Source organism: Mangifera indica, chromosome 5, assembly GCF_011075055.1.
Source record: "Mangifera indica cultivar Alphonso chromosome 5, CATAS_Mindica_2.1, whole genome shotgun sequence".
Classification (NCBI taxonomy): Eukaryota; Viridiplantae; Streptophyta; class Magnoliopsida; order Sapindales; family Anacardiaceae; genus Mangifera; species Mangifera indica.
This window is the reverse complement of record NC_058141.1, coordinates 9552969-9674864: the sequence shown is the minus strand read 5'-3', so window position 1 is coordinate 9674864 and position 121896 is coordinate 9552969. Positions and strand designations below refer to the sequence as shown.

The following is a 121896-nucleotide window of genomic DNA, read 5'->3' as shown; positions in this document are numbered from 1 at the left end:
GTCTTATTATTCATCACCAAGAACCCATTCATTCATGAAAAACTCTTCTTCTACAATCTAAAATCCAACAAATCTCAATTCTTTGTCAAACAAACCCTTAACCAAACCATGATCTCCATATTCGGCTCTTTCATTGTCATCATTGATTGTCTCTCACCATTGAAGTCTTAAAGAAAAATGCATATAGTTTTCAACATTGGTGGTGACAACAATTAACATGTGTGATGTGTATAAGGCTTGTGACGGCAAATGTGGATTGTTGCTATTTAGGAGCCACAAATACCTGAAAACAACATGAATGCTTGTTTGATTTCAAGAAAACATGCAAAGAGTAAATTGTCAAGATTGATCTAATTATTAAGATTGAAAGGTTCAAAAGATCTAAGATATTTACTATTTTTTTTCATGATTGTTGATGAGGATGTATAACAGTAGTGATGATGGTAGTAATAGGAAACTGATAGAAGTCAGAAATAGTGATGTTAGTAACCATAGATAAGAAATTAAAGGATTTGTTTGAAAAAAACTTCTTTACCCTTGCATAAAACAATAGAAGTGAATGAAATAATGAAGAATCTTTTTTTTCATCCACTAACTGGTAATAAGTAAAAATATAAGGGTCAAAGAGAATTTTTCAACCAAGATTTGTTCAAATGACAAATTTTCAGTATCCAAGTTTCATTCACCTGTCTTTCATTCATGTTAATAAATTCTATTATTTAAAAAAGTAAAAAAATCATTTTGCATTGATTGTCTACTTCCTCTCTTTCCTTTAGTTTTTTTCTCTTTCTTCCCTTTTCAACATATATTTGGAAAATAAACTAAATTTTTTAATGGGTTAAGAGTACTATAAAATTTTTCGAAGAGATTTTGGAAGATTTAAAAAGTTTAAATTTTCTAAAATTTTGAAAATTTCAATATATAATTCAATAGTTTAAACGAAAAAAACTGAAACAAAATAAAATATACCAATAATTGACATTTAAATTAAATATTAATGGTAATTTTATTACAAAATAATCATTTTTAAGAAAAAAAGCAAAATTTACCGAATTTAGTTGTTAAAACTTTGAAAAAAAAAATTATTTAAAAAATATGACATTTCAAAATTAAAAAACTTTAAATAAGAGTTGAATTATTATTTTTAAATTAAGAAAAAAAATTAATAAATTTTATTTTTTTAATATTATTAATAAAATAACAATTTTACACTTCACTCTAATAAATTTTTTTAATAATAATTACATTATAGTAAGACATTCGAATTTTTTAAATCTTGAGTATAACTTTTTGATTACATCTAAACTTAGGTGGGAAATAGTCCTTTGGCCCTAAATCATAAACATTCCGCGTGCGTTTGTTGCACCGAGTTCTGACACTTACTGTAGATCTAAAACACGTTCCACAGTGATATGCAGACCCACAAAACAAAATATAAAAGGATGACTACATGCGAGTTGCAAGTATACATTGCAGGGTCGTTTGTGTTTTCTCCTTCGGCCCTTTCATCTCTATCATAAATGGCAAACAAAAATGCAAATCACATCTAAAAGGCTAAATGATACCAAACAAGAATATATAAGTATTCAGGTATTCAGTCGTCTCTAAGGCATTAACACCACAAAGTTTAGCAATTAGGTCACCTTAACTATCAACTCCACCATAACTATCAACTCCGACAACAAAAACACAATGAAAGAAAACAAAATTAGAAACGGGGTGTTAACACCAAATCAGTTTCATCACAGATAGAAGCATCACACACCTAAAACCCAGCTCAAGGCTGGGAAGTATATGTATCCAACCAACCATTCTTCTTCTATTACAATATTGTCATATGGTCCTAAAAACAGAAATAACTAAACAACATTCCAACGGTCTCAAGCAAAAAGGAATTTTAAAAAATAGTAATAGATAATATTCACCCCTGCATCCAGATCTGCCAGTCCGCAAAAAGGTATTTACTGGCTTCATGCCTACAATTCAAGAAAAATACACAAACTCAGAACAGATAAAACCTAAGAACAAAAACCGTATACAATGACAAGGCATGACATGCACAGAGGTCATATTTTATGACATTACAAAAACCCAATGTAGTGAATTTGAGTGACTACAAATGGAGGGCAGGCTTATTTATATACTGCTGGCTCAACATATTTTTAAATTTAGACATGTTACTGGGCAAAGTTTGGTTCCTATAAATTTTGTAGAAAATTTGTAAAAAAGAAGGCTTTCTAACCTTGTTAGCAATGTTGTTTGAGAGCCAATCCAGACCTTCATAAAGACCCTCACCAGAAGTAGCACATGTGCTTTGGATGTACCTGAAAAAATAGAAGCATATTAAAATCCATCTATAATATGATGCTGACTAGATAACAGCAAAAATGCAGCAGGTTTTACCAGTGACGCTGTCTGAGAGAGTGCAGGCCAAGTTTATCAGTAATCTCAGCAGCATTCATTGCATTTGGAAGATCCTGTTTGTTAGCGAATACAAGCAAGACAGCATCTCGCAGCTCATCCTGAAACCAAAGAGCTTAAGATCAAACTCACCATTAAAATGCTTTAAACTGAAAGGGATGCTAGCAAGATTAGAAGGCAGATATATATTGTTGTTGTTGCATAAGAGAGAAGAGAGATGTTCCTTCCGAGTAGCCCATGAGTCTATAAGCCTCTGGAACAAGAAGGAAAATAAACAGGCAGACAATGGCTACAAGAAGCCAATGGCTAGGCAGAAATATATGGTCCTTCCTCTAACATATCATTCAATAATGGACATGTAGAGCGAATCTTTAAAAACATAGAATGTAGCCAGAGAGGCAAAACAGATTTATTGATGATTTTTCTTTGTCTTCATCAATACAAAATCTATTCTACAATTTGTAATTCTACGATTATATTAAAGCTTCAGACTGTTACATCAGTAACAATGATGACAATTTTTATCAGACCATGCTAGAACTGAGCTATGCCAGAATTAAAATAAAAATAGCTGCTAGCATCTGCAGAACATATTGTCATTTAAATGCCATAAAATTTCGTGGATCTGTAACAAAAAAGATCCCATATGATCTTTTCATATAAATAATGTGTTATCATTAGAATGATCACAACTTCCAGCATATTTTCAATGTTACACAATTCAGCTTTTCATCATTATTAATTGATTTTAATAAAACTTCGGTTTTCTTGAATCATTAAACAGTTATAGCAGTAACAGCACAGAACATAAAGTAAGGCCTATAAACATGTTTAAGTCTAATAGTTAAAATAACTAATAAATACCTCATTCAACATCCTATGCAGTTCATCCCTTGCCTCAACAATTCGGTCCCTGTCATTGCTATCCACCACAAAAATGAGACCTTGAGTATTCTGGAAATAGTGCCTCCACAAGGGACGAATCTGTGGGAAGAAAGCATCATTGTTCAACCATTACATGAATAAAAACTCCACTAGCAAATTCTTTATTATAGACTTTACAGACTCGATAGTCCAATTAGTAAACATAAGCCTTACTGATAAGACAGATGCATGGTTATTCAATTGACATATGTGCAATGCCAAAAAATTTTAGAAGTACAAACCTTGTCCTGACCACCGACATCCCACACAGTGAAGCTAATGTTCTTATATTCCACAGTCTCCACATTAAACCCTGCAGATAAGATATATTAGCATGACTCTCATTGCACAATCTACGCACAAAACTAAGAGAAAAAACTTTGAACAGCCAACAGAATAAAAGAAAAAATTGAATCCAGTTTTAATGCACAAACATATATAAGTATCTAAACATTGCTGATTTGATGCAGTATACTTTAGGTTGCCTAAATTTTGGCTGCTAGGAACTCGAAATAATCATCTTCAATGCAGAATCTCTCTAGAGTGTAGAAAATCACAATTCAAAACAAAGTTAGCAGCTCCGAATATAACAGCACCAAATTGTATGAACCAAAACCCAATTCAATAGAATGGGTTTAAAGAAAGGCTTCGAAAGAGATATAATTATGGTCTCTAAACTTCTTTGTACTTATACTACCTCCTTTGGACAAAACTGACATTCAGTATGTAGCAATACCAGAAACATGATCTGAGAATTTAATGAAAATTGCCGACTGAGAATTTCCAAGCAATAAACTAACTGAACCCCGGTGTGATCACCACTCCATCTCCACAAACATACATAACCAAACTCACAAACTAATTCAAGGATAAAAGAACTTACCAATTGTAGGAATTGTAGTCACAATCTCTCCAAGCTTGAGTTTGTACAAGATGGTAGTCTTACCAGCAGCATCAAGACCAACCATAAGGATACGCATCTCTTTCTTGGCAAAAAGCCGGCTGAACAGCTTTGTGAATGTCAGCCCCATTTTCCTGGCTGTGGATTCTTATGATCACCACACTAGCATAAAAAATCAACCGAATAATTTATATTAATGAAACCAGAATCAAACCGTACAATATAATCATTTCGTGTTTCTAGTAGATAACACAAAAGAAAATCGCATAGACTCGTGGCAGCTTTCAAATAAAAAAAATCCATTTCTCATTAAAGACATAATATCAACTGAAAATTATTCCTATGAAGATGATATAAGATCACATAGATCTGGTGGCAAAATAAAAATCACATAATAATATTACAGTGAGATCAACTCGTAATCGGAGAAGTTCAAATATCCAAGCTATAACACGAAGGAAAATACGGCAGATCTAAGCAATTTAATCGCGCGATCATCAAATCGACAAGGAAACCAAACAGTAATTCTAAACTCGATCCATTATCCATATGCCCTATAAGAAACCTAAATCAAATAAAATTTCAAAATTCATAGAATATTTGTATAAACCTCTCGGTTCACCTTAAATCATTAATAATAAAGATAAAACCAAGAACACGCAAACCAAAATCCGAAGCAGAGAAAACAAAACAAAATAATAATTGAGCAAAACGAACGAACCGTTTGATTGAATCTAACAGTTTTGATATTGAAAGAGAGAAGATAAATTGGGATTAAAGCATTTGAAATCCGAGATTTGAATTTACCTTGAGAGAGAGAGGAGAATGAAGCTTAACAACAACGCGAAATGAGGGATGAGAAATGTGGAGCAGGGAGACTTATAAAGGAGACAGCAGGGGTAGCAGATTTGTTTAGAATAACGAAAGTGCCCCTGGCTAAAGTGCAAACGTTTAAGAATGTGACCGCGTATTATATTAATAAAATTATGTATATAATTAATATACATAATTTATAATATATAATTTTATATATAAATAATAATATATTATTATATAATTAAAATTTTAAATTATTTAATTATATAATAATATAATTTTTATATAAAATTATATATATAATACTATAATCTAAATATCATGTGATTAATAAATTTAAGTAAAAGATAAAATAAGAAATTACATGTTATTGTGCAAATCCATAAAAGGAGTTCACGCGGTTTGGGGGAAGCATCGAATTAGAAAATAGAAAATCAATAAGACATCTCATAATTGGCCTACGGACTATTTTCCAGTTAAGTTTTACTCTAACCTTAAAATACATTTATAATAATTTAAAATTTAAAATATTTATTTATGAATTAGTTTTTAATAGAATTTTTAATTAAAAGTTATAACTAAAATCGTTATTTTATTATTAAAACTCTAAAAATTTATATCATTTTTTCTCTTTAATTTAGAAAATTAATATTTTTTCTATACGATTAAATTTTAAAAAATTTATTTTTCCCTCTAATTTATATGTTTCATCTCTAGTGATTTAGAAAATTCAACCACTGATTTTCTTTAATAAAGGATAACTCTTCATCGTTCAAATCAAGACAAAGAATGACACAATAAAGTATTGTCTATTGTTGCGTCTTCTAAATCCAAACGACAAACGTCGTTTTTCATAATGGTGGGTGATTGTCTTTTGTGGTTAGATCTGAAGGATAGATGAAGTGTCAATTGTTGATCATAATGGTGATGGTCAGAAAAAAGAAACAAATCTTAGTTTTTAAAATTTAGAGAGAGATGATATTAATTTTTACGGTTTAAGAATTTAATAATAAAATAACAATTTTACTTTTAGTTATAATTAAAAATTTTAATAAAAATTAATTTATAGAAAGGTGTTTTAAACTATCATAAATATATTTTTGAAATTAAATTAAAACTTGAATGAAAATCAGGCTTTGGCCTCTAACAATAACTTATCATTTTCGTCCGTGGAAGTATCAAATAATAAGAATATATTAATGGAAAAGCGTAAATGGCAGTAGCGCCGACTTCGACTAGGTTCATTCGAGAGAAGCAGCCATGAAGCCTACCTGCAATACATGGGCTCAAATGTTTTCAATTGAATTGGTTTGAAAGTTCATCAGGAGACCAAAAAATAAAATAAAATAAAATAAATAAAGATTTGGATTGAACAAACGTTGAGTTGGGCTTAAGCATAAATCCTATCCAAAATAACTCATAATTGTCTTAAGTCTCATTCACCTCAATGTCATTATTAATTTCCTTCCCAAAGGTTTAGTCAGAGAACAGGCCAAATTCACTTTTGATTTCACATAATCTATGGAAGTAAATTCATCTTCTAGCAGCTACTTAATCACATCATGTCTCATACAAATGTGTCTATTTTTTTTTCCATTGAAACTCTTATTCTTTGCAATGACTACTGTTGCTTGACAATCACAATGCATAGACACTGAATGAGCTGATTTCATGCCCAACGATAAATTTGCTAAAAAGTTTCTCAACCACCAAGCCTCATTATCAACCAACTCAACAGTACCTGCACCATTTGACGGCTCTGAAAATCCAGTTAGGAACAACAGAGCGTTGGAACCTTGGTAAAAGAAAGATATTGTGATGATAGCAATACATGAAAATATGGCAATGGGAAAAAAGAAACATCTGTTTATAATGAATGCATTCGTCAAGCTTCAGTGTATATTTCTAATTTATGCACATCAAACATGTTTGTATGCTCATATTTTACATTTCAGAAAACAATTTTTAAACAAGTAGTACTATACCTTAAACAGAAACAGAAACCACAAGTACAAATATTTAGCAGGTTGTGTTAAAATGGATAAGATACTAATCTGTTTCTTGAATTAGCGCCAGTACTGAGCCCACCGATGAATGGTTTCAACCATTTGAGGGAACAAAGCACTGACACTCTCATTTATCAGATCTTGGAAGAAATGCACACAGGCCTCATCATCCAAATCCAACCGAAACTTCTCTTGAAGCTACAAAACCAACACTAACTCAGTCACATAACAAAATACAAACATGTCTTCAAATTAGAAACATAAAAGTTGGTACCTTAAGAATGCCTTTTTCAGGATCAGAAGCTATGTCAGAAATGTTGGAACCAGCCATAAGATGAAACAGATTTAAGATAAGGTTACTAGATTTCCGCAGGATGTTGTATGCTTCACAACAATAGGATTTGAACCGTGTATAATATTGGCTGCGAGGAAAAGTAAATTATTTATGCACTTCCACTTTAAGTGATTACATAGTCCTGAACATCATGAAAATCACAACATTTGAAAACAAACCTTTCTGCTCCACCCATGGCCTCAACCATTTCTTTACAGAGCTTCATTGGTGGGGGAAATGGTTTGGGATCTCGACCAAGAATATAACCAAAATCAACATGGAAAAGACGTCCATCATCCCTAAGGAGAAGATTGTCTAGATGCCTGCAGACCAAAAGCATATTACTGCCTTCCAGAGTGCATTTCATATGATACAGTGACAATAAAATATCAGTTACTAACTAACAAGGCATAGGCTTGCAACACAAGTATATAAATTACCTGTCTCCAATACCCAGTATGTATGTAATAACAGAATAGCCAGCACAGCTTTTTATAAATGTTTCGAGACACTTTTCCGTAATTCCAAATGGTCCATGTTCATCAGGATGAAACTTTTGTAGATAGCTTATAATGCTTCGATGCTCTGATAGAATCTGAATATGGAAGCAAACAATTTACCATTGCATATTTGTATATGTAATTTAAAAAAAAAAAGATAAAATTATCCTGTATGACTGTGGCAGCCATTGTGAAAATTAAATCACACCAGAAAAACAAATGAATCAAAATATTCCAAAATAAACCAATATGGCATATTATGCTTCTTATGGGTGAGAGAGAAAAGTGAAATATTGAATATGGGTAAACTTAAAAGCGTCTTCAACTAAATGATTTTTAACTCAATCATCCAGGTAAAAAGCATGATTGAAAACAGTATGCATGAACTTCACTTTCCAGTCAAAGAAGCATCATTAAAAGATATAATACCAGAGCTAAAGAACGAGATGGTATAAATTCCAGCATGCCCTCATCTTGTCCAGTTGCAAGCACTTTATATGGAGTTAAGTGGAGATCAAGATTTTCCAACTTAAGCAATCGATCCATGAGTGACACCATTTGGACAACCTAGAATAGCCACGCATCAAAATATGAATAATTTAAAAGGCTTGCCAACTTCCTTGTCTGCCTAAATTACCACTTAGTCCGCTTAGTTTGGATGGGTGAAACAACAGAATGAAGGACAATCAGGAGAGAACAACTGAAATTAAAAAAAAAAACTAAGATTTTGTTCTAAGCAACAGCAGAATTTTAACATTTACCAATTGATCTTGCCGAATATCATCACCCTTCTTAAAAATGATCCTGCAAGTTCCACCATTTTCTGCTCTGAAAGTCAGACGCAAAGGATGCAATGCACTTTTAAATATGGATGACTCTGATGGCACAATCCCAGTAATGAGGACACGTGGAGCTAGTGGTGATCGAATTGGCTGGAAATATAACAGATCAACAAAACAATTAAAAAATTGGTCAAAGTTGACTACATAACTGAATAGATGTGAAACATCATATACACCACAGAAGATCATAAATTGCTCGATGGACAAGAAAATTCATATCAAAGAACTACCTCTTCAAAATAAGTAAGTTCACTAAGAAGACCAGAAAGAAGCTGCCTAAGCTTTTCAATTTTCTTCTGGGTATTGCCTCGTACATTTCCAACATCTCTTGATATAGAACCCAACTGAGCAGTCAATTCTGTCTGGCGAACCAAACTATGCCACAATTTAGATCCATCTTCTCCATTCAGACCAGGTGCCAACTGCTACGAAGAGGATGTAATTATTGAACAGTAAGAAGAAATTCAGTATCATAGAATTTATCATTTAGAAGCAATTTATTTAATTCTTTATCCAAATTGAAGTGGAATCATTTAGATTGCACTGTATTTGAGAAATCAATTCTGTTCACCTAAAGGGATGCATGTTAATTAATATTAATTATATTAGTATAATAATTATTATTATCTAATCAAATCCTAACACTCAAATGATACATTGAAGTTGTACAAATGTATATCAACTTTTGTTATGCTTTAGGACCATACACAGTGGAATTCAATGCAAATGGGTACCCAAGAGGAACACTGTACTTTTAAAAAATCTGATTATTATTACTATTTTTGTGGGGGAGGGAATGGAGGCACTCAAAAAGCAGAGTTTTGGTAAAAAATTGAATTTTCTCATGTAAATTCACAAGATAAATGCATATCATGTATAAAGACAAACACGAGAGAATAACTTATACCTTTGTCATACTTTCTGCCAGGATTTCATGTGTTGAATAAAATCGTTTGGCATGCATAGGATCATGAAATTCAACAAAAACGTACCAGCGAAGAAAGCTAGCCAACTCAATGTTGCTTAATGCTGTAAAAGTTCAAGATTATTCTCAGATGCCACCAAATCAACTTGACGATAACTAAAATGTAGCCCTTAACTATGCACATACTGCATATGTAGTCACAAGTGCACATGCACACACAACATGATTTAAACTTGTAAAGTGCCTACAGCGTTGTACAAGGAATTGAGAAAGGCGAGATTTATCAGAGCGTTCAAATCGAAGTGCTTGAACTAGTTGTAGTAAGTAACACTGGAGCTCTTCATCATCAGCTCTTTCAAGAATACTGACAGCATAAGCACGGACCTGTTAAAGAGGGATTTCAATCCTGAATTATTCTGTCAGTTATAAAATGTGGAATTTTTTTATTTTGTTGACAAATAATTCTAAATTCTGACTGCATTGCATTTATAAGTCTGAACTCAATACTAGAAAGTAGTAGGTTTATAAGGTAACAAAGCAATTTAAACTATGAAGGTTTTCTAGTATATTCCAGCAAAACCAAATCCATTGAGTCCATGAAGCTTCCAGGTCAAAAATACAGAAATATAGTTTTGTAGTAGCAATTCCCACAAAGTAAACAGTATAGAGGAACTTTGAACACTTTTTAATAAAGAAGGCTGCATAAATAATATAGATTTCTAGGGTTAAAAAAAAAAAAAGATTCTCAAAGAAATTCACATACCTCTTCACTTTCAAAAACAGGTGACAGAAGCTCCAGTGCATCACAGACGTCAATCATTTCCCACTTACCCATCAGTTCCAATGCCTGCTTCGCTTCCTGCAGTTTCATCAGCATTACTATCTTCAGGAAAGCCCAATATTAATCCACTATATTAAGCACAAATAGAGTAAGGTGAGCTAATGCAACCTAAAATGACACCATATCATAAAAAAATAATAAATTACTCAAATTCTTTTTAAATTTAGAAAATTATATATTCATGAATTATCATAACACATTTAAATATGGGAATTTGGGAATTTGGAAAGAGAAATAAGGAAGCAAGATAGGAGCAATGTTCCAATGAAGAGGCTAATGCATTAATAGTTAAAAAAGAAGCTAAAAATGCTGACCTGAACATCACTCCATTCAACACTTCGGAGAAACTTTGTTAGAGCCCTCTTCTCAGACATTAACGAAAAACGGAATTTCCAAAGAAGCTGTTTCTCATCTCCGCTCAAAGTCCTTGTAGGTGGGTATTTTAGAATTCGTTGTATTGACCTACAATCAAGAATTAGGAAAAATGGCATGCTTCTCGATCCAAAAGAACCAATCAATAAAAGAAGCATCATGAAAGCATTGCTAAAATATGTAACACAAATAAAGTATCATAAATAAACCACTTAAATAATAAGCAGTCAAGACCACAAGGACCAAAAGTTATGCCATTAAAAGAAAGCTAAATCTACTTGGAAGAAGACATGAGACTATTTGGTGGATCTCTTATATATTTCCAGTGCAGAAGGGTAAATCCTCTTAATTTGCACTTTTTATTAATTACTTAATATATAAAAATGAGAACATTCTGGTATCGATCAAGTAAGCTTTATGCAAATTCAGCATTCAACACAGAAGCTCCAAGTTTATGAAGCATGCCAAAAGAAGTCTAATTTTATATGCAAGTGAAATGCATCACCTAGATGAAGGGAGATATTATGGAAGAAAAACATAATATAAACTGCAAACCTCTCTCATTAAAGCTAGAAGGAAAAAATTTTATATCTGATAAGAGGAATTCAGGCTTACTTGCGTTCAGTAGAACTTGGTTTAAGGTCCCTGTCAATGATACCACGGGTTAAACTCCGAGCCAGCTTAAGTTGCTTGTGCTCAGAGGGATTCATTCTTCCCACTTCAGGGTCCCAGACTGTAACAAGTTCATTGGTTGAAGTCACAGTAGGAGGCAGTAAGAAATTTGCTCCTGATTCCTACATACCAAACAATAAGAAGTACCACCACATTCACTATTTAGGTCAACGTGAAACAATAAATTTCAAACAGCCTAACATGTGCATAAGAAAAGATACTGGTTTATATGATAAAGGACATAATAGGCATCCAACATAATGAGCCCAGGACAAATTGAAAAGAAAGAAATGAATTTCGACCCAATATCAAATTTTGGCTTTAGGATTTTTTAAAGCTGGTACAATCACTCTAGATACTAGAGCTGAATAAAACTTCAAGGAATCTAGGATACACCAGGTAATCCTAAAACAGTATCATATCATTAATAAAGACAAGTGTCAGGTAGCATTTCTTTGACATATTTTATAACAAAACAGGCTTACACATCAAATCATACTGGAGAAAGGGATTGATTTAATAAACTTCAGGTCCAGAAAATAATAGTGATCCTCAGAAAACAAAAACCGCAGTCAAGTCAAGGATTTTCAATGGCAATCAGCCCAAACTACATGCTTTTGATTAATTGCCATAGCTAATTCATCAAGCAGACATATGGGATTTAGGAAATGAAAAGCAACTAAAAGTAGAAGAAAAGAAGAAAAGGAGAGCAAGAAAGAGAAAATAAAATCTATACTGATGTTTTTCAGAAGATCATTTAGGCATTCAAACAAATTGAACAAAAATATAAACCAACAACGAACAAATGATTGGAGTGGAACTACCTGAAAAACAACTCGGTGTTCCAAACTACAGAAATCAATAATCAAGTATAAATAAGAATTTCCATTTCTACAGCTTTCACGCTCCTTGATTCCGTCCATAGCTTTAAATGTGAGACGGTCCAGCCAATCAATATGCTGAATCTGCATCCGTTCATATTTATTTACAAGCTTTTCCAAGCGCTCCAACTCTCCACGCTCATTCCTAGGGACCTATGGAATGATAAAATACAGTATAGTAGCAAGATTAGCTATGCCATACAAATAACACACTGAAACTTTTACATATTAGTTCCATAATTTTTATAAATAGATGATCAGGAACCTTTCCAGGAGTTGTTGTTGGCAATGATCCATCAGCCTCTTTTCCTAGCCAAAGCCTAAGCTTTTGCTTTCCTGTTTTGAGTTGATTTTTGCTGTTGAAGAAAAGTATGGTAGCCCCACCAACCAATCCCTCATCTTTCTCACATGAAACATCCCAAACCTGCATTTCCAAGGAGATAAATGAAATATCAGCTCCTAGAGATGTGAAAAATGTCCCACCACATCCAACAAGCCAGAGTCTAACAAAATGAGCTCTCCAAATCCATAAATTACTCTTTCAATTAAAATCAATTGATAAGAGAGAAACAAAAATTGCTAACTCACTGTTAAAGCAAGTTGGGAGTGTTCAGTTAAATCCCGATATTTAGTACTCAGTGTGATAAGTTCATTCCAGCAATATGATGGGCCCATAGATTCCAGCCTGTCATAAAGAGGAAAAATTAATGTATCACTAGTATGGAAAATAAAAAACATGATGAATAAGGAAAAATGGAAATACGTATACAAATATGACACGCGAGATTATATCCAAATGAGTTTTGATTCGGGATCATGCAGGATACAATAGACCATACAACAGGAAATTCTTCAAAAACTTGAATACAAGCAAACAATTGAAAAACCTCGTTCTTGTTGGAAGGCCAAAGGGAGCACCATCAACGTACAATCCACACTCAACATACAACTCTGGTTTCCTCTCGTCTGTAGAGGAATCAATTCCTGAAGAATTGTTCAGAATAAACAAATTAACAACCAATTGGGAAAATTCGCAACAAGTATAGGAAACAAAAACTCATGAAATCAAGAATCAAAATTCAAATTTAGTGAAACACATGGACAGATACCTGAATTGGAAGAGTTGATAGAAGGGAGAGTTCCCTCTAATCTCTCGACGCGAAATGTAACAGGAAGATTGATGTCGCACGACAAGAAGAATCGGAACTCGTTACTACCCATGGCTTATCGCTCTTCAGTTTACCAGCACTTAAATTTCATAATTTAATTTAGGGTTTCAGAAAAACTGAGATGTTCGATTTGCTGAGCTTTCGGAGTGAGGCTTCAGACAAGTTGGCGTGGAAGACACAAACTGAAATCAACTGCTTCAGCTCCCAGGAAAGCAGGTTAATCGCGATTTATATAGTAGTGCCACGTTGTCTCATTCTGAACAATTCTTCAGGAATTGATTCCTCTACAGACGAGATTTATAAGATAGCGGGCGATAACTTCCCTTAGATAACCAATAAAAAGCTGTACTAGTGCCACGTTAATGTACAAGGGGGAAAACCCTGAAGTAATTAGTGGAGTCGTATGACTTTCATATTAATTTTTGGATTAAATTGAAAGTATCCAAAATCCACTATATAAATTCACATTGGTTTCCATTATATAAGAATTTAGAGTAAAATTTTCATGCTTAAGTGCATCGAAAACAGGCGATTTTCTATTATTTTTGTGTACTTAAAAGTGTAAACATACTATTTAAGTAAACCTCAAAGAGAAAAATGTCTCTAAGATGAAATTTGAGTTAATAAAATCGATAAAATATTAAAAATTTTAAAATATAATTTTGAGTTTGAATTTTTATCACATTTATAATATATTAACTTGATATAATATTGTAGATCTTATTAGTGTACTATAGGTTATTCGACTAACATATATTAGCGGTTATTAAAAAAAAAGACATTAACTCTTTAATAGAAGGAAATGTAAGTTAAGATTAAGGAAGTTAACTCATTCATAAATTTTTTTGTCTTTGATAAAACAATAAAACTATGTGTACTTTATTTTGAGTATATAATCAGGTAATATGGGTAATTTTAAATTAAAAAAAAAATAATATTCAATCACATGATGATTTATTATTTAAATATCTAATTACATATATTATATTTCAAGTAGCATATCTATTCAAAGACCAAATGTGGAGGGAATCCTGGGAATATTGTATGTTGACGGTCTGTGTTTATGTAGTGCAGGTTGATTCAATCTTCATACACCATGTAAAGGATATATGGTATATGAAAAAAAAACACAAATCCTGTAGACTAATACTGTCTAGATATACACTCTTTGCCTAACCCATACACCATGGTATATTACTATAGCCTAAGCTCAGCAGACATCAGGATCTGACTGAGGTCGGTTTTTCAACGGCTTGCCGATCTGTAAACAGGCGATTGGGGGGACGGTAGGAGTGGTTATTTCTCCAAACGTCTGCCAGCAGAAGGGATCATACATGTGGTACTTTTCTTGTTGCGGTTTTAGCTCTATGAAAGATAGAGTTACATCAATACACGGTAGGCTGTCACTGCAGGCAAAATGAACAGGTTTCACCGTGTATGTCCCTCTAATTCTTTCATAGGTAATTCCTGATAGAGAGACAGCAGAAGTTTGGTTCTTGCATATACTTTTGTCACAGTAAAATTGATCGATTACAATCGGAAGTTGGACCTCAGAGACTTGAATGTCTGAGAAAAGTATCCCCTGCACAGAGCCTGATCCACCCTGCAGATGTGAAATTGGAAGTTGGACCTCTTAAAATTTTGTAAGAATGAAGATTGGTTACAAATATTTAGAGCATCAGTTAAAAACTTCGGAAATCATTCTGGAATCTGGATTAGGTTTAGCAGAAGTATATTTGTTAAAGTTTTCTTACTTTTGAACTCTTAATCCAGTGCATAATACATTACTCTGAGCTGGTTTAATCACCTGTTAGACAAGTCCTAACCCTATTTTGATCCAAAAATCAGTCTGTGCTTCAGTTGCATTTTTTTTAATATTCAGAGTTCCTTATAAGCTTTCCATTAAGGATTTGATTTATGCAATTCTTACAAGTTACAACTACAAGAATTTTCTTATAGAACATGGGATTGTAAGTGGTGTCAATACCTGCCACGTCTTGATTCTGACACCAGTCATTGTGTTGTGCATGATGACATCTCGGACGGTGATGTTAGAGACACAGGCTTTGCTGTTATCTTTTCCAAGACTTCCAATGCTGATTCCATGTCCTGGACCACAATTCACATTGTGTATATACACATTCGAGCATCCGGTTTGGACCGAAACACAGTCATCTCCTGCAAAAACAATAACATTTTACAAGCTTATTAGCATACAGGCAACATCATACTACTAACTGGCTCTAGTTTACTTTAAAGCTGATTTCTCAATCCTGGGTTTCCAATTTTATAAAAGCTTCATTCAGTATTGTAAATATTACAATACATATGGTCCAGTTCTGTGTTCAATTCTATGTTATTTGCTCTCTAATTAGGCTTTCATTTAAGCAGAACTGGACAAGACCAAAAGATTGAAACAGAAGATCATGTTGCAGATGACGACAAAAGCAAATTTGGAGAGAAGACAACAATATGGTGCTCAAAAGCTTATCTTAAATTGTTCATTCCCTATGAATCTACGACAGTCATGTTATATATGACAGGCATCCAATAACCAGAGCTGAATTTTATTTATTCAAACTGAATTTTGTAGGTTGCATTTTGCCATGTGTAAAATTACCAGTGGTCTTGCATTTCAAGGATTACAAACTAAGTGCCACAAACTGCAAAGATCTTATCCTGTAGAAAGCAAATTAAAATCAATTTTGACTTGGCAAGTCTTACTTTAGTTTGTAAAGATTGAAGCAAAACCTGCAGCCCACAAGCAAAAATATTCAATTTGTGTAATTAGTTACCACAAGCAAGATTGCTGCTATGAATGAGCACATCTTTGGAGTTCTGGAGGTGGATTCCATCGGTGTTGGGGCTGTCACCAGGAGAAGAAATGCTAACATCATGCACCACAACTCCCATGCAGAAATCAAATTTGAGGTGGCATTGTGGGCTGTTCTGAATCGTAATGCCACTCACAGTGGCATTGAAACTCCCGTAGAACCTCAGTGCCTGTTGCAGAACAAAACCCAACAACAAATCATGTTCAGTAACTTCATAGCAACAAATTCAATCAGAATTTCATTGAGTTACTAAGTGGTCCTTACAGTTGGCTTTATGCTTGGCATTTTCCCGTACAGTTCACTCTTTATCTGCCACACAAGTTCAAGAGAGACAATGTTAGTGGCTGAACAAATTACATATCAAATTTTAAAAATTAAACTGATGGCCGGAATTAACTGTTACCGGCATCGGGGGCCTCTCTTGTACAGTACTGTTTAATGGGATTATGAGTTTCGTTTCATCATCGATTGGGTCATCATAAGGGGAATTTTGCCACCAAACAGAGCCTCTCCCATCAATAATTCCCTTTCCCTGAATTGTAATTCCTTTCAGCTTTGAAAATTCAATCCACCATAGTAGACCTTTTCCCCAATATTTGATGCTTGTTGGAGCAATGATCGTCCCATCAAGCTAACCCAAATTAACAAAACATATCAACAATTAACACAGCAGAAATGCAGATTTGGTTAGTAATAAATTCCTGGAGAAAATTCTGATAATAACCTGAAACAAAATGTTGGGCTGACAGTAGGGACCGGAGAATGAAATAGGTCCAACAAGGAACACAAATTGTGCAGGAACACTAACTGTTGATGCTTCAACTTTACACGCAGCGGCCCAAGCAGCTTCAAACGCCTGCATCACATCACGTGAAAAATAATTAAAAAAAAAAGAAATTATTTTCATGGAATTGCAGTTGGTGCTGTAAAACTGTATTCAATTACGGTAGGTATTGTGTTGCGACCAAACTGCCTTAACGACAGTCAAGTTTTTTAAAAGGGACCACCTGCTTGGTAGTTTATTGTTGTGTTCTATCTTTGTACTTTATCCCTGTAGCTGTACCTCTCTACCTTTTCTCTAATGCCAAGGCAGAGGCAGATTTGTTGACCATAATATATTTGAACTGCTTTAAAATTTAACAACAAAGAATCAATAGAAAATGCTGTTTCATGCATGCAAATTTATTACTTATTTACCTTGGTGTCATCAGTAATTCCATCACCCTTAGCGCCAAAATCGATCACGTCAAAGACTTGAGAATGGCTGCCCTCGTCGCCTTTCTCTGGCGGATTTGGCTGCGGATTATCTTGTCCTGGCTTAGTAACTGCGGGGGGAGAAGGTACGGGAGATTTATGAGACGGCGGATTTGGTTTTGGTTTGTATTTATGATTACTATGGGGAGTATGATGAGTAGTGCTTCCTTTCTTTTTGGACAAAGAAGCTGACATGCCTCTACTATTCCTCCAATGCTTGCCTCTTCTGGCGTTGCAGCTCTCAAAACTCGAACACCATAAAAGAATAACAATGAGGATCATAAATGTGAGGCCTCTGAAACGAAGTCCTTTCATGTTTAATGTAGTGAACTAGAAAGAGAGAAAAAACAGAGGGAAAGAGAGAGAGGTTCGCTTTTATTTTCCTGGCGAAAATAAGTTAATGAGTGTGGTTTATATAGGCAGAGGCCATAAGAATAAACAGTTATGATCAGAATTTGCCTTTGATAATCCGTTGCGTTTAAGTTTCATTCACATTCCTTTATGTGAATTCTAGTTGGGAATAATTTAGTTCTGATGAACAGCGATCACAGGGCTCATTCTTTTTCCATATGTCAAATGTTGCTGCATGTGAAGCCTTCCCTTCATTATTTAACAAGAAAATTAACCGGGAATTACAGTTACTATGGTTGTTATGTCGTCGTTTGCTTTGTGGAGATTTCTCTGAGCTTCTTCTCTTCTCTGGTTTCAACCGGTTCAATATTTTAAAATAAAATCAGTAAATAATGTAAAAGCCAAAATGGCACACGTGAGTAGGTCTATATGGTGTCAATATTGGCTCTGATTATAACAGCTCTTTGTGATCACATGCAAACGTTCACGGGCTCCAGTTTTGTTCTTTGTCTTCATAACCCTCCAAGAATCACAAACTATGGCTACGAATTCCAATGGACTTCTCTTCTTAGATAAACTTTCCCCAATTTTCCAATCACCCAATGAAGGACTCTTGTTCAAGCCTACACAGCAAGAGAATAACAGATGGTGATCGATGGTCCCTTTTCAGTTTCATTTTCAGGATTAATTATATGTATAGCTTTTCCCCTACTTTTTTGTGATATTCACATAAATTTTCATTATAAATTAGAAATCTCTCTCTTCTTATTAGACAAAAATATGCATTTTCAGTCACATTTATATAAATAAATTAAATAAAAAATAAAAGCTCAAAACTTATACAACTGTAGAGTCATGCATGTATATTTATGTTGTCAGAAACTGCTGAAAAACCTCTAGACGCCCATGGTTTTCTATCTGCAGAAATTATTGAAGCTGGCTAATAGAAGAAGTACAAGTAGCGCACAACTGAGATGTAAATATATTTAACAAAAGTTAACCTGTAAAAGAAATTGCAATGAAGAAGGTATTACTTAAAGCTGACAATAAGATTACATAATCTGAGTTTTTCAGACATACAAAAGGCCAAAGAGCAGTTGCCCACCCAAGGTTTAATGAAACGACATTTCCACTTATTAACTTTTAAAAATCTAAATATCCATCTATTTACTATTATAAATAGGGGTAAAATTATCATTTTATAAAAGATAAAAGATAATTTATTTTCCCCTAAGTTTATTAATCTGATTTCCTCCCATGAAGTTTGAAAAATCATCTTTTTCTCCTAGGGTTTTGAAATTATCACCAAAGACGACGGAGTTCACCATCTCCGATCACGTTCTCTCTCCCTTTCAACTTCTTTGTTCCTCTTGATCTAAAACCCTAAATCTTGGTTAGAGATCATTGACATCAGATGTTGCTTCCAAACGATCCATTGCAAAAGGATCTTTGACGATGTCACTTCCAATTGTTATTTTCCTAGCCTTTTCATGATTGCGTCTTTGTCATGGAGACTAGAGAGTGTCGATAGACGGAAAATCGGTCGGAGAATGTCGTCGAGAGGGAATGAAAGCCTAGGGGTGAAATAGCAATTTTTCAAACATTGAGTGAGGGAAAAACGTGATAGTATTTTATTCTTTTAATATTTTTAGTTAAATGACAATTTTATCCTTATTCATAACAGTAAATAGGTGGGTATTTAGGTTTTTAAAAGTTAATAGCAATTTGTCATTTCATTAAACCTTGGGTGGGAAATTGTCCTTTGGCCTATACAAAATTACGATCACTATTTGATGTGACCACCCACGATCCAACGAACCGGTTGATAATTTTTTAATTGATTTTCTCTTTTTGTTTTTTTGGGAATGAAATAATGGTTGGAAGAAATGAATTAACTTTGATTAGAACAGAAGAGAAGTAGACATAAATCGAAGACCCACAACTGGGTGAAAACGATGGAAATGCAGTTGAGATGAGAATATATTTTACATAAGAGTAGTTCTGTTTGTTTACTGAGAATATGTAGAATAATATATGAGTGGTACGTGGATCTCCTTAAATAAATTTGTCGCCAACACATTCACAGAGATGCCATTAATTCACAGCCACAGCCACCCAGCAACTTAATATCTAAAATTTATCTTGAGTCTTTGAACTCTTCCCTCTAGTCACTTTCCTCTCTGGATTTGCCTTTGCCCATCAACCAAACGTCTCTTTCTCATTCATGTGCTATGTTGCACCAGCTACATATCTTTGCTTCAATCGCATATTATGATTGATAGAAACACGAAAATTTACAGGGAAAAAAAACCTGTAGAGACAGGACTAGCTAGCTAGACATATTCTTTGTTCAATGACTATTATATTTTGTCTACAAGCTATACATAAATAAAAAGTAGAGCAAAAGCAATATAATTGGATCCCTAATATAGTGCTAAAAAACTGTGACAAATATCTTATTTATATAAGGCTATACATTTGTGCATATATTATACAAGAAGAAAAGACAAGTACTCTTGCTAATATAAATTCCCAGCTGTGTTTTGTAGGATAATTTAAGTAAATGAAAAGGATAATCAAATAAATCTCCTATACCTGAGGACAATATAAATTAAGGCCACATATGTATAAAAAATGAAAAGAAAAAGAAGAATGAAGCATTTTTTTAATTGGCTTATATTTCAATTGGGTTAGAGACAAGGGTGAATGTGTCTGATACAGACATTTGGAAAGGAAGAAGATGAGTAGGACCTTCTGTGAGGCGTCTTTTAGTGGATACAATACAAGCTCGTGAACTTTCAGTCTCGTGAACTCGATGCGTTAGAGTTGTAGAAAGATGATTATTAGGGTTTCTCTGCTCCATTATTAGTTTAGATGAATCATTTGCCCGCCAACCGAGGCATGAATCTCCATTCTTTCTTTTGGCTTATTAACACAGGCAGTCCTCGTAGGCAATTTGGGAGAAGAATACCATAGGCAATCTGCTCATCCCTCTCATATTTCCACTAAAAAAAAAATGTTAGCTTTTTAAAATGCCTCTCACATGGTTCTTCAAAACTAATTAAGAGCCGCCTTAAAACTCAATAAAATTATGCGTCTATATTCTTTTGAATACATAAATATTGTGTTATCATATAATTAGATAACACATCATTTATGTATCTGAATTATATATTAAAATTATGTAAACATAATATTCCTTTTCAAAATATGTTTTTGGGATTATTTCTTTAAGTTTAACAATGATAAGCCATTACAAAGAAGAGCAATTTTTTATAAAGCAATAGCGATAGATGATGATAATCTTATCAGTTTAAAGTTCAAATTTTGTTTCTCAAAAGAGTTAAAAAAGAGTTCAGAGAGAAAAGAGAATGACCCACAATTCAACTTTTATTTTGCGTACAGAGAAAGCGCAAATTTAGATCTGATTCTTGATATTGCAATCACTTTAGCTTTAGGGGTGCATTATAATTATAAAAGAAAATAATCAGATGAAGTTCACGGATCATTCTAGAAGTTGAAGCAATTAATAACATGAAAAATAAATAACTTGGAATACACGAAGCTCAATGCATATAGATGAACCTGAATATGAGACCTAAAGACCCAGATGCTATTATTATTACTGTTGCTGGGGATGGTTATGGTTGTGATTGAGTTCTTATGCATGTGAATCCATCACTGAATTTTCCTCATTTTGATTCTTGAATTTAGAAAGACAAGACACAACTGTTTTTGTCTTGTTGCTACTACTTTTGTTTCTATTACAACAAACACCCTTAATTCATGGCCAACTAAAGCCACCATATCTCTAGCTTATCAATGTCACCAAGCATTGATTTCAAACCCTTAGATTTGCTTCGTCATTTTTCATGACTATAAATTTTAGAGGACAAAAATGCAACATCTAGTACACTTTTATCTATTCTTCCTATCCTACTTGGCATTTCCATCATCAAGGATTTCTCACGCGCACCATTCCTGATAGCACATGGTTTTTGAAGGCAGAATTGTCCCATCATGCGTTTCAATTCATGCCTTAATAATGACAGAATTATATCAAACTTGTTTACAATTTGAGAGGTGTGTGATACAAGAGATCTATTTTTGCTAGTTGGAATGTTCTTTTCTGATAAGTTTATGGGACCCCAACATAATATACAAGTCCACCGTGAAAACGGAAATTTATTTGTATTTTAATGACGTACAGAGACTAATGGACAGAAGAAATTTTCGGTGTCATTTTTAATCATACATTGCATCAACCCATCACAGTTGATACTATTATTGTTTGTAAATGAAAAAATTATACTGAAAATCTAAAGAGAAAACCAACTTGCTATAAACTACATGATTCTTTTCCCACCTGCCAATTTCTCTTCATTTTATCATGTATATCAAAAATGTAACCTAAACCTTTTTCCCCTTCACCCATTTCGATATTAAGTCAATCTTTACATCTCTCCATCTTTACTTATTTTTATATAAATAATATTACTTATACAATAACAACATGTCATTATATGATTAGATAATTAAAAATTAATGATAAAATAATACTTAATCATATTATAACATATTATTATTATGCACAAAATTATATATCAAAATTGTGTATATAGTTTTGTTGTTTTCATATTCATTGGATTTAAAGGTCTATATTAGATTTATTAATCTTTATTATGTTTTCTGATTTAAGGTAGCATTCTTTAAATCCTAATTTTTTGTCATGGCGAAAGTGAATTATTTTTGTTTTGTTTATTGATTAAAACATCTGGGTTGACTGGAACATTTGGATTTATGGTTCAAAGAGAACTTACGATTTTGTTGTATTTTTTGGTTGAATTACAGGGTTTATGTAAGCCTACATTTTGTGGCTTAGACCTATGCATTTGACTAGAAAACTAAGGTCTATGTAAGCTTGCGTTTTTGGGCTAAATCTTCTAGGTTCGACCATAAACGTAAACCTTGTGGAAGTTGGTTAATACCTTTTTTGGCCAAAATTTGAAACTTTTAATTATTATCTATCATTTGTGGTTCAACCCTAGTATATTGAAGATTAGACACATAATTTTCAAGGAATCCATCATCCAAAAATATGAAAACTATTATAGAAGCCCTTACTTGAATTCTTGTAAAGCGGAAAGGAAGTTGTGAGTGTCAAAATGATGGTTCATACAAGTATTAACCATCAAATACCAATGATGCTTCAACTACTTTTGGTTTTGAACTATTAGGGGATAATGAAATTGCTATATGACGAATTACTAATTAACAAGTAATCAATTGGTTGAGGGCTAGTATAAATTACTTTGATAATATATTTTTAGGAAAAGAGCTATTTTCCACCCATTTTTTAAGTCATTCTCAAACCTATATTTACGGAAGATGAAAAACCCTTTTTTTCACTCATGACCAAACTGTCGTCTAAATTTTCAGTTAAGGACAGAGGTAAAATCGTTATTTTAATTATAAACCTGAAAACTTTAAAATTTCACCATTTCCCCCTCTAGGTTTTAAAAACGAACACCTCAACCCATCCTTAAAGTTTGAAAAGTTTAGATTTCACCCCTAAGGTTTGCTTCCTTCTCTGACCACCACCAACGACCGACGCATTCCACCGATCTCTCATCTTCAACTACAAAGGACGACCTTTCATCGTCCAAATTTGAAAGAACAAACGAAGGATGAAGCTTCGTTGTCACTTCTGGACGATGTGATGAGCGACGAAGGACGATGAAGCGTCGTCCTTCGTTGTTTGGGTGGAGCGATGAAAAGAGACCTCTTCGTCACACAATGGTGTGATGAAGAGATCTTTGTCTCTTCGTCGCATTGTGCGACGAAGAAATCTCTGTCTTTTCGTCGCACCATGCGATGAGGAGATGAAGATCTCTTCATCGCACTGCCGTCGTCGTACCAAGAGAAGGAGGAGACCGATGATGATGTCAAAAGATGAAGTTGAAGAATGGGGGTGAAACTGCTATTTTTGAAAGTTATGAGAGGCGACTGCGTTTTGAAAAATATGGAAACCCTAGGTTTGGGGGTGTAAATGTTACTTTTCAAAGTTTAAAAACTTTAAGTAAAGGTGAAATATTAGTTTCTAAAACCTAAAGAGGGTGAAAAGTAATAAACTTTATAACTTTATAATATAAACAGTAAAATAATTATTTTACCCCTCTCTTTAACAGAAAAAATTCACAAAAGTTTGTCTATGGGTGAGAATAGAAGTTTTTCATCTCCTGTGGATATAGGTTTAAAAATAACCTAAAAAATGGACGGAAAATAGTCTTTTTTCCTATATTTTTTGTTACTTATATTACTTTGGTTTATAAGTAATAAAATATTATGATAATATTTTATTACCAATAGTGATGTAACAAGTAATATAAAAAGTAATTTGATTATCATAATTACCTTAAATAATAAAATATTATCACGATAATTTTGATTTTATAATAACTGTATATTCTTATTTATTAATTTTTTAGGACAAAAATAATTTCATTTTCAATTAATATAATAAGCAACATAAAAAATATTTTAAAATAATTATATCTATAGATATTTAAGTAAATTAATATACTAGTATTATTTTATTACCTTTAACCAAATACAATAATTATTTATGTCTACTCACTTTTACCAAATTTTATTAAACATAGTAATAATTTATATTTGATAATCTCTAAAATAATCTTCTAATTTTGATAATAAAATATTACCCAAACCAAACATCTTCTTAAAATTGAAATTGATTGTGAAGTAGTCACTCATGGATATGATGACACCTTCAAAATCAATGGATATGGTGACCTATTTGAAATTGACTATGACAAATAACTAGCATTTTTCTTTGAGACTAAGAAGCTATTAGGTTTAGGTAATATTTTATTATCAAAATAAGAATATTATTATGTAGATAGATTTTTTAAAAGATTACTGGATATAAATTATTACTATGTTTGATAAAATTTGGTAAAAATGAATAGGTATAAATAATTATTGTATTTAGTTAAAGGTAATAAAAGAATATTAGTAAATTATTTTACTTAAATGTCTTTGGATATAATTATTTTTTTATTAATTGAAAATAAATTTATTTTTATCTTGAAAAATTAATAAATAATAATATAATTATAATAAAATCAAGATTACCTTGAGAATGAAATAATAATGGGAACAAATGAACAAATCATTTGTTCCAACCATAATTATAATAAATTTATCATAATAAAAAAATTATTTCATTATAATAAAATTATGTGATTGATTATTATTTTTATTTTTAATTTAAAGTCACCTAATTATATGATAATATATTATTTATGTATTTAAATTATATACAAAAAATATATATATGTATGGTTTTAATGAAGATTTTGATATGGCATCAAGATTTTTAATTCATTTGTTTACTCTTTATAATTAAGTGAAAATTTGGATTGTCATGGATCATCAATTCGAAAATAAAAATGGTTAAATGATTCCATAAACATTTATAAGGAATCTTAATTCTTAAGGCAAGAAATCTAATAAAATTGCCTTTTAAACCCAATTTTTTAATTTAAAATTTATTTATTTTTTCAATATTTATTATTTCATAATATAGTGATTACTAAAATAGGATTTTGTACGAGGGTAATGTTATATCATCAATATGAATATTTTGATTGACTTTTATTTTATTTTAAATTTAAATTTAAACTTTGTTGGGTATAAATATTGACATTTGCTAACCATCATGGACCGCTATAGACCAATCATTGGAAAATGTTAACTATCTGTTGACCATATATTGACCAGTCATGAATTTTCCTTTTAGTCAGAATAGCTACATTTAAAATTTAAAAAAAAAATTGAATTCGTATTATTTATATAATTAGTCTTTGACAACTATTTGCATAATTAGTTTTTTAATTTAAAGAATAATAATATTTTTTACTTAAATGGAATATCTAATTGTAATGGTATTTTTGTCCGTGTACCTTACATTTGATTCTATTTAGTCAAAATTTTATCTTATAAGTAAACAATGGAATATTAATGCATTCTATTCTTGAATCATTATTTTAATACGTATTGGTTTCTATTTCCATTTTCATTTCGGTAGAATGCTAAAGGTCAAACGACTATTTCCCACCCAAAGTATGTGTTTTTGTTAAGTTTTCCCTCATTAATTTTGAAAATATCATTTACCCATTCATAGACTGTTAAATTTAACGGAACCCTAACTCCTGAAAAATTTATCTCATTTTTCCCTCTAAAATTTTGAAAACTAATAATTTTTCTCAATCTAAGTTTTAAAAAACAACATTTTCCCCCATAGGGTTTTTAATTTTTTAGAGTTAGTTTTCCGACGTGCTGTCGTTGACACCCAAATTAAATCCTAAATTCCTGCAACAAAAATGTTGTAAAGGAAAGTAGGGATCGTTCCCTCAAAGAGCTTTGATTAGTATGTCGTCACAAATAAATTGAAACAAATAAATAAAAATGGGGGGTTTTGAAGTGAACGCAAATTATAATGAAAAACACTAATTAAAAATTCAGTAAAATAATCTAAAAGGAATAAATCGATTTAACAAACCTTGGTCTTCGGTCACATCCACCATTGGAACTACGATTGATCATCGAAACCAAAAATATCAAATTAATTATTCAAATATTCGTTGTGGTATTAAATTTACCTGTTATTCCTTACGATTAGTTAACCAAAAACATGTATTCCAATTAACCCTTATTGATTAATAATTCGGATACGATCTCGAATTTAATTAAACAATAGCATTACGAATTAGAAAGACCAACGAAGCAAGACAACACAAACGTACGACGTTGTATTTAATCCAGTTGATTATTTTCCTAGGATTTAAAGTTTCTGACGCAACAAACGATAAACCTAGTTGCCACTTCGATTAGGTGGATTGAACAATTACGGATTCAACACCTAAACTAGCAATAAATTATATTAATTGATAAACTAATTGCGCACCTTAGAAATCAACCAACACAATCATGAAAAATAATTCAGAAAGATAACCAATACTCAAATAATTAAAAGATGCATTAAAGAACAAAAATAAATCTCACAATCATTGTAGTTCCATGGTTTCAGATCCCTTCAACCAAGATAAATTATTCAGTCACTGTAGACCATGTTTCTCTCTCTAATTCTCTAAGTACAATGGTTGATAATTCTCAAATAAAAATAAGAGTATATATATTATCTTCCTACTAAAAATCTGGAAATTGAAAGTCAATCTTAATCTCCTAATCCAATCAAGCAAAGTGATACATATCTTCCCAAAAAGAAAGGAAAAGATATGTATCTTTAATGTATATCCTTCCTCCAAAAATATCCTTCCTTATCTAGCTCAATTAATCCTCTTTTCCAGCTGGTGATTATCCCTTTCCTAGGAAGCAAATCTTAATATTTTATGGACTCTTGCAGCTGATCTAGGTGTTCAGATCTGTTTTCTGAATTCTGCTATCATCTTTCATGTGCCCACGCCTAGTCAGCATCACGAAATTTCCAGTTTAATAGATCTGCTCCAGTTTTTCTTCTTTTTGGCCCATCTTACTCCAAAATTGCTCAAAACTTCCTAAATGCAAAAAGATAAGTAATTCCATTAGATTGAATTAAATTTTCACACAACATAAGGGAATTATAAATCAAAATAATAACAATTAATGGCGTTATCAATGTTGTTTCTTCCTCTTTGGCGACCTCCAAGTGACTTCTCTTCCTTTCCGGTGTGGCCTCCTTTCGGCGATTATCCTGGGCACGGTCATTGACTCGTCTTCGTCGAGATGAAGACGAGTGGTCTTCGTCGACACAGTTCCCAAGACAACCACCGGAAGGAGGCTGCGCTGGAGAGGAAGAGAAGCCGCCTAGAGGTCACCGGAAAGGAAGAAACGGCGTCGAAAAACTAACTCTGAAAATTGAAAACCCTAGGGGGAAAAATGTAGTTTTTTAAATCTTGGATTGAGGGAAATTGTTAATTTTTAGAGTTTAGGGAGGAAAATAAAATCTAATTTAAGTTTATTTTTAATAATACAAATAAAATAATAATTTTATCCTAAAATCGTTAATTTTAATCTGCCATGGGTGGGTAAATGAGATTTTTAAAGTTAACAAGGGAAAACTTGTGAAAACAGCATACCTTGGGTGGGAAATAGTCCTTTGGGCAATGCTAAAATATAAACATCGCTTAATAGGTGGCAAAATAAATACAAGGCCAAAAGACATTCTCAACCAATGATTGTTGTAAACCCAAATATGTACCTATTAAGTTTTGAAAACTTAAACTCTCATATATGAATGGTTAAAATTAATAGAAAAAATTAATTGTAGGGATAAAAACATTATTTAATTGGTAATATATTAAAAATAATAAAATATTATTCATTTTTCTTTAAATTTAGAAAACTAATCATTTTCACCCAAGATTAAACTTTGAAAAATCTTATTTTTCCCTTATTAGGTTTCCATTTTTTTGATAAATTTTCTTCAATCTTTTCTCCCTCTGACGACCTTACCTCCTTTTGGCCATCTTCTCTCCCTTCTCTAGAGTTTTTGTCTCTAATGAAGACGATTAAAGACGAAGAGATTCGTCTTTATCTATGACGAAAAAGAACTTCGTTAGAAATGAAGACTTCAGAGAAGGGAGAGAAAGTTGTTAGAGGGAGATAAGGTCGTCAAAGGGACAGAAAGCTGGAGAAAACTTGCCAGAAAATGAAAACCTAGTAGGGACAAAATATAATTTTTAAAAGTTTAAAATGAGAAAAAATTATTAGTTTTCTAAACTTAGAGAAGAAATAAATAATATTTTACTATTTTTATTATATTATTGGCTAAATAATAATTTTATGTTTAAAACTAATTTTTTTATTAATTTTAATAATTTATAAATAAGAATTTGAGTTTTTAATATTTAATGAATACTAATTAGTTTAACAACAAACCTTAGGTGAAAATAAATCTTCTAGCGTTAATAAAAGTAACATGTATTTGATAATATATATAATATTAAACATAAAATGTGTCTTGTAATGTAAAAATACGAGTAAATTGTCAATTGACTACGAGAGAGAGTTTAAAATTTTGGATTTAGAGATTGAGAACATGACTCTTCTTAACAAATGAGAAGTAACCCTTTCATTAATTAATTGAATGGTTCTGGGATTATCTTAAGGGAAATTATTAAAAATAGGCAAAATTAAAGGGGTCAAAGCGAAATTGCCCAAAAAATTTAGATTTAAGCAAAAATGCCCAGGTTTTGTGAAATGACGAAACTGCCCCCATATATAAAGTCAGCAAATTTTCACTGTACAAGTGATAGAAAATTCCAAAACTTCCCACATCCCACGGCAATCCCACGGCGAACGTCATTTCCTGTAATCTTTAGTTCCGACAACCGCAAATGGCAAATAAGGTTAGTATATCTCCTGTAATCTTTTTTGGATCAAGTTATTACTGATATTATTGAGATTTGATTGAGAATTTTGGGTTTGAAATTTTAGGGTTTACGGTTTGAACAATGCTTAAATGTTCCGATTTTTGGTTGTTTTGGTTGAATTGATTGAGGGGTTTTATGTTATACAACGTCTAGCTTTGATGTATGTGAAAATCGGAGGTCGAAACGACCAAAATTTGGCCGAAAATGCTGCCAAATGGATCGGCAGTCTTGTCGTGGGAACGGCGTTTCCCACGGCAAGACGAATTTTCCCACGACAGCGTATTGGGCATGGTTAGTTGGGGGGTAAAGTGGGTTTTTTAAAACATTGGGGTGTCGGGGAAATGCTTAGCCCACGTCGGGTTTTTATGAAATTTCGCACGTTGTCGTGGGAAAAGCAAAATTACGAAACTACCCCCTTTATATTCATAGCAAAATTTCACTTCTTCCCACGACATTTCAGCGTTTTCACTGTGCATTTCCACGAAAATTCCAAAAGTTTTCCAGCTCCCACGGCAAAGGTCATTTCCAGCGATTTTCTTGCTTTCCGGTAACTACAAATGGCAAAGAAGGTTAGTATATCTCCCGTAATTTTGTTTGGATCAAGTTATTGCTGATATTATTGAGATTTGATTAAGAATTTTGGGTTTGAAATTTTAGGGTTTTCGGTTTGAACAATGCTTAAAATGTTTCGATTTTTGATTGTTTTGGTTGAATTGATTGAGGGGTTTTATGTTATACAACGTCTAGCTTTGATGTATGTGAAAATTGGAGGTCGAAACGACCAAAATTTGGCCGAAAATAGCTGCCAAATGAATCGGCAGTCTTGCCGTGGGAACGGCGTTTCCCACGACAAGACGAATTTTCCCACGGCAGCGTATTTTGCATGGTTAGTTGGGGGGTAAAGTGGGTTTTTTAAAATGTTGGGGAGCTGGATGAGATTTGTTACAACACAGCGGGTTTTTTGGAAATTTATCATATAACAGTGGACCTTTTAATTAAAGAATTTTCATGAGGGGTTAAATTGAGAATTTTCTTAACTACGGTTTCTGATCGTGTAGTTTTCAAATTTTATATCTGTTTTTTCTATTTTAGGTGTTTCTATATGTATTTTTCAAATTTTAAATTCGAATTTTCGAAATTTGTTGTTTTTTGACACAACTTACGATGTAACGACGTCATTTCAACTTAATATTTTGATTTTTTCGTTTATAGGATATATCGATTCGTTTTTTTCAAATTTTCAAATGATTTTTCGGTTAGCGACATTCATAGATATTTCAACTGATAGAGTTCGAATTTCAGTTCCGTTTTTTCAAATTTCACAATTTCAGGATATACCGATTCGTATTTTGAAGATTTTCGATCGATTTTTCGATTATCGTCACTTTAAGGTATTTCAACGTATAGAATTCGAACTTCAGTTCCGTTTTTCCGAATTTCACCATTTTAGGATATATCAATTCGTATTTTTACGAGTTCCGAACGATTTCCTGATTATTGTCACTTTAAGGTATTTCAATGTATAGAATTCGAATTTCAACTCTGTTTTTTCGAATTTCACCATTTCAGGATATATCGATTCGTATTTTCACGATTTTTGAACGATTTTTCGAGTATCGTCACTTTAAGGTATTTCAAAGTATAGAATTCGAATTTCAGTTCCGTTTTTTCAAATTTCACCATTTTAGGATATATCGATTCGTATTTTCAAGATCTCCGAACGATTTTTTGAATATCGTCACTTTAAGGTATTTCAACGTATAGAATTCAAATTTCAGTTCCGTTTTTTCGAATTTCACCATTTTAGGATATATCGATTCATATTTTCATGATTTTCAAACGATTTTTCGAGTATCGTCACTTTAAGGTATTTCAACGTATAGAATTCGAATTTCAGTTTCGTTTTTTCGAATTTAACCATTTTAGGATATATCGATTCGTATTTTCAAGATTTTCGAATGATTTTCTGATTATCGTCACTTTAAGGTATTTCAACGTATAGAATTCGAATTTTAGTTCTGTTTTTTCGAATTTCACCATTTTAGGATATATCGATTCGTATTTTCAAGATTTCTGAACCATTTTTCGATTATCATCAGTTTAAGGTATTTCAACGTATAGAATTTGAATTTCAGTTCCGTTTTTTCGAATTTCACAATTTTAGGATATATCGATTCGTATTTTCAAGATTTTCGAACCATTTTCTGATTATCATCACTTTAAGGTATTTCAATGTATAGAATTCGAATTTTAGTTCTGTTTTTTTGAATTTCACCATTTTAGGATATATCGATTCGTATTTTCACGATTTTCGAATGATTTTTCGAGTATCGTCACTTTAAGGTATTTCAACGTATAGAATTCAAATTTCAGTTCCGTTTTTTCGAATTTCACCATTTTAGGATATATCGATTCGTATTTTCAAAATTTTTGAACAATTTTCTGATTATCTTCACTTTAAGGTATTTCAACCTATAAAATTTGAATTTCAGTTTCGTTTTTTCTATTTTTTGTCGTTTCAGGATAACTTAATTCATATTTTGTTATTTTCGATCAATTTTTCGATTGTTAACATTCTACGGAAGTTGAACGTATAGAACTCGAATTTCAGTTTTTATTTGTTAAGTTTTGTCATTTTCTTTTTGATTATTTGGTATTTCTCATCTTTTTATGTTTTTTTCACTAATACATTTGTTTACATGTTTATTATTATGAATGTCTAACAAATTTTACGTGATTGTTACAGGATATTTCTCGCAAAAGAAGACGGGTTGACAGCAAGCTACGCATTCCTGACGAGTCCAGACACTTCCGGACAGATGCGATTTCTCATGCACAGCGTACTGCATTATCTCAGATTTCTTCTACATTGACCCCGCGTCAACTGCGACTATTTGAGAGGACATGTTTCGGGTCCTTCCTTTGTTTACCCGAAACCAAATTCTGCGAGATATTGGTTCATGCATTTCTACTACGACAGTTACATCCACCTTTTGCCAGAGACGAGTTTTGGTTTAGGATTAGCGGGGTTGATGTGAGGTTTAGCCCGTTTGAGTTTGCGTTGGTGACAAGGCTTTCATTTAGCCGCTGGACTGATGTTTCTTCATATATTCCTCGCTCCTTCGGACATAGGATCAGATCTACGTACTTTCGCGGTTGTCTAAAGGTGCAGTATCACGACATCGAGTGTGTTTTCTTGTCGAGGCCATGGGGGGATGACGATGTTGACGCTGTCAAGCTCGCCTTGTTGTATATTCTACACATGGTTTTGTTGGGGAATGATCGACGAAAGAAGGTGTCCACGGAGTACTTACAGTTAGTTGATCATTTGGACGGGTTTAATTCCTACCCTTGGGGCGTCGCTGTATGGCAGATGGCATACGATTCTATGTCACAGGCGAGTGAGAAAGTCTGTTCTGGACGGATGCAGGAAATCCATAAATACGACCTTTACGAATTTCCTTTCGCATTTCAGGTAAGTTTTATATTATTATTTATATATATTAATTGGTAAAAATATAAATTAATTTATTTACATCGTAAATGATTATATTACAGTATTGGATATATGAGACTCTAGAGACGTTATACGATTGGATTGACCTTGTCGATCTCTATGCGTCCCCACGGATGTTGAGGTGGCGTACGCGAGACGTCCCTGTTTGGACTCATATCGGTCGTATTTTCACTGGTGATCCGGTATGTACTAGTAAATTAATAAGTCGATTAATTCATTATATATTACAATTATTTTGACTTATATATCTTCATCATTAGGAGGACGTCACATTCCCTCTTCGTCCATCAGTAATCGAGGAGGGTTTACTGTGGTACGCTGAGATTCGTGAGTACACTGGTTTACCCGATGCTGATTCCTCCTCATCTTCTTCGGTCCTGACCGCGATTGGAGACGGGGCTTCTCCATCATCGGGACCTTCAGATATACCCGTAGAGACTTCTGAGACACATGAGGAGCCTATTCAACCTCTTGTTATGGAGCAGCTTATATGTTCCCCTGTTGTTTAGAGCCCACGGACGACAGACCATCCTAGAGTGGAGGACCACCCTAGCGTGGAGGAGTATCCTGGCGTGGAGGACCACACTACCTATCATGCCACCGAGCAGTGTCCCCCATTTGTATCATTCAGTATTTCTACATCAGATGCTACATTAGCGCACTGAGGTGCTACGATTTTACATGAGATATCGAGTTTTTGTGACGATATCTCTTCTCAGATAACTCGATTACATGACGATATCTATTCCCAGATGACTTGATTAGAGGATCGTATGACTCGTTTGAAGGATATCGTCACGCGTACATATCCAGCCCCCGTCGTTGAGGTTGTAAAACTACTTCTAATTTATTACTTATATAAAATGTGTTCAGTGTTATTATTCTGACAACTATTATTACATTCGTACAGGAGAGGGATGACCTCCCCCATTGATACCGCAATACCATCCCATCAGTCACATGAGGTACGCATATAAAATGTGTTCAGTGTTATATTTAATGTCTAATGTTGTTATTATATTACAATATCGTTATATATAAAATGTCACTGAATAGATTTAATATTACTATTATCTCAGGGTAGTCGACAGGATGGGGCACTGGTTGACCCTTTGGTCACTTCACCGATCCGATCTGAGGTATGTCACTTATCATTATAACTTAATTTTTAATACTATTTTGTTATCGATTAATTCATGGTATATATTTGTATAGGGTCTTCATCATGAGAAGGGTTTACCGATCGGATCTCCATCGTTTTAGATCGTCCACTGGAGGTATAAAAATGATTGTTCATATGATATTTTATATTAAATATCATTAACCATTTTTTCCTTTTAATGCATATAGGGACTAGACATTGACATATCATCGATCGAGGGTTATCTCCGAACACCTTCCCCGGAAGTTCAGGTTATGGGAATTTAAGAAATATCATTGATCAATTTGTCAAAAATATTATATATTTTTTTAAATGATGTTTTGTCTCTTTTTTTTCAGGATGAGCGACTCTGGTTACTTGCTGATATCCCGAGCTCGACCAAAAAGCTTGTGGATATTAGTTCACAGGAGGAGGACTTCCAGGAGGATGTTTCAGAGACCGTTCACATTGAGGTTTGTCAATAATAATTATTAAATACATATCATTGATAAATATATGTCACTAAGATGTTTTAATATATAATTATGCAGTCTTTCGAGGGAGCACGCGCTGTTGACTTGACCGCTTCTCAGGATTCTCCAGTTAAACCTCCTCCTGCATACATAGAGAAGGTAACATAAATCGAATAATGTGTATGTTTTTTTTGAATGATATAATGAATTAATAGTTTTTTGTAACATGCAGTTGATTCGTACAGCACGTGGTCGGATCGTCCAGAAGGGTCCACTAGTTCGCACCCTGTATACAAATCCACTCAGAGGGAGGGCGAAACAGTAACTCAGGACGATTCCATCCTCTGCGCCAGACCGTGAGGAATCTTTCCTCACATGGTATACCAGAGCTGCGGCTTCGGACACACATGATATGTACTTCATAGGATCGAAGTCGAAGGACAGCTTCTGGAGGCTTGTTGTAGAGTTGCGCGAGTGGTTGACCGACGATGTGAGTTGTCTATACTATATAATTTGGTAAAAAGCTAGATATATTTATTAATAACTAACACGTGAACTTGTTTATACCATTTTAGCATGTGGATTCTTTTTTGGCTTTGTTACGTCGGCATCAAGACGATCACCAGTCGACTATCTCACAACGTTAGACGACTGCCCACACATTCTTTGGAGGCCATATTGAGATGGCCTGGAAGAGTTGGCAGTCCACACCGATTGGCGAGTTTGAGTTTTCGGGGCTCTTCACGAGGATGGTTGATGCAGCGTACACCCCGGGATTATTGTACAAACCATGAGGGATGGTCGATCAGGTATAGTTAATATATATTTCTATTACATTCAATTGGTTAACGATAACGATAAGTAACTAAAATGTCTCACTGTTTATAGGTTTTCATCCCTATAAACTTCGAGAACGCACATTAGGTCGCCGGAGTTATAGATTTTCGTGAGTAGTCGATTACGGTGTACGATTCAGAGGTTTCATATTCGGGAAATATAGGGACTCTGAAGCAGCGCATGCAACCGTACATGACCTTTATTCCCGCGTTATTAGAGGTGACGACTTTTTGGACAGCTTCTGGGAGGACTCCACGACGTGATCCCCTCACTTTACATCGAGCGTTGGATGTCCCTCAGCAGGGGTTGGGCTTCGGTGACTGTGGCGTCTTTATGTTACGATTTTTTGAGTGTTTGGCGTTGGCACGGAGCTACGTTTTTCCCCTAGAGTCGTCTACCTCTATGCGTCGACAATTAGCGACGCAGTTGTATTTTCACTATATCGAGTAGCTCATGGATGTATATTTATTGTTATTCCTATGTTTAGATGTATATATTTATTGTATGTGCATATGTGTATGATATATTTTATTTGTGGTTATATATGGATATGTATCGTATTTGATTTTATTTTTTAAATAATCTTGTCATGAAAAAACAATAAAAACGTATGATTACTCAAACACTTACACACTTGAAACAATTAGAGAAAATAAAGTAATACTGAAATAACTCATACGAAACACTAAATTTATTACATCAAATGACAATACAATTACATGTTTGAAACAATAATAAAAATACATCGGTTACATAAAACTGAAGTACAACAATGAAGAATCATATAACAAACAAAATTGAGTATAAACATGTCAAGATCTCGTTCCTTTGCCTTTTGTATGTGAACGCTGCGGGGCGGAGCTCGGGACCGGTGCTGGGGATTTACATTGGGTTCGTGTATGCCCCGGTTCATGGCAACGACTGCAAATCCTAGGTGTAATAATTTCTCCTTGCAATGGACGTCGATTTCTATTGGATGGACGACAACTATCGAGGACGGGGGGCAATATAACTCTGTCTTCCGGTGAGTATAACCAATCACATTGATTTCCAAGAGGATTGATCGGTTCTTGATATATTGCACGGTAAATGTCGGTGCAGAAGAATGGATGAACCCATGCGTGCACATTCGTGAGTCTCATATGTCGTGCAACGATAATGACATGCTTGCACGGAATACGTGAAAGCTGAAACTTTCTACACGTGCAAGACATGTCACCAAAGTCCACAATACCCATGAATCCACCAAATCCAACAACCTGATACCGAGTAGGTGTAATCGGTCGAACATCCAGACTTACAGACTTTGATAGATGATTATTGATCTTATCTTCTGCCCAAGGGGTGAGAAAGTTATACATTCATTTATAATTTGAAACAAATATTAAGAACACATTTGGTAATATGATTAACAAAGTGGAAAAAAGTACATGAGACAACTTTTAATTAATATCGATTTGATACTTACTTGCATGAGTTCTCCTCTCGTAAAACCATCGTTGCATGGTACTACGAATAAACTCCAAAAGCATGGTTATAAGTAGGCCCCGTGCATGTCTGACAAGGGCATTAAATGACTCAGCAATATTTGTGGTTATGATGTTGTATCGATGTCCTGGAAAGTATGCTCTACTCCAACGCTCGAATCTGACATCCCGTAGATAAGCTCCAGCTTGGGGGTTCATTAAGTCAAGGGATTGCATCATCGAACCAAATTCAGATTCTGTGTATGATTTTACGGCTTTCCAATATGCACCAGCAACCTGTAAAATAGTAATAAATATGAAAACTCAGTATAAGCAAAATGTATAAAAAGGATAAACTGTTATAAATTTAAATACTTATTTACACTATACCTTTGAGTCTCGTTTATACTATGCCCACATGTTACACAGAAGATGATGACAACAACATCCATGGTGGACATATGGAAATACTTCAGCCATTGCCGAGTAGATAGCATGATGTCGATCTGAGATTATTACAAGTTCAGAGAGGTTAGGGATGCATTCTTTAATTCTCATAAGAAACCAACACCACGTGTCGTGATCTTCTTTTTTGCCGACACCGAAACCAATAGGATATATCTAATTATTACCATCAAGAGTCATCGCAATAAATAAATGCCCCAGATATCGCCCTTTAAGAAAAGCAGCGTCAATGCAAATAACAGGGCGAATATATTCTCTGAATGCATGAACGGAACATCCTAATGCCATGAAAAAATTCGTAAATCGATGGTCATCATCTGTTTCAATAGCAGTAACGGTGCTCAGATTAGTACATTGTAGATTGTGGCAATAATCTGGTAAAAGCATAAATGATTCCTCTGGTGAACCCCTCAATGAATTGGTAGCCCAATTTCTTGCCCGTCAAGCCTGTGAGTAGGAAATATCAATTTTATATCGATCGGCGATGTCCACAATTATTTCTTTAGGCTGATAAATTCGATCAATCATCACAAACTTTGATCTCATTAATTGACCTAAAGCTCGGGCCTCAGCTTGTCTGTGATGTGGCATAATTTGATCAACTAAACATGTGTGGGTAGGATTCATAGAATTGATCCCCCACACATCACCGACAGTGGACTTGGTTGCATGTATATACCACTTGCAATTTTCAGCCTTGCACTTAATTTCCCACCGTTTCTTGTCAGACTTTTTGACACCAAATTGAAATCCTTTAAGTAAGGCGAATTGCGTCACGACGTCTTTCAATTGGACTTTATTATGAAAAATATCACCAATCTTGACACCATTCTCCTCTCGGATTGATCTGGAACCACTTGATGATGCTGATGGCTATGGAGGAAAATCAGGAAGCCACCTAAATGGATCAGTGGGGACATTGTCAAAAAATGGCCCAGAATAATTTCCACCACCTGAAATAGGATCTTCAAGCTGCAAACTATCCATACCATCGGTAACTGATGTCATATACTCAGGCTCTACATCTTCTGAAGGAATGTCGGACATATCATTTCCATCAAAGTCACCCCAATAGGGAACTATATCTTTTTCTCTATGAGCCCATGAGTTTGCAATATACAACGGGTCATTACTGAAATCAATCAACTTTTCCAAATCGTATTCTTTTTCGACCCAACTACTTTCTTTTTCATCTTCATCTTCTTCCTTCTGCCCTTCAATTGGGTTACATGTAACAAAAACAGGAATACATTCTTGAAAGTACTAGGACATATCAAGAAGACCTTGGACATCTTCATCATTTTGGATCTGGATGGGGCAGTCGAGCTCAATTTTTCTTGGTTTCATTGATACTTGAATGTAGTTTTTCATTGGATCAATACTGCAAGACTCCATCAAAAGCTCAATAAATCCCTCGAATGTTGTTCCATAAGGGATTTTAATCAATTGTTTGGCTCCTCCAACATATTTCATTGTGTTGTTGCGACCTTGAATCCATTCTCCCTGGTAACGAACCGATGCATAACCATCCATTTTAATTATCAATCCTGCAATGACAAGTTTTTGACGATAATTATTCATTTATAATAAAAAAAATCAATAATAACTATGTAAATCAGTCGTACAATTATTAATAATTAAAAGAAACTCCTCATATTTTTCTAAGATTTTATTTATCCCCCTATAATTATTTAACAATTTATATAACAATTTCGTATGTTATTTTATATCAAAATGCATCTATCTGTTTGTAACGTTCCATTTAAAACGTTTTGATAATATCTATACTTTGAAATAGATATTCAAATTCTATACTTTGAAATACTTTAAAATGTCAATAATAAAAAATTTCTTCAGAAATCTGAAAAATGCTAGTGGATATATCTTAAAACGGTGAAATTCAAAAAAACAGAATTAAAATTTGAATCCTAAAAGTTGAAATACCATAGAATGACAACAATAAAAAAATTCTTCAGAAATCTGAAAAATACGAATCGATATATCCTAAAGCGATGAGATTCGAAATAATAAAACTGAAATTCGGAATCTAAAAGTTGAAATACCCTAGTATGGCAACAATCGAAAAATTCTTCATAAATCTGGAAAATGTGCATTGATATATCCTAAAACGGTGAAACTCGAAAAAACCTATAATTTCAATTATAATGCGCCTACAATGTTTAATATGAAAATACGCCCTAATTTTAATAACATTTCATTTGACCCCTCAATTATCTCTTTCTTTATTTAACACCCTTGTATATTGTCTTGTATCAAATCAATACCTATATATTTTTAACATGTTATATAAATCATGTATATATTGTAAAATATCTAAAACCCCCATAACAATGTAAAATATCTAAAACCTCCCATATTTATCCTAAATTATTTTAACCCCCCATACTTGTCAAACATTGCATTTAACCCCTATATTATGACATAAAAACTAGACTTAACAAATAAAATGAAGTTTTAGGTTAAGATTGACATAAATACCTTTTTTTGATGAATAATATTTTTTCGAGTCGAATTCAGAAATACGAACTTCTTTCGTCCGAACGAATCCCTACTAATTGATGTTGAAAAAAAATGAAAGTGAGAATGAGTGTTTGAGTGATATGAGAAGTGTGTGTAAATAAAATGAGTGAGAATGGTTTATATAGATGAGGGGAAGGGTAATTTTGATATTTTAGAAAAAGTAATGAAATAAATAAATAAATATGAAAATGCCTTTATAATGTAAAATATCCAAAAACCCCCCATATTTATCCTAAATTACATTTAACCCTCATAGTGAGTGAAGAGAGTTATATAAATGAAGGAAAGGGTAATTTTGATATTTTAGAAAAAGTTTGAAATAAATAAATAAATATCAAAATGCCTTTATAATGTAAAATATCCAAAAACCCCTCATATTTATCTAAAATTATATTTAACCCCTATAGTGAGTGAAGAGAGTTATATAAATGAAGGAAAGGGTAATTTTGATATTTTAGAAAAAGTTTGAAATAAATAAATAAATATCAAAATGCCTTTATAATGTAAAATATCCAAAAACCCCTCATATTTATCTAAAATTACATTTAACCCCCATAGTGAGTGGGAGAGTTATATAAATATGAGAGAAAGGGTAATTTCGGTATTCAAAAAAAGTCATAGGCATTTTTTTTTGGAACAGTAATTTTGGGCATTTTGGCTTGGAAATAGTGATTTTGGGCATTTTTGCTTAATGGGAGGGCATTTTGGCCATTTTTTAAAATTTCCCTTATCTTAATTAATCAAGTATTAACAATGGACTGGGCTCTTGTCTGAATGGTCCCTAATTTTCTGCATTTCACTGTCCTTAATTTTTTGTTAGCCATTGTTACGCAGTTGAACTCTGTTAGAAAGACTACGAAGCCAATCATTAAGAACAGAAACAGCGTAATAAATTCATTTTTTTCTTAAATATTAATTGCATCGTCTAGTTGCCTTTCTGTACTAGCGCAGTTTCTGTATAACATGTAGTATCCATAACTTCCCACAAAAAAATGTTTTCTTGGTCACCTCAATCCTCCTCAACCTATACTAGTCTTATCTAACGTCCATTTACCAGGTATATATACGTTCACATAAATATTTTGGTGCCTATAGGAGTGTAGGAGCCTCAGAGCTCAGTGTGAATTATGATATCGTCTGCTGTGATTTCTACTAGCTCAGCATCTTTGTTGTCCTGGGAACTCAGGCAGTCTGCTGAAGGATGCACAAAGCCATACCCGAAACCTTGGGCAGAATTGCAGTAGGTCTCGACCGTTCCATCCTTGTTCTCTAAGTTGATATTACTCAAGACTATGTTGCTGCAGGGGACACTGTCACTGCAGGCGAATTTCATTGCTTCTGAGCTCTTTGTAGTCCCAGTAATGTTCTGGTACATGATTTCGCTTATTTTCACAGCTGATGTCTAGCAAATCAAGAAAGAACAAGAGTTGAGCTTTCATGTATAAATTAGTAATCAAGTGACTTTTAGATCTGATAAAGGGAAACTAGAGATACTACCTGGTTTTGGCAGGTTTTGGGGGAATCACAATAGAACTGATCAATAATTATGGGATTTGCAACATCTTCCATCCTAACATTTTCAAAAAGTACCCCGCGAACATAACCGGAACCCCCCTGGATTTAGGAACCAAAAAGAAAATGATTTATGCCAGTTTCAAAGAGAAAATTAGCTTAACAGCAGTTAACATGAGTTTAAAATTTTTACCTGGAACCTTAAAAACTGTGTTCTATCTATATATATTGATTTCCACCCAAAAAAAGGTTCTATACCTGCCAAGTCTTAATCCTGAGGCCATTCATAGTTTCTCTAAGGAATGCTGTATCCAAGACCACTTTTGTGACTATGCCTGTCGAGTTGTCCTTGCCAAGGCTTCCGATACTAAGAAGCAGAATTTCACCGAAAAATTAACAAAAAAAAATATATAGAAAATATTGGATTTTCAGCTTTCTGTGTTGTAGGGATAGAATACTGATCAAATTCTGCCCATGTATCTTTAAAGAGTGGAATATCAAAATACACATACCTGACTCCATGTCCAGGTCCACAATAAATTCTTTTCATCTTGATAGCAGAGCTACCATTGACAATTGAAATGCAATCATCACCTGAACATTAACATAGAGAAGAACCATAAAAACAAACCTATCAGTATGCTGCAACATGATGTCAATGGGCAGATCTTGGTGCACCTTTTATTTACTAGAAATTTTTATATATGTGAAAAATGTGTGCAGGATTTGAATAACACTAGGAAACCTAACATTTTTTGGTTTATATATCCATTTCAGTTATCATCATTTGCAAATGGGACAAAGTGTTCTAACCTGTTCCAATTTTGCAGTCTTGGAGTACAACATTAGTGGAACCAGTGATATGGATTCCATCAGTGTTTGGACTGTCTCCAGGGGCTGAGACTAGTACCTCAGATATGCTCACGGATTGAGATCGAGAAATGACAAAATTCATCTGTTGGCTGTTCTGAATAGTGAGGCCTTTTACCCTAACAGCTGAGCTGCTATCTATAGTTAATGCCTGCAGCAAACTCTTATATTAAATCTCACTCACCTTATATGATCTGGTAGTTCTAGTCCAACATGCTTTTTATTATTTAATTTATAGCAAAACAATGAAGGAGAAATCCTTACTGTTGGTGCTCCTCTGCAAGGCTGTAAACAAGGGAGAATGGATAATACATGTTAAAATTTGTATCTTTTGGATGAAGAACAGAAAGGAAGATATAAGAGGAAATGCAAAATCATTACATTTGAGTGGTTCTTTTTGCAAGAAGCAGCCCACCATTTACTTCCTGAGCCATCAATGACTCCACTCCCCTGGAAAAGGACCCCTTCGAGCTTCGAGAAATCAAGCCAGAGTCGTGGGAGATTCACATCCCAGTTTTTAGGCTCATCTGGAGCGACTATTGTTCCGTCAATCTGCATAGCAATAATATTAACATTAAAAGTAATAATGTAGATGCTTAACCATTATCACCAATAAGGATATTAGCATTGAAGGATGATGCTTAGGAAAATTTGTACAGCAGATACTTAATATGTTAAATAAATATATATCTGCTTGACTTGATATATATTGAAGATTACCTGAATGACCAACCTTTCAGCACACGGCCCCTGAAATCTTGTTGCATTAACTAAATAACGCCGTCCTGAAGGAACCAAGAAAACTGACTTTGGCGTCGAGCAGGCTGTGTTCCACGCATTTTTGAAGGCCTAATGTAATGATAATAAATACATTGTAGCAGATAAAAAATGCCAACTACTATTACAGAAAGAGTATAAGAGCAAATTTGAAAACACAAACATGCACCTGGGTGTCATCAGCCACTCCATCTCCAACAGCACCGAAGCTATCCACATTTACAAGAACCTTGCAACCGCGGTTACTTGTCATTGATGGCATATCAAAAAGTTCCACCTGATCGTCTTCTTCAATGTCGAGGTTCTCAAGCTCTCCAAGCACAGAAAGAGTGTCAAGTACCATGTTTCCGGCAGCTGCATGCACTGCTATTAGCAAACCAAAAATGGAAACCATGAAGAATTTATCCATTTTTTCCTGCTCTCGTTTTCCGCAAGATTTGGTTGATTTATACAAATCTAATGGAGATACTGGGTTTTAATTTATAAGTGCATATTAGTTTTGAGAATTAAGGGATTTTCGGGCTATATGGCTTGGCTTAAAAGTATACGAAGGTGCTACAATTTATACATGCCCACACTTAAAGTACAAGGGAAAATGCTTTTTGTATTTCTTTGCTTTACTCTTCAACCAGTGCACAAATAACTCACCGGTCAAAGTGCTCATGGATTCTGTCTGGCTTTTGCTGTCTCCCCGGTCAGATAAATGGATCCTGGTTGTCCATTTCATGCTTGCTAAGGCCAAATCTTAAAGGAAAATCAACAAACCTTTCCATTCTAGTCCAGTGCAGGACAAGTAAACTTCACAGACGCGTCTGAGCTTGCTCTTTAAATGATTGAAGTTTCCTTTATTTGACAGGGCAATTTTTGGGAAGGAACCATGAGGAACTTAGTATTTGGCATCACGGCAGATTCCACATCCTGCAAGTTCATAATGTTTGAGGCACATAACACAGCTTCTTGAAGATAAATATAAAATCCCAAATACAAGTCCTGGCCTGCAGGCTTAGCAATGAATTTCTTTGCTCGTTATGGTATGGAGTACTAGTGGAAATTATTTACTTCGATTAAACTATGACATATGCCCTGTGTCACCTTTCTTGCCACGGCAACCTCTCTAATTTGCATTGACAGTTCAAATTCCCCTGTTTCAGAATAAAAGATGGACACTTGCAAATAAACTGTAGATTCTTCCTGATCAAGCTCCATCAAGAAAATTTCCACTCTTATTTGCGTAATTTCATTGCCGTGAACCGTACAACTAGGCGGCTATGAACTCCACATCACACAATCGCCCTTTCCTGGTTTCTGCTGCAGCAACTCTTCAGCTTTAAGGCGGACCTGCGCAGGTCAACGGATCTATCATGCTTGAATAATGCTGCCGGTCTGGATCAATGTCATAATTAGATCTCATTGAGTTAAACACCATTCGTCCTTCTTTCCATCCCTGAATGATTACATCCTGATTGCACACACTCAAAGTAGCATGGAAACTTACAATGGGGTGCGTTTCTACATTTCAGAAGTGTTTCCATTTCCGAAACTCCCTGAAACTTGTAGGAAACGTTTCGGGTCATTTCGAAATTTTTAAAAAATTTTGAAACACGTTTCTTTTAGAAAAAAATTCATGAAATCAATTAAACACATATTTTTTGTATTTTCAAACCGAAAATGTCTTCAAATCTCATATTGAATTCATCTTCTCTCTACTTTTTGATGTGTTACTCATCTTTTCTCCGACATATCATATAAGTTGGTGTATATTATTGTTTTTTTCTTAAATATCTATATGTATTTGCTCAAAAATAATTTACAATAGGTTCTATAATTCTATTTTATAGTATTATTTTTCTTCATTATTTTTTTATTATTTATTTTTATATTATACAAGTTTATGTATTTTTGTTATAAAAAATTTAGTATTTATAAAAAAAAACTCTTATATTTTTCATATTTATAAGTTTTCTTACGTTTCTATTTCTTATATTTTTTAAAAAATACGTTTTCGTGTTTCTACGTTTCTCCGTTTCCGTTTCCGTGCTACATAGCACACACTAAAACGTCACTTCATCAGGTGTCAGACCCTTTTGGATATTGCCTCTTGCATACAGGGCATTCTCTTTCTATTCCATTCCGAGCATATCCACTAACAATTGACTTGAAACAGACAACATTTGGTAAGAAAATTTTGTCAAAAACTTGGCGAGAAAGTTCAACATGACAGCATCTCGAATATGCATCTATTGGAGAACATGACACGGCAGTTTCAGATTCAAAACCTGCCTCCATTGCAAAACAGTGCAGCAATCTGCAGCTACTCGTGTTTACTCAAAGCTAATACTAATAGGATTTTAAGTGCCATGGATAAACTATCCTCATCAAGTCCGATTTCTTCATCAACCGTCAAACCAAACATCTCAATAAAATTTGCTCAGCAAATCTCTCAAATACAGCCCCTGAAATCTGAATGTCATTACACTTCCCTTACATATCCATCAAAGCAGATTGCAGATGAACGCTCCCATGATAAAAACTCATTTTCAAAATTTAACAATGAATCTGTTTCCTAGCATTAATATTCCCAGTCCCACTAACTAAATTCAATAGCCCAATAAATGATAGAATTGATGGCTTCACCTAAAGTTGCATCAAGTTAGCAAAATTGGTGAACATTAGAATTTCAGGGAGAAGGTCTAGGTTCGAGCATAAAAATCTACCAAAGAATTAGAGTTTGAAAATACTCATATGCGCCCACCCATGCTTAATAATGTCAAAATGTTTAGTTGCTTTTCTTCACTTAGACTCCTCTTATTACTACACCAACGAATCACATAACAAAAACTATGTTCATTTGGCTCCACACTTTTAAATTTCATTTCGCCATATAACAACTAAAAGAGATCCAATGGTAACTTGTGCTAGTTGGGATTCGATACATTATATCCTATGAATCAAATGAACTCTTATTTCCCGTTACAGGAGCTAATAAAAGCATGCAAAACCAAGAGCATACTTTCTCCCTACCATCCGATTCACAATTCTCTTTCATGTGAAATTTCCTCCTTCGATTGACAGTGAATCCACCCTAAAAACTTTCCAGTAAAATAGTTGAACTGACCTTTTTTTTCTTTTGGGTCATCGGCAGAGAGACAGAAGTTGCATTCATTCTTTAATCTTTTGCCTCAAAGCAACAACAGGAGGAACGGGCCTTCTAGAGTTAATTGCATGGATGGAGGGCAAATCATGATAATATAATTCAACGCCTAAATGGTATCATGGTGGGTTCACAACTTCCTCTTGTTCTTGCGTGCAGAAAACACATATCGACAAATTTTCAAGAAGACTTGCCGCAGTCCCTCAAAATAAAAATCTCATCCAAATGAAATTTTTTATTTTTTTTTTAAATTAGACAGAACCCAGTGGTCATATTTTGGCAGTTTCATCCTTCCGATATTCCATACTAAAAACAAAACTAAGAGAAACAAGAAGACAAACAGACTTTATTACGATGACAGTAAGCTGCAGTGCTGAGTCTTAAGGAGTCACGCTTCATAGAAAATTTTATTGTATTTTCTGCAAATATGCCAAGGATAAATGATGTCATGACTGAGGAAGAATATGGGTCGACCGAATCTATTGATGATGCTTTAGACAAACAACAAAGAGGCTATGAATAGATGATCGATAAATGGCTTAACATGATTTAGAGAATTAAGCCCCGATAAATTGTAAATGGAAAACTGGAAAAGTAAAAAAAGGAAGAATAAAAAATTTTTCATATTGTTTAAAGATTTAACTAATAAATCATTGTTGTTTGATTTCAATGTAAATGAGTTTGGTCTGAACAAAACTACCAATGAAAGATTAAATGTAGGAAAAGTGAGATGAAATATTGAGTCAAGAAGAAAAACATTTGAAGACAAATAAAATTCGCCCATATTCATTAGAGTCAAAGAACCAATTATAGGCAAGTCTTTTTAAACTAAATTCTTGTCATATAAAAATAGTACATGTATGTCACTTTGATGGTAGAAAATGTCATATTTGACCCAAGTGTTTCAAATTGGATATTATGTGAAAATTTATACTGATCTCTCATTAACGGATCAAAATGTGTTTGGTTTCATGCTTGTTTGAACACCAAAAACCCCTCACAATGCATTAGTTGATCACACCTCATTAATTGCTTGCAAATCATGATAACATGTGGTATTTGACAAATGTTATTCCAGACACATGACAGGTAATAGGCCCTTGTTTGTTAATATTGAACTTTGTAAAAGTGGATATTTGACCTATGATAATGGGAAAAGAGGAAACATCCTTAGGAAATGGTCAATCAATATTTCGACCTACATGTTTTACATGATGTCTAGTATGTAAATGGACTAAAAGCTAATTTCATTAGCATAAGTCAAATTTGTAATAATAATCACAGAGTCCAATTCTCAAAATCTTTGTGTAAAGTTTTTGATACTCATAGTCCTAGAAGGGAAGAGCTCTAATGATAATTGTTATCTCTAGAGTAATTAGTTTATTTGTCATAGTTCCAAAGTAGATTCAATTGAACTAACTGGGTTACATGAACTTTAGAGACCTTGTGAAATTGTCAAAAGAGGATGTAGTGAGAGGATTGCATAAACTAAAGCTCACAAAAAGTAAAGGGTGTGAACCAAGCCAACAAAGGTAAGCAAACTAAATGGCAGAAAGAGGTATGTTTTTGTTTGTGTTTATGGCTTTTCAATGTATGCTTGTGTTAATTTCCTTAGAGAGTTGATTGAAGAGAAAATTGTTTCTTTGGAATATGTTCATACTAATACACAGTTGTCTTATTTGTTCACAAAAGCACTTGATTTTCAAACTCCTGTAAACTTGAGAAAGTCAATTGATTTGCTTCACTTAGAATAAATAGGCAAATTTGTATAAGGATTACTTGATGTATCATTTGATATTGTTTAATTATAGACAACGGATCACTATACAGTTTAATTTATTTAATCTTTGCTTGAGCTGTCACATTTTAGTTAGTTTGTGTTATTATAAAATGTTAGCAAGACATAATTTTTTTCATTATTGTGATAGCAAACTAGAGTTCATCACCTTGTGAAAGAGTTGTCTTGCATTGTTGTATGAAAGTTATTTTTTAGCAATCTTCTTTAATGTAATGACTCTTTTGTTTTAGAAGAACTGTCATTAAGTGACTAAATCTTTGCAAGTGTGAAAGCTATATAGGGTTAAATCAGAAAAAGAAATATACCAAATCATCAACATATTATAATTTGTGCTTATAAAAAATATTGATATCTCAAGAAAAGAAATTGACTATAAGGGAAGGGGGAGTAGAATGAAATAAAGATGCAACCAATGTGTTGCAATACCCCCTATAAGGATTTTTTCTACCATATATGATTCATGGTTAGTATCTAAATCACGCATATTGAGACAAGATGAAGATGGGGGCTTCATGATATCTATCATAACTATGTGTGCTGCACCTATTAGGGTGTAAATAATATTTGTCATCTATGAGATAATTGTATTTGACTTAGAGTTAGTTTGACAAGTAAATCAGCGTAATGAATTGATATTTTACTGGATATGTAAATCACATATTAAGAGAGAAATTAAGAAATATTTTAAAATATAAGGATTACATTTGGATCTATTTTGAAATAAATTTGAGGAAAAAAATATAATTTACTAAAATGAATACATGGTAAAATAAAATCAAAACAAGAATAATTGAGAAATTAAGAGAGATTATGAGAGCTTGAAAGTTGAGAGAGTTGAAAAAAATTACTGTGGAATTTATATAAAAAAAAAAAACTTAGAAAAAAAATTTAGGCTACTTGACCTTTGTAGAGTAATTTTTGCACTATATCTAATTTTAAATAACAATAAAACTATGTGTACCTATTTTTGATATATAATTTGTGTACACATATGAGGTGTTATCATGTGATTGGATGTTTTTTTATCATATTATGACACATGTTTTAAAATCACCTAACTATATGATAATACATCACTGTGTACATGAATTATGTACAAAAAAAAAGGTACACATAGTATTGCTCTTTAAATAATTCGGCAATGATTGTATTATCAAATGTTGTGGTTGTGGGCATTGTATACACTTCGAGAAGAAATAATAAATGGTTAATTTTTGGGTTGTTTATAAAATTATTTTTGTAAAGGATAATAAGGACTAAAAATTTAATCCAAAAATTGATAATTTTATCTCTTCATCTTTATTTTTTTGGTTAAATTCAAAAAAAAAAGATTTATTTTATTTTATTTAAAATTATATCATAGCTGGTATCATTTTAATACAGAAAGACAAGAATCTGCCGTTATAAATATAACGTACAAGGACATTTTACATGTTAATTATCCTATCAATTTTACCAAATAAAATTATAATCCATCTTTGGTAAGGTAATAATAAAAGATTACCAAAAGAAACCCATCTTATAGACTTACGCAGGTCTGCCCTTTTATAATTTTCAACCGACGTTCTTCCTATTTACAATGGCGGCGGGCAGGCGCGTGAGGTTAAAAACCTGTGTTTTGGATACGAAAACAGTATTCATTTTAGCTACTTCATGGATTCCCTCCTCTTTCAGTATAGTGTAGAGACTTTCTTTCTCCATCTTCAATTTTTTCCCGGTCGTTTTAGCAAAAACACAGTATTTTTGTTCTTCTGTGTTGCGGTTTCTCTGCTAAAATACATTAGTTCCGTACAGGATCTCATACTATTGCTTTTCTTTTTTGTAGTTTACATTTTGCTTACATCCCTCTTTTCTTGGGCATCTCACTTGGTATGCCGCGACCGTTCTTTTCGATCTTTTACTAAGACCAAGAGATTACATAAACTTTTCGGCTTGCCAACTACCATAATCACTTCCCACTACTCTATAGGTCTTTTGTTTTGTCAGACTCGTGTACCGAAGAAGGGACTTGTCCCATTGAATTTTCGGGCAAAAGACCAAACTGGTAAAGAGGGTAGGTCGGTGAGGAAGGAACTGCTAAGTAGTCCGCTAAGATAAACTTCTAGTTCAAGGAAAAACCATATAATGAAAGCTCTAATATTTTTTTATTCATTTTCATCAATATGTAAAGAGAATACCATTTTGTATCCCTATGTTCTCTACGATTTATTTACTGCTGCCATGAAGCTGACAGAACAAAACAAAGTCATCGGATATGAGATGGCGGGAGACTATTAATATCTAATATATAGTTTTTGATATGTGATTAATCTTGCCTCGGAATTCTAAACGACTGGATAGAAAACATATATAAGTAATATATGCATGAATCTTAAAAAATGCATGGGACTCAAAAGTTTTCTTTTTTCAGTCTATTTGTGTTTTTGGGAGTGGAAGCTGCTTTTTGCGCAAAGTTGGGAGCTTAAGAACCAGTAATGGTATGACCTTCCCCTTCTCATATATATATATATATATATATATATTATCGGCACAATCTGTATGTTGAGTTATTTCAACACTATTTTGGGAATTTTTTTTTTTTAATAACGAGATTGAGATCTTACGTTAACTAATTCTCCGGTTTAGACTCTAGATTACGATTTCTCTGTCTTCCGCAAAATGGTAATCAATGTCTCTGTGAAAAATGGTCTTGCCCTTTACTGCTATACTAAAAGCCTTATTCTTTATTATTGGTTAATCTGAAAATTTTCTTGTATTATTGTTTCCGTCTTCATATGAATAGGGTCCAAATGATACTAGTATTGAGAATGGTAACAATTTCGGCTGTAGTGACGATGAGATTTATATTTACGATGATTGCTCCCCTCTTATTTGTCTGGATTCAACAAATTTCCATCAAGATACCACGAGCAACTCTGCAAAGGTAATTGTCATTTCAACAAAAACTCAGTTTTTCTCTTTATTCCTCCACTGACACTGATTAATCTTGTTCTCTTCTAGAGCGAAAAGTCTTAGCAAAAAACAATGCTTATTATAAGTTGTAACATATTCTGGCACCCTCAACTTGGACCTTCATGCTTGATGTGTAGACATATTCAACTGGTTCTAGCAACTCTAACACAATTAACCGTTTTGTGGCAATGGGATTCTCAGGAAAGACTGTGGTCAAAGCAATTGAGGAAAATGGTAGCTTGAACTTTTACTACACCTAAACTTATATTTTAGCTTAGATGCATTTGATCATTAATACTTTTTGTATAACATTTGGTAGGAGAAGATAATGAAGCGTCAATATTGGATTCTCTACTTACATACTCCGTGAGTAAACCTTTCTCGCATAGTATCTTCTGCTGTGAGAATAAAAAATTTAGCATTTAGCTGTAAATTGTTGTGATTTTCAGGCTCTTGAGAAGTCTCCTCAACAATGCCAAAGCATCCCTGGACCAAGCTCTTCTGATTCTGAGAGCAATCTTGGCTACAATGACCTCTCTATTGTCAATAGCTCTCCTGCAGCTGCCGTAAATTACCTTTTATCCAGCCTTTATTTATTGTCCCCGCATTCGTTTAATGGCTTAAACGTATCTTCCTCAGAATTGAACTTTTCTCTAGTAGATGTATGACTAAAATCTAAGTCGCCTTTATCATCTTTGCTTTGCCAGCCTTACAAAAAATATTCAAATAAATCGTTGGAGAAGGAGGAGAAACTGTGGGTTCTGGTGGATATGGGTTATACAGCCGAGGAGGCTTTCACAGCTATGGCTAAGTGTGGTGTGCCTACAACACTGAAGTTTTCTGTGATTTTTTGAAAAAATTATGTTTCTATATTATGTTTATTAGTCTTTTCGTTGTTTCTATACACAATCTGAATACATATTTCATTTCCTTTGCACTTGAATAATGCTATGACTTGGTTGATAGGTCACTATGCAAGTATATTACCTTTTCTTGAGCATACTATAGAATAACCAATGTTATGTATACATATTTTTTAGTATATAATTAGATACAATAACCTGTTATCAAATGGTCTGGGGTTCTTTTATCCTTTACCTGTTGCTCAAGTTATTATCACATTTGGTAAAATATTATTGGTAACTTGCATATAAAACATGTATAAACAAAGATGGAATCAAGATTTAACCCTTCTGAAAATAGCAGGTCCAGATGCCCAGATTGCTGAACTGACAGATTTCATAAGTGCTGCTGAACTGGAAAAGGAATTGGATGTACAAACCAGAGAATTACCTGAAGAGGAGGTTGAGAAGTCACACTCCCAAGTAATAGTTTGATGCTTTCCTCAGTTTTTTTGTTTCATTTTAGTGTGAAGCCAACCATGTGAATGTTTTCTGGTTATTCATAAACTAATTTCTTCTTTGATGACTTACCAAAAAAAAATTCTTTTTGATGGCACTTGGCAGCCTGAGAAGCTTGATTTTCCCGGTAATAAGAAGAGGAAATTTTACAAAGATAAAAGCCAGGGAAGCGGCGATCTCTTGAGAAGTCCGAAGAAGCAAAGGTTAAACATTCCAAAGCCAATGATAGGATTTGGTGTCCCTGATGAACCACGGCATACAGTAGAGAGAAATTTGCCAGAGACAGCTGCAGGACGTCCCTATTTTTATTATGAAAACGTGGCTATGACTGCAAAGGGAGTTTGGAATACAATATCTCGATTTTTGTATGACATTGAACCAGAATTTGTTGATTCGATCTACTTCTGTGCTTGTGCAAGAAAAAGAGGATACATTCACAACCTCCCTATTAACAACCGCTTTCCCCTTTTGCCAAGACCACCACGCACTATACAGGAAGCTCTTCCATGGACTAAAACATGGTGGCCTTCTTGGGATAAAAGAACAAAATTTAATTGCATTCATAGCAGACATGGGAATGCCAAACTCACAGAGAAGATAAGGCTGGCTCTAGAGGAGTTCGATGGTGAACCGGAACCTCCTCTACATGTACAAAAGTACGTGCTTGGAGAATGCCGGAAATGGAATTTGGTTTGGGTTGGAAAAAACAAAGTTGCACCTATTGAAACTGGTGAAATGGAAATGTTAATGGGATTTCCAAAGAACCATACAAGGGGTGGTGGAGTATGTACCGGAGATCGATACGCAGCTCTAGGCAACTCCTTTCAGGTAATTGGCATTTTTTCAGCCATTTCATTTGTTATGAATTAATAAGAATATATTTAACAAACTATGTGTATAATTTTATGTACAAATAATAAAATATTATAATATAATTGAGTTTTATTTTATCACTAAAACTATCTAATCATGTGATTTATCATTGTTTGTATATAAAATTGTATACGTTGTTTGTACACATAACGTTATCCTATCTAGTACACTTCATCCGAATCCGAATGATGTAAATCTACTATTGATTTCAGGTTGACACAGTTGCCTACCATCTTTCTGCCTTGAAAGAACAGTTTCCAAATGGGGTTAATGTTCTTTCTCTTTTCTCTGGCATCGGTGGAGCGGAGGTGGCATTGCATCGACTTGGGATTCCTTTGAAGAATGTGGTGTCAATAGAGATTTCTGAGGCGAACAGAAATATTGTGCGGAGCTGGTGGAAGGAGACAAACCAGTGTGGAAGTCTAATTGAACTAGTAGATGTACAAGAAGTCACTGGGAACAAGTTGGAGCAGTATATTAGGTCACTTGGAGGATTTGATCTTGTGATTGGTGGAAGTCCATGCAATAATCTCAGTGGCTGCAACAGAGTGAGCAGAGTTGGTCTTGAAGGTGAGCATTCATCTCTATTCTACGAGTATTTTCGAATCCTTGACCTTGTTAAATGTTTAATGGGAAATGTTTAATGACCTTCTGTGCAATTCTGCACTCTGATACACTATTTTCTGTATTGCAATTACAATATTCATTTTCATTTGGTTTTATGCTATTAAATTTGCGAGGAAGAATCAGATACTGGTGTTTTTGCAAAAATGCCTTTGAGAAACGATCGTATTGATAATCTCCTGAAAGAAATCTGCAATTAAAATACATAGAGATATGGATAGAGCGGATTATGATAACTTCATCTGTTGGTCCTGTTCTATGTTTATTTCAACGTAAAGATAATTTGTTGAACAGCCTCTATATTAATGGCCTTTGATGGCAACAAGATTTTACATGAACATTGAAATAAAGAATGATAGTACATGTTGTGTGGGTATACTAACCCTAGAAAACATAGACGATCTAGACGAAACATGTTGTCTAGACAAGTGATAACCCAGATTATATAAAATTGGATTCTTATTCCTACACTAGACCAAGGTAGAGTTACCTTGGATATAAATAAAGTTTCGTTGCTCAGGTTAAGTCATGCATATCCCATAGGAAATGTTTCATCTGTCATTTGAACACATATAAAAGAGTAATAGTCACTATGACAATCTTGTGATCTAAATTGCATTGATTGTAATGTAAAAGTATCATTCTCTATTATTGTAAGTGCATATGTGTCATTCATGTCATACGTAAGTGCACATGGACAAGAGGCCCTCTAGGATCTTTTGATATCTTTTTCAAGAAAGATATTATATAAATTCTCTCAAGAATTCTTTTGAAAATTTCTCAAAATCATTATCTAAATTATTCTAAAAACTCATGAAAATGTGTGTGTATATACATTTTTTATTCCAAAGACATATCGAGTGATCTTTGTCCAACCCCTCCCACCCCTGTCCTCGCCCCACAATTATAAATGCCCACTAAACCCTTCTCATTTTTCACAAAACATTCAAATATCTTTTCTTACGAAACATTCTTATTTTCAACTCTCAAACACTCTCCAATTTCATGAATTCTCTTACAATTTATGTTTATTATTTTATTTATATTAGTATTTATTTAAATTCTGACAACCTTATAATATTTTTATTTTATACCCATATTTATAATAAATTCTTGAAATTTTGGATTCAGAGCATTATCTTTTTCTTCCAAACTGGATGCTAACGATTATTGTGTTCCTTTTCCTCCAAAAACCCAAGAAATTGATACATTTGATCAAATTTTCATTCTCTCAGCTTAGAAACCCAGATATTGCAATTTGAAGCATGGTTGGAATTGTGTCCAACCAAACAAACACAAGTAGCGGCCTGACAAGAATGGGAAACAAAAGACAAATTTGTGAGGCATGACAACATTTCATTAAATTGAAATAAACTTGGAATACTTGGTTGAGCAAAGGGACATGTGGTATATACAAAATTTGTAGTATCTTGATCAATGTCGAGAATAGGACATCCACGATGAGATGACAATCAGAGAAGAAGCATGCCAAATCCATCGGACAAGGTTCAACAAGTATGCAAACCCAAACTTAGCTTAATTTTAATTTGCATTTCTCAACATTCTCACCATGATATTATAATGCTCAAATTACTTGGGAAGAAGTTGCAAAATTCATAGCTACAACGGATTTTTTTTTTAATCTAATTTCTTTTTCTAAAATAGTTAAACCCCTTTTTTTTTTCACAATGTAGGTCTATTAATAGAAATACAACTAGAATAATTATTTTGAAACTTTGTAATAAATTAACCTTGAAAATTTAAAAGATAATTTAAAATTTTCAAAATCTAGATTGTCAAATTGAAAACAAATTTTTTAAGTGTTACGATACATTACTTGGATAATCGGTGTTCACAATAAAAAATCATAGGTTTTAAATCATTGTATTCTAAATATAATGCTAAAACTATTTATATAACAATTATCAAAGTTTTAAATTATTATTTAATAGCTAAAAGAGTTGTACTACTGCTTCACAATACAACTACTAATCTAACGGCAATTTCTTTTATTGAAAATAATTAGATTTGTATTGTAAAGACAAAATTTTCTATTAGATATGTGTTTTCCACATCGTTAATTTGATTATTAAAGCATGTTTACAAGTGGATAGAGATTTCTATTAAATTCAATGTTAGTATTAATACAAGATGGAAAAAGTATGTCATATAATGCAAACGGGAGGATCTACCCATTAAAGCATTGAAGTTGTGTTGCAACATATGTGTCTGATGAAATTCAACCTATTTGATGTTGGAAAAGACTCTTCCAACCACGTCAAATTATAAACTTTGTCGATTAGAAGAATTTCTTAAACATCATTGCTAACAAATTCAAATGAAGGGTTTACAATATATTTTGCTTATTTCTTAAAGTTCCTTTTTTTTTTTTTAATTCCGCTAATCTATTAGATAGTACTTATCATCTAACAACTAATTAAGCATTAGATATTCTGCATTAAATTTGTAATAGGTTTGACAGGTATAAAGATCATCCAAACTTGCATAAAATTATTTTAAATATGGAATTAAAATATTGTAAATATTGGTTATATATTTCATTCTTATTTAGATTAAGTTGTGTTGAAGATCATAGGTTTAGATCAAATGTATTTAGCAATATAGTTACTCATATAGGATAGATTAAGTATTTGTGGAGCAAATGGTTGTCACAAACCTTAAGGGATTCATATGAACTGAGTACCATAAGAATAGGTACAAATTTAATACTTACACGCTTAGTCAACTTTGAGAGAAAAAGTAGACTAACATAAAATAACCAACTATCATTACATCACAAGTATCAAGCACACATATAGTTAACTACACGTTTATGTGGAATTGTCAGTGACATCTTAACCCTTAGAGTTCATTATTATTGGAGTTCAATTTGCAATAGATTGGTTGCATTAGTAGAGTAGATTAGCCAATAGTTAAATTAATCATATTAGTTTGATGTTTTCTTAGCATTAGTTTGGGTTCTCTAACTAACTTAGGTTACAGAAAGAATTAATTGTTGATTCTCAATCCTTTGTAGGATCAATATCTTAAGTTTTATTTGACAATTCGTACACTTGCGAGCAAGATGCAATAGTTGGTAAATTTAGATATTTAAAATTATGTTTGAAAATATTTAGAAAAAATATTTAAAATGTAATTAACAACTTAATTATATTATTAAAGAGTTTGGGTCAATTGTGCAAATACCAATGACTTGGGGTGGTGTGGATTCCACACCCTAAGGGGGAATGGCGAATTTTCAAACCTTGGGTGGGGGGAGAAATGTTAGTTTTTAAACCTAGAGGGGGTGAAATGTTAATTTTTTTTTGTTTTTTAATATTTTTAGCTAAATAACCATTTTACCCTTAATTTCAATAGTGAATTTGAACTAATGGATAGATATTTGGGTTTTTGAAAGTTAACGGATGGGAATTTTTGCCATTTTACTAAACCTTGGGTGGGACATAGTCCTTTGGCCTATAAGTAAAGATGAAAGAATTAAGTAACATATGGTTATAATAACATGAATTAAAAAATAATAAAGTAAGATAATCATAATGAAAATAAATTTTAAAAAAAAATTGTTCAATGTAATGTAATATATTTTTATTTAATTTAATTAGTTACCATGATTAGTTTCTTCTTCTTTATTTAGGAGAAAATACATGGAAATATTTCTAATAACAATTTCAGAAACCATTCAAAGCATTAATAATATTTTTTTTTTTTAAGTTTTAAAAAAACTTACCATAAACATATTAAGTAAAAGTCTGCATTATATATGAAATTTTAACTATTTATATTTAGTGTGTTAATTTTACATTTAACTATTTATATTTACAAATGAGAAGTCAATGAAATAACTTTATCAAATTGATTAGGTTCATTTCTAATTTCATTTGTTCATAATTATTAACAATATTAAAACTTAATATTTTCTGAGGAATTTTTTTAAAAGCATGAGTATTCTAAAATACTGTCATCACCATACGTAAAAGGTTTATCAATTACAATAATGTACCTGACCACATAGTCACTCATATTTTATTGATTATATGTGAAGTTAGATATTTTATCTATTATAGAAATGGGTGAATTAGCAAATGATTTACATACAGATCTTGACCTTGCATACAAAATTCATTGTTTCCCTTTTAAGTGTTTTAACATTTTTTCAATGTTCGATGATATGCCTACAGAGATGTTTGGTGTCGTCTAAATTCACACAATGTTAAACTAGAACCATAATATTTATACAGTGTGCGTCAAACAATTTTACCACAAATAATTTCTTTTGTTTGATTGAATGAAATGTTCTCAAACTTTTGACTTTTGCTTTTTTTTATTTTTTGATGGTAGTAGTTATGATTATGGTTCTTCATCAATGTTTCCCTTATTATCAAAATTATAAAAAAAAAAATTAAATTAAATTCTTTTGAATTTAGATATATTTTGAAAATAAATTTGAGGAAAAAATATAATTAACTAAAATGAATACATCCTAAAATAAAATCAAAACAAAAAAAATGGCGAATTTCAGAGAGATTATGTGAGCTTGAAAATTAAGAGTTGAGAGAGTTAAGAGGGTTATGTGAAAGAGTTGAAAAGATGAGTGTGGTATTTATAAGAAAAGCTTAGAAAAAAAATTTAAATAACTGTTAATGCAACGGCTACTTGACCTTGCATAACCGCTATTTCCTCCGGTAGTCTTCTTTATTTTGTTTTGTTTTTTGTTTTTTAAGATTTTAAAAAGTGGGTCTTTCTGACATGATTTGCCATATATGTCATGTCTAATTTGGAATGATTCGACAATATTTGTGCTGTCGAATGTTGTGGGCATTGTATCCATTTCCGGAAGAAATAATAAATGGTTAATTTTGGTTAAATTCCAATGAAAAATTGTGATTTATATATTGAATAGTGTTATGTGTGTAAACAATATATATAATTTTGTGTATAAATAATATACATAATTTTGTATATAAATAATAAAATATTATTATGTGATTTTATATTTTTAAATCAGAGATAAAACAACATCAAATTACATAATGACATATCATTATTTATGTATATTATTTATACACATAATTTTATTATTATATATTAGACAATAATAAGACTATACATACTATTACTATATAATTAGATATTATTTTATCTTTAATTTTTAACTATTTAATTATATGGTAACACGTCATTATTTTTGCGTATAATGCTATTTTTATGACAATTTTTTTTAGGTGAAACCTTTGGTAGAAAAATGTAATTTACTCTCTTAGTAATTTTAATTTTATTTAAAAATAGTAAATAATTTTAATTTCATTTAAATTATGTCATAGTTGGCATGGCCTTAATACAACAGAAAGAACATAATCTGTCACGATAAACTTAACATAAGAGGACCTTTTTTAACACAATAACTAACCTATCAATTTTAACCCATTAAAAATATAATCTATCTTTGGTAAAATAATAATAAAAGATTGCCAAAAGAAACCCATTTCATAGACTTATACATCCTTGCATTTGAAGTCTCATTCTGCCCTTTTATCATTTTCAACCCACGCTCTTCTAATTTACAATAGCGGCGGGTTAAAAAAACCTGTGTCTTGGATACGAAAACAGTATTCATTTGAGCTACTTCATGGATTCCCTCCTCTCTTCAGTATAGTGTAAAGACTTTCTTTCTCCATCTTTATTTTTTTCCGGCCGTCGTTTTAGCAAGAACGTAGTATTTTTGTGCTTCTGTGTTGCAGTTTCTCTGCTAATATACATTAGTTTCGCACAGGAGCTCACACTACTGCTTTTCTTTTTTGCAGTTTACGTATTGCTTACATCCTTCGTTTCTTGGGCATCTTACTTGGTATGCCACGACCGTTCCTTTCGATCTTTTACTGAAGACCAAGAGAGAACATAACCTTTCCGGCTTGCTAGCTACTAAAATCTCTGCCCAGTAATCTTAATACTTTTTTTTTTTGCAGTCTCGCTCACCGAAGAAGGGACTTGTCTCATTGAATTTTAGGGCAAAAAACCAAACTGGTAACGAGGGTAGGTCGGTGAGAAAGGAAGGTAGGAAGTGCTAAGCACTCCGCTAATATAAACTTTAAGTTCAAGGAAAAACCATATAATGAAAGCTCTAACATTTTTATTCATTTTAATCAATATGTACTATTTCGTAATATCTACGGTTAATTTACTCCTGCCATGAAGCTCAGAACAAAACAAAGTCACCGGATATGAGATGACGGGAGACTATTGATCTTCAATATATAGTTTTTCATATGTGTTTAATCTTGCCTCGGATTCTAAAAGACATGATAGAAATATATGAGCTATGCATGAATCGTACAAAATGCATGGGACTCAAAAGCGTATTTGGATTATCTTAGAAATTGTAACCACTCACGGACTAATCTTTCTTTATTTTCCAGTCTATCTATTTGTGTTTTTGGGAGTGGAAGCTGCTTTTAGAGCAAAGTTAAGAGCTTTAGAACCAGCAATGGTATGATCTTCCCCTTCTCTGTATGTTGAGCTATTTCAACACTATTTTGGCATTTATTTTAGATCTTACGTTTACTAATTCTCGGGTCTAAGACTCTAGATTACAATTTCTTTCTCTTCCGAGAAATGGTCTTGCCCTTTACTGCTATACTAAAACCCTTATCCTTTATTGTAAATCTGAACTTTTTCTTAGTATTATTGTTTCCCATCTTCAAACGAATAGGGTCCAAATGATACTTGTAGTGAGAATGACAACAAGTTCGACTGTAGCGACGATGAGGTTTATATGTACGATCATTATCCTCCTCCTCTTTGTCTGGATTCAACAAATTTCGATCAAGATACCGTGAGCAACTCTGCTAATGTAATTGTTATTTCTTGAGCGAAAAAGTCCGACGCAAAAAATAATGCTTGTTTAAGTTGCAACGTATTCTGGGGCCCTCAGCTCACAGCTTTACTTGTAATGTGTAGGCATATTCAACTGGTTCTACCAGCTCTAACACAGTTAACCGTTTTGTGGCAATGGGATTTTCAGAGAAGACTGTGATCAAAGCAATTCAGGAAAATGGTACACATAAACTTATATTTTAGCTTAATTATATGCATTTGATCATTAATACTTTTCTATAACATATGGTAGGAGAAGATAATGAAGCGTCAATATTGGATTCTCTACTTACATACTCCGTGAGTAAACCCTTCTGACATAGTGCCTGTTGCTGTGAGAATGAAAACTTGAGCATTTAGCTGTAAATTGTTGTGATTTTCAGGCTCTTGAGAAGTCCCCTCAACAATGCCAAATCATCGCTGAAACAAGCTCTTCTGCTTCTGAAAGCAATATTGGCTGCATTGACCTCTCTAATGTCAATAGCTCTCCTGCAGCTGCTGTAAATTACCTTCTATCCTGCCTTAATTTATTGTCCTTGCATTCTTTTAATGGTTTATATATATCTTCTTTAGAGGTGAACTTTTCTCTAGTAGGTGCATGATTAAAATCTGAGTCGCTCTTTATTATCTTTGCTTTGCCAGCCTTACAAAAAATATATAAATAAATCGTTAGAGGAGGAGGAGAAACTGTGGGTTCTGGTGGATATGGGTTATACAGCCGAGGAGGCTATCACAGCGATAGATAAGTGTGGTATGCCTACAGCACTAAGATTTTCTGTGATTTTTTGAAAAAATTATGTATCTATATTATGTTTATTAATCTTTTCCTTGTTTCTATACACAATCTCAATACATATTCCATTTCCTTTCTACTTTGATAATGCTCTGACTTAGTTGATATGGTCACTATGTAAGTATGTTCTCATTCCCTGAGCACACTATGTTACAGCCAATGTTATGTGTACATATATTTAAACACATATTTGATATATCATTATTTAATTAGATATTATTTTATTTTTTATCCTTTATTGCTCAATTTGGTGATATATTATTGGTAACTTGCATATAAAGCATGTATAAACGAAGATCGAATCAAGATCTTAACCCTTCAGAAAATCGCAGGTCCAGATGCCCAAATAGCTGAACTAACAGATTTCATATGTGCTGCTGAACTAGAAAAGGAATCGGATGTCGACATTATAGAATTAACTGATGAGGAGGTTGAGAAGTCACACTCCCAATTAATAGTTTGATGATTTCCTCATTTTTTTTCTTTTGTGAAGCTAACCATGTGAATGTTTATTGGTTATTCATAAACTAATTTCTTCTTTGTTGGCACTTCGCAGCCTGAAAACCTTGATTTTCTCAGTAATAAGAAGAGGAAGTTTTACGAAGATGAAAACCAGGGAAGCAGCAGTCTCTTAAGAAGTCCGAAGAAGCAAAGGTTAATCATTCCTCAGCCAATGATAGGATTTGGTGTTCCTGATGAACCATGGCCTACAGTTGAGAGAAAGGTGCCAGAGGCAGCTGCAGGACTTCCTTATTTTTATTATGAAAACGTGGCTATTACTCCAAAGGGAGTTTGGAATACAATATCTCGATTTTTGTACGACATTGAACCAGAATTTGTTGATTCTATCTACTTTTGTGCTTGTGCAAGGAAAAGAGGTTACATTCATAACCTCCCTATAAACAACCGCTTTCCTCTATTGCCAAGACCACCACGCACTATACAGGAAACTCTTCCATGGACTCAAAAATGGTGGCCTTCTTGGGATAAAAGAACAAAATTTAATTGCATTCATAGCAGCCATGCGAGTGCCAAACTCACAGAGAAGATAAGGCTAGCTCTTGAGGAGTTCGATGGTGAACCGGAACCTCCTCCACATGTACAAAAGTACGTGCTTGGAGAATGCCGGAAATGGAATTTGGTTTGGGTTGGAAAAAACAAGGTTGCACCTATTGAACCTACTGAAATGGAGATGTTAATGGGATTTCCAGAGAACCATACAAGGGGTGGTGGCGTATGTACTGGAGATAGATACACAGCTCTGGGCAACTCCTTTCAGGTAATTGACATTTTTTCAACCATCTCACTTGTTATAAATTAGCAAGTATTTGTTCAACACTTCATCCGAATCTGAATGATGTAAATCAATAATTCATATCAGGTTGACACAGTTGCCTACCACCTTTCTGTCTTGAAAGAACAGTTTCCAAGTGGGGCTAATGTTCTTTCTCTTTTTTCTGGCATCGGTGGAGCTGAGGTGGCATTGCATCGACTTGGGATTCCTTTGAAGAATGTGGTGTCAGTGGAGATTTCTGAGGTGAACAGAAATATTGTACGGAGCTGGTGGAAGGATACAAACCAGTGTGGAAGTCTAATTGAACTAGCAGATGTACAAGAAGTCACCGGAGACAAGTTGGAGCATTATATTAGGTCATTTGGAGGACTTGATCTTGTGATTGGTGGCAGTCCATGCAATAATCTCAGTGGCTGCAACAGAGTGAGCAGAGTTGGTCTTGAAGGTGAGCATTCATCTCTATTCTACGAGTATTTTCGCATCCTTGACCTTGTTAAATATATAATGGGAAATGTTTGATGACCTTTCACACTTATATTCTCTACTTTTTAATGCCCTATTTTTGCAAACCTTCTGTGCAATTCTGCACTCTGATACACTATTTTCTCTACTGCAGTTACATTCATTTTCATTTGCTTTTATGCTATCAATGGGATATGTTCAGTGACCTTTCATACTGTTATTTATTTATTTATTTATTTATTTATTTATTTACTCTTTTGTAAATGTGTCATCAAGAAACAATCGTACTGATAATCTCCTGAAAGAAATCTGCAATTAAAATACATAGAGATAAAGATGGAGCGAATTATGAAAATGTCTTCTGTTGGTGCTGTTCTAAGTTTTTCTCAACACAGATAATTTGTTGAACAGCTTCCACATTAATGGCCTTGATGGCAGCAAGATTCTACGTAAACATTTAAAATATTAATAATATATGTTCTGCGGGTAGATGTGGCGAAGAGAACCTAGATGAAAATGATGACCCAAAGCATATAAAATTGGATTCTAATTCATGCATTATGGGTAGGGCAGAATCACCTTGGATATGAACAAAGTTTAGTCACTTAGGTTAAGTCATGAGTATCCCACAGAGAGAGATGTCGATTGCCCTTTTTTTTTTTTTAAGGAAAATATAAACATTAAAACACTTGGAAAAACCGGATACAAAAACACAACCTAGGCTCATCCGACAAAGATAGCAAAATTCTTGTAAGTACAGATAACAAAAGCCAATAAGCAAACCTCTCCCTATAACAAACTAAAACCAATGACCGCCTGAAAAACAGAAGGATACTAGAAAATACAATCTGATGTTGAAATAAGCATGACACAACTCAACCAGCTATGGCAGGACGCCAAAGTTAGCAATCAAATCCCAGACAACAGTATCAAGCAGCAAGCTGCACACACCTGAAACAGAAAGGCATTAACCCAGCCGCCAGGAACAACCACAGAAGCAGATCTTTAACCTGCCCTTTCATAAAAAATATCTGCTGGAGCGGCAACCATACACCACCCATGAATTAGCACTGCGGAACATTTCCTGGAATGTGGCCAATGATGACACCGCTCACACAAAGAGAATGGCAGCTAAGAGAAGCCTACAAGCTAAAAGAGAACAGCAGCCAGCAAATTCAGAAGAAAACCATCTGCAAAGCCGCAGCAGAGGTCACACAAAATCCAGCACCTTGCAGGAAACTAGAAGTCAGGAGGAACCACACACTTGCAGAACCGCAGCAGCTTTCCAGGATACAGATACAAAACCAGACAAAACCAGCAGGAAGCAAATCCTAAACCACAGAGTCAGAACACTTATTACAGGCCCAGCATCACCAACGCACTTTGAAGAAGAACAGGCTTCGAGCTACAACACATAATTAAATCCCTGACGGCAGCGTATCAGAAAGGCGAAGAATGTGACGTGATAGTCTTATTTCCTGCAATTATGAGTGCACGTGTCATCCATGTCATCTATCATCTAAGCCCCTTACATCTTAGTACTTAGGAAAAGATTCTTCCAACCGCATGCAAAATTACAGACTTCGTCAATCAAAATAATTCATCAGATGTCGTTGTTGACGAATTCGAATTGAGGTTTTACAAAATATTTTCTTTATTTCTTAAATTGTTTTAATAATTCCACTAATCCATTAATTAGTATTTATAATCTAATGACCAATTTAGCTTTAGATATTTTGTTTTAAATTTGTAAAAGGTTCAAGTAATATTTATATTTAGAATAATATTATACATATCTATTTTTAGCATATAAATATATATACACTTATATCATATGATTTAATATTATTTTATTTTTAATTTAAAATTATTTAATTATATGATAAAACATATACATATACATATTTATGTACCAAAATTAAATACACATATTTTTATTATTATACTTAATAGTATCTTCCGAATTGCGAACTACATTCCAGATTACAAGACGACGTGTCATTTTCTTTATTGAAACGAGCAACTCTGCCATCAATTCAACCGGAAAAGAAACGAGAACAAGTTCTAGATGCGCAAAACGAAAACTGGACATGATATTTTTTTTCTCGGTGACAGATTAGAGGTTTCATATGCTCCTTAGTTTGAGAGGGTGGATGATACCAAGGACAAGTTCTAAAGGAGGAGAAAGGAAGTTCTGGCTATAGATTGTCCTGTAAGTTTAGATTTCTATTCATTCATGAGATTATTTACCTATGAAAGTGAATCGGTGGTGATTCTATGTCTCTCATGCAATTTGTATTTCTTTTTAACTTTGTATCAGCTGGAAGACCCTAAGTGCCAATGGTTCTTAATTCAGCCAGTTTAAGTGATTCATCATTGGTTGAAGCTCCGTTTCAATATAACTTAGTTTCCCAACAAATAACATCTATACAATTGTAATAAGAATTTATGTTGTGTTTCCAGTTTAGCAAAGTCTAAAATGACTGTTTTTGTTTAGAAATGACTGAATGTTTTTTCCCTTTTGCAGGGACTTAAGAGAATCACAACGTACATGTCAAGCAAGTGATTGTCCAGTCACCAGTCACTTTTTGTGGGGCTCTGGTAAATCACAACATGTTAATCAAGTTACTGATTCACCTTTCACAAGAGTTTCCTTTGATAATGTATTCTCTTTTTCTTTACTGACATGCCAAACTTTAAAAATGTGGTGGTGTGGAGTTGTTGTACAATGTAGTAATGGTTACTGTTGCTGTTTCTTTCACAATTAAGGTAGCCATTGTTACTCTAGTTGGGTAGGTTAGTTTGTTTGGACAAAGACAACTGGCGTGAGTCTGAAGTGGAGATCAAGGCAGAACTCAACCATGTTCAGGCTTCCATGCTGCTGAGTCCATGTTGGATCGATTAGATCACATTGTTCTGTTCAGCATGGAGTGCATAACTTTAAATCTTGACCTCCTTGAGTGTTGTCTTTCCTTATGAATGTTTGACAATCTTTATTAATCTTCTGTTGTTTTAACAATATTATAAAGGTCAGCACAAATTCTTTGCAATACAATGTTTTGATTTTCAATTGCCCAGGGCTGATGTTTAGTTTACTGTAATTGATCTCAGGATTATTTTTCATCCCAGTCAATGAATCAGACAGTTTGTTTTGTCAGGGATAAGTTGAATAAGGTGGTCGAGCTTAATGACATTATTTTGTTACAAGAGAATTGGCTACTATTTTATTTTGAGGAAGGTAATTTTATCCATTTCTTTCCTCTGCCTTTTTCATGTTTTAGATGGAATCAAGTACAGAGCATCTAAAAGCTGAACCTGCGCCTAAGAAAAAGTGAGACAACTGGAGGAAGATTTTAAGAATATTTGGGGGAACAGAACCAACTGGTTTCTCAGTGTCATTCTGCCACCTTTATTATTTTGCTTCTGCAACCTCAATGGATTTAGTATATGAACTTAATATGGCAGGCACCTGTAAAGTATGCATTAGCGCTTGATTCTTGACATTACAGATTTTTCTTTTTCATTTTATTTTAATTTGTCAGCCAGAATATAGCTCGGCAATGTAAAAACCTAACTTCTCAAAAAGAAAAAACCTACTGCAACATTGATGGCAACATACAGATACTAAATCCAAGCTAAAGAAGAAGGCGAGTACGGTAGCAAAAGACCAGGCCAATGCAGCCATAACGCATCACAGCGTATTGCATACCCAATCACAGATTGAGATCAAATATACAAAAAGAAAATTACCCAAATTCTTTTATCTTTTTTATAATTCAGAGTTTCAAAAGATTTTCATTGAGTAATTTGGTTTATCATTTAGGACAAATACACTGGGAGGCTGGCATCTTTCACCAACTGGCAGACAGGACACACACTGACCAAAACATCACAATCTTGGCATAAACAAAAGTGCCTACAAGGCATCAACAAAATTGAGACTTCCTTTGTCTTGCATGCTCTGCACATCATGTTTTGACTCCTAGAACCTGATTTTGAAGATTCACCTGGCATGCTTAGAAAGTTGTTTGGGTCAATGCATGATTCGGCATCATCAACTTCACTGTCTTTGAATCCTTCCTTCAGTTGGTCGGCACCCTGTGAAATCGCATGCTGCAGGTTGTTCTTTAGGACATTAACAACAGACTCATTGTACTTTGCTCTATACTGCCAATTCTGGGCTTCTGATGCCACCTGCTTTATTCTCTCAATCAGTTCTCTGTTCTTACGATGCATGTTTTGTATCTCTACTTCTTTCTCTCGGAATTTCTTAGCCAGACCTCTCTCTACAGCCGAAAGGAATGAAGCCATCTGTCTCTGCTTCAACTCCCTAAGCCCCCTTGCCAAGTGTTCTTCCTGTTTGAGAAATCCAGCAAACATTGATACCAAGATGCAAACAACACCAACAAGCCGTTACAAATAAAAATTATTCAATTTGACAGGTTGATTACAGAGTTTAACATCCTATGATGTATGAATTGCTTTGGATTCAATAAGTGTACCAGAAGCATCTGTTCACTGATATCATACTTTTTTAAACCCAGAAAATACTGATGCAACAGAAAGTTAGAAAAACAAAATTATATCTTCACCAAGAGAGTAGATCTACCTGCATTTTGATATATTGATCAATTTCTTCTTTTTGACGATCAAGTTCAGTCCTAACATTGTCACCAAGAGACAAGATAATTGGTGGTGCAGTATTCAAATTACCACTTGCAGAAGTTACAGATGAGTTATGTTCATCATCATCATATGATAACCTTAACCCTGTTGATACAAGGTTTGGCTTAGGAATACTTGCAGAACGATCAGCTTCATCTAGGCAGATGTTTGAATTTAACGAGATGTGCAGCTTTTGCTGCCTTGAGAAGTCTTCCGTTTCCCTGCCTCGTTTATTGGGCCTAAGCATAGGAGTGATATGCTCATTTCCAAAATAATTTACCGGACCAATGTTACAGCCAACTGCTACTGAGAAAAGGATATTGAATTACAAATTAGTCCAGCAATTAGAAGTTTGACCATAAAGAAAGAGAAACAGGACTGCCCTAAAACAGCATGTCCAGAAAAGAGATGCGACCTAAGAAGAAAAGCTAGTAGAGATCGGACTCATAATTTATTTTATTTTCGCAATGACTACAGTCAAATACAAAGGAACATACTGCTGTACACAAAGCATTGTACATGCATATCATAGGGATTTCATCAAAAAACAGAAAGAAAAATTTGATAGCTCAATTTATATGAGAAGAGAACTCACAATTTCCAAATAACTGCAGCTGATTTGATGCATTACTCTGATACTGAAATCGACTCTCATCCAGAAAAACTGGAAGAATAGGATTCCCACTGTTGCCTCCCAACATTTTTACTAGTATTGAAACTAGTTTACTCTAAGTTGTGTAGCTTGTGATGGTTAATATATTACCTGCAACACGAAGTAATGGAACTTTAAAATGATTACAATAATTTATGGAAAACACCAGTAACAGAGCCATATTTAATGAAACCAAGGAAACAACATAAATATTGTTTGACATAAAAATGTTTCACAAATCAAAAGACAGGCATCCCACTCAGCAACCCTGAAAATGTTTGTATTAAGGCACAGTTATGGAAAAAAATTACTTGAACTCAAACTTGGAAACTAGAATGCTTGACAGTTATAAACTCAAAAGGTAAGAAATTAATTTCATTAATGTTTCCTACCTAGGAAGAAGGCATAAAAAGGCAATAGGGACACAAAGGAAGAAACAATTAAGGAAGGTTGCTATATACTCAGAAGATATGGTATCCAGACACAAATACAGAGAGCACATAAAATTTGTAAGATAACTGGAAAATTATAACTCATTGTTCATATTAAATCACATATCATAAACCTCAAGAATCTACTTCAGTATGTACAAAAATGGAAGCAAGGTTTCAAAAAGTATTAGAAAGGCTATTAATCAGTTTCACATGCAAGAGAGGTAGGAGCAAGATTCACAGTAAAGGACTAGAATACAAGATAACAGAAAATTATGATGCAGGATATGGAATATAGGAGTGATATGACATAACCATTGACCCAAGGCATTTCATTATTAAAAATGTGTTTATGGATTCAGGCAGTGAAACATTCAAACTGTGGTATCACTTCCCCTCTATTCAGTTCACATTGAACACAATGTAATTTCCATCATGTTCATTTGATTTAAAGTGAGACTTATAATGAACTATTATTGATTTGCAACATATAATAACTATGCATATAATTTGACAGAACAAAAGAGGAAGGAGACAAAAAGATTATCTGTAGATCATTGAAACTACGGATTGAAAATCAAAATCAGGTAATGCAGTATAAATGACAAATAAAAAAAATGCTATTGACCGAAAGAGGGAGGCTCAAAAATAAGAAAAATATAACAGAAACAGCTTGAAGATATGTAAAAGAAAGAAAAAACTAACAGAAGCCAAAATACAGCATCTATCCATAATCCCCAGATACCCAGATAGAAGGTGAAGAGAACAGGCAAAGATATACATGGATTCTTACGACAGATTATTATTTTTTGTTTTTAGCTTTCAAACACAAAAAAGAAGAAAATAGCAATCATAAGAAGATAAAATGTTGAGATAATCATCAGAAGAAAAAATAAAGGCAAAGAATCAGTTTAATCATATTTTAATTTAATACAAAATCAAACATATTAGAATACGGAAAATCATCAAACAGAGAGATTAAGATCTACTCAAGATTTAACAAAAAGTCAAAAACTTATCTAAATCATACAAAAGATTAATTAAAAAAAAAAAAAAGCAATCAGCCAAGTTACCAGCAATATATGCAGTCAAACAATTTGATTCAGAGCGCAAAAGAAAAGCAGCACGGAAGATCCTGCAAAACCATAACAAAGTTAACCCAAAATCAAAAAGGTAAAACAAACAATCCTGAAAAAAAAAAAAGGGGAAAAAAAACCTTAAATATAAACGACTATTGAGGTGGAATGGGAAAGAGAAACCGATGACGAAGGAATAGTTTTGAAGAGAGGAGGTTCTGTGTGAATGGGGTGAAAATCATAAACTATAGAAATAAATACAAGGAATGAACGAATAAATGAATCAGTGGAGGCGTTTGCTGCTGACAAACTCTTAGTTGCAGTTATGAATTGTGGTTAGGTTTTGGTTTTATCAGCATTAACTGCAGTTATTCGCAGTAATTTCAATTTTCTATTTCTAATCTGAACAGTGAATAGAAACAGTGCGGGTCTCGCTATCATAGAAGGAGCCGTTCTTTTCTTTTCTATTTTTGTCCCCTTTTATTTTTCCATTTTATCCAGACCAATGCAACCGCCCTGGACTCGTTGAAAAATAATGCGATAGACAGTACAGTTAACCCAATGGAGAATCATGAATATGCGTCGTGGTGGTCGGTCCCTGGACAACAATTTTATATAAAAGCGGGAAAACGGAGTGCGTGGTTGCCTGCCTCTTCTCATCCTCGGGCCCCACTTGTGGCCCCACTTCACCAGCATTGACTGTTGTTGTTGGCGGGTAAATTTGGCGGGTGAGCAAACGACGCCCCTTATTTCACGATACTTCATGCATAACGTTTTTTTTTTTTTAATTTAATATTTTTATTGAAAGAAATGATCTACTGTTTTCTGCCCCATCGCTATCTAGATCTGCCCGGGAGTGGGAACACATCAAGGTGCCAGATTTCATCATTATCAAGGTATTTTTAATTTTATATTGATGTTGATGAGTGAGTGTCAGGTTTATCGTGTACCGTTCCCCGGGCATAACCTTCCACGCGTATTGTACCGTCGTCGCAGTTTGTGAATAAAAATTTCATGATTTAAATATTTAAAAAAAAAAAGTCAATTTAACTCTTTGATAACCACGGAAGTAACTGTCAGACAACTAACTCAACCACTTATTAGTAAATAACGAGGAAATCTTACCATTATATTTGTAATTATCTTAACGTCTTTTGCAAAAGTCTTCATATTGCATTAAAAGGCATCTACTTCAGGACGAATGGATATAGTCACGTAACAATTAATTACTTAAAAGCAAATTACATTGTCCCAACCTAAGGTTGGGGTTAAGAGCTCTCTTTTATCTCTCTAATGATATAGAGAACACATTTTTACCTTAAATTAAATTTCATTTAAAAAAGCTACTCTATAGAAATAAAATAATAATTTTATTATTAAAAATTTTGAAAAAAAAATCAAAAAATAACATTTATAGATCTCGGCTAAACATTTTAAACAACACATTTTGATCTTGTGTAAGTTTAAAAAGTTAAAATTTAGTTTATATTATTTTGAAAATCTTAGATGTCACTCTAAACTGTCATGATTATCGAAACTCATTAGAGGTGACAAAATGTCCATCAAAACTTGTCAAAATTGATAGAATGTCTATTGGAACTCATTGAAATTAACAAATGGTCATTGAAACTTGCCAAAACCTATAAAATGATTGTTAAAACTACCACAAAATTTGATTGAATTTGTGGTTGCTTGACTACTAGAGTTGACTTAGTATCCACTCTAAATTGATGGAAGAATTCAATGGAAAGATGACATATGATAGGAGGGGAAGAAGAAGAAAATGGCAATCGATTTTGTGGGTATTTAGTCAAAATTTGTGAGAGATCCAATGATCATTTAGTAGATTTTGATGAGTTTCAATGGTCATTTTGACGATTTTGATGGACATATTAGGGTAATGCCCTAGAGTCAATTGGTTTATACATTTGTGACCATATAATTTACGTATTTATTAATAAAATATATTTTATTGTTCATGCAACATAATATTTTTTTGTAAGAATAATAATCTTTAGAATGGTAGAATCGTGACAAGGGAATCTGACAATTGATTGTGGAAACCTATGACACATCAGATAACCATTCTAGAAATGTCTGTAATCTTGATGTTACTATAACCAAGAGCAAATGTAACAGTGATAAGATTATCATAGTGTTGAGTGATCTCATTAGAATATGGTGATAATTCTCTCGTATCGATACTATTAGCCAATAACTTGGTACAACATATTGATGCACATTATAGATGTGTTCAATGGATAGACTCGCCAAGAGGATTTTCATATAGATAGTTGCTCCTATCTCTATAAAAATAAATCTTCTAACTCACGGGTACATGTGATCCCTAGACTTAAAGTCATCAGGTGGTCTTGTATAAAGATCGGTATAGTTCAACACTATCAAACGTGTTGTCATAATTAGGGTACCATAAAGGTTGTGACTAGCCATATCGAAATCTGTATAAAAGTTATAATATATCAATAAATGATTCACCGCTCATCGAGCATGAGAGTTGATATCTTATATGAAAATACTGAATGATATTTATAACATCTCTTTCCAAATGCACACCCCTATCCAAAATATACACCCGAAGAGATGCATTAACTTGAAATTGCTCATATAGGATTTATAACGAAAGCATGCATTAAAAACAATATTCCACTATTCCCAAAAGTGTATTTATTATTTAATATATTAAATTGCAGAAATCTGAAAATCAAATAACAATAGTCATAGTGTGTAACAAAATATAAATAAATCCAAAATACATATATAAGTCCAACAAGTAAATGACTAAAGTGCCTATGCCCTTATGCGCTACCACAAGCTGACTTGCTGGCTCCCCCGTTGCCACCCTCGCTTCTCTATAATCCTACGTGTAAAAACCACAAAAAGAACATGTGAATGAAAAATACCTAATAAATAGGTGATATCACGACACCCAATAAATATACATATACATCATAATAATTAATTACATCATATATCCTTTGTTTAATCTCCTCGTAGCATCATGAATGTTTTTTCAACATCCCAAATATCCATATGGATTATCTCGATGCCTAGTACCCTATCCTCAATGACGGTGTCATCCTAGATAATTAGTGTCAAATGATATATATCAACATCTTGAACGTCAAGTGAAAGCATGAGATATCCCAAATGTCCATCACAAGGTGTACCCTATACGCATGCTAGTTGAGCTTTAGGCTATGGATATCATGTCACAGGGGAGTAAGACCCTAGGCCTCTCCCAAAATTGCATAACATCCTAGATGTTTAAACACCCAACATCAATGTGTGCACGAGCATCCTAGACACTAAGACACCTAACGTCAATGTATAATCATTCAAAGGATCAAGGTCACATAGACTAGCCCTAACGTTTTCACAACTACATTACACATAACTTAATGAGTTAAAATAATATAATACATCATTTCTAGTTTTCAATTCGAAACCGCTTCAGTGAGGGTCAGTGTTGTCGTCCACAAAGTTAGACAGCCTATAATGAATTCTATCACATACTACCTTCGTTAAAGCCTTATCATTAGTTTTCCTCGTATTCATCTCTTATAGAGGTAAAATAGTTATTACTATTATCATCCATAATTATTGCTAACTTTCTAAACCTTTTTTTCCAGTTTTTCCAATTATACATGTGTATGTCCTCCATACACAGGGGTGCATAAATCTTACCCTCATAGTTGCACAATTACTAACGCGGACATGCAATCTATGGTGGCATACACAACGGTGTGTCCTATATCACACGAGCATGTACTAATTCCTAAATTAACACTCTTATGATTTAACCTAAACTGAGGATAATGTCCCCTAAACATATATAGTTTTGTATGTAGATAAACATGGGCATATATTGTAAAATTTCCATAATTTTGAATAACCAAAATCCACATATTTCAGCCATCAAAACACAATTTCAGGCATCCCAAACTACACTACCCAATCGACCATTCATTCAAATAATACCCTATATGATATGCAAACGAAAATAATGATAAACTACAACTCAATAATTAGATCCAATCCTTCGTAATCATCAAACACGTTGTCAATAATCATTCAAATGTATCATAAAAGGTTACTGACATATTTAGCATAAACCTCAAACTAAATATCACAAATGATCAATTTAACTGCACAATTGGATTCAAATACAAGCAAGACACATGCAAATTATCTACATAGAAATCATCATCATATATGTGTGTGTGTGTGTGTGTGTGTGTGTGTATACATATACATAAGGACAAAATACTTATTCCCACCCAAGGTTTAGTGTATGTCCAAACTTTTATTGGCTAACTTTTGAGTACTCAAATACCTGCCCGTCATTTATTTTTTGTTAAAATTCTCAATTAGGATTAAGAGTAAAAATATCATTTTATAAAATTAAAAAAAAACTAAAACATTATCTTTTTTTTCTCACTTTAGTTTTGAAAACTAACAATTACATTCTTAGCTTTATATTTTTCAAGTTTAAAAAGTGACATTTTTTCTGCTAAGGTTTTATAATTTTCAAAATCTTCTTCTCTATGGTGTCACATCCATCCATCTTCAACTATCTCTCTCCCCCAGATATGAGCTACCATTAACCTAATATCAGTCTCCACCGCGAAAACCACACTAAAATTAATCAAGAAATCTAGGAACATGACTTAGGGTTTCAACTCAGATGATTCATTTTCAAACTCAACAAATTGATGCTCCTCCCACTTCCATTTGATGAATAAAAGGATGGATATGGTTGCTCCATCGTCGACCACTGAAGGAAAAGTTGACAACGATGAGAAATTAGTTGAATAAAGTGAATCTTTTACTTGATTATTGTTAAAATCTATTGAATCTTTCACTTGATTTCGATCGATTACAAAATGGAGGAGAGGCTAGCATGATGACTCAAATCTTGGGGAAAGAGGTGACCAAAGATGGATAGATATGATGCTGAAAGAAAGATAACAAACCAAAATGTGTATGAGGGTGAAAAAAAATTTCAAAAAATCTGAGGGGTGGCTAGAAAAGAAGATTTTGAAAATTGTTAAATCAAGAGCTAGAAGGGGGAATGTCTTTTTTCAAACCTAAAAAATATAAGGTTAAAGGTGTAATTGTTAGTTTTCAAAACTAAGATATGAAAAGAGATAAAATTTTAGATTTTTTAAACAATAATGTTTTCACTCTTAACTTTAACAGAGAATTTTAATAGAAAATTGATGACAAATGGGTATTTGGATTTTCAAAAGTTAGCAAGTGGAAGTTTGGATATCTTGGGTGGGAATAATTCTTTTGGTATAACCATCTTAAGCATGATCTTGGAATCTTTGAGAAAACTAAAATAATCCATTTCATAACATATAATCAAATAACAAAACATAAAGAAAAGAGCTGCCTACTTACCTTTTCTTTGGTGATTACTTGTTTTCACATGGCTACGATAGGTTCCCAACAATTCCTATTTATCTCCTAGCTTCAAGTCTATCAAAACCTCTTGAGACTTTCTCTGTTTTGCTGTGAACAAATGGTAAAACCATCGGCCAAACATGTTGGAGTCTTTTTTATTCATAATTAAAATGTTTGACACAGGAGCATGTATTGTTCACACATAGGCGTGTATGTCGTTACACATTAATAACAGTTTTTGAAATCATTGTAAAACTACTATTTATCTAAAATTCAAATGTATTGATCGTACATGGGCGTGTACACCACCATATACAAGTGTGTAGATCAATTAAACTTAGCCAATTCTCTTGTATCAAACAAAAAAAGACTGTTTTATCCTTACCATCATATACATGGGCTTATGACCCTCCCACACGATTGTGCAACCCCAATTCCACAAACACTGAATTAATTAAGCACAATTAATCACAAGTAAAGCCAAAAGACCAAAATAACCTTGGACATATGAAATGCCCAAAATTTTGGTTAAGGGGTAAATTATATCTTGGTAGAAAGGTCAAAGCCACAATATTTTTGTTTGAAAACTTATGGGGTTATGTGAAATTGTGTACAAGTATAAGGTTTAACATGTAAATTTCCTTTAATTCATTAAATAAAGACATTTAGCTCCTTCTTCAATTATAGGAAAGAAAAGAAGCGCATGTGAGAAAGAGAAAATGAGAGAAAGAAAGAGAAGAAAGAATTGATAGGATATTCCATTTCATTCAGTTTAACTCTACGGTTTAAGTTTATTGTTCAACTTGAGGATTCCCAAAATTCTAATTATGTTGCTTCGAATTGGTGATTATAGGTGAGGAAGCAGGAAGATTTATAGAGGAATTCTAGCATTGGCTTTGGGTCTACTCAAATTCGTGAGTGGTAAACAAACTTTAAACTCTAGTTTTATTTTATGCAAACTTTGTAGTCCTTAATTTAAATTTTGACAAATGATATTATGGATTTTATGGAATCTCTTTACAAATCAATGGAACTTTCATGCATGTTGTTGATATTGGTTGTGAGCAACTATAGTGTTGGAGGCCACTTAAATATAATATTATGTATTATTGCACATTCTAAATGTTAAATTAATTGATATTGTATATGTGGCCGCAAAGCTGAAGTTGTTTAATTCAGTTATGTCTTGAATGAATTTCAGAATATTTAAATTATTGATGTTTCGTATAGTCATAGAGCTAAACGATATTTAATTCAATTTTATAAGTAATTGAAACTATTAAGTGTTAATTGTTTTGATGTTTTGTGTAGTTGTAGAGCTTAAATATATTTAATTCAGTTCTACAGGTGATTAAAATTGTTAAGTGTCAATTGATTTGATGTTTTGTGTAGTTGTAGAGCTGAAAACTATTTAATTCAGTTTTGCAAGTGATTGAAATTGTAAGTGTTAATTGATTTGATATTTTGTGTAGTGTGGAGTTGACTATATTGTTTACTATCACCTAGTTTGGCGTTGCAGGTGACTGTAGAGTTTAATGCAGATAATTTAGTATGGTGTGGTTGTGGTGGTTGCCCGATGATAATTATTTTAAATTTCTATTATGAAGTTATTATATTATGAATATGATATTAAAAAATGGTATCATTCAGATATTCTTCACCAATGCATATCAAGTGATAAATGCTCTGTATTTGCATTACTTTACGCCAAGTATGACATATTTCAGTGCTCTTTCTATGTAATATTTTATGTCAAGTATAACAGGTTTTAATGTTTTATTTGTGTAGTGTCTTATGTCAAGCATGATAGATTTCAGTACTTTATCTGAACGAGATTATAGCATGTCAGGTATGATAGTTCTTCCTTCTTTTGCCTGTGTAAAAAACATCTACTAAGTATGACAAATTTCTCTTTGAGAATACCAGCAGTGGTGTACAATTCAAGTTATTGTTTAGTAAAATTTTAAGAAATAAATAAATAAATGTATGGGTTGTTGATAATAAGATCTTTTATTTAAATATAATATTCTCTAAACAACGTTTGCTCCTTTAAATTTAATTTAGAATATTGTTTATGCATAGAATAGTTAACAACCCCATTGTCATGAGTATGCTACCACCAAAAAAAAAATCCAAAAGTGGTTATAACTAGGTTTTGTTGTAATTGCAGCTTTAAAGGTTTATTGGGAGGTTGTTATATTCATTTTTCAGTAAGAATTTCAACATTTAATTCAAGTACAATGTTTTCCAATAAATTTTAATTATTAACAGTAAATGATTTTATTTCAGTGGTGATAATTTAAATTCTTTCTTTAAAAATTTGATATCTTTGAGTTGGTTAATATATTATGAATTGTTATATATTTCCTCACATATATGCATTCTGATATTTTAGAAATGTTTTATAAATTGTCTTCTCATTGAGCTTTTAGCTCACTTTTATAGAATTTTTTTCTTTCAAGACATCTTTAAGACCATATCAAGCAATGATTCTACTCAAGGTTGTGTCACGATGTAGCATCTTCAATAGGTGTCTCATTTTGCATATGTCTATATGGATCATTTTGAGAAACTTTATGCAAATTTTGAAAGGAATGAGGCCTAACAAAAATTTATCCTCATGATTTTAAAATGGAATCAGGATGTTTTTGTATGTAATTATGGTAAAGTCGAAGGCCTAGATATGATGTGATAATTAAGTGTTACATATATGTGTATGTTGTAGAAAATATTTTAAATAGTCTTACAAGATGTATCTCGACCTCCTAAGTCTTATAAAGTTGTTAGGATGTTATGAGATTAGTTGATTGAGATGGGTCCTATCAACATACCTGTGGGTGTTACAATATCATAACGACTTGAATCTATGGCCACAATGGGATAAGATTGTAGCTCAGTCCAAGTCGTTTGGTTATTTACGTGTATTCGTTCATATTAGAAAGTCATTGAAATAGAGATATATCAGTGTCTCTACTTTAAAAGATATCGATTAACGAATGATCGAATTGTACGTAACTGTGCAATTAACAAAACCGAGAGTAGTTCATTGATAGTTTGTTAGTCAAGTGTAACACCCCTTTTATAAGTATTGTCCTCTAAGAGAAGATGTCACTAATTAGTCCATTTGAGGATGCATGCATTTTAAAACTCATAAATTATTAAATAGAAACATAATTTATAAACTTATGAAAATAATAAAAATATCCTTATACAAAACATTGGAGAAATGAGCAAAAGATGTCAAATATAAAAAAAAAAAAAATCAATATAGTATCATAAGGTGTGTAACCAAATACATAAAAACAAATTTGAACACGTAAACTAATAATTGATAAAAATGATATAAATGCCTTCCACTACTTTATACTCTCTAACAATCACTCATCTCATAGTCATCATAATTACCTATACTTGCAAATATGAAAGTAGGGAAATGAGTAATAAAACACTCACTAAATAGGAGAATCTAGTGCTAACTTTTGCTTATTCTCCAAAATGTCTTTAACTCAAACTATATTAACTCTGTCATTTGGAGTTTGGCTTTAAACTTCTATAGGGAAGATATTAGGTCTTACATTTTATAATTGTGTTCATTCTACTCTCGACAACATCTAGGCTACCTATTGTATCTCTCGGATCGAATTGTGACCCATTTGGTCACTAAAAAACCACTATTTGGATTCTAACTATTGTGATTATATCATCTCTAGGATCAATTGTGTCATGTTTGATCACTAAAGAATCACTCTTCGAATTCATATCTAGCATGATCATATCATTTATTGATGAAAGCGTTATCATTTGGAAGCTATGTCTTATAATTATATATTACGCTGATCAAACTGGATTGAATACAGGGATTTTACATCTTAGCCATGTGAGCACTCACTAGTCTATACTTAATCATAATTTTAATTGGGTTCTATTGTGAATGGGTACCCTATTACAAGTATGGTGTCCTAATGTGGACATGTCTTACTATAGGTAGTGTAAAGAATATGTATTCACGGTGCCTCTTAAAACAATCCTAAGACGTCTAGTATGCATGCATCTCAAGCCTCATGTCATCTTTGGCTCCACTTAGCTTTTACCCCTAATCATACCTCGTGCCTAAATATTAACTCATCGCTTGGCACATACGACACCATTATGTACCATAAATTATATGTAATATCTCTCGAGATTGACCTTCATACACAGGTGTGTTATCTAGGATACAAGCATGTATCTTTCTTATGCATGAGACACAATTATCCCCTAAAGGGCATGTCTTTATTGTGCTCTATACACAAGTGTGTTGCTATGTCATTATAGTTTATGGCCAAGAATTCCTCTAAACCACTACCGACACATTTTTAACATCCAATCACACATATACCATCATCATAAAACTTGCAAATACAAAATATAACTATCCACAATAGCAAAATCATAGCAAACACTGGCACAAAAACATCAATAACATTACCACATTAAGAATTCATACAAGAATAACATCTAACCATCAACCCATTGTATACACATTACTTTAGCCAAGGGGAAAATACCCCCTTTAATCCATCATAATTTGTATCATTTAATTCAAATGTTACTTGACTTTCACTTTATCTAGCCTACGTGACAATGTGACACATGGGTGTGGCCTATCCATGCACGGTCATGTGTCACTTCAATTGCACCATTCAACATTAATTTCACTTTAATTAATTCATATAATCACATATACATACAAAAAACTATTATGCCATTGAGACGTACCTATGAGTGTTACACCGGGTGGCTATCATGCCTTTTAGAGCCCAATTTTGGTTTATGTTTTGATTCAATTCGAATCTAGACACTATCAGTTTGATAGAGAGTTTAAAGGTCATATGTATATAAAAGTTTGTTTAGACTCTAAGACATTGGATTATTTGATGATAATTCTGGTGTATATGGGGTAATGTAAATTCTAGATTGTACTAAGTTTGTCCAATAGGATTGAATTAGCTTGGTTTAACTTTTACAGACTATTAACGACAGGTTATATGTCATGGGGTTCTTTATTTATACAAACGCGATTTCAAAATTTAGAAGCATTTGTTACAAACTCTAGCCATCAAGAACGACTTCCCAATACACACATGTACTTTCGACAAAGTCTTAGCAACCTCTAGTGTATAGTTCAAGTCTCTCTAAATTTATGTTTTGCGTGGATACCAAGGAGGTGTCTCATTGTGGGTTGAATCTCATAGCCAGATAAAGAATTTGGAAGAGTCGTCCAAACAGAAATTGATATTTAAACACCCTATAGATGTTTGAATGTATGTTCATAAAATTATTCGTTATAACATGATCCTTAGTGAGGTTTTGAAGCTATATTTAAAATTTTTGTAATATATTTCATTGTCCTACCAGTATTTGATGATTCAAAAACCCAACAGGATATTCTATTAATTTTGATGAACATTTTGTCAAGTTCGATGAGTTATGGCGGTTATGACAATATAGGGTAGTGGCTAGGATATTAAAGATTTTTGAAATACAAATTATAATAAATTATACAAAGTCTTGCCCACAATATATATTTCTAAAATAAATAAATTGAATCAAATTATTTACGTCAACATAAATAGTAATCTCGTATAAAAAAAATATTGCGATTTTTATTCAATCAAATTATAATATTTTTCCCAGTTGCCCAGTTGCCCCGTTGCCCAAAGTCTAAACGGTGGCAACCAATCCATACGACAGGCCCAAGACAAGATCCTTGGCACGCACTGGATTATAGATCTAAATTGAATCCACAATTGGGCTTGCAAAGCGTAGCACAGGTCAAACGACATCAAACCTAGAAAAGTGGATAATGGTTTTCTTATCGACCCCAGCATACTAATAAAACCCCAACAGAACCCTCAAGAGACTAAACAAAATTGAACGACGCTGAAGAGGCGACCCTAGAAAGAAAGATGATAATTCCAGTTCGTTGCTTCACCTGCGGCAAGGTTACTTTCATCTTCAACTCTCACGGTTTAGCCGCTTTCTTATCTTTCTCTTTGGGTTTTGTTTTTTTTTTTCCCCTTCAAACTGTTTTAGGGTTTTGATTTACTTTTTTCAGGTCATCGGAAACAAGTGGGATACGTATCTCGACCTTCTCCAGGCAGATTATACTGAAGGGTGAGAACTTAATTTCATTTTTTTTCTTTTTTATTTTCTTCTGTATTGTTTTTCTCTTTTTGTTATATATTTTCCCGATTCTTTTTTACGAATTAAACTGTTTCCGGTGAGATATTGTTACCGGTTGAAGATTAAAGTGGTCTAGTTGTAAATAAATCTTTTACATATAATGGGTTGGGAGTAGTGGCCCAGTTTCTTATTTATATATGTTAATTTAATTTTACAAGAAAAATCTATATAAATATTAGTAAAAGATTTTAATTTTCGAAGTCAATTAATTTCTTTTTGTTAAACATGAATAATTGTCAAAACGCTGAGTAAATTGTAGAAATTTTTTATTAGAATGAACCAAACGTTCCCTTTTCTCTATTTTTTTACTATATAAATAAATTTCAATTTATCATGTAGTTAATTTATCTTGATTTTCAAAAAAAAAAAAAAAGCTATACATTTTAAATTATAAACCTTGTCATATTATATAACCTTTTTTTTTACTAATGTCTTAAAATTTGAGATTGATAAATTTTCTTTGTTAATATATAGTTTTAAAACAAATTCGGTCCTACCGAAAAGAAAATTTCTTGTTTCTCTCCTCTATGCTTTGGTACCTAAGGTTAATTGTTATAGGAAATTTTGTTAGTATGGGTTATGTTATTTACCTATCTTGTTTTGAAGTGCACAAATTTTTCAGAATTGCAATGAATTGATACTTGTAAGTTGTTTATATTTTATTAATTTTCAGAGCTACTGTTTATAGTATGTTGGCCTAATAGTTGATGTTTTTGGGAAATACATGCACCCTAGAATCTCGAAAATGAAAATATGCAGTTTAATTCAATCTGAAATAGGCGGAGATGTGTAAGTAAGATATGATGTCTCTAGCAACTATGTGTTTGTAAATGAAAACAAAAAAAAGAATGTTGGTTTTTAAATTTGAATAATGGTACCACCAAATTTTGACATATTTTAGTGTTAGGTTTGTGTTACACATATTCTGCATATAATTATGTGAGGACTTCGGATTGAGGGTGTACAATAAACAACACAATGTTTCAATTAGGAGAACTTTAAATTGGGTGAGCTGACTGGATTGGTTATTGTATCGGAAGGTGATTATACAAGGCCAATCCATGTAGAATGGGTGTAGTGGGGCACCAGGCTGCAGTATTATAAAAGGAGGCTCAAAGAAATGACAGAGGGGAGAATAGAACTGTTGCTGTGGTTTTTGTAGGAGAGAACCTGGTCTGTTGCATACCAGGCCTGGGGATAGGTGTAATTGCTCTCTGATTGATTTCTTTTTTCTTTTGAGTGCTGCGAATACCAGGCCTGGGTTACTGAATTGTATTGATTATTTGGTTGAATTGTTGGTAGGAATGTAATGAATACTAAGTTGTAAATTTATGCAGAGATGCACTTGATGCATTGGGTTTGGTCCGCTATTGCTGTAGACGAATGCTTATGACTCATGTGGACCTCATTGAAAAGCTTCTGAACTACAATAGTAATCTCTCTCTCCATTTTTCTTATGTCTTCCTATATATCTGCATTTCAGTGAATTCAGACCTGGGGATTTGATTTCTCTGTCATTTGTTTGACTGATTTTGGACATCGATGCAGCTTTGGAGAAGTCTGAGACCAGCTGAGGCTGCTGATGGAGTGACTTGAAGTTGTTTTCTCATATACCCTGTCGCCCTTGCTTGTCAGCTTCTATATTGTAATATATCATGAACGCATTCTTATTTATTGAGTTTTGTTTTAGGATGGAACATCATTGCAAATCTGGCACCTGGGCTGGTTGTGCATATAGATTAGTTGTTGGCACGTTTCATGGATAATTATGTGCAAGAATAGCTAGCTGAGATGGTGAAATATCAAATGCTTGGGATATTGTGTTTCTTTTATGATTGTGTTATTTGTTGCCTGATATATTATTGTGATTCATACAAATGTTACTGATCATGGATTTGCATGTTACGAGGGAAACTTTGCGTCTGTAGTCCATACGATATTGACCTTTGTATATTAGAATCTAAGACTAAAACTGGTTTGATGTGCCAAATTAGTTGTTGATTGTAAGCAATGATACCTATCTTTTTTCTATCAGGTTAGTGTTGGATGTTAGATGAAAATGAACAATTATTTGAGAGACTCTGTAATCATAATCCTTATAATGTATGATGCCAGGAATCTGTGAACCGTGGGTCACTCATTTATCTTTCATGGCAAATAGCTTCTAACTTGAGGGCTCACTGGCGGGGAAAGTGAAGAGGAGCAATTTTGGATTAATGAGTCAGTATTAGATATTCATGAGACTGGGAAGCATTATCCCTCTTTGGAATTATGATAATTCCTTTAAGCAACCAGCATATGTAGCGGTCTAGTCTGACTTCTTTTTCCCATTTTACGAGTGTTCCTTTCAGAGACAAAAACTATGCCACCAAAGAAATGTTTCCTTCTCTCGTGTCATCCACCATATTGTGTAATGCAAATGTAAACTTACGAAAAGAAAAAAATAAAGAGCAATGTTATGTGTATCTATTTTTTGTACATAATTTATATATACAGTGATGTGTCATCATATAATTAGATGATTTTAAAATATGTGTTATTATATGATAAAGAAACATTCAATCACATGATAACACTTTATTTGTGTATATAAATTGTGTACCAAAATAATTACACATAGTTTTATTGAAAAATAAATTATTAAAGAAGCGGTATTTGCTTGGATTTAATAAGGAATAAAAAGTTATTTTTGCACAAATTTTTCGATTTTCTGTTGTACTTCTTGTTCTTCCTATTTTCTGATGTTCTCTTATATTTTATGATTTTTTCTTTCTTTTTTAATTTATCTTTCTCTCTTTATTTATTTTAGTTCCCCCTCCAAAAATTTATGTGCGAATTATAATTTTTTAAATATTAAAAGTATTAATAAATTTTTAACGGGTTTTTAAAAATTTTAAATAATTTAAAAGTGTTTCTAAAATTTTTAAATTTTTAATATATATACTTAATAGTTTTAAAAATCATCGATATATTCTAAAAATTGAACAAAACACAATACAAACACAAACTCAACATTGTAAAGTTATGTTAGACTTTGATATTTTATTTGATGTTTATATTAATTTAATATTTATATTAAAAATTAATACTAATTTTGTAATTACAATAAAAATAGTAAAATAGTAATATTTAGTAAAATTAAATAGAATTATTAACGGTAGTAGATGACAATTGGAAATTGAACTTTTTTAAATCTTAAATGGTTAGAATTTGTTATTTTTGGCCAAACAAATTTTACTCAAAGTCTCTAAGGCTTTTTAATACAAGGATATTTAAATATTTTTTATAATAATCATTATTATGTCACAGACCGAGCCCGCCCAAGATTTAAGACCAGTAGTTAAATTTGAGCGTTTGCATCAGTCTCTTTCTGAAACTCTACTTCGACGGATGCCCACATGTCCTCTCCCCATGGCAGGTACACTGGGAGGTATTGAGAAAATTCAAAACTATTCTTATTTCAATTTCTTCTGCACATTTTCTTCTAATAATGTACATCCGGTAAATCTTAAGTGGAGACACTTAAAAAGTTAACCGAGCTCTTCTATGATATGCTGTGCCATGTACGTTATTACCTTCAACCAACATCTCACCAATAATTGAACTACAGGCCGGTGTTTCTGTTTGTGGTGGCATTGACAAGCCCGACTCATGGTCAGTCTCACAATAATTAGAGGAAAAAACGTTTGTCTCTCCAACCTTTTTAAGTAGAGCACGGCGTGGCTGTGTTTATACACGAAAGAGCTCTGTCTAGTTAGCATCATAAAGCTGTAATTCAACAATAAAGGGTGGGTCAAGAAGGCATTGCAAAAATAGGGGACCAGTGCACAGTCGCATTGAAGGCTTGGTTGGAGAATGTAGGACCCTGCTTGACGAGCAATTCGGTTTGCAGAGAATTGTCATCGTCAACATATATACATTTTCATCAATCACTATATACTGAAAAAAATCAGCACCCTCTTATCTCCTGAAGATGAGGTGAATCTATCGTTTGGATTTCTTGTGCTTTATTGGCCCTTCACTTGGATATCTGTGGATAACAACCACACCACTCTCCCAACCTAGGACTAGTTTACTATATAACTTGTCTAAATATCTCCTCTTCCTTTCACTTTTCATTTGTTTGCATTCTCTCTTTTGCTCTCTCTTCTCCTGTTTCATTATTTTTTTTTATTCTGTTTGTTTGTACCTTTCTGTATGATCAAGCTTGAAACTGAAAATGTTTCATGACCACCATTTTTCTCCTCCTTGTTTGCATTGCCACCCAAATAGCTACATAAGGATGGTTAGTGAATCCTTCTATCTATTTCTTTTATGATAAAGAATACTCAAGGATCAAATTTTTTGTATAATCTTTTCTTAATTTGTCGCTAATCGTATTATGTTACACTAATGGGTTAGCTTGCATGGGAAATACAGGTTCAGCATCTAATAGAAAGGTGCTTACTTTTTCACATGAACCGAGACCAATGCATAAAGGCACTGGCGGAGCATGCCAATATTCGGCCACTGGTTACACTAACAGGTCGATCAGCATCTCTCTTATATGCTAACATTTCTGTTGATGCAAATCATTCTTGCAGCAAATTATTGTTTTGTTTTTTGAAAGCAGCGACTGTTTTACTTAATTGAGTTCATGTATTACAGTGTGGAGGGAGCTACAAAAGGAGAACAAGGACTTCTTTCAAGCATATTTCCATGCTATCTCTCCCAGGCCTTTCATAAGTAAGACCACGAAGACAAATCAGGTTCATGTCTTCTAAACCTTCTATTACTGGTGATCATACGATGCATTTTGTTTTTCAGGTAGATATATTCGAAGGAGACCGAGGTTCACAAGAAGGAGACAATGGATGTGAAAGAAAATCAAAGGAAACGATCATAGAACTCATACTATGGCTGAAGATAAGCTAGATTAGTGTATGCTAGAGTTATGTATAAGCTTTTTGTGTGTAGTCTTAAGATACATCTTTCTTCTATGCTTGTGAGAGTTGAGAGGGAGAATTATTCTGATAAGTTCATATAATTCCTGAACATTGAACTACAATTATCTTCCAAAACAACTGGTAGATGGGATCTTAATTATCAGCAAGTTAATTTAAAAAACAAGCCGCCATATTAATGCTTTGAGCTGCACCATTAATTGAATTGATGGAACAGATCTCAGGCTCAGGTGTACGCACATACGGTTTACAGAATATGGATGTACTTTTTCCTCTCCAACACACGTTTCCATTTCAGAAAATAGAAACCCAACAGCTAGAAAATTAGCAGCATGAATTTGAATCTTAGTTCTAATCCAACCAATTAATAAACTTTTAAGTCTAAGAAACTTTTATTCAGTTGGATGTTATAATCTAGCACAAATAAATTCCATGAACCATATATTAATAACAGTTTGAAAGCTGAAGTATTTTTTGTCAGTCAATGATGCGTATATCTCTCGTTTTGCAAGAGCATCTACCATAAGGCAAATTATTTGAGTGCAACCCTAACCCTAGAACAGATACAAGTTCTTAAGGTGACTGTCTTTGCTCGTAGGGGATGCCTTGGGGTTTTTGTTATAAGATAATTTTGCATAAACAAATAGGAAATATGCACTCCTAAGTCCTCATCATCATCGCATATATTATAAAATATTAAATTAAAATTATGATTTTAAGAATATTTAGAACATTATATAATATAAATCTATAAAAAAATTTAAAATTATCTGTTGAAATCATCTCTCGATGTGACTTGATTTTCTATTTTAAAAACATCTATAAATAAGGGTTTGAATGGGTAAAATATACCGTAGACACATCTAAATGACAACTTTAAATGGTTAAATTATACTGTAAACATAATGTATTAAGTTTTGAAATAGAGATCGAACCAATATATAATAAGTTAATTGATATAGTCCAATAAACTTTAAGGATCACACTTATATTGGGTACTTAAATAATAATATTTAAATGTATTAAATTTATTTTTATAAATCACTTAAACTTATTTATAAATTGATATTAAATTACTTAATTTTTGGATTATAAAAGGATATAATTAATAATTACCCACATGTCAACAAATTTTTAACATTTCTTTCACAGAAACAATTATTGGCCTCATCTACATCGACCTGTCAAAGAAAGTCAGGCACTCATTATAGGGGCCATGATTTACTGCAAACATGCTAGAGCTAAAATAGTTTAATTTGTCTCTTCAAATTCAAATACCCTAAGGGGGTATTTTGTTCAGGGAATGTTTTATTACTAACTCTCCTGGGTCAAACAACACACTTGAGAAAAAATCCCTTAGTGCAAGCTGGTGAAAAAACAAGGACAACTTTATCAATGTATTCCAAGGGTTTTGTGTAGTAGCCTGAGTCAATTATGTTGAAGATAGAATATTTGGAGGATTATTGAGTATAAATTATTACTATATTTAATAAAATTTGATAAATTAGATAAATATAAATAATTATTATATTTGATTAGAAATAATAAAAGAATATTAGTATATTATTTTACTTAAAAATCTTTAGGTATAATTATTCTAAAATATTTTTTTACGTTATTTATTATATTAATTGAAAAATATATTATTTTTGCGTAAAAAAATTAATAAATAAAAATATAGTTATAATAAAATAAAGATTATCTTAATAATTTTTTAATACCTAAAATAAATATGATAATTAGATTACTTTTTATATTATCTATTATATCATCATTGATAATAAAATATTATTAAAATTTTTTATTATTTATAAATTAAATAAAATAATATAAATAATAAAAAATAAATTACCAAAAAAATATTAAATGATAAACGCACCGTGGGAAGTAACTCGTTAATTTTCATTGAAGTAGTTAAGGATTTATGAATGCTCATGATTTGTTGACTATTCTATGCCGTTAAATGAATTCAAATTATGGCCTTCCATTCCAGAAGCAGCAAAGATTTCTAAACTGAACTTGAATAGTACCAGCGCTTGAAGTTTTCTGATATGTTAATCATCTCAAAATAGCAAGATAGGCAAGGATTCGACGTAAAAGATTTCTAAAGTACAGCTTTCTGAAGCGGAAACATATGAAAAAATTTGTCAGAGTCTTGAACAATTTATCTGTTCTCAGTACCCTGTCAGTGTCGGTGGCATTAGAGCTCCATGCTGCCTTTTCCTGTACCTGCCCACGGCTTTCTCCATCTCCTTTGTACTGAGTTGGAGAAAAAATGGGCCAACTGGAAACAGTCAACCACGTCCATGGATTTAGTTCACATATTAGCTGAAATATCTCTTTCTTTCCTTCTTATGTTATTACATTTTCATTCATGTTGGCAGCCCATTAACTAAATCCTTGTGGTGTTCTGACGCTCACCTCTTTTGTTTTTTTTTTCCTGTGGCGGTATTGAAAGTCTCCTTGTGGGCCATGCTCGGATTATCAGCCTTGAGCCTTCTTATTTCTTCCCTGCCATAGATCTGAATCTACATGAGACCTCATTGTTACATTAATTACACAAATTAACACTAAATTCATGCACAGTAATTTCTTATACATGCAGGTTATAAAATATTTTAAATTAAAACGGTTAAGGGATTTAGACAAACATGATGCTTTATAGACAATAGGTTATATCGAATCAACTTTAAATTTAATTGATTATCAATATGATAAAACTGGTTTTTTTTTTTTTATATGCTTCCAATATAACGGCATTTTGATGAATGAATAATGATACATGCATTGGAAAAGGGAAACTAACCTCCTTTATAGTAGTTTATTGAGCTATTTCATCAAAAGTAAAATAAATTCAATAACTCACACTCCTATCGTTGTAACTCTTATTTTATTTATGAAATGTATGTGATATTTAATAAAATTGATCATAATATACCCACAAAACACAATTGGCTGGCCTATGCCTGTTTACAATGCGATTCACACGGCTATTCTTCATTGTCAGAAGAAGTCATTATAGAAGGCCTATGCCTGTTCAAAGCCTTATTGGCATCCTCTTGTTTATTTGGCTGGAAACAGAGGTCATCAAGCATATAAGGATCTTATATAAATATCAAAGCTACAGAACGGCAACATCACATTGTATGCATGTTATCATTTCAGTTTAGGAACACACCAAGTAGATGAAGAGACTGAAATAACCCAGAAAATAGGATACCTCCTCATCATGGCTAAGAGAAGCTAGAAGATGAAGAGGGGGAAATGAGGCTTTCATCGTGTTGACACAGAAGCTCCTATCATTATTTCTGCTCTGATTATCGTTTCCATTGTTTTATTGATTGTATATTCGAGTAGAAAAGATTTCTGGAGAGTTTGGACTTGTCAGCTTGCATAATATGTAATAGTTGTTCATCTTGTGAGCAGCCTCTGTAACAAAAGAATTGATAGAACATGGCACCCCATAATATTGATGGTTGCTGCATCTTTATCCCTTGAAATTGCTCAAGCAACTTCAAATCATGTGTAGTATAGGTATGAAATGAGTTCCTGGTTCATATATCAGCAATAAAATTGCTCAGGCAACTTCAAACTATGATGTGTTTCTTAGTTTTTGCGTCCCTGAAATTTATATAGAGTTCTTTTAGGTAGTCATAATCTGTCTAATCAGATAAACTTCTTAATTGCTTTGTTATCCTTAGATCAGATCCTCAATTGATTTTGGAAAAATAGTGGAACAAGAAAAAGATATTTTTGTTAAATTAAGAATTATCAAGCAAATAAAAATCTTAAATCAGTCAAACTTAACATAAAAGATGTTCATGAGACTTATCAAACACCAACATTCCTAAATTGTTATAGCCATTGCAGAAGATGGCGATGTGCTAGGCAACACAGACAACTAGTCATAATTTTTTAAATTAAAATGTAATGAATAGTCACTCCCCTAACAGGGATAAATAATTCTGAAAATTGCTTCCTTAGTATGAAGGTTTAATGATAAAGCACTTGCTATGCGTCTACAGGCCATCAGAACTTAATATTAGTACGAATCTTTTGTCCAAATAGGGGAGATTTAAAGATAAAGTGAATGTCACAGGTAAAGAGAAAACTAAAACAGGACATCGAACTTTTAACTTAAAAGAAGCCATAATTTAAGCTACTTGGAATTTGATTTGAATTACCAAACCAATTTATCTAGACAAACTCAACCTTAAAGATAACCGTCGAATGACTACCGAAGATTACAGGAAAACTCAGGTAAATTATGAATATTCATACAAGGCGACCATGCAAAAATATGTATTACTGACAAGATGACCAAGCAATACTATTCATGTGGTGAGCAAGCAAGACTACTGTCTTACTAATAAAGCTATCAAGCAATACCATTCACATATTACTACTTCGATGACCAAGCAACAAACATCAGAAATCAACCTTCCAACATAGTTCTGAACAAAGATTCTCTAATTAAGCTCTCACATTAAACATAGAACAATACCTTAATCCAAAGGTACTACTGTGCTAAATTCAAATTCAATAGGTAATTCCACTGACAAAGATGTTTAATGTAATGATCTACATACAAGCCAATAAGTATTATTAAGTGTTTTATAATTAACTTTGACTGAAAGCTCAAATTTTATTTCCAGGATCCACAGATGAGAAAAAAGGGTACACTTTTCAATCAGATTAAAACGATTCCAAACTATCATCACCAACAATTAAATAACATTTAGACCTAGTAGATTCTTCTATCTAATAACCCTTATAAAGCGAACAATCTTTTTCAAAGCAAAAAGCCACATAAAGCATTTATAAGAGCATATGTCATCCATACACAAATTTGCTTCTGTTCATCAAATCTCTGGAATACCAATACTTCCTAAAAGAGACATAAAATGATACGAACCTTAGGAGAACCACGCCTCAAAAGCTAACTATTGAGATGGGAGAGCCCAAGCTCATATAAACCCCACACTAGTTGCCCATACTTTCCAATGTGGGATCCAAGTCCCATACCTTGCACTTGGGATCCTAACATAAAATTAGTCAATGCTTTCATCTTGAAAGCGGATTGTTCACCAATAAATTAATAACTATTAAATCATAAAACGAAACCCTTCTACCAAAATAAAATGAAGCACAGGAAAATAATCCATCCAAAATTCAGCAATTAATATGTAGAACCTTCAGAAGCAAAACGCTGCAACATCCAGTAATAAACAGAGTGCGAAACAATAACAAAACCCTAAAATTCGAAGCTCATAAAGGATAAAATCCATGATGATACTACTTATATTAAAAAGCACGAAAAAAGACCTAATCAATCACCACCAGCCTTCTGGTACACATATGTGAGACCGCACTTTCCACAGTAGTGTCTGTCAAAGTGGTTAGCCATGAAGGTCCCGGCCCCACACTCGGCGTTCGGACACTCCTTTCTCAGCCTCTGCACCTTTCCGGAGTCATCCACCTTGTAGAACTGCAACACGGCGAGCTTAACCTTCTTCTTCTTGTGCTTGATCTTCTTTGGTTTGGTGTAGGTCTTCTTCTTTCTCTTCTTGGCGCCTCCGCGAAGGCGGAGGACCAGGTGGAGCGTCGACTCCTTCTGGATGTTGTAGTCGGCTAGGGTTCGGCCGTCTTCGAGCTGCTTGCCAGCGAAGATGAGACGTTGTTGGTCTGGAGGAATGCCTTCCTTGTCCTGGATCTTGGCCTTCACATTGTCGATGGTGTCCGAGGACTCAACCTCGAGGGTTATGGTCTTGCCGGTTAATGTTTTCACAAAGATCTGCATGGCTGCAGACTGCTTCTCTGAAAGGAGGGGAGATGACAATTGAGGGATTAAAGAGCGGATTTTATACGGGGGTTTTAGGGTTAGGGAATGGTGAAGTTTGTTTGCTAAAATACCCTTATTCTTTTTAATATTATGTAACTGCCCATTTTTAAGTGGTTTCGTGGGCTGGAAAGTGAAAAAAAAACAAAATTTTAACATGTAGTAGTGTTTCAAAAACTTAGGGGTATTTCCAAAATAATCTTGCGTAGACATGATCTGATTAATACCAATCTTAATTTGGTGACGTGTTATATTGTGTCAAGGCCTATCAATCGATGGGTCTTTTGTGTCATGTCAACCTACAATATTGCAAGACTTGATGTATGATTGAAGACACTGTAATTAGGTTGTGTTTTTATTGGTTTTTAATCAACAATTTGTCTTATCATATATTTATTTATCTATTTTAATTTTTCACTTTTGCATGTCATACCAACCTGAACTATGAGTCAAACCCTGAGGCTTTCAGCACAATCCAAACAACCCATGGGTTGTGTTTTTTTTTTTTAGCAGACCAAACTATGCTAAAAGTTGTACTAACTCCTTAGATATGTCTAATTTTAGGTGTATTTTCTAAAAATAATACTATGTCTTACAATAACAAATAATTTATGTAACAATAATAAAGATAATGTTTAATTATATAATAATATGTCATTATTAATATATAAAATATTATTTCTTACTAATTTATATAATATTACCCATTATCTAATGTTTATGCAAATATAGGGGTTCTGAATCTTAATAAACGACAATGGTTAAATTCCAAAATTGACGTTGTTCAAATTAAACTTGAAAACTCGTATAATAAAAATGTGTTTATACTGTATTAATTTAGGGTTTTGGGTTGAGTTTTTCAACCCTGACCAAGCCCATATTAGAATCTCAGAGGCTAATCCAACCTAATCCGGTATCAACTATAGACCCATGATCAGGGCTTCCCGCCATACCCACACCCAACGATCAATTTTATAAACTTAGTTCACCTTGAATGGCGATCCTTCCTTCTCTACAGGGGGTTAATCGGTTTTCTTTCTTACCTTAAAAGCCACCACCAAACGACCCCTGCACGCCTTCACCCTCCATGTCATCGCCCATTCCCAGCCCCAAAACCCACAACTACCCCTTTCAGTCTTTGGAAATCCCAACGAAACCCAGCCTTCAAACGGGAGAAGAGATTTTGGCCATTGAAGAGATGGGAAATCAGTATGCTTTTTAAGCCTCTTTTGTCTGATAATTGCCAAGTTAGTCTTGGTAAGTTTTTAGCTAGTTTATAGAGTAACTTTGAGTTCAATTGATCTTTAATTTGATTTGATTATGGTGTTCTGGTCTTCAAATGGTATAGGGACGGACGGGTTGACGCATAATATGTTGGATTTGATACACACACATTGGAAACGATGAAGTGTTGTCAAAGTTAAATGCAAAGGTGTTCCTACTGTTGATAAGGATGATGTTTGCCGTCATGTTGAGTTGTTTTTTAATGGATATGGATATACAATACTTAGTGCATGCGTTCGAGTTCTTCACTAATTTTATTGGAATGTCGACACTATGATTGTTTGTGGCTTAATTTACTGACATAATCCCCTCGAAAATGTTGCATGTAATGGCTTATTATATATCTTTATAACTTATATTGGTCTGTACTTAGGCCAACTATGGGCTCATAATTTGGTATATCAATGAGTACAAAGGTTTTCATCAACATGAAATTGTTTCTACTGAACTCTAGATAGTATGGGGATGATTCGTTCTGTCAATTTCTCTCCAAAGCATAAATTGCCTAAAGTGAAACATCCTAAAAACAATTCCTTCTTAAAATTTAGAAGTTGTTATACCATAAAGTTGCATTCTAAACAAGTCTGAAGCACTTAACTCAGAGTCCTTTCCTTTTTTTTTTTTTTTTCTTTCTAAATAAGTTCCCATATGGAGGTGATCCACCATGTCACATTTGTAGCAAGAAGCACATTGAGGTATTAATTGTCAATAATATGCTGGTTTTGTTTCCTGTTGAGTGTTCTTATGTAGCAACAAACATATCGTTTACGGAAGTAACTTTGTCCAATGCTCATATCAAACATGCAGAGGTGCACATAAAGCACCTCAGTTATTAAAAATTTTTATCAGTTTTGTCAATGCTTCTTGATAAAAAATGAGCTGAATTAGTTTGAATGCCCTTATTTTATATAGGTAAAAGTGGGTAAAACTCTTATGTTCCTGCTCTCAATCTTTTTTTTTTTTTTTCAATGTCAAGAAAAAACTAGGGGAAAATCATTCATCTAGCAGGTGGTGTAGTTTACCTTTTTTGCGGCAGAAACTATAACTATTGCACTCGTCCAGAGTGCTCACTGGTGCTCTGGAAACCAGCTGCTCTAGTCTATCCAAAGCTTATCCAAGAAGCTCTAAAATAATTGAAAAAGGATGTAGCCAATGAGTTACAAGAAAAAGGGGAAATATCTTTTTCCTATATGTAAAAACTATCAACCATTAATTCCTATATCATAAGATATGGAGAAATTGAACTTTTGGTAGTACTTGATGTTTTAAAATAATTATATTAATTTGTTACTTTGAAGTGTGACTTTATTGACAACCGATTTATAGCTTCTTCTACTCTGCACCCCTTATATTCAATGACTGAAAAATTAGGATTGAAGTGTCAATAGCCAAACCATCTCCAAATCCTAAGTTTTGTTTAAACTATGCTTACTGTATAGATTGATTAACTTAGACCTTATTGTTTAGACTCAGAATTGCTGAATTGATCATTAAAATCTGACTTCTACCTTGCACATTTTTTACATTTCAAACGAAGTCCTGAAGATATTGCTTGTCATTGAATTTGTAAATTCAGATTTTTCTTTAAGTTAGTATTTGTAAGACAGTTTATACTCATGTATTTGTGCCTTTTCAGGGAAGTGTGTCTGCATCATTATGATTCATCTTATATAATTGTAAGCTGAAACAATAATCTTCTTCTTACACATTGCAGCAAAAAATGGACTGTACATTACCCTAGTGAAAGATGTTAAGAATGCTTTTCAAGGAAGTCCATTGGTGAGAATTGACTGCAGAGAAATGTGTGCAAATGATTACAAGAAAATAGGTGCTAAGCTCAAGGTCTGTGCACCTTTGTATTGGTGATTATCTAAGTCCCTAGGCTTTTTGTGTTCCATGATTTTAGTAGAAGAAGATATGGAAAGTTATTATGCATGGTAGATAAAAGAAATTCATTAAATGCCACAAAGAGAAATGGAAAACCTGTGCAAGTATTCATACAATTATGGAAGAACTTTTGCAATTGTTTGTGGACTTCTATGCTTTTTACGCTCTTGTCCCAATGGTTTTCAGTTTCAGTGTTCTTTACTCTCTAAACCTCTCTTTGTCATGTTTTTGACAGGAATTGATTCCCTGCACGCCATTGTCTTTTGATAATGAACGAATTTTGATGTGGAGAGGAAATGATTGGAAAAATATGTATCCAGAAGGTCTTTCAGCTTCAATGCCTGTTACCTTAGACGCAACCTGTGGGTTGGATGGCCTAGGTATGTGTTAGAGCTCGGGTATACGTAAAGAAAATGAGAAGAAACAAGAACATCAATCTAAATACACAGGCTGTGAAAATGCTAAATAACTCTAGCAATGGAAGTACAGGTGGCAAAGGTGTGGATTCAACAAGTGGCAGCATTTCAGAAATGTTACAATTAGCAGAGCATGATAGAAAGCCTGCAGGTGACAGCAATTCAGAAATAACACAATCTGCAACAAATCAGCAAGAAAAGAGGGATATGCAGAAAAAAGAGGGAGCCACGGTTATATTGGCTGATGAGCTGGCGAATTAGGACTGGAAAAACAACAGTAAGGAGAAGGAAAAGATAAAGAGCCTGGAGAGTATAAGGGGAGGGGAGACGATTTTTTCAGAGAAGGGAGAAGATTGAGGAGAGAACCAGCCTCTCGAAAGCTGGAAACTGTTCTTGGTTGTTCTTGTGATTTCAATTTGTCTTTTATGCTTTTGGTTTGTAAACAAAATGTAAATGGTGCCAGTTATGAGTTAAGTTCTAGTACAATTACTCTTTGTTCTGAATTTCATGTGATGAGTGCTCAAGTTTGAGGCTACATCTTTATTTTATGCAACGTGATCAATACAAATAGTATTTTCTTCAATATTGTTTCATACAAAGTTACATTTACAGTGTCAATATTACAGAGAACTTAGCAACTAAACAGTAGTCTTGCAAAGATTTGTAGCTGGGATAAGGTTGAGCTTCACAAGCAACCTCTGCCTCCTTCAGATCCCTATCATTTGGTATCAGAGCATGACGAGAATGGAGGGCCGAGTAGAAGCATTAGAGAATGAGATGACAGAAGTTAGACAGAAGATGTCCGAGGTGGATAAGCGATTGGAAGAACTGAACAGAGACATAGGAACGAAAATGAACGAAAATAAGGTTAGGATGGAAGGATTGGAAGGTAGCGTGGAGGTCATGAAAGCATATCTCCGGGACTTGAAGGAAGCTATGATTGGGAGAGATGGAGGCGACAAAGGGAAGGCTTCTGTAGGAGTCGGACCTTCTTTATCTCAGACGCCCACTCAGCAAAACACAGTGCTCATTGACAGGGAACCATCTCCTTTCCATAACCCATCCATTGGAGAGAGACCAGCACCTTCGTCGGCAAGAATGGAGGAAGTGGGGAATGATGAAGAGGCTACAGAAGATGACAGAAAACAATAATTATCGGGGAGGGACCAGAAGGGATGTCCAGTTTCGACGGCTGGATTTGCCCTTGTTCGACGGGGAGAAAACCTTGGAATGGCTAGAAAAGATTGAACGTTACTTCGATGTGAACGGAATAGCAGAGTGGGAAAGACTTGCAGCGGTAGGAGTGTGTATGGAGGGAGCAGCCTTTCACTGGTTCCGATGGAGAAGACGCAGGCAACCATTTATCGATTGGAGAGATTTTCGAAGCGCGACACTTAAGCGCTTTCAACCGGATGACGAACGATCAGCCCAAGAGGAGCTATTTTCCATTCGTCTGATCGATTCAGTTAAAGAATATAGGTGTCGATTTGAATTATTATCAGCAAAGATAGAGGAATTATCGGATAACACTTTGATAGTAATTTTCTTAAATGGGCTGACAAAAGAGCTTAGGGAGGAGGTCCGTTTGTTTCGACCAACGACGTTGGAAGAGACCATGGAAAGAGCACAGGAAATAGAAAGGAAAAATGCAGTGATTGAAGAGAAGGCAAGTAATCGACCTGGAAAACTCTACTCAAAAACCCATCACCCATTGACCCGTTACACATTTCCCTCAAACCCAAACCCAACATCTACCATAAGTTACCCAGTTCATCATCCAAACTCACGGCCCAATGCTTCCAATAACCCCAACTTATCTTATACATCCACTACCTAGCCCACTCGTCCTGTAGCCAACCCACCCATGAATTCAAGTCTTAGTACAAACCATCCCACACTAAGCCTTCGTCCATTCAGCCAAAACAAAACAGAGAGCATCTTTCCCTACACTAACGCAACATCAACGGCCAAAGCTCCAATCCAATCGATGGCTTCAACCTCCAATCAGCATCGCGAATACAACTCACGTCGGTTGTCAGATGCGGAGTATCGATCTAAGATAGAAAAAGGGCTATGTTTCAGATGTGATGAAAAATACACACCAGGGCACCGGTGTGGATTCAGGCAACTTCGAGTAATGGTATCCTGTGAAGATGAGTCCGAAAAAGATGATGAAGAGGGGACAGAAGAAGAAGCAACGGAAGAGAGAGAGTTAGAAGCAAGCTTAAACTCTAGCTCTACAGTGGGAATTGACTCTCCAAAAACAATGAAATTTGCTGGAATTGTGAGGGGAAAACAGGTGCTGGTGTTATTGGACAGTGGTGCGACACACAACTTTATTTCAGATAGAATGGTGTCTGAATTACAAATCCCTATTAAGCCTGCAAAATTCACAGTGTTGTTAGGAGATAACAAAAAAGTGTCGGGGATTGGGAGGTGCAAGGATGTTGAGTTGATGGTTCAGGGAGTCCGAATAGTTCAAGATTTTCTTCCTTTCAAATTGGGAGGAGTGGACATGATACTCGGAATTGATTGGCTCAGTCGTCTCGGAGAGGTGAAATCAAATTGGGGTAAGCAAACCATGCGATTCGAATGGGAGGGACAAAAAGTGGAATTGAAGGGGGATGTTTCGTTGTCTAAATTGGAGTCTTCTGTAAGTACGTTGTTGAAAATTATTTCAAATGGGGGTCATGGGTTTTGCCTAAAATCAGGAGAAGAAGCTGATACGTGTGAGGCTGAAATTAATGAAATCCTTCTTGCCTTAGTACCTTTGCTAAATGAATTTGAAGACTTATTCAGGGAGCCCCACGGACTGCCTCCAGAAAAGGAAAGGGACCATGCCATTCGCTTAATAGAAGGAGCGCAGCCGCCGAACTTGAGACCATACCGCTATCCACATTTTGAGAGCTTTACTCGGTACACTATAGCCATTCAAGAGAGTGCCTTTCGGATAACAGTTGCCTTGTCCATCTGTGGTATATCCAAACCCCTTGCATTTGCAATCACTTAGACATCTATTCCTGCATTCTTCAAAAGAAATGCCACTACCATAGGTAACCAAGTCATATCCATAGAAGTCTGTGTTATAAAGCTGCACGAAATCCAATTTAGTTGAATCACAAGTCATATTAAACTTAGGAGAGCAACCCTTGGACCAGTCTGAAGGATCATTTCTGGTGAAACCATCAGGGCAAATGCAAGTTGGCTGCAGGTTGTAAATGCATATACCATTTTCACCACACAACCCATGAACATAGCATTTATAAATGTCAACAAGCATCCATGAGATTTCCCATAGCCCGGTTGAATCATCTAAACTGTACAATCTCAAAATTCCGTCATAATCTAATGTTAAGCGCCTCTTTGGACCGACTCCATAATCAGATGCTTTGAATACAAAATTATCACTTGATTCAAAATATCCAGAATCATGTAGAATTGCTCTTCTGGTGCTATTATAAGGTGTTCTGCCACTAGCAAATACTGTCAACGCGGGATTTGGCCAGTAGACACTTGAAAGCAGAGGACCATTGAAGATGAGATTCAAGACATTATTATTATCGAATTTCAAATTATAAACTCCTGATAAATATGTACCTCGACTTCTCATAGAAACCAAGGTTGTGTTCTTGGTAAGTGGCTGAGACGCAAGGAGTGTATCTGTGGGGAATTCAAAACTCTCCCAGATGATCCTCTTGGCTTCGTTGACCAATACCAAATTTCCTGTTTCAAGAACCCGAGCTTCGACACCTGCGTTTGTTAATGTGTTGGTTGACCATACTACTGAACCATCTTCCTCTGTCAAAACTAGATTCCCATTTCCATTGAGGGTTAGCCTGGAACGCCTTCCATTAACAGGCTTGTCTCTGTTGGCCATCCAAACAACTGTCTTGTTAACAGAGTTAGTGAACCAGATTGCAAAACAATATGCATTAGTGCCAACCGCGTAAAATCCACTGGAGAATGTCCCGTTTGGTGAAACAAGGAAATCAGTCTCTCTTTCAGCCGCCAAGGCGTTTCCGCGGCTTAAACTTGGCAACCCTCGTGACCATGCTCGATCCCACGCCACTCCTGGTATTATTATCAAGAGAATGAACAAATCAAGAACTCCCATTGTAAGTGGTTAGAATTTGGCTTCACTATTAGTTCTGAAACTTTATAATATACCGGAAAACTATAGATTATTTAAATAACTAAACCATTCGAGCCATTTCACATTCAACAAATCGCCATTTGACTTTCAACAAATCGTAAAGACCACGAGGCGACTTGACATTCTGACACATTTATTGGTGCATCATTTTCCATTCTGCCCATCAGTCTGCCTAATCTTGCGTTGATATATATATATATATATATATATATATATATATATATATATATATTTGTGACTGTCCAGTTTTCTCCTTGTTGTTCAAGAGGAATGGTCTTTAAACACAGCTATGTGCCCGTGTCAACAGCAAAACAGCTAAAGAATTGGTGGCTTTATTTTATACATGAGTTGACTTTGGCAAATTGAATTAATGACAGAGCATTATTGACCAAATAATTATATGGGACAATTTTTTATTCTTATTCAAATACTAATTGAATTAGTTCATAATTGTTGTAAATTTTCTCTCTGTCGGTGTGTTAGGACCAACGTGTATGTGAGAAAAAAAGGAAGGAGAGCAGCAGTGAATACAAGTGGGAAAGCCTTGCGAGCAACAAGTATCACACAGCCAGCAAAGGAGTATGCGGCACACAAACAACCATCAAGGGAATGCCCAGCAGACAAGCAACAAAATTATAGGACCACAAAGATATCCATGGCCGAGGTGGCAACACAAGAATGGAGAAGCAGCTGTGAGGAGGAAAGTGAAGAAATAGGCCTGGAGAGGCTGGGGAGCAGCAAGGAAAAAGTGAGAAAAGTGAAGGGGGAGACCGCCAGCCTCTCGAAATTCTGGTTGAGAAAAATGCTGTGTTGATATTTTTTTCCTGTTATTTTTTTATGGCTTTCACGTTAGTTTGATGTAAGAGATACAAAAACTAAAGTTTACAGAACTCTTTTGTATTTCTGGAAAAATTGCTCAATGCGATACAGTTGATTACATTTGCTTGTGTTCTGAATTGCATTACTTTACAAATGCACAAATACATTCAAGTAGCTTGATTGCTCTTGGTTCCAGCTTGTGTCCTGAAAGTAGTTGATAACGGCAGTGTTTCAAACTCATAGTTATCAGTATCTTACGATATATTATACAATACAAATAGAAAACGATACATATTATGAATTATATGGTAATTAATACGATATATAAACATATCGTATAATATGATACATATCATACTATATGATATGATAAATATTACTGATATAGTTCAATCCACTTTTTAGAGAAAATGATAATATAATAGGACTGTGCGTGGAAACTTTTAAATTTTTAAAAGTGTTTATGATATTTTTCAAAATGATGACATATCAATTATATTTTTTTATCATTTTATTATTTTATATTTTAAAAACTGTATCACATAATACGATACGATTTTCAATACATGATACGTAAAATTAAGTTTTACTCGGTACACTATAACATCTCTTAATAGAAGGAGCGCAGCCGCCGAACTTGAGACCATACCGCTATCCACATTTTCAGAAGAACGAGATCGAAAGAATGGTGAAAGAGATGTTAATGGCAGGAATAATACGATCTAGCGTAAGCCCTTACTCAAGCCCCGTGTTACTGGTAAGGAAAAAAGATGGAGGATGGAGGTTTTGCGTGGATTATAGAACGCTGAATCGGATAACCATACCTGATAAATTCTCGATTCCGACGATAGATGAACTTCTTGATGAGCTAGCAGGAGCTGTGATTTTTAGTAAATTAGACCTTCGATCGGGGTACCGCCAAATAAAAGTGAAAGAGTCGGATGTAGAGAAAACGGCTTTTCGTACGCACGATGGCCACTACGAATTTCTTGTGATGTCTTTCGGGTTATCGAATGCACCAGCAACATTTCAAGGCTTGATGAATGATATATTTCGTCCTTATCTTCGAAAATTTGTATTGGTTTTTTTTGATGACATTCTAGTCTATAGTAAAGGACTCAACGATCACCGCCGACATCTCAGAGAGGTATTTGCTGTGTTAAGAAATCATCAGCTTGTAGTTAACAGAAAGAAATGTCAATTTGGCAGGGACAAAATGAATTACTTAGGCCACGTGGTGTCACGAGAAGGAGTTGAAGCTGACCCTAAAAAAATTAGCGATATGCAAAATTGGCCAGCACCCCGTGACTTGCGGGATTTGAGAGGTTTTTTGGGATTAACCGGATATTACAAAAGGTTTGTTTGTGGATATGAAAAAATTGCCAAACCTTTAACTAATTTATTAAAGAAAAATTCTTTCAGGTGGAACGATGAAGCACAGGTAGCTTTCGAAGCCCTTAAGAAAGCCATGGTGACGGTACCAGTGTTAACAATGCCTGACTTCACTAAGGAGTTCATTGTTGAAATTGATGCATCCGGGTCAAGGCTAGGAGCAGTTCTTATGCAGTCCGGAAGACCAGTTGCATTTTTGAGCAAGGCATTGTCACCCCGAAACAAAGGAAAATCAGTTTATGAACGTGAACTAATGGCGATTGTTATGGCTTTTCAAAAGTGGCGTCATTATTTGTTAGGACAACATTTTCAGGTGAGAACTGACCAAAGAAGTCTCAAGTTCTTGACTGAACAGAAAATCGTGGGGCATGAGCAGCAGAAATGGCTAGTAAAAATGCTTGGATTTGACTTCGACATCGTTTATAGGCCAGGGTGCGAAAACAAAGCAGCGGATGCTCTATCAAGGAAACCAGGAAGTGATGGGGAATTCAAAGCTATTTCTATTCAGATTCCTGTTGGTGTGAACGTCATACAGGAGGAAGCACTCAAAGATGACAAGCTACGACAGATTATTCAAGATTTGTTGACAGGCTCTAATTCACATGGAGGTTATTGTTTGAAGAATAGGAGCTTGATGTACCAAGGTAGAATGGTAGTGTCATGTGGGTCCAGGTTGGTTCCAATTTTCTTAGCTGAATTTCACTCTTCTCCTATGGGAGGGCATTCTGGTTTCCTTAGAACATACAAAAGGATATCTACAGTACTCTATTGGGAGGGAATGAAGAGCGATATCAAACAATTTGTAGCCGAATGTGAAGTATGTCAGCGAACCAAGTATGAGGCTCTTTCCCCTGTTGGACTTCTTCAGCCTCTTCCCATTCCTTCAAGAATTTGGGAAGACGTGTCTATGAATTTCATAACGGGGCTACCGAAGGTGAAAGGGTTTGACACTATACTTGTAGTGGTTGATAGATTAACCAAATACGGACATTTCATGGCTGTACGCCACCCTTACACAGCAAAAGATATCGCTAGTATCTTTATTAGGGAAATTGTTCGGCTTCATGGGTTTCCCTGCACTATCGTTTCAGATCGTGATCGAGTTTTTATGAGTAATTTCTGGTCTGAAATGTTTAAAGCGTCAGGAACAACACTTAAATTTAGCTCGGCCTACCACCCTCACACCGACGGACAAACTAAGGTAGTAAACCGGGGTCTCGAGACTTATCTTAGATGTTTCTGTTTTGAGCAACAGCGCACATGGCCGAATTGGTTACAATGGGCTGAATATTAGTTCCAATGGGCTGAATATTGGTTCAACACCACGTTTAACGCTTCGACAGGTATGACACCATTTAAAGGAGTTTACGGCAGGGATCCCCCACCACTTCTGAGGTTGGTAGATGAGCCTTCGAAAATAGATGATGTTGATGCAATGATTAAACAGCGGAATGAAATCTTGGACAGACTAAAGAGGAACCTGCATGCTGCCCAAGAAAGAATGAAAAAAATAGCAGACAAGAGCAGAAGAGAATTAGAATTTTCAGTGGGTGATCAAGTCTTTTTGAAGCTACAGCCGTATAGGTTTCGATCTTTAGCTACGAAACTGAATGAAAAATTGAGTCCTCGCTTCTATGGACCCTTTCAGATTGAAGAAAGAATTGGGTCAGTTGCTTACAAATTAAAACTTCTGGAGACAGCAAAAATTCATCCTGTCTTTCACGTATCACAGCTGAAGAGGAGAGTAGGACCGTCAGTGCTAAGTCAACCCCTTCCATATTGCTTAAATGAAGAAGGCGAGCTGGAGGTCCAACCTGAAGAAGTCTTGAATTTCAGATATTCACAACAAGGGGATTTGGAGCTACTCATTGAATGGCACAACCTACCAGACCATGAGAATTCATGGGAATTGTACAAGAACTTAATACAGACCTTTCCGCACTTATACCTTGAAGACAAAGTGCCTTTGGATGGGCGGGGTAATGTTAGAGCTCGGGTATACATAAAGAAAATGAGAAGAAACAAGAACATCAATCTAAATACACAGGCTGTGAAAATGCTAAATAACTCTAGCAATGGAAGTACAGGTGGCAAAGGTGTGGATTCAACAAGTGGCAGCATTTCAGAAATGTTACAAATAGCGGAACATGATAGAAAGCCTGCAAGTGACAACAATTCAGAAATAACACAATCTGCAACAAATCAGCAAGAAAATAGGGATATGTAGAAAAAAGAGGGAGCCACGGTTATACTGGCTGATGAGCTGGCGAATCAGGACTGGAAAAGCAACAGTGAGGAGAAGGAAAAGATAAAGAGCCTGGAGAGTATGAGGGGAGGGGAGACGATTTTTTCAGAGAAGGGAGAAGATTGAGGAGAGAACCAGCCTCTCGAAAGCTGGAAACTGTTCTTGGTTGTTCTTGTGATTTCAATTTGTCTTTTATGCTTTTGGTTTGTAAACAAAATGTAAATGGTGCCAGTTATGAGTTAAGTTCTGGTACAATTACTCTTTGTTCTGAATTTCATGTGATGAGTGCTCAAGTTTGAGGCTACATCTTTATTTTATGCAACGTGATCAATACAAATAGTATTTTCTTCAATATTGTTTCATACAAAGTTACATTTACAGTGCCAATATTACAGAGAACTTAGCAACTAAACAGTAGTCTTGCAAAGATTTGTAGCTGGGACAAGGTTGAGCTTCACAAGCAGCCTCTGCCTCCTTCAGATCCCTATCAGTATGTATTTGAGTAGGGATTGGAGCAACCAAATTACTCTTTGGGTTCTTTCTTCTCTTTCAATGGGTAATTGAGTTTTGTTAAAATTATTTCCAGCAGAATGCCTCTGGTCTTGCTATGATTGATACCATCACACTTGACTTGACTAAAATAGTTCTCCTAACTATTAATGTGATTCCAAATTCATCTTGTTAATCATTTCATTTGATCGCAAATTAAGAAGACTACAATTTAGCATTTAGATATTGCTTGGTGGGATAATATAGGTATTTGATTAAGCCCATGATAAGCATCATCAATAGTATATTCCACATATCAATGTTTCACCACAAGTCAAGCTTTTGTTGGCTACTGAAATCAGAAAAAGAACAACCAGGAAAATGTTGTTTCAAAGAAGTCGAAATAGTCCATATCAATGTTGCAGTGGAAGTAGTTTTAGGGAACTTTCATCCTCGAATGCAACATCATATTGATTATGACATTTGAAACCAATGAGCTTATCGTTTTTTAAACAAGAATTGAGAAATTGAGTGAATTTATACATGCTTTACAACAACAAACTAGGAAAGCAATTAAAACTAATTTAGCCTAAAGTAGGAACAAATAAAACAAAAAGATAGATACAATGACTAAATTGGAATATTAATCTCTAAAATTTAAGGATTTATTCATATTTTCCTACACTCTCCTTCACGCTTGAAAATAGATGTCTGTCATTTTCAATGTGTTTACAAGGAATTCAAACTCAGGTTTAGAACAAGTCTTTGCAAGTAGATCAAAATCTTGAAACTTAGTTGAGACATATGATAAATTGATAATTCCTTCTTCCATTTTTTCTTTAATAAAGTGTCTTTCAATCTCTACATGCTTAGTTCGATCATAATGCACTAGATTATGCGTCATGCTGATTGCAAATTTACTATCAGTATATAGCTTCATAGAACTTGTTCATGAAATCCTCAAGTTTGCCATTAGTCGCTTCAATCAAAGTAGCTATCCAGCAAATTGAAATGACAAAGGTTAGAAAATGCATAGGACTGACAAATGACAGCAAGAACAAACAAAAAGAGGCTAGACCACCAAAATAGAAGGCTAGAATAGGCAAGAAGAGAGCATGGGAAACAATAATGCAAGGGAAACAAAAGCTGGAATGGAATCAAGAAATCAAAATCGAAAGAAAGGGAGTTGGAGGAAAGAGTCGACCTCTCGAAAGCCTAACATTTGTGGGTTTATTGCTTTATTTTATTGAAGAACTGGTTTTGACTTTGTAAAGGGAAATCAATCAATGAAAGTTGTTTTGTTTAACCATCGTTACCTGCACTTGTGTTGAGTGAATTGTTTATTGTTGTTAGAATATTATTTGTGTTATTTGATTGTGTGGAAGAAGGAGCAATGCAGAGAGGTTTCCAAGTTGAGTTGAAGCAAAAAGATTGGTGTTGTATGCAGGAGTAAATCAGGTTTGTAATAGTAGCTCGCAAACTCCTTGTGCTAAAGCTCTAATCTCAACTTCAACATTACTACGGGATATAACTAATTACTTCTTACTTCTTCAAGTGATAAGATTTTCACAAACCTTATACAATAACCATTAGTAGACCTTCTATCTTCAACAAATCTGTCCCATCGACATTTGCATAACTCTCAGTTCCCCTCTAATCAATCTCTCGAAATAGTTGCCTTTTTTGGAAGTTCCTTTGGTTATTGTCTTGTTGGAACTCACTCTTCCAATCCTTTACTTGAATTAGTTACCAACTAAAAAAACAAAGTGATTTCCAGTTTAAGAACACATTCAACAATTTAATAACATATATAAAAGGAGTTATCAGAAATATATATCTTGTATTACAAACTGAATGTAACAATTAGAAGTTCATCAAAATTAAAGTTGCAATTCCTCCATCATCACTACGATTCCAATCACAGATTGCATAAAAATTCCTAATATAAATTCTAAAGTTGCTTGGCTTTCAAGAGGCCAACTGTCTCCTTCAGTCACTCTCCAACTTTTCTGAAATTATCAGTTGTTTCTTTCGCTTTCTCTTCACTGCTTTTATGTCCAACAATGGCCAAACTCTCTCCTGGATTGCTACGTCCTCTTTCCTCTTATAGTGGTCTATGTACTTGTGAATTTGACATGTGTTCCATCCTTTGTTGCCATGTGTCTTGGAGATAGTTCCATTCCTTTGATACTTCTTCGGGTGGGAAACATAAATGTGGGTTCGAACATTACACCTTATCAACAGGCGCCTCATCCTCAAGGTGGAAATGAGGAAAAAGGCACCTAAAGGCTATAAATACCTCCCATGAATTTTCATAATGCGACAAGTCTCTCCAATTCTCCTTAGGTGGAATAGCAGTAATATAACACCTCCAACAGTTCAACCTCTAACTCACCATCTTCACTTAGGCATTCCAAAAAGGGTTGGCTAACTATTTAGGCCAACTCGTCTCTTTCATTGGGATACAAAAAAAATGGGATAGACCCTCGTTGTTGAAGGTAAGGACAACTTTTATGCCACTATTCCAATCTTTTCCAAAACTTCATAGGGTTTGTGGAAGCATGGCCAATTTTTTCATTGGGTCATGTGGGCAATGACTTGAAACAGTAGGGTTGGATTTATAAGAAAACATAATCTAGTACCGCAAATTGGACCTCCCTTTAATCATTTTCATTTGGTTTCAAGCTTTATTGAGATTATCCTTTAACTCATCAAGGATTTCATTCCTTTGATGTATCATCACATTCACTTTTTTTATTTTGGATTCCTCCTTTACTATCATAGTAACACGAGAGAGTCTCTTTCATACAAAGTTTTAAAAGAAGTTATTTTTGTTGAACTATAGTAAGTTGTATTGTAACAATATTCAACCCAATTTAATTATTTTGGCCACTTCTGAGGTTGACAAAACTAAAAAGATCACAAGTACGTGTCCAAGCTTTTATTCACCACCTTCGTTTAACAAGCTATTTAGGGGTGGTAAGTCAAGATGAACTTAGGAGTAATACCCGTTGTTTTAAAAATTTCAACCCAAAACTAACTTAAAACAACCTATCTCGATCTAAAACAATTGAGCGAAAAAAGTCATGCAATTTTATCACCTTATGGACAAACACCAGGGTTATATCTTTCATCATAAAAGAGTGTTGTGATGCCAAAAAGTGGCTTTATTTGGTTAACCTGTTAACCACAACCAAGATCGCATCTACATCTATTACTCAAGAAAATCTTATTACAAAATCAATTGAAATATTTTCCCACACCTTATTAGGCATTGGAAAGGGTTAGAGTAACCCTGCCAGTGATGTGATCTTATTTTAAACGCATTGGTATGTCTCGCACATCGTTACATATCTTGTAATATTGGTTTTCATCCCCTCTCAAAATAATACCACGACTGTCATCTCGTAAGTTTGGAAAAACACCAAATGCCCACCATATGGAAATGAATGCAATTCAGCCATAAATTTTTGAATATTTGTTGAATTTCCCAGGAGAACCACTCTTCCTTTATACAAGAGTCTGCGTCTTCTTAATTCACCTGTGAAACTTAAATTGTCTAACAAATTTTGAATTATGCCTTGAGGCCGTTCATCCCCGATTACCTCTTGGTGAATTCCCTCTAAACCCAGTACTCAAGCGGTGGTCACTATCCTCATCTCTCCTTCAAAACTTAGGTTGTGGGACAAGACATTGACAATAATCAGAACTATACCTGCACTGGTTCATAGTTCAAAACACAACCTTTACATACTTTTTTGTAAACCTTATGTATTTTGTTGTCATAACCTACTAGCACTTCAATTTCTATTGGTTTCATAAATTTGTTTGAGGGAGAAGGTCTATTTCCCACCCAACTTTTGATGCGTTCTCAAAATGATACCCACGGCAGATGAAAATCCAGTTTTCCCACCCATGAGCCGTTAATGTGGATGATTTCTGTTTGTATAAGGGTAAAATGTCCATTTTACCCTTGTTAGATGAAATGACAAAAATACCCCTTTGCAAAATTCATCCCAAAATTGATGTGAGAGTTTTCCTTCACCCCCCTTAGGTTTTAGAAACTAACATTTCACTTTATCTAAAATCTTTAAACTTTGAAAACTAACATTTTCACCCCCAAAGCCTAGGGTTTCCAAATTTTTCAAAAAACAGCCGCCCCCCATAACTTTCAAAACTAGCAGTTTCACCCCCATTCTTCATCTTCATCTCCCGACGTCTTCTCCGGCGTCGTCACCGGCCTCCTCCTTCTCCTGGTGCGACGGCGGTGGTGCGACGAAGAGATCTTCATCTCCTCGTCGCACGGTGGTCATCGGATCGTCGCTCGTCGCTCTTCTTCTCTCTTCGACGAAGGTTCCTCTCGACTTCTCTTCGTCGCTCGTCGGATCTGGAAGTCATCGGATCGTCGCTCGTCGCTCTTCTTCTCTCTTCGACGAAGGTTCCTTTCGACTTCTCTTCGTCGCTCGTCGGATCTGGAAGACACGACGACGAAGGACGACCCTTCGTCGCCCAGATCTGGACGACGAAGCGTCGTCCAGATCTGGGCGACGAAGGGTCGTCCTTCGTCGTCCTTTGTAGTCGGAGATGGGAGATCGGTCGAATGCGTCGGCCGTCGACGGTGGCCGGAGAAGGAAGCAAACCCCAGGGGTGAAATCTAAACTTTTCAAACTTTTAGGATGGGTTAGTTATTATTTTTTAAAACCTGGAGGGGGAAAACGGTTAAATTTAAAAGTTTTAAGGTTTTAAAAGCAAATGACGATTTTGCCCCTATCCCTAACTGAAAAATTGGACGGCAGTTTGGTCACGGGTGGGAAAACTGGATTTTCATCTGCCGTGGGTTGTAATCTGAGAATGCATCAAAAGTTGGGTGGGAAATAGTCCTTCTCCCTTTGTTTGATGCAATAAAATAGAAATAATTTGACGAAATAGCAATGAGATTAGGATTACCTTGTTTGTGGAAATATTAACTTGTGGTGGCATCGTTTTAGTTTCACAAGAACACAACACTTTTAGTACTTTGTGCAAGAAGACACTGTTACCAATTGTTCGTGATTTGTATTGATAATTGATGAAGTGAAGAATGCTCCAATTGTAGACCTACTAACATGAATGTACTTGAAAGGGTGAGGCCAACATTTCGGTGATTTTCCTTTTCTATTAGTTTTTATAAGTTTTAAAAACTGTTATTAGGGTGTGATGGACCTCTTATCACTAAGATGTATAAAAGAAAGGGCAAAACAAGAAACTCACTGATAGCTCAAGTTATAGTCATGACAGTTGGGAAATCAAGTAAATCTCACCTCATCTATCTTGGATAACTTAAACAAAACAATATCACTTATTTGGATAAGACAGGCAAATCATCCTCATCTAGATAAACCAAGCAAAGTTTATTAGCAAGATTTGAATGAAGAAGTGCAACTTTAAAAGGGATGACAAACAGAGCAGGAAGGATTTCAGAATCAAACAAAAATTTAGGGGTTTTAGGGGGCTTAGGCCTAGGAGGAAACTAACAAGGTTGCAGCTAGGTTTTTAGGTGTTTTAGTTATCTTTTATTTAGCAATTCAATAGAATCATTCCAGAATAAATACAGTATAATTGGGTGAGCGTGTTCTTTTGTGTTACGACAAATTGAGCAATTTGTTACATTACACAAAACACAACCTATTTGCAATACATTCGACATCGAAACTTGAAGTAGCAGTTGCACATACAAGAACAGGTACACATCAAAAGTGATAGCAGAGTGTTGAGATTAGGACATTTATCCTTAATCCGTATGATAGTTTTATTTTCACAAGAGGGAGAGAAAAATATATTAGGATTTTATAGTTTGGGCAGTTAGTCTTGGTTGATTCAAGAGGTCTTTGGCATCTTAAACAATCGAAACGCGAGAGATCTCAGACTCTTTGAACTATCCAAAATAAGAGGTCCTGAACTATTCGAATTATTGGGTTTATCCTTATAACCATCTTATTAATGAAATAATTTTTAATTATTATGTTTTTGTGTTTTAATTTTCATTTTCAAATGAATAAGAGGCTAGATTCCTAATAAAATAATATCTGAGCATTTGATATAGTGAAGAAGACAGACGAAGATCGAAAAAGTGAAGAGTCACTGAAAAATGTTCGTGGAAGAGATTTACTTGATGATGAATCATCATCGAGAGAAATGAGTTGGCGGGCACATGTTGGAAAAGTGTTAGAAAAAAAAAAAAAAACACAAGGAAAAGAAATGAAAACAGCAAAAATAGGGAAAGAAGAAGAATGAACTTTGTAGGGATGACGGTGATGTGAGGTCTTTCAAACGACAGCAATTACCGCAACTGGTACATTTGGACGGTGGTTTCCAGACGGCGGCCAGAGGCTATGGAGAGAAATGGCTTGTAGTCGATAGTGATACAACAGAGGATTGAGAAAAAGAAACTACAGGAGACTATTGAATGAAAAGTTAAAAAAATAAAGAGAAAGTTATGAGGGATCATAACTAGAAAAAGTTGGAAAAAAAACGGGACAGAGGGCTTAAAATGAAGTTTCAAACAAAAAATGGTTGGATAGAGAAAAAATAGTGGCAAAAGGCGAGTAGGGTTGGATTCAAACCGAGTCAAGCTTAACTTGGCTCGATTCACATATAGTTGAGCTCGAGCTCGTCGAGCTCTTGAAAGTTAAGTTCAAATTCGGTTCGACTCATTTTTCGTTATTAAAACGACATCGTTTTAACATAAATTGGTCAAAACGATATCGTTTTGTATCAAAATTTTTAATTAAAAAATCTGACAAATAGCTCGAGCTCGAGTTCGAGTTCGACCAAGCTCATTCATTTCAGGCTCGACCGAGCTAAGTTAAAGCTCAAGCTCGATCTGGCTCGGTTCGAGTCCAACCCTAAAGGCGAGACAAAAAGTTATGAAGGTCAGAAATAGTAGATAGAGATGGAATTAGGCAGAAAAAAATTTACTTTACAAGATATATATATATATATCTAGCCTAAAAAATATATATGTAAAAAAAAAAAAGATATAAAAAAAAAACACCTTAATTTCAAGAGAAAGAAAATGTTAGGATTATGATACTTGTTTTCAATCTATATAGTAATTTTACTATAAATAAGGTTTTTAAGTTTCAAAAGAGAAGAAGGAAAATATATTAAGGTTTTATAATTTGGACAACCAACCTTGGTTGATTTATAAAGGTCTCCAACACTTTAAATGGTAGAAACATAAGAGGCCCTAGATAGGTGTGTTTAAAAATTGTTGATAACTGAATCGAATCAGTATTCAAATCGAAAAATAGAGTATTCATAAAACTAGTTCGGTTACCAGGTTAGAATATTAAGAAAACCAAAAATTTTGTTTGGTTTTCGGTTTACTCAATATGGGAAATCGATTACCCAGTAACCGGTTCGGTTTCAAATTTAAAAAAATAATAAAAAAATTTAAACTTGTTTTTTACTATTAACATAGAAGTCAAATATTTATTTAAAGAAAACATGTTTTTTTTATCTTTTGCATTCCTTGGACTTCTCTTTTCTTTTCATGTCTCCAATAGCTAAGGTGTAAAATGAAACAATGTAGAGTTATTGTAGACTTGTAGCAAGGAGCAAACAACCAAGGCTCAACACGTGGTTTGTCATCTTTTTTTTTCTTGTTTTTCATCTCCTCTTTTCAATTCTTACAACAATATTCACTATAATGTAATCTTAGTTTATACTGATTTTGTAGATTAATTTAATACTTGATTGAGTTATATTAAGCATAGTATCATCTAAAATTTACTTAATTTTAGTATCAAATTATTTTAATTAAAAAGTTTAGTGAAAGCTAAAATTAAAAAAAAAAAACAATTCATATTAGAAACTTAATTGAAAATTTGAAATATTAAAGTTAAAATTTGGTTCAAAATTGAGTAACTAAAAATTTGGATCAGTTATCCAGTAATTTTGGTTTAGTTATAAATCGGTTAATATGTAAAACGGTTCGGTTTTGATTCATAATTTTTATAAAATCGAAAATTTAGTTTGATTTACAAAATCGATTACCCAGTTTTGTTTACCCTTGGCCTTGGACTTCTCGAACTGTTTGAAATGGGACATCTCAAACTTCTCAAATTATTTAGTTTATCTTTATAACGCTCTTATCAATCAAATAATTTTTAGTTATTACAATTTTTTTTTGTATTAATTTTTTGTTTTAGATGAACAAAAGGCTGGACTCCTAACACAAAGCAAGGGGGAATCCAGGGCATGGTAAGCACTAGGATGGAGTCAAAAGTCGATCAAATGAAGAAAGATTTCACAAGTCGATTCAATGGGTTGGAAAATGAGATAGGCTCAATCAAGGAAATTGGGATAAGCTCAATCAATGAAAAGTCGAAGGGGTTCAAACCTTGCAGGAAAAATTAATTGAACTCAAGCATCTGTTGTCCATCGTTTACTAAAATAATCGGCGAGAGGATAGAGGGAAACTGCAAGTCGAACGATCGAACGTGTAGGGGGATATTGGGGTGTCAAGAGATTAGTGGAGGACAAATGAAGATAGTAGTGAGCCAAGAGTAGCCCACTAACGAGAGTCAAGACCGTTGTGTTAGGAGAAAGTAGTGGTTATCGGAGTTAGAGGAACTGGAGGAAGTAACATCCTCCCATGCCGAATTGAACTTGCCATCTTTTTCGGAGAAGACCCAATCCGTTGGATTTTTAGGGTCGAACGATACTCTGCGGTGAACCGAATTGGTGATGGTGACAGTCCAAGTCATCACCATTAATATGGAAGGGACGATGCTAACATGGCTTCGATAGGTTGAATCCAAAGGACTGATCGCATGCTAAGAGGAGTTCAAGAGAGCATTGACGGAGAGATTCCGGTTGATTCAAGATGGGACGTCGTATGAGGAGCTTCTTTTACTCCGACAGTAAGGAATTGTCGCCGACCATCAGAGCTAGTTTGAGAAGCTATCAAGTCCGCTTCCTGATCTCTCTAAGGAGTTGTTAAAACTCTTCAAGTACTAATCGTCAACAGGGATGAGGATGACAAGGAAATGTCGATGGAAGGAGAGGTGGCAATTTCGAAAGCTCCACCGGCAAAACCATGGTGGAAGACACAACGATTGAATTGGCAACCCATTTGATTGTTGGAATCAGTCCCTACCGAACATTCAAGGTAGTGGGAAAAATATCTGGCCATAAGGTACTCATTCTCATTGACTATGATACCAACCATAACTTTATTTCAACTGAATTGGCTAGGAAGTTTAATTTACCTATACTGCCAACAAAAAAATTAGGGTGATGGTGGGCGAGGGTTATCAAATTAAGGAAGCTAGCGTTTGTAAGAACATTAAATTAACTATTCAATGGGTGAAAATTATTCAGGACTTATTGCCAGTTAAGTTAGGAAATGTGGACGTTATTTTGGGTATAAAATGGTTATCAGGTCTTGGAGAAATAAAAACAAATTGAAAATTGTTAACGCTAAAATTTAAAAAGGAGGGCAAATGGGTGAGGATACATGGAAACCCGACATTAACCACATTAGAAATCTCATTAAAAACTTTAATAAGTACAGTTCAAAACGAAGGGATGGGATGCTAGATTGAATTGTGTTGGGCCAAGGAAAAACAAAAGCTTCTACAGACCAAATTAACTAAACAGATTAGCAGTTTGCTTCAAGAGTTTCCCAATTATTTGGAGTTTCCATGTATCCTCACAGTGGCCCAACGACTATGCCATCAGGCTGATTGAAGGAAACAACCCCCGAACATCCGGCCATACCACTACCCTCACTACTAGAAAAACGAGGTGGAGAAACTAGTACAAGAGATGCTGAAATTTTGGGATAATCATACCGTGCACAAGCCCATACTCAAGCCCCATTCAGCTACATTTCGTCAATACTCTTTATTCTCTCATTAATTTCAATGCTGCAAACTAGTGCCATGTTGAATTACCAAGTTTAACTTTACTGTTTTCAGAAACTCTTTGAAAAATTTGGCCCATCATATATCTTGAAAGGTGATCATAAATCACAGGAGGGTTTAATCAGTTTCATTAGCTGTAAAATGCTCTCCAGACTTCATATTTAAACCCAGGAATGGAACTCAAAATATAGTGCTTTCAAATATCTTGGTGGCTGAATATGGAGAAAATTTTCCTTCAACCAAGTCTTAAACCCACGTGAAAATGTATTGTCTAGATTAACCATCTCTACACAACAGATTACTCCAGTTATTGAATTAGTGAACCACTATTGTTGAATGAGTAATGCAGAATTTATTTATGTATATTTAAAAAATAAAATTGTACTTTATTGTTCCAGTTAAGAAAGATAGGCTGTGAAAGAAGCATATGACTGCAACCTGTCAGGGTAATTATATGTTACAATCATCACTCTCTATTCTTGCATCATGAGTTGAACTAAAAGTTCCTTTTAGTTGATAACTGTGTCAACCGCTTCAACTGCAGATTGTTATGTGTATGCTCTCAAGTCAATCCTGTTCTGTTGTCCTCCTGGGTGTTATCATATAAAATAACTTGGTATGCTGGCATCTTTGAAATTTTCAGAGGCCTTTGATTTTCTTTTCTCTTTTATAATTTACAATTTTTTTAATCTTCTTCAGCAGCAGTTCCCTCTGTTTCGAAATGCTTATTTGATCTTATGGACAGTTTCATTTGTCATTTTCTGATGGATCATCCATGCTTGTGCTTACCTTTGGTAAAGTGTACTTTTAAAGTGATTTTTTTTGTGTTTTATAGAATATGACAAATGTAGGTTCGAATTATAGAGGTTTTTTCCAAGGGTGGGAACTACCTCTAATTCGTTAACTCATTGACTGTTTAGGTTATTAACGATTGAAACCAGATAAATGCAACCAAAGATTTAAATCATGTTTACCGCAGCTTCTTTTACATACTAGGTTGCTGGTTGAGCAGGCTTCCTGCAACAGGGTTGTCGCATATCCTACGCTATGGCGTCTCTGCTGCATTTATTAAGCTCAAGCACTCTGTGTTGTCAAAATATTTCCCAGACTCTTATTGGTGCTGACATGAGAAGACATTGAACTCTGCCAGTTGCCACATTGTCTGAACAGTTGCTTTTGTTAGATTAAAGCAGGCCTCTTCTTGATGCATTGCTGATCATTGTTTGGTTATGTTGCATGGTGAATGTACAAACTTTTACAATTCATTTTCCTGTTGTAGCGTTGATATCTTTGTTTTTAGGTATATATGTTATCAGTCTGAATCTTTTTGTAGAATTAACTCACTGCAATGGAAGAAGAATCAGATGAATACTAAATAATCCGGAAAACAACCACGAGTTCAATGCAATTAATTAAAAAAATTTAGTTGAAATTCATTGAACACCAAACCATGCCATCTCTCATTTATCATTGTTTCAAGCAAATCCACAGATCAAACACTAAATTCAAACTGGAATGGGTTTCTCTACGTTTTAATAATTTTCCCCTTCCTCTTCTCTGTCTACAAGGTGATTTTCTTCGGCCTCCTTTAGCAATTTTAACAATGGCTGTGCCTGTACTCAGAAGTTCTCCTTCATGACAGAAACTTCCCAATATCATATGGCAGAACTGCCTAAGGTTTCACATGCTCCCTAATAAACTGTTCTATCTGAGTTATTTCCCCAGTCAAACCTGAAGCTTCTACAACCGTAACTTTGTTATGACACTGAGAGAATGAAAACGCCACTCCCGGTATTCCCAAAGTGAAGTCACTGGTAACATCTGCCTCTGATATTGCACTTCTTGATGCTCGTAGCTTGTCACTGTAAAATGATTAAAAGAGGTGGAACAGAAAGATTAAAACTAGTTGATTGAACATATGACAAGATAGAACAATGCTCAATGTGCCCAGAGAAAGTGTGTCAGTGTTCAAGATGTTATACACATCCAACCAAAAGAATCTCTTTTAGTATGGCAGGGAAGATGAACATGATTATTTAAACCATGCATATACCAACGACTAGAAATAAAAGAACTCATAATCTTACATTTCCTTCTCCATTTGTTTTACGACAAACTCTTTGGAGTGTGCTGTCACTTTGTCAGTCTTGTTACAACAGATGAGAACTGGAATTTTCTTTTTAACAACAACTGACTTTGTCAATATATCATACAGGTACCTGATCCACGTAAACCATCAAATATTAGTATCTCTACAGTTAACACTAATCAAAGATGCTGTCAGCACACGTGAACCGACATGACTGCAACCAAAACTACATAATAGAACTTTTAATTACTCTGAAGCTGGACGGCAGTTTGGCAAGAATTCCACTGCATCTACAACAAACACTATGCCAGCTGCTTGAGGCAAAAACTCTTCTAATTTGGGTCGGAGACGGGAATGCCCAGGAACATCAACAAGATGTACAGGCTTTACTTTGCCCTTCTGTAAAGCCACGAACATGATGATTGAAATTAAGTTAATGATTTAAAATTGGTTCACAATAATATTCGGTTGGGAAAATGATATAATTAAAGAAATCTTCAACTAGAGGCCAAGTTGAGAATGTTTCCACTTTGGAGGAAAGACAGCATAATATTGAAAAAATAAGATTCCTTTAGTAAGTGTTTCGATGAGCTTGTTTCTGTATATATAAACCACCTTAGTACTTTCAGTATGCAGCACAAAAGTGCCCTCATTTGGTTCCATTGATGTCACAGTACCCTGATGATAAGAACCATCTCGAAGCTGAAACACAATAAATGCCATTACGTTAGATTATAATCTGTAAGACATACTAGATCCTTTTCAGAACTTAATGAGCAATTCATTGTGGTTATGTTAGGAAATTGTCCAATACGCTTGACAGGAAAAAGATGGAAAATTGGTAGTTGATATTTGCAATATATCAATTCTGGAAATTTAAAGGACTATTGGATCACATGAACAGAGAGCTCCACACTACATGCAAGGTTACACATCTCTCTTTTATCAACATTGACTTATAATAAAACCCAAATCCTCTGACTTAAGAACAATGTTCTACTCCACTGAGCCACTGGATATCCTTGAGGAATTCTGTCAATCCAAACTTCCCAAGATATATTCACATAGCCTCAGCTATGGATTCCAAGATTTGACAGCCAGCTTACTCATAAGATTAGCCCAATGGAATTCCATCCTCCATCTGTGACCGATCATGACACAGACTAATTTGCTGATAATTGAAAGAAAAGCTAATTACTAATGATCAATCCATTAAAAATCATGAATTGCTTTTTTACCGTGTTTATTAATTTTTTTTCCTTATTCCAATTTTAGAAACATCAAAAATAAAAACTATAGCGGCAAAAAAAATTATTATTGGTTTTATTCTCAATTAAACAAATATGCTAATGTTTTAATGAATTGTAGCTAAATTTACAGATTATGAGCAACAACCCTTCTGTGTACTTTTCTTCCTCTTATTTTCTATTTGGATTACAATGTAACAAGTTTAATATTGATAAATTCTAAGAAAAATCTCACTTGAGCAACAGGACTGGTAGGAAGAAATTTCTAATAACTGAAACTAACTAGGATTTCCACAACAAACTCACAGGTATCAAAAAGGACTTTCAAAGAAGAGATCCAATACTTCCACACACTTACCTGATAGAAAATAACTGTTTTACCACTCCCACTTAGGCCAGTGAGCACTATGCTATTAGATTTGGAGCGTTTGAACAATTGAACTACAAACAAATAAAAAAAAGAGATCAATGCAATAATTACAAATTCAAAACTTCGATTAGTATAATAGGGAAGATCTCACTATATCATGCTAACTAAGCACAAAATATCACTGCATGAAATGGAATACTGATAATTAAGGAATCACTAATTCAACTGAACTTGAAGACTGCACAAAAAAGAAAGTCGAAAAGCAAAAACAAAATCAGCATTTTCTTCTCGTGCAATCCGTCACTCTCAACAACACATTTAGAAGCAGCCACTGTCGACCAAGATGGCATTAAATTAAGCTTCAGCAAACAGTAGAGGAGACACTTCCTCATGTATAAATGCTCATTTGTGTATGTAGGCTAGCATTGTAGCCATATCCAGAATTTTCAGCACTTTAATTTCCCAGGCACCCTAACCACATTAAGGGTTACTAAACTATGAATATATTCAATCTCTTCATCAATACAGCCACAAAATTTCAAAAATTTCTAGCAAAAATCACATCATGCATCCAATTTCACAAAATGATAACAGCAGTAGTAGTAGCAGCAGCAGCTTGACTCACAGAATAGAAGAAGAATGGTGGTAAAGAGCAAGACACCGACAGCTGCATAGAGTTGAGTTGGGGGAATTTGATTAACAAATTCAATTCCTTGCTGCATCAATTGCTCTAATTCAATCTTCCACTGCTCCATCCCTTCCGTTACCTTGGACATTATAAAATCAATCTACAAAATTCGTCAAGATTCAGAGTCAACCCAAACACAATCAAAATTCTTTCACAAGAAACAAGAAAAAGCGAACCTGATGCCACACGTCTGCTGGTAAATTCAATTGAGAAACCCCTCACAAGTACAGAGTGGATTTATTGGGATTTTCACCAATGTAATGGTTTGCCCTAATCGAAGGAGGATTAATGAAAATGACCAAGACCTGGATAAATGGAAACTTTTCAAAATTAACCCAAAATGTTGATTTGTTAAAAAGACAAAATGATCCTTCGTACAGAACGACCCCACAAAAATGAACAAATTTTGCCAGTTTCAACTTTACCCCTAGTGTTTCGATCTTTTACATAAACGCCCTGCTTAGTGCTTTTTAATAATTACTACCAATAAATATTTATTTGTATATTAATGATAATGTATTACTATATGATTAGATATTATTTTATCTTTGATTTAAAATCACTAAATTATATAATGAAATATAATTATTAATATACAAATTAATACTCAATATTTGTATGTATAATTTTATTGTTTAATGATATTAAGATGTCTGGATACATCTATATAAACATAGTAATGGGTTGCGTTTGGTATACTCATCAAGTCCACACATTATGTCATATTATGATTTGTTAATATACAAATCGTGTCGGCCTATAAACTTGACAAGGCTCGGGGTATGACCCAAAGCCTCTCGGTAGAGACGTCAATGGGCCGGGTCGGGCCGGGCCGACTCCAGCTCGGTCTGTTGGGCTAATGGGCCGAGCCCGAGGCCCAAACAGTAATGGGCCTTCGGGCTGGGCCGGCCCTTTAAAATATAAAAGCCCAAAGCTCGACCCATATATTAACGGGCTTTAAATGGGCCAGGCTGGGCCTTATTAAATGGGCCGGGCCGAGCCGAGCCTATTAAATGGGCCGGGTCGGGCCTCCATAAATATTTAAAAAAAAGTTTTAATTAAAATTTTTAAACACAAATTATTTTTCAATTATTAAAATCGAAGACAGTACCCCGAATATTTTATTTATAATCTCTCACTTATGGCGGAGGAATACCGTGGTTACATGATAAAAAATATTATAAATTGTTAATAAAATACAAATAAATTAATTTACATATTGTATAAATTACAAAATATAAATAAAATTTATCTATTATATAATATTTATCTATTCATCTTCTACATCCAAATCTTTGAATTCTTCAAAGACATCTTCTGTCACACGATTCTGTAATTTAAAATCAGCTTTGATCCAATCTTTCATGCACATTATCGCTTCGACCATATTTGGATGTAAATTGGATCGTCTATTATCCAGCACACATCCCCCTGCACTAAAAGCGGATTCCAATGCTACAGTTGACACCAGAGGTGTTAGTAAATCTCGAGCCATGATTGCAAGCACAGGAAATGTTTCTGCCTTGTCTTTCCACCATGCCAAAACATCTAGTTTTTCAGCATTATATCATTGAACAATTTCAGGATAATGGACAATATTTATATAATTGTAAAATTGACTATAATTTGTACTTTGACTAACAGTTTGTTTACCTTTGCGCAATAAAGACCATATGCGTGACTTTTTTTTACTTGAACTATCAGAACTTACCTCTGGTACAGAACTTTGTCCAGTTTTTCCATATTTTTGTTCATAAATACTATACATATCAAATAAAAATTCTTGAACATATTCAACAGAATTTACATTGTTATTAATTGACAAATTTTCATTAATAACATCAAATAAATTTTGTAATCCATTAGTTTTTGCCCTAGGATATAAAATAGTAGCTGCAGAATAAAGTAAAGGAATTTTACTCCAATATTTTTTAAATTTTTGTTCCATTTGCATACATATATTTTGAAAAGCATTATGAGAGTGACGATACCTATGTTCTTTAAAAATATCACTTATTTCTACCATACTATATATTATAGAACAAGTTGTTGGATAATACACACCTGAGCAATGATCTGTGGCTGTTTTCAATGGCTCTAACAAGTTCATTAAAGCCATAGCTATTTCCCAATCTTGATCTGTCAAAAAAATAGGATTTTGCGAATCCATTGGTTGGGTATTGAAGTATCGTGTTATAGGAACTTCATACCCTTCGCATGCTTTCAACATGAGATATGTTGAATTCCACCTAGTGCTAATATCTATTTTTAATTTTTTTCTTCTTAACCCCATTGATCTACATAATTGATGATATGTTTATACCCGTGATGGGGATGATGAAATATATGCA

General features: G+C 34.0%; 12 protein-coding genes and 2 long non-coding RNA genes across 24 annotated transcripts; 7 read left to right on the top strand and 7 right to left on the bottom strand.

Moving 5' to 3' along the window:
• Nucleotides 1-1693: 1693 nt before the first annotated feature.
• LOC123217203 (ADP-ribosylation factor 2) lies at nucleotides 1694-5198 on the bottom strand. The gene is made up of 7 exons (XM_044638027.1): nucleotides 5054-5198; nucleotides 4229-4408; nucleotides 3588-3658; nucleotides 3286-3405; nucleotides 2404-2522; nucleotides 2243-2324; nucleotides 1694-1976 (listed from the first exon to the last, which is right to left on the bottom strand). Exons 2-7 carry the CDS (start codon nucleotides 4374-4376, stop codon nucleotides 1971-1973), a joined length of 546 nt encoding a protein of 181 aa, XP_044493962.1. The 5' UTR covers nucleotides 4377-4408; nucleotides 5054-5198; the 3' UTR covers nucleotides 1694-1970.
• Nucleotides 5199-6908: 1710 nt separating this feature from the next.
• Nucleotides 6909-13938, bottom strand: LOC123217039 (phosphatidylinositol 3-kinase, root isoform). Of its 2 annotated transcripts, none has more exons than XM_044637776.1 (17): nucleotides 13545-13938; nucleotides 13323-13419; nucleotides 13024-13120; nucleotides 12701-12859; nucleotides 12379-12588; nucleotides 11498-11676; nucleotides 10825-10972; nucleotides 10433-10528; nucleotides 9918-10053; nucleotides 9652-9773; nucleotides 8975-9169; nucleotides 8664-8834; nucleotides 8332-8469; nucleotides 7843-7997; nucleotides 7582-7725; nucleotides 7343-7490; nucleotides 6909-7266 (listed from the first exon to the last, which is right to left on the bottom strand). In XM_044637776.1, exons 1-17 carry the CDS (start codon nucleotides 13654-13656, stop codon nucleotides 7129-7131), a joined length of 2445 nt encoding a protein of 814 aa, XP_044493711.1. In that variant the 5' UTR covers nucleotides 13657-13938; the 3' UTR covers nucleotides 6909-7128. The 2 variants fall into 2 exon arrangements, with proteins under 2 accessions (XP_044493711.1, XP_044493712.1); XM_044637777.1 differs by having other exon boundaries at nucleotides 8975-9166.
• Nucleotides 13939-14536: 598 nt separating this feature from the next.
• On the bottom strand, nucleotides 14537-18274 carry LOC123215889 (polygalacturonase At1g48100-like). The gene is made up of 7 exons (XM_044636169.1): nucleotides 17636-18274; nucleotides 17163-17294; nucleotides 16842-17069; nucleotides 16703-16747; nucleotides 16400-16607; nucleotides 15592-15782; nucleotides 14537-15207 (listed from the first exon to the last, which is right to left on the bottom strand). The coding sequence occupies exons 1-7, from the start codon at nucleotides 18005-18007 to the stop codon at nucleotides 14815-14817; spliced, it is 1569 nt and encodes a 522-aa protein (XP_044492104.1). The 5' UTR covers nucleotides 18008-18274; the 3' UTR covers nucleotides 14537-14814.
• A 22551-nt stretch (nucleotides 18275-40825) lies between these two features.
• LOC123217564 (probable polygalacturonase At1g80170) lies at nucleotides 40826-43520 on the bottom strand. The gene is made up of 9 exons (XM_044638645.1): nucleotides 43268-43520; nucleotides 43042-43170; nucleotides 42703-42873; nucleotides 42586-42606; nucleotides 42265-42472; nucleotides 41964-42045; nucleotides 41710-41818; nucleotides 41437-41553; nucleotides 40826-41341 (listed from the first exon to the last, which is right to left on the bottom strand). The coding sequence occupies exons 1-9, from the start codon at nucleotides 43505-43507 to the stop codon at nucleotides 41048-41050; spliced, it is 1371 nt and encodes a 456-aa protein (XP_044494580.1). The 5' UTR covers nucleotides 43508-43520; the 3' UTR covers nucleotides 40826-41047.
• A 4157-nt stretch (nucleotides 43521-47677) lies between these two features.
• LOC123216340 (DNA (cytosine-5)-methyltransferase DRM2-like) lies at nucleotides 47678-53877 on the top strand. The gene is made up of 10 exons (XM_044636771.1): nucleotides 47678-47781; nucleotides 47865-47961; nucleotides 50830-50970; nucleotides 51137-51233; nucleotides 51319-51365; nucleotides 51449-51565; nucleotides 51707-51815; nucleotides 52206-52324; nucleotides 52466-53188; nucleotides 53446-53877. The coding sequence occupies exons 1-10, from the start codon at nucleotides 47678-47680 to the stop codon at nucleotides 53875-53877; spliced, it is 1986 nt and encodes a 661-aa protein (XP_044492706.1).
• Nucleotides 53878-60212: 6335 nt separating this feature from the next.
• Nucleotides 60213-63354, top strand: LOC123216339 (DNA (cytosine-5)-methyltransferase DRM2-like). Its single transcript, XM_044636770.1, has 9 exons — nucleotides 60213-60362; nucleotides 60585-60725; nucleotides 60833-60929; nucleotides 61002-61052; nucleotides 61109-61248; nucleotides 61391-61499; nucleotides 61874-61971; nucleotides 62098-62820; nucleotides 62923-63354. The coding sequence occupies exons 1-9, from the start codon at nucleotides 60213-60215 to the stop codon at nucleotides 63352-63354; spliced, it is 1941 nt and encodes a 646-aa protein (XP_044492705.1).
• Nucleotides 63355-65252: 1898 nt separating this feature from the next.
• Nucleotides 65253-66367, top strand: LOC123217700. The gene is made up of 2 exons (XR_006502524.1): nucleotides 65253-65509; nucleotides 65825-66367. It is a non-coding gene; the product is annotated as an uncharacterized LOC123217700 (long non-coding RNA).
• Nucleotides 66368-67043: 676 nt separating this feature from the next.
• LOC123217699 (probable BOI-related E3 ubiquitin-protein ligase 2) lies at nucleotides 67044-70588 on the bottom strand. Of its 2 annotated transcripts, none has more exons than XM_044638802.1 (5): nucleotides 70262-70588; nucleotides 70119-70180; nucleotides 68558-68725; nucleotides 67907-68265; nucleotides 67044-67653 (listed from the first exon to the last, which is right to left on the bottom strand). In XM_044638802.1, the coding sequence occupies exons 3-5, from the start codon at nucleotides 68661-68663 to the stop codon at nucleotides 67117-67119; spliced, it is 1002 nt and encodes a 333-aa protein (XP_044494737.1). In that variant the 5' UTR covers nucleotides 68664-68725; nucleotides 70119-70180; nucleotides 70262-70588; the 3' UTR covers nucleotides 67044-67116. The 2 variants fall into 2 exon arrangements, with proteins under 2 accessions (XP_044494737.1, XP_044494736.1); XM_044638801.1 differs by having other exon boundaries at nucleotides 67907-68268; nucleotides 70262-70583.
• Nucleotides 70589-81326: 10738 nt separating this feature from the next.
• LOC123215457 (DNA-directed RNA polymerases I, II, and III subunit RPABC5) lies at nucleotides 81327-83602 on the top strand. Of its 2 annotated transcripts, XM_044635556.1 has the most exons (5): nucleotides 81327-81532; nucleotides 81646-81704; nucleotides 83111-83205; nucleotides 83322-83370; nucleotides 83464-83602. In XM_044635556.1, exons 1-4 carry the CDS (start codon nucleotides 81497-81499, stop codon nucleotides 83345-83347), a joined length of 216 nt encoding a protein of 71 aa, XP_044491491.1. In that variant the 5' UTR covers nucleotides 81327-81496; the 3' UTR covers nucleotides 83348-83370; nucleotides 83464-83602. The 2 variants fall into 2 exon arrangements, with proteins under 2 accessions (XP_044491491.1, XP_044491490.1); XM_044635555.1 differs by having other exon boundaries at nucleotides 81358-81532; nucleotides 83322-83602.
• Nucleotides 83603-85861: 2259 nt separating this feature from the next.
• LOC123216312 lies at nucleotides 85862-86820 on the top strand. 2 transcript variants are annotated; one of them, XM_044636729.1, is made up of 4 exons: nucleotides 85862-86058; nucleotides 86175-86298; nucleotides 86421-86498; nucleotides 86580-86820. In XM_044636729.1, exons 1-4 carry the CDS (start codon nucleotides 85993-85995, stop codon nucleotides 86630-86632), a joined length of 321 nt encoding a protein of 106 aa, XP_044492664.1. In that variant the 5' UTR covers nucleotides 85862-85992; the 3' UTR covers nucleotides 86633-86820. The 2 variants fall into 2 exon arrangements, with proteins under 2 accessions (XP_044492664.1, XP_044492665.1); XM_044636730.1 differs by having other exon boundaries at nucleotides 85865-86058; nucleotides 86193-86298.
• Nucleotides 86821-91873: 5053 nt separating this feature from the next.
• LOC123216921 (ubiquitin-40S ribosomal protein S27a) lies at nucleotides 91874-92572 on the bottom strand. The gene has a single exon (XM_044637583.1). It carries the CDS (start codon nucleotides 92514-92516, stop codon nucleotides 92046-92048), a length of 471 nt encoding a protein of 156 aa, XP_044493518.1. The 5' UTR covers nucleotides 92517-92572; the 3' UTR covers nucleotides 91874-92045.
• An 843-nt stretch (nucleotides 92573-93415) lies between these two features.
• LOC123216922 (CRS2-associated factor 2, chloroplastic-like) lies at nucleotides 93416-106546 on the top strand. 5 transcript variants are annotated; one of them, XM_044637585.1, is made up of 4 exons: nucleotides 93416-93812; nucleotides 95554-95681; nucleotides 95962-96106; nucleotides 106175-106546. In XM_044637585.1, the coding sequence occupies exons 1-4, from the start codon at nucleotides 93767-93769 to the stop codon at nucleotides 106180-106182; spliced, it is 327 nt and encodes a 108-aa protein (XP_044493520.1). In that variant the 5' UTR covers nucleotides 93416-93766; the 3' UTR covers nucleotides 106183-106546. The 5 variants fall into 5 exon arrangements, 2 of the variants coding, with proteins under 2 accessions (XP_044493520.1, XP_044493519.1); XR_006502374.1 differs by lacking the exon at nucleotides 106175-106546 and adding an exon at nucleotides 93904-93987 and having other exon boundaries at nucleotides 93416-93764; nucleotides 95962-96725; XR_006502372.1 differs by lacking the exon at nucleotides 106175-106546 and adding an exon at nucleotides 93904-93987 and having other exon boundaries at nucleotides 95962-96725.
• A 6847-nt stretch (nucleotides 106547-113393) lies between these two features.
• On the top strand, nucleotides 113394-116490 carry LOC123217083. Of its 2 annotated transcripts, XR_006502413.1 has the most exons (3): nucleotides 113403-115767; nucleotides 115851-115945; nucleotides 116148-116490. It is a non-coding gene; the product is annotated as an uncharacterized LOC123217083 (long non-coding RNA). The 2 variants fall into 2 exon arrangements; XR_006502412.1 differs by having other exon boundaries at nucleotides 113394-115945.
• Nucleotides 116491-116587: 97 nt separating this feature from the next.
• On the bottom strand, nucleotides 116588-119849 carry LOC123217082 (signal recognition particle receptor subunit beta-like). Of its 2 annotated transcripts, none has more exons than XM_044637841.1 (7): nucleotides 119722-119849; nucleotides 119483-119645; nucleotides 118846-118928; nucleotides 117856-117942; nucleotides 117491-117639; nucleotides 117239-117370; nucleotides 116588-117013 (listed from the first exon to the last, which is right to left on the bottom strand). In XM_044637841.1, the coding sequence occupies exons 2-7, from the start codon at nucleotides 119631-119633 to the stop codon at nucleotides 116824-116826; spliced, it is 792 nt and encodes a 263-aa protein (XP_044493776.1). In that variant the 5' UTR covers nucleotides 119634-119645; nucleotides 119722-119849; the 3' UTR covers nucleotides 116588-116823. The 2 variants fall into 2 exon arrangements, with proteins under 2 accessions (XP_044493776.1, XP_044493777.1); XM_044637842.1 differs by having other exon boundaries at nucleotides 119483-119624.
• Between the last annotated feature and the right edge of the window lie 2047 nt (nucleotides 119850-121896).

Coding starts and splice junctions, on each gene's coding strand:
- LOC123217203 (XM_044638027.1), bottom strand. CDS start 4,376: ATGGGGCTGACATTCACAAAGCTGTTCAGCCGGCTTTTTGCCAAGAAA. Junction 3,659..4,228: donor GACTACAATTCCTACAATTG/GTAAGTTCTTTT, acceptor TCTTATCTGCAG/GGTTTAATGTGGAGACTGTG. Junction 2,325..2,403: donor TCTCTCAGACAGCGTCACTG/GTAAAACCTGCT, acceptor CTATTTTTTCAG/GTACATCCAAAGCACATGTG.
- LOC123217039 (XM_044637776.1), bottom strand. CDS start 13,656: ATGGGTAGTAACGAGTTCCGATTCTTCTTGTCGTGCGACATCAATCTT. Junction 12,860..13,023: donor ACTCCCAACTTGCTTTAACA/GTGAGTTAGCAA, acceptor TTGGAAATGCAG/GTTTGGGATGTTTCATGTGA. Junction 7,998..8,331: donor CATCTCGTTCTTTAGCTCTG/GTATTATATCTT, acceptor TTCCATATTCAG/ATTCTATCAGAGCATCGAAG.
- LOC123215889 (XM_044636169.1), bottom strand. CDS start 18,007: ATGAAAGGACTTCGTTTCAGAGGCCTCACATTTATGATCCTCATTGTT. Junction 17,295..17,635: donor GAATTACTGATGACACCAAG/GTAAATAAGTAA, acceptor GATGTGATGCAG/GCGTTTGAAGCTGCTTGGGC. Junction 16,748..16,841: donor AAGAGAGGCCCCCGATGCCG/GTAACAGTTAAT, acceptor CTTGTGTGGCAG/ATAAAGAGTGAACTGTACGG.
- LOC123217564 (XM_044638645.1), bottom strand. CDS start 43,507: ATGGATAAATTCTTCATGGTTTCCATTTTTGGTTTGCTAATAGCAGTG. Junction 42,473..42,585: donor CTTGCAGAGGAGCACCAACA/GTAAGGATTTCT, acceptor AGTTTGCTGCAG/GCATTAACTATAGATAGCAG. Junction 41,342..41,436: donor CCAAAACCTGCCAAAACCAG/GTAGTATCTCTA, acceptor TTGATTTGCTAG/ACATCAGCTGTGAAAATAAG.
- LOC123216340 (XM_044636771.1), top strand. CDS start 47,678: ATGAACTTTAGAGACCTTGTGAAATTGTCAAAAGAGGATGTAGTGAGA. Junction 47,782..47,864: donor TGTGAACCAAGCCAACAAAG/GTAAGCAAACTA, acceptor TAATTTCCTTAG/AGAGTTGATTGAAGAGAAAA. Junction 47,962..50,829: donor CACTTGATTTTCAAACTCCT/GTAAACTTGAGA, acceptor TCATATGAATAG/GGTCCAAATGATACTAGTAT.
- LOC123216339 (XM_044636770.1), top strand. CDS start 60,213: ATGCATGGGACTCAAAAGCGTATTTGGATTATCTTAGAAATTGTAACC. Junction 60,930..61,001: donor CAAAGCAATTCAGGAAAATG/GTACACATAAAC, acceptor AACATATGGTAG/GAGAAGATAATGAAGCGTCA. Junction 62,821..62,922: donor CTCTGGGCAACTCCTTTCAG/GTAATTGACATT, acceptor AATTCATATCAG/GTTGACACAGTTGCCTACCA.
- LOC123217699 (XM_044638801.1), bottom strand. CDS start 68,663: ATGTTGGGAGGCAACAGTGGGAATCCTATTCTTCCAGTTTTTCTGGAT. Junction 68,269..68,557: donor GCTGCAGTTATTTGGAAATT/GTGAGTTCTCTT, acceptor TCCTTTTCTCAG/TAGCAGTTGGCTGTAACATT. Junction 67,654..67,906: donor ATCAATATATCAAAATGCAG/GTAGATCTACTC, acceptor TTTCTCAAACAG/GAAGAACACTTGGCAAGGGG.
- LOC123215457 (XM_044635556.1), top strand. CDS start 81,497: ATGATAATTCCAGTTCGTTGCTTCACCTGCGGCAAG. Junction 81,705..83,110: donor CAGGCAGATTATACTGAAGG/GTGAGAACTTAA, acceptor AAATTTATGCAG/AGATGCACTTGATGCATTGG. Junction 83,206..83,321: donor AAAGCTTCTGAACTACAATA/GTAATCTCTCTC, acceptor ACATCGATGCAG/CTTTGGAGAAGTCTGAGACC.
- LOC123216312 (XM_044636729.1), top strand. CDS start 85,993: ATGTTTCATGACCACCATTTTTCTCCTCCTTGTTTGCATTGCCACCCA. Junction 86,059..86,174: donor CAAATAGCTACATAAGGATG/GTTAGTGAATCC, acceptor CTAATGGGTTAG/CTTGCATGGGAAATACAGGT. Junction 86,499..86,579: donor CTCTCCCAGGCCTTTCATAA/GTAAGACCACGA, acceptor TTTGTTTTTCAG/GTAGATATATTCGAAGGAGA.
- LOC123216921 (XM_044637583.1), bottom strand. CDS start 92,516: ATGCAGATCTTTGTGAAAACATTAACCGGCAAGACCATAACCCTCGAG.
- LOC123216922 (XM_044637584.1), top strand. CDS start 93,767: ATGCTTTTTAAGCCTCTTTTGTCTGATAATTGCCAAGTTAGTCTTG. Junction 93,813..95,553: donor TAATTGCCAAGTTAGTCTTG/GTAAGTTTTTAG, acceptor TACACATTGCAG/CAAAAAATGGACTGTACATT. Junction 95,682..95,961: donor AAATAGGTGCTAAGCTCAAG/GTCTGTGCACCT, acceptor TGTTTTTGACAG/GAATTGATTCCCTGCACGCC.
- LOC123217082 (XM_044637841.1), bottom strand. CDS start 119,633: ATGTCCAAGGTAACGGAAGGGATGGAGCAGTGGAAGATTGAATTAGAG. Junction 117,943..118,845: donor AAACAGTTATTTTCTATCAG/GTAAGTGTGTGG, acceptor ATTGTGTTTCAG/CTTCGAGATGGTTCTTATCA. Junction 117,371..117,490: donor AACTGCCGTCCAGCTTCAGA/GTAATTAAAAGT, acceptor TACGTGGATCAG/GTACCTGTATGATATATTGA.